Here is a 107,556-nt window from a genome sequence, read left to right as displayed (position 1 = left end):
AACCATGAAAGAGGGCAATATAGCACACACACAGAACCCCCCCCTACAATCCGATCTCCTCCCTTTTCCCACCCCGCCCCCACCCCCATTCCTTGGCAGTAGCACTGAAGCCTGGAAGGAACTCCCTGCCAGCAGGAGGCAGCCAACTGGGGCTTTGAAAAGGGCCTGGCTCGGTCTAGGAGGCTGTGATAAGCTGGGGGAAAGGCTAGCCTAAGAACTGCAGATCTTGGCTTTGAAATCCCACATCTGCGAGTTCACAGTCCCGGGTGCGCAGCATGAGGATGACAGGATGGGGTGCTGCAACCACCACTATGAAAATAAGCTGTCTCTGGCGAACACCTCAGAAGAAAAGATGCATCCTTGGGGGGGTGGGGGAAGCGGGAGTGTGTGTGGGGGACTTGATTTAAGCAATGGAGAGGCCCTGGCCTTGGGGAGTGGAGTGGTCTGGTTCTAGAAGATGGGAGACACTCAGGAAGATCCTCCCTCCTAAGAGATAGTGGAAGCCCACAGATCCTTGGTCTTCTTGCCAGGCTGATAGTAGCCATCCTTCAAGCTGGGGTATCATGGCGAGGCCTTTTCTCCTGCTGCTTCTTAAACTGGGCTGGTGACAAAGACGATTTGAACAAATGTGTGATTATAACATAAGCTCCTTATCAGAAGCGATAACCATTTTGCCTTCTTCCTCTTGTAGCTGATCCTACAGACCCCATGCCAACTTAAGTCATTCTTTTTTTTTTTTTTTTTTTTTTTTTTGACAGATTCTCCCTGTGTTGGACTTGGCCTCAAACTCATGATCCTCTTGCCTCAGTGGGATTATAGACACGTGCCACCATGCCTGGTCCAATCACTCCTTCAAACTCTACAGGCTCTGTGAACAGAGGGTCCTGTCAGGCCTGTTCATTCTCTCAGTGAGTTACTACTTATTTATCCCAGTGTCCTGAAAAGTAGAGAGCCCCAGCTTTAAACCCAGGGCCTGGATATTCTGAACTCAGTGAGCCACACCCATGGCTGCATGAACAACATCAGCACTGTTCCTGGTGCCCATGTGACTCCAAACCAACCTCAAATTGCACCTCGGAATTTTAATAAAGAAGGACCTGACCTCATCAAGGAGGTTGGGAGACAATTCCCTGAAGAAGGGATGACTGAGAGGAGTTACAAGGCAAGGAAGGGGAAGGGGTGAGGGTGGGGGAGGTGAAGTGTTCCAGGTGTTGAGGGAACAGCATGCAAAGACCAGTATGATCCAGAGAATGGAACAGGATGAGACTGAAGAGTTTGAGGCAGGGGAGTGATATCACCTGGAGTATGTTTCCAAGTACCAGTCGGTTATCATCATTAACATCATGTAAATATATTTCTTACAGGAAAAAAAGGGGGGGGCAACAAAACACTTAATCCAAGAGAAGTTGTGATTTTTCAAATGAATTCTACTTCTTCCCTGTCAGATCTGTGGAGGAGGGAATGGGTGATTATGTTGTTAGAAACCGTGACCTCTGGGCAGCCTTGCTCTAAACAGTAAAACTGTCACTTAAAAGCTGGCCACAAGTCAGATGTTCTGTAAATGGGATTCTGCTGGATGTGCTAGGCAGAAGTTTGCTCCAGAAAACAATTCTGTGGTGAACATTTTATGAAGGATCATTTTTATTCAAAGACCCACACAACCCCCTTAATTACCTGACCTGAAAAATGATATCAGTGGTGATTAAAAAGAAGTCCTGAAAACTATCAGGGAACTCAGAATGCTTCGATTTGAAAGTGAGACACTGAGACATCACAGATGGGGTTAGTTAGGGGCAGAGCTGCCTTCGTACCTGGGGTGAAACAACGGAGACACATGATTAAAAACAATGCATGGAACCCAAGCCAGGTCACATATCTGTATTCCTAGCTCTTCTAGAGGCTGATATCAGGAGGATCACAGTTGAAGGCCAGGTTGGGTAAAAAGTTCACAAGACTCTTTCTCAATCAATAACTGGGTGTGGTAGCTCATGAGAAAAATCATGGTTCCAGGCCAGCATTCTATAAGGCAAAAAAAAAAAATTTTAAAAATTTAAAAAATAAATGTAGGATCCTATTTCAGCAGAAAACTCGGTATAATGGTGTGTACCTGTCATCGTCTTTGGCAGGAAGTATAAAATAGGAGGATCAAGGTCTGATCTAGGCTGGCTATGCAAAAAGTGAGACCTTACCTCAAAAATAAGCAGGGCCAAAGGGCTGGAGGTGTGGCTCAAATGGAAGGACACCTACTTAGCAAGTACAAAACTCTGAGTTCAAACTCTTGTACTGAAAAAAAAAAAATCCACATAGTCAAACAGGATCATAAAGTTCCTACATTTCATTCTCTCATATGTCAAATTATTGAGACCTTGGCTTTGAGCCCACACATCAGTCTTTCATTTCTGATGTGGTAAAGCTGGGAAAGCGACGAGTGAGGAAAAGAAATCACACCCCTGTTATTTACTCTGCAGCTGTAGTTATCTGGCAGCTCCATGTGTCAGTTCAAGTAGAAAAGGAACCCTGGGTGGGGACAGCTCTGGGGACAAATAACAATGGGCATTCTGAAAAGACAGTAACTTTTTTCTTTTTCTATGGCATTTAAAGCCCAGAGTTGAATTCTTTATTCAATGAAACAGCCCACAGGATCAGGCACAGTTTTAACCATGGCACGCAGGATGCTGCTGGCCTTTCTGGGAGCAGGCTGCAGAACTGAACCTGAGGAGGGAGCCAGGAAGATGAGAGTGGGTTGCTCCATGGAAAATCTTGAGAAGCCTGGGGTTGGAGAGGGGGGTCTTTACTTCAGACAATGTCTCCTACCCAACTTCCCAGGAAGCCCAAGGAAGTGATGGAAGGATGGAGGAGGAGGGAGGATGAAGACCTAGAAGCTTCCACCAACTTGGAGGCCTTCAGATAAGGTTGGCAACTTAACTGGGGATCATGATGGTGACACTGGGGAAAGGGACTTAAAAAGGATGAAAACAGAGTGGGCAGGAGGCCTAGGGATGCCAGGAGGTCCAGCGCAGGCAGGCACAATGCCCAGGCTAAGTTGTAGAGGAGCAACTGAGCAGGGTCCAGGAGTTCTGGCTCTGTACCTTGCCAGCCATGTGACCATCAACCTATTTTACCCTCCTCAACCACAATTTTCTCCTCTGTAATATAAGGACAATAATAGTAACACATGGAGTTGTTGAATTACGTATGATACAGATACATAAGAGATGTGTCATTATCATCATCACCATTGTCATTATTATCATTTCCGTTGCAACAGAACCTGAATTCTGGCCATGTGACTCCTACTACTTGGGAAGCAAAGTGGTCAAATAAATATGAGGTTAGCAGAAATCTATATTTACAATAGGAAGGGGATATTTGTAAGCATAGACACTAAGCTGTAGGAAGGAACCAACATGCCTTCTGGGAAGGGAAGAATGTGCCAGTTTGGATATGAGTAATGGTACCTGAACTTGGCCCGATGATGAGGCCCAAAGCTGGAGAAAAACACAGGGCCTGTGGGTATAGGGTGAAGCTTCTTCTCAGGCCACTGCCCTTGGTCATGTGTAAGTTTGGGTAAGAAGAACCTCCTTTTTGGGGTTTTGTGTTCTCTCTAGTTATGGTGCATAGTGATGATGGCATCAGGAGCCACAGTAGCGATGTGAGACAAACAGCGCCCCCTCCAGGCCCAGGGCTGAGACATCACCAAGTCACTCAAGTTTTCTCCAGGAGAAGCTCAGCTTTGGTGGCCCAACCACAGTGACAGCCCCCATCAGAAGAACCAGCAAATGATCCCAGCAGCAAGCCTGGGCCAAGAAGGACACTGAGGGACACAATTCTGAGAGCATGTATGCAGTGCTTCCTGGCCATTCTCAGATAGGAAGGGTCCAGGGGGGTGTTGCTGGCACTTCTGGAAAAGCCGATGACAGCCAACACGGTAAAAGAGGAACAGTCTGTGCCGTGGGTCTGATCCCAGTTTTCCCCTCAGGCTGGTGTGGCCTAGGAAACACACAGTGTGCAAGTAAACAAATCATTATTAGGAGCTTTAAAAGATCAAGCCTGGCCCTGACTCCTTTTGTAAACAAACGTGTCATTTTAAGCAGCTTTCAATAGATCCGGCTTTTGGAAGCTGCTAGTCAAATGCGATAGATGATTGGGAAATCAATCTAGTGGGTACAACTAGAATTTTAAAAAGGAAATAGTTTTGAATACAAAATTGAAGTACATTGCTCTTACAAGGATAACTGTTGCCTTGGAATACCTTTGTGTATTATGTATGTGTGTGAGTGCATGGTGGTGATATACATTGTGTTCCTTACCATTGATTTATAACCAAAGAGCAAGGAGAGAGGGAGGAAGGAAGGAAAGAAGAAAGGAAAGAAAGAAGAAAAGTGATACAACAGACAAGGTTAGATGGTTCTTGCCTATAAGCCCAGCGTAGCTTAAGGCCAGCTCTGGAAAAGACTTAATGAGATCCCCCCCCCCCCATCTCAACAAACAAGCTGGCCATGGTGACATAAGCCTGCCATTCTAGCTAGATAGGTAGCATAGTAGAAAGATCATAGTCCAAGGCTGGCCAATGGACAAAGACCCTATATGAAAAATCTTTAAAGCAAAATGAGTTTAGAGCATGGTTCATGTGGTTGAGCACCTGTGTAGCATGAGGGTATTCTGGTTGAAACCTTAGTACTATAAAAGGGAAAAACAACCACCCTCAAAAAAAAAAAAACAAGAAACAAAACAGAAGAGAAAAAGAAATATGAAAGTACTGTATTAGAAAATGCTATGGATCGTTGTCCCCCAAAGAATGTTATGAAATCATCAGGAAATAATCTTTTTTTAACTGGTGTGTGTGTGTGTGTGTGTGTGTGTGTGTGTGTGTGTGTGTGTGTGTGTGTGTGTGTGTGTGTGTGTGTGTGTGTGTGTGTGTGTGTGTGTGTGTGTGTGTGTTCTTTTTTGGTGTTGAAGATAGAACTCAGGACAATGCACTTAGTAGGCAAGTGCTTTGCCACTGAACTACATCCCAGCCCAGGAAATAATCTTGATCCCAGCAGATTTCACTTATTGATTGAGATCAACAACTGGACCTGCTAGAATACTGTTTCTGTTATCTACTAGTTGTGTGACCTTGAGCAAGTTGCTTAGCTTCTCTGTGCTTCATCTTCTGCATTAATAAAGCAGAAAGGAAAAATACATTTTTTCATTGTTGATATTGGCATATGATTTTATAGAGAGATGACCAGAAGACAATTTATGCAAACCATTATGAATAATTTCTCAAAGGGCCGATCCAATTCTAATGTCCCAACTATGCCAGCAGGGATTTTATTTTTTTGACCAAGAGAATAGAACTTTGATGCAGGGAGGAGTTGAGAAGGAGGTAAAATAAAATGTAGACACTTCTACAATGCCCATATATGTCCACTATCATTAAAAGCACTTCATTTATAATAACTCACTTATGCTCTTGACAACCTCATGGGTCAGGTGCTGTTATTATTTTCCCCATAATTACCACAAAGGAAGCCAGGAGGTTAAGCAACCTGCCCAAGCTGCAGACACAGCTGCTGAGAAAAGCTGCTAGGTTCTAAGCTGGATATTCTTTCTGTGGTGTCTTGCAGTATTAGCTATTACAGGTCTCTGCTTTGCTCATGGGCTATGGGGAATAGGAGATTCCCTGTAAAGCTTTGGAAACCAACAGTTCCTCTTTGGCAAGGATCCACTATTGTACTACAGTTCCCAGCATGCAACTGAATTAGTTTTCATCTTAACCCCTTCTTTGACAAAAGGTTTCCTCCTGTCTTGGGTAAAAGCTTTTTCAATAGGAAAATTCGATCTCCCTATAGGTTCTATGCGGGGGAGGCATGGATGTAGATGTAAAAGGCAGGCAATGGTGGGAAGGGTGAGTTTCCAGGTTAAAATTCCCTCTGCACTGTCACTGTCCAAAGAGAGGCGCTGGAGATTACCGTAGAAATGACTGTTAAATTTGGAAATGTGTACTGTGAAGACTCAGTAAACATCCATCTCAGACTTGGCTTGAACTTTGGAGTCACCTGAGGAAGTTTTGAAAACACTTGATGCCTCAGCCACATTCCTAGAGGTTCTGATTGACATGGCTTTAAAAATATCCCCCATGAAATTCTCAAGAATTTCATAAAATGAGCGTGAAACAGGACCCACCTGGAAAACCACCAGTATTGTCAGGAGGTAGAGAAAACAAGGAGGGAAAGTATGCTAAGAGCCAGCCATTATCATGAAGGAAGAGGAGGGACAGGGCAAGCAGTGCTAGGATTGTCTGGATTGAATGTCATTGATTTTGGGACATTGGGGCTGTCCCTAGTTGTTTGTTATGTGGTCCTGAGATGATTGGGGCAGATGGGTAGTGGCCATGGAGGGTACTGGGAGCTATGGACCTTGGATGGATGGTTTGTATGTGAAATGTGCGCCCGCCCGGCTAAGTCTCTTGCAATGCCTGCGGGGTCGGGGCACTTTATTTGACAAAAGGACTAGCAAAACAACTTAAGACTGGAAAGGTTTATTTTAGCTCAGAGTTTTAGAGGTTCCAGTTCATCCTGATGGAGAGAGCAAGACAGGGCAGAGTAGCTGATGTCATGGCAGCCAGGAAACAGAAAGAGAAAGCTTGTACTAACACTTTGTCCTTAGGGAGGATCACAGCTTAAAGCTAACCCAGGCAGAAAAGTCAGTGAGACTTCATTTCTATGGAGGGAAGCTGGATGCCACAGCATGCTATCTCAGCAACAACAGAAAGCTTAACATAGGCTGATCACAGCTCAGGCACATGCCCAAGTAGGAAGTAAGACCCTATTTCAAAAATAACCAGAGGCCTGGGAAGGTGGCTCAGTGGTAGAGTGCTTGCCTTGCATGCATGAGGCCCTGGGTTCGATTCCTCAGCACCACATAAGCAGAAAAAGCTGGAGGTAGCACTGTGGCTCAAGTGGTAGAGTCCTAGCCTTGAGCTGAAGAGCTGAAAGACAGTGTCCAGGCCCAGAGTTCAAGCCCCATGACCAGCAAAAAGAAATAACCAAGGAAAAACAGGGCTGAAGGTATGGCTTATGTGGCAGAGCAGCAGCCTTGCAAAGTGTGAGGCCTTGTATTCAAACTCCATCACTGCCACACACACACACACACACACACACACACACACACACACACACACACACACACACACACACACACACACACACACACACACACACTGAAAACTTTGGACATCAGTACTGCTGACTTCATTTTGTGTCATTTGCCTGAAGCTAGTGAATGGGAACATAACTTGCGGTTATTCTTGGATGCCTGAAGCACTTTTCAAAGGAGGAAGATATGTAATTTAGTATATAGAAAGAGGACCCTTGGAAGGGTCCAGCTACAGAGGAAGGTGGGGGAGAACTCATGGATTTGATTTTATAATTTGGTGCCTTGTATCAATTCAAAGCAGTCCTATCTTTCTAGTAGGAACTCAGAAATCACTAGGGCATTTCTGGTATCACTTTAGGTAGGAAGTACGGCTTGCACTTGTTGGACTAGAAATGCTACCACCCCACAGTTCTTGGGACCTTCCCACACAATGGAGAGGATTGTCCCGAATGTTCTTATAGTTCCCACTAAAAAGAAGCCAAAGAGCTTCTCATCATTGGGAATACAGAAACTTCTCTCTGTACATTTTTTTTCCTGGACATTAATCAATAACCCATTAGCTGAACAACACTCTTCTCACAGAATCCAAAACAAGTTGACAGATGTTCTGTTCTCTGGGGAGAACTCTAGACAGGCTGTGTGGCCTTGAACAAGGCCTTTCCTTTCCTTAGGCCTATTTCTCCATTTTTATGGTACTAATTTTTCCTATTCTCATTTTCTGTCTCTGGCAAAAAGAAATTAAGCCTGGAAATTTGTGTATGGTAGATACATGTATCACCATTAATCAAAATGCATATGATAAAAATTGAACCAAAAGTAAATAGAATCAGGCCATGTGCATATGTGGCTATCCACAGTGAAACACACAATGTGTCCAGGTTTTATTCATTAATAGCTATAATAATTCAGGTGTGGTATGCAATCCCAGGGACAGAGGCAGTGGATCTTGAGTTTGAGGCTAGCCTGGGCTACATAGTAAGGCCCAATAATACCATTAGAGAGAGACAGAGACAGTGGCAGAGACAGAGATTTTAAAATTATAAGAGAAAATGGATCTATGAATCTATTACATCAGAGAAAATTGATAAAAGCACCAAATATTTTAGAATATCTTGAAATTTACTATGTACCTTCACATATGGTTAACCTTTATAAGTGATATTTGGGGTATTAAAAAATGTAATATTATTTATTTCTAAGTACAAATTTTAAAATATAGCTAGTAGGCACAAATCTGTAATCCTAGAACTTGGAAGCAAAGACAGAAGGATCATGAGTTCAAACTAGTCTGGGTTGTATATCAAGTTCAAATCTAGGTTAGGTTATATAGCAAGACTCTGTCTTTTTTTTTTAAAAAAAAAAAAAAAGGAGGGAGATTTAAAAAATAAACAAAATTAGCTGACCCCAGAATGTTTTTAAAAAATCATTTTAGCTATTTAATATTACCTATGGAAATATATTTGAATTTTATTAGTACTAAGCACCAAGAATTCAAGAAAGATCATAGTAGGCCACCCTTTGTATAGGCTGTGTGTGAACACAAAATTCGATTCCAAAATAGAAAGGAATAAAATTAGGATTATTCTAAGTTATTTTCTCATGAGACAAATGAAAATATTTTAGCCAAAACATGTATTTGGGGGGATGGTTCTGAGAGCGGTGGCTCTATGAGGTATTGCTCCAGAGAGAGCCTTTATTATGAAATATAAAGGAAAAGATACAGTTGCTCTTCTTTCTTCTTCAACCTGACTCCTGAGTCACTCCCAAGATCCTTCTTACAGTCATTTTTTAAAAAGAGATATTTCTTCATTCTTTCAAGGAGATAATTGACTTTTTTGTTTTGGGCTTGTGTTTTCCTTTTGATATAAGACTGTGAATGTAAAAGGAAAGTCATGTGACCAGACTGTTCAGGCTTTGGAAACTTGAACTTTCTGGTGATGTTGGAGTTCAGGCTTTGTCTTTTGTCTTCTCCTTTGAGAGGGGTTCTGTTTCATTTGGTTTGGCTTTATACACTCATTCTGGAAGAACGAAGAGCTTTCCATTGCTGCCTGTGACCTCAGGTCTGTATTACATCCATTAGTTTCCGTAGGAATGATGACCCGAGAAACTAGGAATTTAACCCCAGAAAATAGCAAAGGAATGAGAGAACTGGTCATGACCATAGCATTAGAGCCCTGAGGATCCAGAGGGAGGATGGATGTTAACTGTGGGGAAATCCAGACTTCTGTTCCAGCCTTTCTGCTGGCCACACGTGTGGCATAGCCCTTTAGCTCACAGTAGTGGAGCCTAGAGGATGGAAGCAGCTAGACTAGATGTGCAGGGGGCTTCCCATGCAGCATTATCCCCACTGTACAGATGGGGAAATAGAAGTTTAAACAAGTTTTTAAAGATATGCTCAATACCGTGTAATTTGTATTCGAATTGACTATCTATTTTCAAATAGTTCATCATGTGATTCCTTTATTTTGAGGGTGTGGGGGTGCTAGTTCTGGGGCTTGAACTCAGGGCTTGGGTGCTGTCCCTGAGCTTTTTTTGCTCAAGGCTAATGATCTTAGCACTTCAGCCACTGCACCATTCCAGACTTTTTCTGAGTACTTTATTGGAGATAAGAGTCTCATGAACTTTTCTGCACACACACACACACACACACACACACACATGCACACACACACACATGCACACACACACACACACACACGCATTCACACACACACACATATACAAATAATAATTAGCCTCAGGGTGGCTTAGCTCCATGCCAATACTGGGGCTTGAACTCAGGGCCTGGGTGTTGTTACTTCATTTTTTTTTTTTTTTTTTTTTTTTTTGCTCAAGGCTGGTACTCTACTACTTAAGACACACCTCCACCTCTAGTATTTCTGCTGGTTAATTGGAGATTAGAATCTCATGGACTTTCCTGCCCAGCTGGCTTTGAACAGTGATCCTCAGATCTCAGCCTCCAGCAATCATGAGCTACCAGTGCCCTGCCTGTTGTTTTGTTATCATTATTATTTAGTTAAATTTATGAATATTCTTGTCTATTACTACTATGAACAAATGAATCTTATTTTTTACTCAGCATAGTTGTCTCAGTTTAGTCAGTTAATAACTATGTATTTGTTCCCCCTGTAAGGCACAGAATGGCCTTGGACATTTGGGACAGAGTAAGATCCAGAATTCCTGCCTTCAAACACCACATGATCTACTGGAGAAAAGGAGAAATTAAACAAAAGGATGAAAAATAGGGGGAAGGGGATATTCAGGCTGCAGGAGTCCAATCTGCGGTGTTAGGAAAGTTCACACTAAAATCACTCTGACTCTGTCTTGATCCATCTGGGCAACCACCCCAGGGACCTGGCTTTCCTATACATGTCAGGTGTTTGCCTGTGTGATGGCGGAACTGGGCAGCATTCCAACTAAGCCTTTTCATCCTTTGCCTTTCTCCATTTGCCTCTAAATTCTCCCAAAAGCTCACCAAGGATTTTAAGACAGATTTCCCAAGGGGAAATGGAGAATCATGACAATTATTTTTTAAGAAAAAATGTCATCCCTTGTATAGGTATTGAGCATTGTGCTAAGGATGCTGATGTGTATCACATTGTGCTATTCATTTCTCATAACAGACTGAGGTCTATATTATTTTTATTACTATTATTATACTTCATTTTTTTATCCTGGTATTGGGGCTTACACTCAGTGCCTGGGCTCTGTCCCTTAGCTTTTTTCACTCATGGCCGGCCCTCTACCACTTGGACTACAGGTCTATTGCTACCTTTTTGGTGGTTAATTAAAGATAAGAATTTCATGGACTATCCTGCTCATGCTGGCCTTGAACTATGATCTTCAGATCTCATCCTCCTGAGTAGCTAGGATTATAGTTACAAGCCACCAGTGTCTGGATTGAGGTCTGTATTACTGACATGCCCATTTCCCCAATAAGAAAATAAGTGACATAAAATGGATCACACACCTAGCTAATGACAGAACTACAACTTGACCCCAAGAAAATATAATTGGTCATTTCTTATTAAGGGAAGTATTTTTTCCAGTGGCAGGGGCAGGAGGTACTACTATTCCTAGAAAGGAGCCTTTGGGTAGAATAATGAAACAGATCCTTGATATGGGTGGTGAATCCTTTAGCACCTGGCAGTGCTGGCTACAAAAGGAATACCATTATTATTAGTATAGTCATGTGAAAGAGTGCAAAGATAGACATGAAATGTCTCTCCCACCTTGTCTGAACTTGTCTACGCTATAATCCTGGTCACAGGTCAGCTGCCTGCACTTTTTTCTCTTCTGTCCTAAGATTATGGGCTTTCCCCTACTGCCTCTGGTCTCTGAAATCTTTGTTGGTATAATACTGGCTATTTCAGGGCCTTAGCTTCCGTGGCTTCAGTTAGGAAAACATTTCCCAGGGTCTTTTCATTTGAAGGGTAAGAATATTGCTCCAAATAGCAAATAAAAGGCAATGGTAGAGATTGTAGAGCTTCCCAAGTACCTCCTCAAATGACCTGCCATTATTTCCTTACTCTCTATGATAAGTCTCCTTAGAGGCAAACCACCTTCTTGTCATGTGCTATTTGGGTGATGATCTTGGGCAGTTTCCTAGCCTTCCAGACCACCTCTACAAAATACATCCATCTCTTCAGGTTGGAGTGAATGCTCAACATAATTGTATATTTGCAAGTGCAGCACGGAAAGAAGTGCCAGGTGAATTTTGTTGTGGACTGAACACATATACTGAGGCTCTAAACTCCAATGAGACTGTATTTGAAGACAGGACCTTTAAAGTGGTGATTAGGGTTAAATAAGGTCATGAGGGTGGGACACTATTGAAACAAGGTTGCTGTCCTTAGAAATGAAAAATAAAAAGAGACACCAGAAATGTGCAGAAGAAATGCTGTGTGAGGACACTGGAGAAAGCAAATCCTATAGGATGAGGAGAAGCCAGTAGAAACCAAGTATGCTGCCAATTTCATCTAGGACTTGCAGTTTTTAGAACTGTCCAGATACATATGTTCTTATGGAAGTCCTAATAAATGAATACAAATGTCCATCACTCATTTTTCGTTCCTTCTTGTTGAAGATGCTTGCATATTCAAAGGCGACTCAGAATTTGAGCTAGGAGATGTTTGACCTGAGCCTAAATTGAGTCATTAGGACTCAAAACTTGAAAAGAAAGCAAATGGATATTGGCATGTCCTCTTAGTGTTATTATGGAGCACCTACTACAGCTCTGCTAAGGATTATTTAATTATTGAGGCTATGGAAAGGAGGGCTTTGGCTTGAGTTTCTGTTTACTATTTGTTGTGGTTTAGATATGGAGTATTCCTCCAAAGGCTTGTGTGCTGAAGGCTTGGTCCCTGAAGGAAGCAGTATTCAGAGGAAGTGGTGAATGGATCATGAAAGTTCTGCTTTTATTGATGGATGGATCTCTTGATGATTTCAGAATTTGATTAAGATATTGGGAGATAATAGAACTATGGAAGGTGGGACTGGTTGGGGAAGGGTCACTGAGGGTGTGTCCTAGAAAGACATATCTTGTCCCTGGACTCTTTCTGACTCTTTCTCTCTCTCTGTCTCTCTCTCTCTCTATGCTTCTGTTTCCTGGCTTCCATGAGGTAAACAGCTCTGCTCCACTATGATCTTCTGCCTTGGCAGGCCCAGATCACTACCGCCAGCAACAATGGACTAAAACCTCTTAAACCATGAGCCGATCTTTTAAGTTATGTCAGGTATTTTTGTCCCAATGACCAGAACACTGATACACTATTAATCACATGCTCACACTCAGAAATTTTATCCTAATTTGTCGACTTGAACAGGACACATGTTAATGAATTCTGAAAGATTCAAAAGATAACCTTCAAGGCTATGGTTCCATTGTCTGTAGGACATTAACTAATTTCATATCTAATCCAGCTTCTTATCCCAACATTCTTTCTCCAGTGCCTATATAATCCCAGTACCACTAATTAATTTGAAGCCACCTTTCTATCCTTCACTAATTAGTTGAATACATCTCTGACACATGTTCACTCTATGTCTGTGTAAGAGTCACATTGTTAACATTCTGAAGAGTATCTTCTAACAAATACAAGGAATGCTAATATTTCTACACTATAAAGATCACCCTTTAAGGAAAAATAAAGCCTACTAGCTAATAGAATAGTGTGATACCTTCTGAAAGCAGAGCACACCTGAAGAAAAATGTAAAGGTAATTTTTACCCTTTACTCCTCTTCTCACCCCCACCCCCTTTATTTTGTCGGTCATGGGGCTTGAACTCTGGGCCTGGGTGCTGTCCTTCAGCTCTTCAGCTCAAAGCCAGTATTCTACCACTTGAGCCACAGGGCCACTTCCCGTTTTCTGGTGGTTTATTGGAGATAAGAGTCTCATGGACTTTCCTGCCCACTGGCTTTGAACTGCGATCCTCAGATCTCAGCCTCCTGAGTAGCTAGGATTACAAGTGTGAGCCACAGGCACCCGGCTGAGGATTGATGTTTTAACCAAACCATTTCTAGATTGTATTCTTTAGATTTTGCCTCTACTTTCCCAAATTCTCCTTATTGCCTCACTCACCTCCCCCCATACATACATTTTAGCCAGAATAGCTGAAATAGCTATTAATTCTAATAATAGCTTTAAGTAACTTCAAGTAGCTTTAATTCCAATAATAACTTTTGACCTTTTCTATGACAAATTGATATTCAAACACAATATAATTTAAGCATTACATATAATTATTATAAAATCTAGTCTTTAAAACATGTTCAGATTTTAGGACAAAACATCCTTTTTGTTATTTGGTAGAAATACTTTTGAAAAACTAAGCATGGCAGATTCTATTAGTGCCAAATAGATGTATACTTTACAATTTCAGAAGAAAAAAAAGATTTTGTTTGAAGGATCAATTACTTAGAAAGCATTTAATCTGAAGGGATGAAGTTTTCATTGTGGTAGAGTGAGCTATACTGGGAAATATATGGAAGCCCAGACACACTGCTGAATTCTCACTTTGCCCCTTACTATCAGTGTGATCTTCTGCAGGTTGCTTAATTTTATAGTCTGTCATTTTCCACACCTATAACCTAGCCTTGCAGGGGAATTCTGAGCGTTAACAGAGATCATAGACTCAGTGTGCAGGAGGCTAAAACAGAACTACAAGTTTGAGGCCAGCCTGAGCTAGATCGTGGGACTCTGTCAAATAAATAAATAAATGGAAGTGTTGCTGTGACTAGGTCGGGCAAGCTGACTTTCTGTGGAGACCATTGAGAAAGTCCCCTAGAAACCCTCCAATCATGTTGATTAAGTGGCCTCCATCAATTACACAATTAATTGATTTTAACCTTAGTCTATGAGCACTTGCTCCCTTGTTACCTTAAGTTCCTTTTGCTTCCCATCTGGTCCTCTGGTTTCTAATTAAAATTTGGAAGTTGCATGAAAATTCAGCAGGAACTGTTTTGATGAAATGTTTTCTCCAGTGGAGCAGATTGTGCTGCTCATCGAGTCAGCTCTCAAACTAATTTAACTCTCAGCTCTTGTAGCCTTCATACAGAAAGGAAGGGGAAGCAAAAAATGGGAGCTATGATGAACCGTGCCAGTTGGACTGCCTCCTGCTTCTGACTCTTCAGAACCATTATCATGTCAATAGAAAGAAACATCCCCTCCGCCTCTTACCCCCACCCCCGCATATTTCTGCAAGAAAAGCTATTAGGAAAGCAAACTCCAGAGAGAAGTGGTGCATTACCATTGTAGTCAGGTTTAAAGACAAAGCAGCAGTAGGCATCCAGGAGTGCTTTGGTCACTGGATCAAAGAGAAGAAACAGCATTGATAAAATGGGAAAGGAAAAGTCTATGTACCTAAAATCAGATTGGCATAAGTAATTGCTCTTATTTATTAAAATTTTAATATGAACTCACCACCGGGCTTCTTAATTATTCCAGTTAGAGTTAGTATTGGTCACATTAGGTTAATTGCTAGAACAAACATCCCTGGATTTCTTACTCTTGTCATCTTAGAAGCAGGAGGAAGAAGAGGGTCTTACGAAGAAACGCTACCCTCCCTAGGACTCTGGAGTTCTCCACTGGAACTTCTGCATAGTGCTGGTAGATCTAGAGAGGAGAGCGTACACAGGGCAAGAATTCTACAGTAACTTTTTTGATATTTACGTCCAGATCATGTGTTCTCACGGGGCACACCTCACTTCTACCCACATTCTGTGGGCTAGAACTCAGTCATATGGCCTACCTTCTGGCAAGAAAGGTTGGAACTGTCCACTAAGGCGTGACCAGGAGGAAAAGGAAGCTGAGTTTGGTAAACACATAGTTTCTGCCCTAATGACCCATCCTTACAACCTTATTATAAATATAACTGAGTTAGACTGGTAAGTGACTTTTCCAAATAGTTAAACAGTAAGCAAGTGACAGACCCAAAACAAGTACTTGAGATGATAAGTTCTTAGAACTCAAGAACTTGACAGATGCTTGGTTTTGCAATTAGAGAAGAAATGGCCACTCCTAAGAACATTCTCCAATCCTGGGAATTTCCTGAAACTCACAAGGTAAGGTGGGCATTACAGCTTTCAAGACTGCAATGGAAATACAACCAGGAGAATAATGAGGTATGCAAGGCCAGTACCTCCCCATGTTCTTGATTCTCCCCAAAAGGCATGGATCTGTTCTTCTGGCTCGCTCTCCAGGCGTTCGATGATAGAATTAAACTCATCTTTTGCAGTTGCTGAGCCTTCACTCATAGTTGCTTCCTTTGTTTAAGATTTAAGATTCCCTTATTTAGCAGCACCTTCTATAAATGGCTACAAGGGCAACTACCTACCACATTTTTAGATGTGAGTGCATCTAACCCCACCATATCTATGTCCCACAGAGAAGTAGTGGCTCCAGTAAGATCACAAGGACTAAGGTGATTCATTTACTTCCCTATTCGGTGTTCCAGCCATGTGGAACTGTGACTCTCCTTCTGAGCTTATTCTATTCTCTTGCTTCTAGACCTCTGTATTTCTTGTTCCCTCAGTTAGGATGGGTCTAGAATTGCTGATGTGGATCTGAACATTGGGAGTTTACTTTTCACTCTCTAAACAGTTCTATTGTATGAGCAGGGTTGAGGGCCATAGAAAGGATCCGTTTAAGCCAATTAGTGTCAACTCCATTCTCTTCAGACAGATCAACAAATAAACGTATTGCTCATCCATGTGGATGCATTTTGAGGGTTGTATTCTCACATTCTCTATTATTTCCCTTAAACCTTAGTCTGACTGATACCGTTTAGGAAATTTTGGTCATACCCTTAGGTAGTAATGACTGCTTCTTTGAATCCTGATCCTTTGGGAATGCATCAGATTGCCTTGCCTTCCTGTATCTTTCATCCCCTTACCCTTTCTCAAGTTTTGTGTCCAGCTCTGGGTCTCATGCTATTGTGTCTTCAGACACTTTGTTTGCTTTCCAAACATGCTCATCTCTTCTTCACATTTTCAAGATTCTGCTTAGATGCAACATCCTCGATCTTAAGCTCAGAGTTCCCAGGCTTTCTAGAGGAAAAAACAGCTCAGAAAAGAGTTCTGAGCACACTGTAGGGCAGATGTTACACTTGCTGACCCAGCCACCTACAATATCATAGACACAGGGAGAAAGCAGCTATGTGTGGATATGGTATCAACTGGAAGTTCTGTATCTTGAGTCCTTAGACTTTCTTTCTCCGGGCTATCAATGCTGTCTTGTTCTGTAGCAATATCTAAGACAAACAGGGTCTCATTGTGGATAAATTATTGATGTTTTTGTCAGGTTGCTGGAAGAAGTAGGCAGCCAGGAAAACATCAGGCCACTGAGGGAAAGCAGGCTGCTGCCGAGAAAGACCACGTCCCCATCAAAAACATCATCTGAAGCCGGGCACAGGCCTGTAATCCTAGCTACTCAGGAAGCTGAGATCTGAGGATCACAGTTCAAAGCCAGCCCACGCAGGAAAAGTCTGTGAGACTCTTATCTCAAATAAACCACCAGAAAACCAGAAGTGGTGCTGTGGCTCAAGTGGTAGAATGCTCAACCTTGAGCTGAAGAACTGAAGGAAGGCACCCAGGCCCAGAGTTCAAGACCCATGACTGACAAACAACAACAACAACAACAACAACAACAAAAACCCCCATCTGAGTCAACCATTCTTCGAGTGCACTGGCCTCAGACTGCTCAAACTGGCAAACAAGCTAAGTGCCACAAGTTCCTGCTCACTACAAGTATTGCTTTTACCCCGCCTATAATAGCTCTGCTGCAATTACACTCAGGGTGACCTCTCTGATCCCAACCAGGGAGTTGGCCTGGGAGCGTACCCCAATAAACGTTCCTGTCAATCTTTTTATTCCTCTCTGCATGGTTCTTTTCTCGCCTAAAACCTTACAGTTTTTTTTTTTTTTGGAGGGGGGGTCCGGTCGTGGGGCCTGAACTCTGGGCCTGGGCGCTGTCCCTCAGCGCTAGCGCTCTACCACTTGAACCACAGCGCCACTTCCGGCTTTTTTTCTTTTTGCTTATGTGGTGCTGGGGAATCAAACCCAGGGCCTCATGCATGCAAGGCAAGCGCTCTACCACTGAGCCACCTTCCCAGCCTGTACCTTACAGTTTTTTGCACTAATATAAAACAATACAAGCAGCAGACATCAGAGTCCTTTTGTGCACTGACTAGTTTCTCCTCCTCCTCCTCCTCCCCCCCCCCCCACCTCCTCCTTCTCCTTCTTCTTCTTCTTGGTCTTAACTAATCAACAGTTGATACAGTAACGGCTTTGGACTCTGCTTCTGCAACTGTATTCACAGGATTTAAATACCTTCAAGGGCCAAGATGGACTATCCTGATCACCAATATGAGACTTCCAAATCATTATGATTACAGCAGGAATAACAAATGTGATCTTATTTTGCATTAAAGGCAAAGGAAGCAGGACATGCCAATGAAGTTGATGAAATGGAGTATTGTTAATTTGCTATCTCAGCTTCTTCCTCATAATACTGAGATGCTGCATTAAGTAGGTGTATGCTCCAGGCTTGTTGGGCGCAGAGCACTCTCCTAAGTGCTAGGAGCTGGCAGGAAGGGGCAGAGTGGTCCCTGTCCTCAATGAGCTTTGAAGCTTTAGCCAGAAGCTCAGACTCTAAATTCTACAAATCTCCCCTTGCAGGTGTCTAGCTGTGTTAGAAGGAATTTATAAGCAGCTTTGAAATGAGAGAGCAGAGCAGTAGTAATGAGAATGAGAAGAAAGGAATTGCTAATCAGACATCCAAGATTGAAAGATGCACGTCTTTGCCTCCCATCTGTTTTTCTCCATTTGAGAAGTAGCCAGCTTGGTTGATTCTGTACTGCTGATGGTTGACCTCTCTATTTTTCTCTCTTGAAATCTTCTGAGTTAATGTGAAGCATCGATTGGTGGACTGTAAGTATGAAAAATTCTCAGGACAATGAACTTGATTTCCCATTTGAAATGCAATCCACATTAATGAAGTACCATTTATATAGAAGGAGTGGACCAAGGTGCTTCACACACATTACCTTCTGTGAGTCTCCTAATCATCTTTGATGAGGGCATAAGTAGCCAGCTTTTATAGACAGAATAAAAGAGAGGAAATGGGAAATGGTAGCTCAGGGCTGTGAAAAGTGCCAATTCATTTCCTGTGGAGGAATGGCTTACTATCTTATTCCTCTTAGATGGTTTAGATAAACCTCTTTAGTATTAACACCTGATTTACATTTGCATAATTCTCCCAACTTTTCAATGTATGGTTCCCTATTCTCATCAAACATGCATGCCAATCCTGTGCTGCAAATATTCTAGAATTGTTTGAAGGCTATTCTTTGTGAGCCTTAAGTCTCTGCAGACAAACTTGCTCTTGTTATATAGCTGCTAAGGTTCAGCAATCTTTCTTCTAGAAATTGAATCTCCACCTTTATTTGCAGGTTTTCTGCTTGGGATGGTGGAATCTACCACTTAGTGAGAGCAGATATTAGATAAAAGAGCTGGGTGCTATGGTTACATGGACCCCAAATCCTAGGTTTTAGAAAATGTAGAGGCCTTTACTATTCTGACCTTGTCTAGTTCTTCTTAACATTCAGTTTGCCTAGGTTAATGATAGTAAAGGAAAAGAAATGAGAAAAAGGAACAAGGTTCTGTGTGCTAGTGCAGCGAGGTGTGTTTATTTTTACAAAAAACAAAAACAAAAACAAAAACAAAAAACCACACCCAGAAGCCTAAACTGAGAGGTGGTGACAGGATGAAACATAAAGCAGGTGCTTATTTAATTATTGCAGCTGGTACCAAGTACTTGGCATCATTTTTCTCTCATTTTCAATTATTGGCAAGGATATTCATTAACTCTAGCGTCTGAGGCTTGTCTAGGAACCGTATCTGCTCCAATCACTTTTACAGGCAAACAAACAGTTTTTCTTACAACGATTATAAATAAACATAATCTTTAGGGTTTTTTGGGGGGTTGATTCCTATGTGTGTGCTGTACCCATTGTTTTTAGAAAGGGAAATTGACTTGATCTGACTTGATGTGTTATTTGGTTTTTGCCATTATTGCTATGGGTTGACATTTTAATTTGTCTCAGGAGATGTGATTCAGCAGTTGAGACTCCTCTGTGTGATTTTGATTTCAGAATTGTGTATCTGAGCCCACAGCTTCCTAAACGGTTTTCTTTTAAAAAGCTGCTTGCTATTTCTCCTGTTGATGTGGCATATTCATAGTGCAATTTGACTTTTTTCCTTTAAGTGAAGAAGGGAAAAGCTACAAAAATATTGGCTACATGTTATCTTACGCCATGTCACTCTACAATTTTTTTTAAAATAAAGGATAACCAAGGAGCCAAAACCTTATGAAAAACAAGGTGCCAAGAACAGTGCAGAGATCCACGAAGAATGCAAAGCCAAGAAGATGTGGTCTTTTCCTTTGAGTAGGTTTGGTGCCCAAAAGGAAGTAAAATGAACACAAGGGATAGCATGACACTGTTCAGGAAGGAAGTGGCAGCAATCTGTTAAAGATAAGCACAAGGGTATCAATTACTGCTGAACATAAAATACATGTGCAGTATTTCCCCCCTTCATAAAGCAATGTTGGATGGTATTCAATTACTGTATTGGGAGCAGTATTTGAATTTTAATACATTTCCAAGGACTCTATCTCCTTTTATGGGCTCTATTCTGCGCGTGCGCACACACGCGCACACACACACACACACACACACACACACACACACACACGGATAGAGCATAGCTTGGAACTAAAATATAATTTTTGTTTTGGAATTTAATTCCAGATTACACTTTAAGAAGAGGGATAGCAAGAAAGATGGTATTCAGAAAAGGCATTAGAAGACCTGAGTTCTAGTCTTGTTTATACCTTCAGCCACTCATGTTTCTGGGTCCCTAATGGCCTGGCCTGAGGGACATCTAAGCTTTCTTGCAGTTGGAATGGTATAAGTGTGTTGACTCACATCAAAACATTATCCGGAATGAATCCAGTGCTGTTCTATAGAGGGAAAAGGAAATCACAGGCTTGAGAGAGCAATCTAGGTGCCAGAAACAGAAAACAAGAACAGTATTGGGGTTAGACACCCTGGGTCTCTGCTTCTATTTAAATACCATGTTGTTTGTGGGAAGCCATAGGTCCAGAGCCCTCATCGTTTATAATAGGCAAATCCAGTGGGGTTTGCCCTGGTTCTTAAGAATATAGAAGTATGATCTAGCACATATGTAAAAGTTCTGTGCATGTGTTTAAAAGATCCACTAGCTGCCGGGCGCTGGTGGCTCACGCCTGTAATCCTAGCTACTCAGGAGGCTGAGATCTGAGGAACGCGGTTCAAAGCCAGCCCGGGCAGGAGAGACCGTGAGACTCCTATCTCCAATAAACCACCAGAAAACCGGAAGTGGCGCTGTAGCTCAAGTGGTAGAGCGCTAGCCTTGAGCTGAAGAGCTGAGGGACAGCTCCCAGGCCCAGAGTTCAAGCCCCATGACCGACAAAAAAAAAAAAAAAAAAAAAAAAAAGATCCACTAGCTGGCTCAAGTGTGTACTGAGTTGAATCTACAGATAAGCCTTGAAGGTGAACAAAGTGAATTCTAGGGTGCTGCCAGAAGGAAATATGGAGTCCGGAGTGGGAGTAGGGAATGCCATTTCTCTCTGGATTCTTTCATGTCCAATTTCACAGCCAGCTCTTGGATCCAGGCCCTGATTAACCACATGCCCATAGTTGCTGCTGGTCCTCTAACAATACCCCTCGTTTAGACTCTTCCTGTTCAGGTCACACACCTCCTTCCTTAGACCCTCCACTCATACCCAAGGCAGTGATTATTGGTGACTCTGTCACATCTCATCTTAATATTTAATAAGGCATACAACATGGTGTTTTAATATGCATATAGATATGAAAATAATTAGTGTAGTCAAGGAAAATAAGATTCAATTTCTAATTTTACTTATTCTACTCAGGTCAAAGGTCTCTGCCTCTACCACTACCCCCTCCTGTTCTATAGTTTAAGAACTATAGACACACTGGAAGGACCTGCCAAAACAGGGTTGCTGGACTGCTCCTCTAGACTTTCATTTGCAGCAGGACTGGGGCAGAGGCTGAAATGTGCATTTGTAAAAGGTTCCAGAGCCATGTCCTTCCTGGGACCGCATGTGGTGAGCCACTGCTTTTCTCTGAGTTCAGGAAAATGGCTTACTTTCTCTAATCCCTGACCATAGAACTTTCTATCTTCTCTGGGACCCAGCTTGCTACCCTGCTTCCTTCTAGTGGCAAATACTGATCTTTGCCATGGAAACGATCCTTATTATGCCTTCAAGCATCTCTTATCACTGCTACTTTAACCTTTCTCTCATCTGCACAACCCAGCTCTCACTACCATTCCCATCATCTTTCCTTCTACTGCAATTTTTCCTGAACTTATGACCCTTACCTGCGGTTTTGACTCTTTATCCACGTATTTCCTTTTATAATTCGCAGAAAATTCCCAAGCTGCATTACTGATGTTATGTGAAGTTAAAAAATACTCATTCTTTCCACACTCAATGAAATGTCCTTATTACACATAATAGCAATTAATATTTTCTGACTTCCAATTGCGTTCCAAGTACTATATAATTTATATAGAGAGGTTTGTGCTGTAACTCTTTGCAGTCCCAGAATATGTTGTTGGTTTATCCTTTCCTTATTGAAAGCATTCATCCTGTCACTAAAGGAAACATCTCATAGCTTCTCTTTGATATGTCTGGATGTCTAGCACTACTATTCTAGTACGCCAGGGTGGCTACTAAGTGCCTGATACAATGCGTATATCTGGACAAACGGACAATTCATGCACTGGGTTGGATGGAACTGGGTTTGGGGGATGGTGGTGGAGATTTTAGCCTGCTATTCAGAATGCCATGCAATTTAGAACTTGGAAAATGTTTTTATTTCTGGAATCATCCATTTTACACTTTTGGACCACAATTGATCATGGGTATAAACTGCAGATACAGGGACTACATTACTCCAGACAGTAGCAAAATCCAGAGCATCTGCTAAACTGCCATGTCCTACTCCAGTGCCAAAGGTTCTGAACCAGGCGTAGTCAGGAACTAGGCATTTGAATTATTATTATTATTATTATTATTATTATTATTATTATTATTATTTGGTACCTGTCCTAGGGCCTGAACTCAGGGCCTGGGTGCTGTTCCTGAGCTTTTTTGCTCAAGGCTAGTGCTCTACCATTTGAACCATGGATCTACTTTTGGCTTTTTGGTGATTAATTGGAGATAAGAGTCTCATGGACTTTTCTGCCCAGGCTGGTTTTGAACCATAAACCTCAGATCTCAGCCTCCTGAGTAGCTATGATTACAGGTGTGAGCCACCAGTCGCAGCTGCAGGGTAGAATCAAAATTTCATTTTTTTTTTTTTTTTTTGGTCAGGGGGCTTGAACTTTGGGACTGGGCACTGTCCCTGCATTCTTCAGCTCAAGGCTAATGCTCTACTACTTGAGCCACGGCACCACTTCTGGTTTTCTGGTGGTTTATTGGAGATAAGAGTCTCATGGACTTTCCCGCTCTGGCTGGCTTTGAACCATCATCCTCAGATCTCAGCCTTCTGAGTAGCTAGCATTACAGATGTGAACCTCCGGTTCCCGGCAGAATCAAAATTCTTAATGACTCCCTTTGCGGTTCTGGTGTGGGTAGTCTTGTAATCACATACATTCTGAGAAACAGTCCTCTGTATTGACATAATTGGCCACATCCTCTCTTTAAACACTTCACCCGGTTGCTATGATACAACTTGCTTTCTTTCTTTTTTCCTGTGGGCTCTTTGATTCTGCTCTCCATCACCTGCTCATATCGTTGGCCCCCAGACCCTGCCCTCCGCCTGTTCCTCTTTCTGCTATCTGTTCCCAGGACCAGTGCTCCAACTCAGGCAGATGGTTCCCAACCAGGCCCTTCTGGTGCCAACCTCCTGGCAAGAACCATGGAACAGCATGACGAAATGATTTTGGAACAGAGATGAGCTTCAACTCAGGCCCCAGACAAAACCGTGAGCAGATGACATTGACTTTCGTACCCCATTGCCCCACCCCTCCTCCTAGTCTTTTCCTCTGGCTCAGGAGATCTATGTGCTTTGCAGTTTTCTAATCCAATCAGTTCAGCAACTGAGCTAATGTGTTAGTTAACTCTCCCAGTCATTTGCATTTTTAAAGCCTTTTATACCTCTTTGTGGTTCATGCATTGAAGACAAAACAGATTTGGAGAATTTGGATGGAAATAGGTTCTGTGGAGAAGGGCAGGTAGGCTTGGGATGGGGTATTTTCATCCCTTGGCATGTTTTTTGGAGCTTAGATTCAAAAGCATCCAATAGACTGCTGGGAGGGCAAGACTTGGCCTTCCTGGCCTCATGCAAACCCCAGGGCCCTGGGCAGTGATAAGCAGTAAGTGCAGCTGCTACTGGCTGGCCCTGAAGCAATGAGGGTAGGACAGACTATGGAGATGGCAGTTTGGCTGGCATCCTGCCACTGCTGCCTGCACACTAAGTTTCATCTTAAATGTTCTCTCTTCTGAGCATCAGGTTGTGACTTATGGAGCTCCTATTGGTGATCCTCTGTGTCCCCACTGTTTTCTTTCATTGCATAAATCACAATTTGTCATTTTTACTTGTTCTTTCCTGTCCCCATCCTGAGAGCAAGGATCAGGAGAGCAGAGACCATGCCTGCTTGCTCCCACTCAACTCACATCATCATGGTGTTTCCTAGTAGCTATGAAATGTTTATGGCAGGAATGATTGTGGAGTTACACCTCTATCACTAGAGCCAGGTCTTGAGCTGCCTCTGACTATCACTACCAGCTATTCTAGTGTTGGAATCCGTGTTGGAATTGAAGTGAATCAAGCATGTCTTAGAAGTGGCCTCAGGAAAAATTGAAAATGAAAATCTTTGAAATAGGGAGAAGAAAATAAATTAATATGTGTCTTGACTACTGTACTATTGAGTTATCTAAATTTTCACTCTATGAGCTCTTTTGTAATGTAAAAAAATGATCGTGATACCAACAATTCTTTTCCATGAAGTTGCAAATAGATTTTTGTCTGGTGCAGATATGATTAATAAATTATCCTGTATGGGGCTGGGAAGTTGGCTCAGTGGTAGAGCACTTGCCTTGCATGCTCGAGGCCCTGGGTTCGATTCCTCAGCACCACATAAGAAAAAAAAAGCTGGAAGTGGCGCTGTGGCTCAAGTGGTAGAGCGCTAGCCTTGAGCTGAAGAGCTGAGGGACAGCACCCAGGCCCAGAGTTCAGGCCCCACGACCGGACCCCCCCCCCCAAAAAAAAGTATAAATTATCCTGTGGACCTAGATCAGTTTTACAGCATGCCTAAATTCATTTTACCTTTCCTGACTGACAATGGGTATGCTTCTGGGATTCTTTGAACTGGTTGTCACATTTTGTTTGTGACTCTGCACGAGTCAAAATAGAACTTAAAAAAGAAATTAGATTCTCAAGTTGGACTTTAAGAACATTTGTGCATCAAAGGATACTATCAAGAAAGTGAGCTAGGCGCCAGTGGCTCACACCTGTAATCCTAGCTACTCAGGAGGCTGAGATCTGAGGATTGCAGTTCGAAGCCAGCCTGGGCAGGAAAAGCCGTGAAACGCTTATCTCCAATAAACCACTACAAAACCGGAAGTGGCGCTGTGGCTCAAGTGGTAAAGCGCTAGCCTTGAGCTGAAGAGCTGAGGGGCAGCACCCAGGCCCAGAGTCCTAGCCCCATGACTGACCAAAAAAAAAAAAAAAAAAGAAAAAAGAAAAAAAGGAAAGAAAAGAAAAAGAAAAAGAAAGAAAGAAAGTAAAAAGTCAGTCTGTAGAGTGGGAGAAAATATTTGAACATCATGTCTAGAATATATGTCCAGAATATACTAAGAACTAAACTCAACAACAACAAAAACAACAAAATGAATCCAAAATGGGCAAAGCACTAGTTTTCCAAAGAAGATATACAATATAGAAATGATCAGGGGCTGGGAAGGTGGCTCAGTGGTAGAGTGCTTGCCTTGCATGCATGAGGCCCTGGGTTTGATTTCTCAACACCACATAAGCAGAAAAAGCTGAAAGTGGCGCTGTGGCTCAAGTGGTAGAGCACTAGCCTTGAGCTGAAGAGCTGAGGGACAGTGCCCAGGCCCAGAGTTCAGGCAAAAAAAAAGAAAAAGAAATGATCAATAAACACGTGAAAAGATGTATAATATCGTTGGTCACTGGCAAAATGCAAATCAAAACCATAATGATATGCCACTTTATACTTACTGAGATGTCTACATAACTTTTGTGTGGGGGAAAGTACTAAGGCTTGAACTCAAGATCTCTTGCTGTTGCTAAACTTTCTTGCTCACAGCCAGTGTTCTACCACTTGCGCCATGCCTCCAGTCTTGCATTTTGTTGTTTAATCAGAGATGGAGTCTCACAGATTTTTCTGTCCTGGTTGACTTAATTCACCAGATCTCAGCCTCTTGAGAAGCTAGGATTACAGGCCTGGGCCACTGGTATTTGGATAATACAAATAACACCATGCACTCTGCTTCTAAACCCCAGAAGGAACTATTCTGAAGGCAATGGACCATCCCTTGGAAAAGTGCACCCTGTGAACTTAGCTCACAGAAGTGTTTTGTTCCCAGGAATGTTTGCTTTCATTTTTAAACTTGAATTTAATACCAATAATAAGAATCAGAATAATAAAACTAAAAACTCACATTTCCAGCTGTTCTTGAAAAGTGAATAACTCCAGAAATTCTGGCCTAATTTTCTATTTTGAGCCTCCTGCACTGTTTAACAAAATTCTTGATAAAAAAGTATGTCATTAAAAAATGAGTCTTATGAAAGTATGACTTAGGAACCTGTGGTTGTTATACAGTCAGAGTGAGAAGGATCACAAAGTCTCTATCTCCTTCCTATTCACTACTGTTCACTGGAAACTAGTGGGTCATTTATGTTTTCTGTGTTTGTGTTTAACTATTTCCATTTCACCTCCAGTAGCAGGAAAAATAGTCAAAGAAATTTTATTTTTAAAGAGTTTGTCAGGGCATCACTTTGAGAAATTGCTTACAATTTATGTGAAATAATTGGACCACTTCATAATGGTGGCATGTATCATTAAAAGCATGACCTATAGCTGGGCGCTGGTGGCTTATGCCTATAATCCTAGCTGATCAGGAGGTTGACATCTGAGGATCACAGTTTGAAGCCAGGGGGGACAGGAAATTCGGTGACACTCGTATCTCCAATTAATCACCAAAAAGCCAGAAGTGGAGCTGTAGCTCAAGTGGTAAAATGCTAGCCAAGAAAGAAAGGGGTGGGTGTTGGGGAGAACACACTCAGGAACAGCATCTAGCCTCTGAATTCAAGCCTTAGGACTAGGGGCGGGGGGAGAAGGGGACACGACTTCCTTCCCTAGATATTCTTTCTCGGTGGCCATGTTATTGTCCAAAATTTGTGAAATCCTGTGATTTGGTCAACTCTTATTTGGTGCCTGTTTATTCATTATATAAAGAGAGGAACAACTGGAGGTCACTGATGAGGGTTGGCCACCTGACAGGACATTTCCAAACTCCCTTTCCTTTGCATACAAAGTCAGCATAATTGGAGCAGTGTCAATCCATGTGGTTTGAGCATTTGAGCATACAGACCTCAATCTCGGAAGTATTTCTGGTCTCCTCTCTCAGGAAAGTACCTCTTCCTGGTATTCCATAACACTCTGGACCGGTTCTTCTTCTTGCCTACCCTGCTGTACTATTATGACCTGTTTCTGAGTCTATGTCACCTAGCAGTGAGCCTTGATGATAAGGATAACTTCTTTTTATGACTTTAGCCCCAAGCCCAGCCAGCCCTAGAGGAAAGAATGTCAACCTTCATTATAGGGACTTTCATTACTATTACTCCTCTTTGCGGTTTCTAAGTGAGGGAGGAAATCTTTACAGTCATCGATATTATATGACCCCCCCCCCCAAATCAGCATATCAGTTCTCAAATGGAGGTTAGTCTTTCTTGTTTTTGCCTCACTTCTCATCTGTCTTCAAAGGGTCTCACTATCTTTTAATCACAAGCTTTCTTATCCACAACTACCTCACAGAGGGGTTCAATTGATGGCCTGCCTCTGTCATTGCCGCCTGAGAACAGGCCTAAAAATGGCAATTCATTTGTCCACTTGATATCTTTTCACTTTGCTTTCCAATGCCCATTCCCACCACAATATTTGCCCACCACAGTATTTGCACACTGCAAATATTATGGCTCACCATTAGCCTTCTCCAGGCTGCCACATGAGCAAGTGAACAATTGGCCAACTTGCAAAAGATACCATTGGGCTGTGGTCCTATTCAAGGCCCAACCTTCTCTGTGAAGCCGCCTTTGTGCAAGATCTAAGCTTGTAAGAGGATAGGAAATAGAAGCTGATCTTGCCAAGTTCAAGGCCTGGGCACTTTGGCTAGTAGAGGTTTGTCAGCATTTAAAGAATCCCTATCAGTCTCTGTCTTGGTCCCTACCGGAAATTTGGCTTGGTGTAGCAAGAATTTATGATTTAAGATTTCTAAGGTCCTATGAAATCCCACCTACTCCCTTTCTGATCTGTTTTTTCATGCCCAAAATTGTTTCCATTGACAAAATTTCCATTTATGACTAGAGTCAAAGTTTAAAAAAAAACAAACCACAGGAACACTAACAACTTTTTACATGTAAATTTTTTATTGAACACAACACAACACATACACACACACACACACACACACAAATGCACAGATCATAGGTGTAAATGAGCCACTAATAATGAACACCAAGATCAGCAAAGCCATTATCTTCTCATAGTTCACTGTCACCTGCCTTGTGGCCTCTTCCAGTCACTTCCCTCATCGCTCACCTGGGGTACCACTATCCTGACTTAGAACAAGACAAAATACTTAATATTAATTAATTCATTGCCGATGGATAAATTTTTATGATTTACCATGTAAAACATAATGCTTTGAAGTATATATACAATGTGGAATGTCTAAATTTAGCTAATTAACACACATAGCCATCTTATTTGTTTCATCCTTTATGTACGTGGAACCATGTAAGCATTCTTTTGCATATGTGTATGCTTCTTTTGCTCAGAATTATGTTTTCTGAGATTCATTCATGCAGGTGCATCATATAATTGTAGTTCACTTTCTTTGCTGTATAGTATTCTAATGTGCAATTAATAATGAGTTCATTATTCTAAAGCTGACAGGCATTTGGGTAGCTTCCAGAGTGTTAGCGAAATGAGCTCCTTTCCCATAGCTTAGTACAGTCCTTCCCTTCTCCACAGCTTAGCATGCTCCCTTCCTAGGCAACAATAGGCTCATGTAGTAAAGGCAGTAAATAGCCTCTAACCCCCTTTACCTTGGGATGGCACTTCTCTGGGGCAGTTACCACCATAAAAGGCAACAAAAGCCCCTTAGAGTGACCTTCATGTCTGGACAGCTACAGGACCCTTGTCTATTATTTGGGCAGCAGCCATAAATCCTAATCCACCATGATGAATCCCCTGGTCCTCACATCCACACCAGGGTCTCCGCCTCCTAGCCCCTTCTAGCCCCTCCTAAATCTCCTAGGTTATATAGGTCACCTCAGAAAATAGCTGGCACTTCTTCTCACTTCTCCTTTGTGAGAAGGGGTCTTGCTGGCCCCTTTCCTGACAATAAACCTTTCTTTGTTCTCTGTACCTGGATGTCTGAGTGGGTTTCTGGCAAAGCCCAAATAATCTAACACAGGGTTTTTTCCCTTACATATTGAATTACTGTAAGGTGCTGGTGGCTTTTTTGATGGTTGAGGGTAAACATCTTAACAGACTTTCCTTCCTGTGCTGGCTTTGAACTGTCATCCTCAGACTACCTGAGTAGCTATGATTACAGGTGTGAGCCACCAGCTTCCATTTTCACCCTATTATTTTAGATAAGAAAAGTAAGAGTAAAGAAAGATATAACTTGCCCAGGGTCTCCTAGCTAGTGAGTAGTAGAAACCCTACTCCAGTGAAAATCTGACTGACTCTTGTCACAGAAGCTTTTGGTGGAGAGAGAAGCAAAACATTGTATTGGAGGGGAGATGGGTAGAGAATAGTGAGGACCCACAAAAAAAGATAAACATGAAAAGTTAAGAGGTGGCGAGTGCTCAAAGCAAAGTACGCAAATATAATTTTTCATGGAAATGGTATTTAATCTTTTGTATGTATCACTACAGTTTCAAATTCACAACCAAATACAACTTACCATTTCTTGAAAACAGTGCCATGTTTTAGTCACCTCCTCCATTTCTATTAAGATACTTAATGCTCTTTCAGTCTCTTTAGCTTTGCAAGCATCTTCAACTTCTGAATCTTTCATCCCCTATACCTGATGTGTCACAACTTCTACCATTTAGTTCTTCAACTCATTCTTAAATTCTTCATCGCCAGTCCTAGTACTGCCTGTGTTCTGATAAATCTCCCTACAGCCCCTCTTGCCTTCAGCCACTCCTGCCTTTCTACATCCCATTAATCAGATGATATATTATTAAAACACTACACATATTGCCTTCTTTAGAAAACAATAGTGAGCATTTATTAAGTCTTACTAAGTGCCAGGCATTAGGCCAGGGCCTTTAAATACAAAGTCTAAATTGCTTTCCACAATAATACTGTCAAGTAGTCACTGTTGTTATTCTCATTTTTACAGAAGGGGAAACACTGAAGAAAACCCAAGTCATGCTTAAGGTTACATAGCTAGTAAATAGCAGAGCTAGTATTCAAACAGAACAGTATTTGATACTGACTTCTTATACAGCCAAACATTAGCTATGTTTTACCAGGCTTTGCTGGCTGTAGACCAAATGCCACAACCTAATATTCAAGAACATACAAAATCAACTTCTTTCTCTGACTTTTCCTTCATACTCTTGGCTTTTGTTTTTGTGTTGATCTAGGGGCTCAGACTCAGGGCTTGGTGCTGTCCCTGAGCTTATTTTGCTGGAGGATAGTGCTCTACCACTTGAGCCACAGCTCCACTTCTGGATTTTTTTGGTAGTTAATCAGAGAGTCTCATGGATGTTTCTGTCTGGGCTTTCTTGGAACCTCAACCCTCAGATCTCAGCTTCCTAAGTAGCTAGGATTACAGACATGAGCCATAGGCACCTGGTGCCTTCACTATTCTTATTAAAAAATTCCTCTCCAGCTAAAGTGATCCCTCAATTATATTTACCCAAATAACCCAAGGATCTATCTACTTCTCATCTTTTCCTGAGACTCCCCTCCTTTGAATGTCCCCTCTTCCCATCTCCTCTTCTCTTATTTAAGGTCAATATTTAAATCACAGGTTATGTTTCATCTTCTCTACAAAGACTTTCCTACCTCTTACTAGTCCCTCTGTCTTAACTTTTCTGATTACTTTTCTGCATAATAATAGTTTCTGATTTTTCTAAGTACCAAAAAACTGCAATGGGCCTCATTGAAAAGTAATCTATCAGAAAGACTGAAAGATTATTAGACTTTGCCAGAGAACCACGCAGACATCCAGGTACAGAGAACAAAGAAAGGTTTATTGCCAGGAAAGGGGCCAGCAAGGCCCCTTCTCACAAGGGAGAAGTGAGAAGAAGTGCCAGCTATTTTCTGAGGTGACCTATATAACCTAGGAGATTTAGGAGGGGCTAGAAGGGGCTAGGAGGCAGAGACCCTGGTGTGGATGTGAGGGCCAGGGGATTCATCACGGTGGATTAGGATTTATGGCTGCTGCCTAAGTAGTAGACAAAGGTCCTGCAGCTGTCCAGATGTGAAGGTCACTCTAAGGGGCTTTTGTTGCCTTTTATGGTGGTAGCTGCCCCAGAGAAGTGCCATCCCAAGGTAAAGGGGGTTGCAGGCTGATTATTTACTGCCTTTATTACATGAGCCTAGTGTTGCCTAGAAAGGGAGCATGCTAAGCTGTGGAGAAGGGAAGGACTGTACTAAGCTATGGCAAGGGAGTTTATTTCGCTAACAAAGACAATACAGCTATGGAATTCAGTTTTGGGTGCCCCCGTTTACATGCTTATGACTCTGGGAGAGTTAACCTGTCTGTTTTCCTGTGTAAAATGGGGATAATAGTACCTACTTCATTTGCTTAATATTTTTAATTGTAATTAATTTTTTTATTATTTTAAGTGGTTGTACAAAGAAGTTTCCATTCTAAAAAACAGTATATGAATACACAGTATCTGATACACAGTATCTGATAACATTGTCACCCATCATTCCTAACTCACCCCTTCTCTCACTTTTCTTTTTTCTTTTTTTTTAAATTGAGATTAGGTGACTATGTAAATTTTACATATTTCACAATATTGTGGAATAGTGATAGTTAAAGTCACAAACACATTTTAACCTTCACAAGCAAATTGTCATTATCATTATAAAGTTTGTGAATTCTATGAGCTTTTTTCTTTTCCTTTTTTTCTTTTCTTTTCTTTTTTTTTTGTCAGTTGTGGGGCTTGAACTCTGGGCCTGGGTGCTGTTCATCAGCTCTTCACCTCAAGGCAAGCGCTCTACCGCTTGAGCCACAGTGCCACTTCTGGTTTTCTAGTGGTTTATTGGAGATAAGAGTCTCAAGCCCGGGCTGGCTTTGAACATCTATCCTCAGATCTTAGCTTCCTGAGTAGCTAGGATTACAGGCATGAGCCACCTGTACCCTGGCTAATTCTATGAGCTTTGACAATACAATTATTTCTTCCACATCAGGTGATATTTACATTTCTTTCCTTTTGCTTAGTGTAAGCTGTTCCCTCTTTCCCTCTCATTCAATAAGTATTTTGAACAACTTTTATGCATCTGGCATTGTGTTGAGTACTGAGAATTGAAAAAAAGAGAGGCACGGGCCTTAATCTTGTGGAGGTTACAATTCAATGAAGAAGGCCAGTATGTATGCAGTTGATTGTACAGAAAGATCATGATAATCCAGTTTAGTTGGTGAGACAGTGTAGATGAAAAGCTTGTGTTTCATTTAAACTGAAGCTTGAAGGATGAGAGGGCAGGCAAACAGAGGATTTCCAGGCAGAGAGAAAGGTAAATTTGAAAAGACAAGTCTGTTGAAGAAACAAACCCATCATGGCTGAGGTCTCATCCAGTGCTATGGGGACTGAGATAGCAGATGGTTCTGTCAATTACTGGCATATAACAAAACATCCTCAAGCTGAGTTGCTTGAAACAAATTAATCTGCCAATCTGGGTGGGGCTCATTGAAAACAGCTCATCTCTGCTCTGCTCCAGGCCCAGTCAGCAAAAGAGACATAAAGAATGAGGGAGAAAAAAACCTGTATCATCTTTTGCAGTTTAGCTTCTGAAGATTCTTAGTCTTACTTTTGCTATAGTTACTACCATACCTGTACAGATTTAAGGTAGAAACCATGGATATTAGTTGCCCATGGGAGAATTTCAGAGTCCTATCATAATAAAGGCATGTTTAAAGGGAGACATTTATGTGACCATTGGTGGGTAATAAAGTATATTCAAAGACATACACTGTTAGTAGAATTTACATTCATAGTTTAAAATATTACTTAATATTATTACCACTACCATCACGCAACTTCCCTCACTAGTACGTAACATTGCTGTTTTGCTGCTTTGAGTTACACAATGTTAATGCGCATTTATATTTTCATGTTAATTGAAATAACACACTTTACAGATTGGAAACAACAGGTCATGCTATTTACTAGGCACATTACATATGGAAGGATATATTGTTATTCTGTATACACTATCTTTTTGACTGGTCAACTCTTCAAGGTCCAGTAGTGTCTTTTATACCTCTTTGTAACCCTGATGAGTAAGTACTTCAGTGCTCTGCCTAGAGCAGACACTATAAATATGCCTTTTGTTGTTGTTAAGGTATAATGATTGAGATTTGCTGATCTCATCTTTTTTTCTATCTAATATTGCTTTTAAATTCAGATTAAGCAATCTACGTCTAAGGCATTTTTTTCCAAAGTTTTTATTAGCATAACTTAACTATACATTATAAAGAAATGTCGTCATGACATCTAAATACACAAATATTATATAGTTTGACCAAATTCACCCCATCTAAATCACACTTTATCTCTCCTTGTCATTATTCCCTTTTAACAGATTTTACTGGGGTTCATTGTGCTATTTTGATACATATGCCAAAGGAAACAAGGCAAGAAGATACCAGAATTAAAAGAAAAATGCTAAAGAAAAATATTGGTAGAAAGGGCATTGGCTACAAGGCACAAATGTGTTTGCTTATATTAATAATAAAAGAACAGATGGTGTGTTTTTTTAATGCTCCCTATAAAAGGGTGCTTTACAAAATAACTCCAAGCATATAACATTGAATTGTGAGGCCTCCTATTGCTTTAGTTTTTTGAGCAAACGTTTTTTTTTTATCGAAGTATAATCCAATTGCATTTGAAATAATTGAATTTACTATCATTTAAGTTACCTTACAGCTTCTCAAGAAGACATTCACTGCAGTAGGTAAATCAGAATGTCTCTCCAATGTACTGCCTGGCTTAGAAGGAGCCTTTTACTGATAAAGATATTGAGATCTATAAAATCAATGTGCACTAAGTGCCATGGTTTTCTCTCAAAAAGGGCATTCTGCAAAAAGCCAGAGGCATGCCAGTTCAATTCAACAAATATTTAATTAGCGCTTGTGATTTCCAAGATACCATGTTGGGTACTGAAGAAGTAGACATAACTCTTGAATGCCAGAGGGAGCTAAGACCTGGATCCAGGAATTAGAGTGGAAAGCAGAATCACGGAGTGGGAAAGGCATAATGCAGGAAGAGCCTAGAGGATCTTAAAATAAATTAACTTTAACTTTCTTGCCTGCCTGGGTTTTTTTTTTTCTTTTTTTCTCCAAGGTTCTATTTTGGATCCTCTTTCATATGTGCCAGGTTCCTTGTTGGCAGAGGATCCACGACCCTGTGAGCGCTCTCCCCTTCCTTTTCTTTCTCCTTTCCTCCCCAGTTTGATGAGCTGTTCTGCATTTGGACCAGCATCTACTGTGTGGGTGGTGGAACATGGAAAGTTATTTTGGTTCTAATTATGAGCGCGGCTTTACTGGGGAGCAGAGGCAGAGGCCGAGGCCGAGGCTGGGAGGATGCTCCGCGGAGGCGTTACTAAGGTTACTAGACAGAGGACGGCAGGTGACAGGCAGGCAGGCAGGGTTGGTGTTTTTTCTTTTCCTGAGACAAAATTCGTGGCGGGCGTGGGCTGAGCCACACGGTGGTACTTGTTGGATTTCCTCGAGGGGAAAGGAGGGAGGCCCGGGGCGAGGGGTGGGGGGCGGGGAGAACGAGAAAGATAAAAGCTGAGCGCTTCAGCTCCCTCCTCTCTCCGGGCCTTTTCCTCAGCCACTCTGGTTTCCCGGAACTGTTCTAACTGTAGCACAAAGTCGGCGTACCCGGAAGCGGTACCTTTTAGGTGTGACACGTGCCTGAGCCAGGCCGGAAACGGCTCCCAGTCGAGACCCGTAGAGCGGAAGGAGGAGGAGGTGAAGGCCGCTGAGGTGACGGCGGTGGCGGCAAGGTTGTGCGGCCGAGGCGGACACGGGGTGGACCCTGCAGCGGCCCGCTTAGGCGGGGGGTGGTCGCTGCAGTGCCCAGACTCCCAGGGCGAGCTTGACGCTAGCCGAGAGGACCGGAAGGGAGGGCTGCAGAGTATCCGGAAACGTGGCTCTCCAGCGAATTGACCTCAGCCTGGGGGTGGGCGGGCGATAGAGCCCGGGGACTCCGGCCTCGGCGCCCGGGGTGTTCCCGGCCCTGCCGGAAGTGGCTCTGCCGGGGAACTTGTGAGCGCAGCCACCGGGTTGAGGGTAGAGGGTAGATGCAGCCGGGAGAGGAGAAAAGACAGAGGAAAGGGAAGCGGGGGTCGCTGGTGGTGTTGCCGATGAGGGAACTGGACGCCGACAACGCCGTGCTCGTAGTTAACTTTCACAGGGCTCCCTGGTCCCCTTCGAGCTGGTAGCTTCAATCCCGTGCGATCGGCACTCGTTAGCCTCAAATTCAGGAACCTGCCCTGAGACAAATGCGATGTGTAGAGCCAGGCTTTGACTTCCTGCAGGCCGACTCTAGAATTTACCACCAAGGGCCCACCATTGTTTCTCCAACCATCGAAACTGGCAGAAATGGACGAGGACCAGGAGTAAAGGGGTAGTTTGGCTTGAACAGAAGTGATGGCTGGAGTCAGGGGTTGATCTGATACAAGGTATGAAATCCAGAGGTATGGAGCAGAGACCTATAAGACAGAGGTGGAACTGTGGCCTTCATCGTTATCTCCAAGCGTGGTTTGAGATTAATCTGAGGAATTTGATGGGGACAGGGAAAGAGAGGTAACATGCACACCTAAGCTTGAAAGTTGACTGGCTTGTGCAATTTAAAGCTTACTGATGTAGTGATTATGACAGTTGAAAACCCAGAGTTGAAGTGACTAGTGTGAAGACTAGAAACAGCTTCTATTGTAGGTGCAGTTCAGTGAAGTTTAGGGAGTTATTTTTTTCCTTTTCCTGCTGTGCTTGCTGTCATGAATATTAAAGTTTACAAGTTGTGGTGAGTCATTTGACATCGACTGGTTTTTTTTCAGCCATACAAATTGAGTATTTGTGACATCAAATAGTCCATCCATTCCCCCATTAATATGTGCCCCAAATTCAACATAGTACCAAACTCAGGAGTTTCTTCCAACAGATTTGACACTGGCATTTTTAAGAATTTAAATGTGAATTGACACAGGATCAAATTAAGCCAAAGGGTAAGGTAGTTTATAGAAATGTTCAAAAAGAGAAGAATCTACATGTGTTTAAAATATCAGGAAATTTTTCATCAGTAGTATACATTCCACAAATACAGTGATTCTTGTGGATATATATGAGGGTAATTTGAAATAATTGAAATACTTGAAACTGTACACAAGATCCACATGTCTTAGATTTTTTTCATCCCTCAAATGAAGATTATGGACAATCACAAGCACTGTCAAGTGTTTAGCACAATGCCTGTGCCAACATAAATGCAGTCAAGCATGGCATAATGAGAGGAGCATGTTGTAAGAAATGCTCCCTTAGGCAGTCTCATCATTGTGCCAACATTGTTGAGTACTTCCAGAAACCTCGATGATAATATGGTGAATGTACCACACACAGTGTGTGGGATAGCCTAGGCTGAAAGTCTGAACTATAAACATGTATAGAGTGTTATTTAATACTGTGGGCAATTGTACTAAAATGGCATTTGTGTTCCTAGACACACCTAAATATAGTGGCAGAAAAAATATTAGGGAATAAGAACTATCAGCTACATTATTATCTTATTTGAATACTGTCCTTGACTGAACCACCCTTACCAGGTGCATAATTAGCCAATAATTTGACTCTTCTGGGTCAAATAAATGTACAACATTGTATTCATCTTCTTTCCACTTCCATTCCTTGAAATGGAAAGACCATGTAGTAACTTTCCGTATTCTATATGTTGATGAAAGGTTAAAAAAAATTACACATTTTCTGAAGGAAACCCCTGCTATCTGAAAGTATTTGGAAGTCTTAGATGGTTGAGTAGCCCACAAACAGTAATTTTATGATGGTCCTTTAAAACTGTTGTGGTTACTGAAGATCGCTTATTTTTCAGTTGCTTTGTCTCTCAAATGGTTGTCAATTGTAGGGACTAAATAGTTGCTTTTACACTCCTTTGCAGATGCATGGTCATGGAGGCTATGACTCGGATTTTAGTGATGATGAACATGGTGGAGAATCTAGCAAAAAGAAAAGAAGGTAAACAACCCATAGTTGACATAATTTCTAGATTGATATGAGACAGATAATACTGAACAGTTTTGGATTGTGTCTCCATGTGAAGAAAACTGCTTTAGTGAGTGATTTTTTTTTTTTTTTAGTTCATCAAAACTAATAACTTGATTGGAAACTAAAGACAGTTGTGGTGAAACAGGATAAAATGTGCTCTAAAGAAGTTTATTGAGCTAGAGAGAAAAAAGGAAAGAAAGATGTGATTGTTAATGTCATAGTTCAGAAGGAGCTTGGTTGGGGCTGTCTTACTAGTATTTGACTTCAAAATGAAGTTAGTGTGGAGGTTGCAATTGTAGCACAGGGTAGCCCTATGAAAGAAGCTCATGCCAGCCTATAAAGCCTAGGTGTCACAAAGAGGCCATGTCTTGACCAAGTAACAGTGTATAGGGGCACTTTTGCAGCTTTAGTGCTTAGAGACTTGGTTTTTATCCATTAATTTAGGAGTAGTTGACTAAACTAACTCTGCAATGAGAATACTATATGAGGCATACTAATGACCTGAACATTCTCATAAAAAGAGAATCCATCTTTATGGATATAATTATAATAAAATACATTTTATAATGTTTTATATTTTCTACTTTTTTAGTAAAAATACTTTATCAGAATAGAATTCAAGCAATGTAGTTAGATACTATGCTCTAGGATTATGTTTATCTAAATATCTAAGGTTGTTTATCCATGGGCTGTATCCTCTATAATGGTTCTTTCTTTTTCCATATTTTTTATGACTACAAACTAATTTTTATGACTACAAACTTAATACCCCTATTTTGTACTTTACCCTATTAAGATTAAGGGGAACAATGGCTTAGTCAAGCTGTGTGCTGGTGGCTCATGCCTATAGTCATAACTCTGGAGGCTGAAATCTGAGGATCGAGGTTCAAAGCTAGCCTGGGTATACCTGGAAAATCTGGGAGACCCTTATCTCCAGTTAACCATCAAAAAGCCAGAAGTGGATCTGTGGCTCAAGTGATAAAGTGCTAGCCTTAAGGAAAAGAGCTCAGGGACGGCATACAGGACCTTGGTTCAATCCCCAGGAACTTAGAATTTGAACTAAAAAGCTGGGGAGTAAAAAAAACAAAAAACAAAACCTGGGGAGTGTAACACTGGAACCAGTATATTATTTCATTTCATCTTCTCCATTTATATAGGCATTAAGTAGAGTTAAAGAAATATAAACTGTCTTACTAAATTCTTTTTAAAGATAAGACTTGAATACTGTAAATTCTGCTCATTTTGCAAAAGCTAGCAAACAACTTTTGAGAAAAATTAACTAATGTTTTTTTTAATACATTAGGACAGTTGAAGATGATTTACTGCTGGAAAAGCCATTTCAGAAAGAAAAACATGGAAAAGTGGTCCATAAACAAGTTGCAGCAGAATTGCTGGATAGGTATGGCATTTCAATGTGAATTGCATTCTTTCATTTAAGATGTTTTATGAACTCAAAGATAAATCAATTTGATTATAATTAGAATATAGATATTTGAGTTTGTTTAAAATATATATTTTTTAACAGGGAAGAAGCAAGAAATAGAAGATTTCATCTCATAGCTATGGATGCTGTATCCTTTTTATATTTGTATATTTCTGTATTTAGTAGAATATTAAAATACACTTTGGTAATATATTTTAAATTTTTTATCATAATTTTAAGAAGATAAGTATGCCTTTTTATTTTTTCATATCTTTTTTTTTTTTGTCGGTCGTGGGGCTTGAACTCTGGGCCTGGACGCTGTCCCTCAGCTCTTCAGCTCAAGGCAAGTGCTCTACCACTTGAGCTACAGCGCCACTTCCATGCCTTTTTATTTTTTGAGATAAATGCTTATTGAAAATAGAATTTTATCATCGATACTTTTGGATGTAATTCTCTTTTATTAAAATATAGGGAATATTTCAGACAAAATAATGAAACATATTCCTACTATAATCTGTAAATAGACTTACACAGTCCATGAATCTGCACATATTTTTTCAATTTGTTTTTGTCAAGCTTTTGATACTTCCCTTCTCTACATTCTTTTATCTTGAGTCTCTGTTTAAATTCTCTTCCTGTCTGATTCTTGCTTATCTAAAGTTCTCTGCAAAACTTGTATTTGAAATTCCATCTGTCTGTGAGCCATCTTCAGGCCTGCTGTGATTTTAATTCTCAGTGATGACTACAGGCCAGATATGAATGATAACTTATTTCCCTTCCCTGTTGTAATCAAGTCTCAGCTCAATTTCTCATTAAGACTGTGGCTCAAGACAGTAACTGCTACACTGCTAAGATATTAGAGAGAAATAAGAATACTATTATATTCTTAATTTGTTGCTTCCTATTACCTTCTTAGACAGTAACTTAACTTTTCCATGGATCTCCTTAGCTTCTTGTTCCTTTAGCATTTGCTCTGTCTTTTCTGACATATAGGCAGAGTCCGAATACCTAGTTACAGCCTGGTGAGGGTGAAAGTCTAGATATTCCATTTCAGGCACGGGTTGAGGAGAGATCACAGTTTTTACTATAGTGTTTACCTAGTGTACAATAATTACTGTCTATTAAGTTACTGGTCTCACTAGGCCAACTTTTGATCACTTGGTTAGAGAAAACAGGCTTTTACTGAGGCTGTTCAAAGCCATGCTTCTGGCATTTCTACATTGTCAGCTTCATTTCCAAGTCTGATATATGAGACAAAAAGAAAACCTGGGGGTATACATGACCTGAAGAATTTGGTGAATGGCCTCCCCACCATTGTTTTCTTTGAAAATTTTCCTTCCTTCCTTTCACTTTGTTTTCACTCTTATTTTTTTTGGTACCACTTGGGTTTGAATTCAGAGTCTTGAACATGTTAGGTTTGTTACTCAGCTGGTGCTCTCTTACTTGAGCCATATCTTTAGTCTTGCTTTTTTGCAAGATGGAGTCTCATGAACTTTTCTGCTGGTCTATGGCTGGTCTGGAACCAGTTTTCCAGATCTCAGCCTCCTGAGTAGTTAGGATTAGGTGTGAGTTTCTGGCACTAGCCAGAATTTTCTTATTTGTTTTATTTATAATGTCCAACACTGTTGTTTATTGCTAGTTAAGGAATAAGGAGAAATATATCTTCACCTACTCCATCTTCCTGGAAGTAAGTGTTCCATTGACCACCTGTTTTCAGACATAAAAAAATTGTGTTGGAGGGGCTGGGAAGGTGGCTCAGTGGTAGAGCACTTGCCTTGCATGTATGAGGCCCTGGGTTCGATTCCTCAGTACCACATAAACAAAAAGAAAAAAACCGGAAGTGGCACTGTGGCTCAAGTGGTAGAGTGCTAGCCTTGAGCTGAAGAGCTGAGGGACAGCGCCCAGGCCCAAAGTTTAGGCCCCACGACCGGCCCCCCCTCTCCCCCCAAAAAATTGTGTTGGAGCCAGGCGCCGGTGGCTCATGCCTGTAATCCTAGCTACTCAGGAGACAGATCTGAGAATCATGGTTCAAAGCCAGTTCAGGCAGGAAACTCCATGAGACTCTTATTTCCAATAAACCACTAGAAAACTGGAAGTGGTGCTGTGGCTTAAGCGGTAGAGTGCTTGCTTTGAGCTGAAGAATGTAGGGACAGCACCTAGGCCCAGAGTTCAAGCCAAAAAAAAAAAAAATGTGTTGGAACACATTTATATGCTGTCTGTGGTTGCCTTTTTGCTACACTGGCCTAACCAAGACCATGTGACCCGTGAAGCCTACAATATTTGTCATCTAGCCTTTTTTTCCGTCAGTTGTGGGGCTTGAATTCAGGGCCTGGGCATTGCCCCTGAGCCTCTTTGCTCTATCGCTTGATCCATAGCACCACTTCCAGTTTTTTGAGTGGTTAATTGGAGATGAGAGTTTCATGGGGACTTTTCTCCCCACACTGGCTTTGAGCTGTGATCCTCAGATCTCAGTTTTCTGAGTAGCTAGGATTAAAGGTGTGAGCCACCCTCACCCCGCTTGCCATCTAGCCTTTTACAAAACAAGTTTACTCACCACAGCTTTTATAGAAAGTGGTCATTCAAGACCTTGAACCCAGATTTCAGAATATCTGTTATTTCTCACTCCCTACTGCTTTGCTACCAGTTTTAGAAGTGTAGTGAAGTATTCTGTTAGACCACATTGTGATCAGTAAAAATCATTAATGTATCTTTCCTTTTGTCTCTCTTGTTTCTCTCTCCTCTTCTTCCTCCCTCCCTCCCTCCCTCCCTCCCTCCCTCCCTCCCTCCCTCCCTCCCTCCCTCCCTCCCTCCCTCCCTTCCTTCCTCCCTCCCTCGCTATACCAACCCCCCTTCCTTCTTTCCTTCTTTCCTTCTTTCCTTCTTTCCTTCCTTCCTTCCTTCCTTCCTTCCTTCCTTCCTTCCTTCCTTCCTTCTTTCTATCCTTCCTTCCCTCCTTCCCTCCTTCCTTCTCTCTGTCTGTCTGTCTCTCTATCGCTCTCTTTTGCTTGAACTCAGGGCCTGGGCACTGTCCTGAGGATTTTTTTTGTTCAAGGTTAGAGCTCTACCACTTGAGCCACACCTCCACTTCTGGCTTTTTTGTAGTATAATATCCTAGATCCAAAGGAAACTCCAAGACACCCAGTTAAAAGAGCTAGGAACTTTATTACATCCACATGGGGTCTGCTTCCTGCTACCGGGAAAGTAGGACAATGGCCTTGAGCTCAGGGTAGGATGGGTTTTTATAGGAGTAGGTTATATAGAGTTATACAGAGGAACCATGCAAGGCAGGTTTGGCAAATTTTCATTGGTTATGGTTATATGACCTTTAAATTCATTTGTTCTTTATGGTAAATATACATAATAATCTGCAGTAGGCCGCCCATAGTGGGACCATTCGGTGGTGGTCTTCACTTGGAGGACAGTGGTGATGTCACCTGTGGGCTTAAGGCCTTGCTACTGAGGCAACCAAGCAAGGTTACAGAAACAAAACAGCAAAAACATAACCTTGAGTCACTGGAGCATAAGTAAAACATAATCTTGACTTGCTCAGCATGACCGATACTATCAATGGTATTGACACTATTGCTACTTCATTACAAAAATTCCTTGGATTACAGAAGTCAAAATACAACCTTGGATGGCGGTGGTCTATATTACAAGAGTGATTTTTATTATAAGCTCCTGACTAATGCAGCAACTCAGTGCAGCTGGTGATAAGCCTCAAAGTTGTCAGTAGCCTTCTGCAAAGTTGGCAGTTTGGTAAACTTGAGTGAGGCAGAGATGTTCTTTTGCTTTTTAGCAAGGATTGAAAAGAGGCTAAGGCTGACCAGTACTCAGCCTTTGCTTGGGTTTTTCTTTACCAAGAGGTTTTGCCCTTTATCAATAATTTTGTTCTGTTTTCTGATTTCACATTTTCTCATGAATATCCTTCTTTTCCAAGGAAAAGTAGGTTCAGGGGGGAGAATAAGTTTCTAACAGCAGGAGAAACTGAGGTCAGACAATAGGAGGAACTTTCTGCCAGTAAATGGCAACTCAAATATTACACTATCATGTATCTTTTTTTTGGGGGGGTTGCGGGGTGTGTGTGTCCAGTCGTGGGGCCTGAACTCTGGGCCTGCGCACTGTCCCTCAGCTCTTCAGCTCAAGGCTAGCGCTCTACCTTTTGAGCCACAGCACCACTTCTGGCTTTTTTTTTTCCTGCTTATGTGGTTCTGAGGAATCAAACCCAGGGCCTCAAGCATGAAGGCAAGCGCTCTACCACTGAGCCACTTTCCCAGCCCCTATCATTATGTATCTTTAATGCCACAGGATGTTGTTACAGATAGCATCACAGAAGGGGAGATCAGCTTTGCTTTATGCATGTTCAACTCCAACTCTTTCAAACCAGTAAAATGCTCATACATCTTGTTATACTGTGTTGAAAATAAACATAGTTGTATAGAACATTGGATTTCCTAGATTGCTCTATTTTTTTTTGAAAGTGTAACGTTAGGATTTAATATTATAAAAGTTACATTTTCTATTAGAGGCTTTAATATTACAGAAACAGCTAACAATGATGCTAAAATTTGCCTTTTAATTTTAGAAGCCATGATTTCTTTACTTTTCACATTCTGAATTGTAGACTATCTGGTGGTAAAAGAGTATGTACCTTGTATGATTAGAATAGAAAGCTTTCGCTCTCCCCTGGTGGTGATGTGCTTTATCACAGGAATAATATTCCAAACATTATATTTCAAGTAACATATATTTGGGAAAGTATTCAGTAGGAAGTAAAAGTTCTTCTACTGTACTGTACTAGATTTTATAAAAGCATGTTTAATATATAAGTACATATAATATATTGATATATTTTAAAAAGCACACAGACATGCTTTTTATGTAACATATGATGACACAGAATAAGTCAACAAAATCCTTAATTTTTTCATTTCAGTATCAAAGGCATACAAAGTTTGTAAATGACTATATTCTATATTACGGTGGCAAAAGGGAAGACTTCAGGCGTTTGGGGTAAGTGTCACTAAGTGTCATGGAGAAGGCGACGTGGATGACTTTAAAGACATACAGCCTCGGCCTGGCGCTGGTGGCTCACGCCTGTAATCCTAGCTACTCAGGAGGATGAGATCTGAGGATCGCAGTTCAAAGCCAGCCCCGGCAGGAGAGACCATGAGACTCCTGTCTCCAATAAACTACCAGAAAACCGGAAGTGGCGCTGTAGCTCAAGTGGTAGAGCGCTCGCCTTGAGCTGAAGAGCTGAGGGACAGCGCCCAGACCCAGAGTTCAAGCCCCACGACCAACCAAAAAAAAAAAAAGACATCCAGCCTCCTGTCTTCTGTCACTCTTGCACAGCTTTCTATCCCAGGCTCCTTGCCGTTTCTTAGGTGGACAGGCCCTATGTAGTTTCTAAGTTGCTCTTTGTGAATCCCGTTACCTTGGCAACAGGCCTCAGGTAGCTGTCTCACTTGCTGAGCTGGGTGTGATCCTGGCAATAACTGCATGTGTGAGGAATACTCGTGTGTCTTGTTGGCAGAGGTCTTTGAGACAATAAGATGTTTAGACCTCAGTGTTGAGGCTTGTGTTTTACAAGGTAAGGCAAACAAGAAATCTCACTCAAAATTTCTCATATATGAAAGTTCTTTCTCAATTCGAGGCCCTTTAATTAGAGCCAGTTGGTCTTGCATGGATTTTTTTCCCACTTTGTTTTAATTTTCTGAGTCAATAGGGCCTTAAAAAATTTAGTTCTATCTCAATCTCCTCTATTCCAAATTCCGTTCCTATATTAGTTTAGCCAGCATCCCTCAACAATCATTTATTCTTCCTCCTGACTGGTTAACAATGTATCTTTTTTTAAAATAACATTTTATCTTGAAAGGTCTTCTTAACTCTCCTCCTTTACTCAGGCTTCCTAGAAAACTAGTAATGAGGTAACTTTCCATATTTTTTTAAAAATTAGGTATCCAGAGAGTAGTCTTACTAACTTCTCACTAAATTCTGAAAGTTACTTTTATTCATATTTTTTTATTTAGTGATTATTCAGTTTTCTCATCCTTGCTATTGTAGCACTTATTGAATATGGATGGATTCTTATGCATTTATCATGCTTATGTAGCAGCACTCTTTTTAAGTATCTTCTAAAAATATTGAAATATTATATATATGTATTATATCAATATATGCTTACATATATATTTGTATGTACTTTTACTTACTTTCAAAATTCATTGTTTTGCTTCCTAAATTTAGTTAATTTTATTTTTTAATTAAATGGAAATCATTTTATTTTTCCAGGGAGAATGACAAGACAGACTTGGATGTTATTCGAGACAATCATAGATTCCTATGGAATGAGGAGGATGAAATGGACATGACTTGGTAGTTTTTGCCATTACAACCATCATGTACCAAATTCTTAGTCTTGTCTTTCTTATCTCATGTTTACTTACTTGTTATTTATCCAAAGCATTCAGCCTTCTTGTAGGACCGATCTGAATTAAGGACCATATTGTATGTTTTCTTATAATATAGGCTTTATATAAAGTTTTTAAAGTAATTTGGTAAAAAGTAATTCCTGAGACTGGTGTTAACAAGCTAAATATTAAACCAGGTGCTGGTAACTCATGCCTATAATCCTAGTTACTCAGGAGGTTGATCTAGGTTCGTGGTTCAAAGCCAGCCCAGGCGGGAAAGTCTGTGACACTCTTATCTCCAGTAAACTATTCAGAAAAAGATCTCTAGGGGGCTGGGAAGGTGGCTCAGTGGTAGAGTGCTTGCCTTGCATGCCTGAGGCCCTGGGTTCGATTCCTCAGCACCACATAAGCAAAAAGAAAAAATGCCGGAAGTGGCGCTGTGGCTCAAGTGGTACAGCGCTAGCCTTGAGCTGAAGAGCTGAAGGACAGCGCCCAGGCCCAGAGTTCAGGCCCCATGACCAGACCCTTCCCCCCCCCCCAAAAAAAAAAAAAAAGATCTCTAGGAAGAGCAAATGGTGCTATGGCTCAAGTAGTAGAGCTCTAGTCTTGAGAAAAAAATCTCAGGGACAGTGCCCAGGCCCCGAGGACTGGAACACACACATACAATCTAAACATTAGTTGAGCTCCAAGGAATCATGTCTATAGTCATAGCTATTCAAGAGGCTGAGATCTGAGACTTGTGGTTCAAAGACAGCACAAACAGGAATGTTCATAAGTCCTTTATCTCCATTTAACCAGCAAAAAGCTCGAGGTAGAGCTGTGGCTCAAGTGGTAGAATGCTAGCCTTGAGCAAAAATGATCAGGAACAGTGCCTATGCCCTGAGTTCAAGCCCTAGTAGCAGCACACACACACAATGGAAAAATAATTCTTCCTCTCATTTCTGTCAATTTCCTATCTGTGTACATGAAATAGGCCTTTTTTAAAACATTAATATTTATATCATATGTATTACTTCTTTGACATTGCTTCCAAGTGAAAAACTATAGTTAGATTTCTAAATGTGGAATATATTTTTTTCTGGATCTAGGGAGAAGAGACTTGCAAAGAAATACTATGATAAATTATTCAAAGAATACTGCATAGCAGATCTCAGTAGATACAAAGAAAATAAGGTATGCCCTCTAAATATTAGAGAAGGTATTCTTACTAAAGTACAGTGTTAGTTTTTATTCCATTATGACCCTCCCACTATCATGTTAAAGACACTGATTCTAGTCTAAGTTGTCTTGAACCTATGAAGTATCATTTTGATCAATTGACCTCTTCAGCCAAAGGACTTACAAAGGGCCTAAGGAATTTATAAGGGACAAGGTTGCTTTTTCTTTGTGAGCTGAAGCACAACTAGTCTAAAATTAAGCACAAGTGGCATCCTCTTTCATCCTGACTGTGGTCTAGAGCCACAGTGATTATAATGAATGATTTAACATTGCAGAATGATGTATCATTTCACAGTGGATGTTTGAAATTGATAGATTTTTCATTGATTATTTATAGAAAGGCAGGTGCACATCTATGACATAAATAATGTCTATTTTAGTAAAATTAACTTTTCAGTGAGTGCTAATGACAGATTTCCATTCCCACATCTTGCTTTGGTTAATAGTGAGGTTATTTTTATTCCTAGCTCATCTTCAAATTAGTAACTGGAAAAATTAATAGAAACCAAAAATAGATGATCTCAGTTGGAAATGTGAGAGGAGGGAATCTTGTATGACTATGTATGTCACAGACAGTGTATATTTGTATATATGTTATTATTTATATGTAGACAAACTACTTTAAAAAACTAAGTGTATATATCCAAATGGTTGATCTCATTACAGCTAGGATTGGTGTAGTAATTTTTCAGTAGTGCCTTCAATATATATGTTGTTTTCTAACTCTGAATAGACAATAGTAGTATTTATTTTGTACAACCTTGTTTACAAAGCCATGTACTGGATGTTTCCTAAAGATTTCATGGTCTTTGGGAATTAGTTGTGGACTCTAGCTCATACCTCTTATCTGTGTGCCTGTTAATTACCATATATAATCTAGAAAGTGCCACAACAGTTGAAGTTACTTGAGATCACTACATTGCAAATCAAATGTGAATTACTAAGTCTTTCTAGGGACATGTAACATTATCACATAATTCTATTACAAGTAGAATAATCCTGGCTTGTTTATGGATTGTTTTTCAATATTTATTTAAACTGAACTAGACACTGGATTAGCACATGGTGACTGCTCTTCAGAAAAAGCTCTGGTCTAGGCTGGGCACATCATACATGTCTGAAATACCTTCACTTAGGAGGTAGAGGTATGAGGATTTACAGTTTGAGGCTATCCTGTGCTACAAAGTTCGAGGCCAGCTTGGGCTATATAAGTAGTTGAATAGATTTAAGTATTCATTGAATAGGTTCTTGAAAGATCCTTTCTTCTCCCTTCCTCTCCCCTCCTCTTCTTCCTTCCCCTCTCCCTTTTCCTGTCCTACCTTGTCCTGCCCTCCTCCTTGCCTTTCCTTCCCCTCCCCTCCTCCCCTCTCCTCCCCTTCCCTTCCTTTCCCTGACCTTATAATCAAAATCCTGCCTCACCCTCACAAGTAGTGGGGTTATTTTTACCCTTTGCATTTAAGATACAAAATTGCCAGATTCAAATAATAGATGATTTAAAAAACTAAATCCAAAGTTAACCAGGCATTGAATACTCTGTAAAGTCTCTCAATATTATGACCCTGTTAGGTTAAGATTGTTATTACTGCCCCTATCTTTATACATAAAAAGGAAATAAAATAATTTTAATTCATTTTTTCCAAGGTTACAGAGCTAGATGATGAATGGTAGAATTTTATGAACTATCATTCATTAGAGTCCTGTGTAGGTCTGTATGATTCTAGTCTGAATCTTTGTCCCTTTTTAAAAAAAATCTTAGATTTTTTTTTAGGTTCCTAGCAAAATTGAGTGGCAGTACAATGATTTCCATTATGCTTCCCCCTCCTCATACATGTACAGCATTCCCTACTAACATCCCCTACTGAGTAATGCATGCATCTACCATCAAAGTGTATAATGAATACCCTTAAAATCCTCTATGTTCTGCTTTATCTCACTCTCCATAACTCCTAGCCATTCCCTTGTGTATATATACCACATTTTCTTTATTCAGTCATCTGTTGACAGGCACCTAGATTGATTTCAAATTTTGGCTATTGTGAAGAGTGCTGTTATAAATATGGGTATGCAGCTATCTCTCTTGAATGCCGACTTGCATTCCTCTAGATATATGCCCATAAGTGATATGTCAGGATCACATTGTTTTTTTTATTTTTAGTTTGTTGAGGAGCCTCCATATTTATTTCCATAGTAACTGCTGTGGTAATTTACATTCCTACCAACTATGTATAAAGGTCCTCATCCCCTGCCTCCCCCCATCCTTTCCAGAATTTGTTTTCATTTGTTTTTTTTGATAGACATTTTGACTGGGCTAAGATAGAATCTTAGTATCATTTTGATTTGTATTTCCTTCATGGATAAGGATATTGAACATTAGCTTCATGTTTAAATTTATAGTTTAAATTTAATGCTTAAATTTACTTTTACATAATTTTATCTTATCAGTTTGGATTTAGGTGGCGAGTAGAAAAAGAAGTAATTTCAGGAAAAGGTAATTTTTTTTTTTAAATTTACTTTTTAGTAGGATATAGCTGATTTTCTTATGATGTTGAAATGAAGTCATTGAGTTAGGTTATTCTTAGCACATAAAAATAAACGAGGAAATGTATTTGTGTTACATTAACAGAGATCAGACTATAATGTGTTGGTAGAATATGAGACTCCATCTCCAAAATAACCAATAAAATATGCTGGGCTGGAGGTATGGCTCCAGTGATAGAATGCCAGCCTGGAAAGCAAGCCCAGTAAGTACAATGCCTTGAGGTTAAACTTTGGTACCTGTAAAGAGAGAGGGGAAGGAGGGAGGGAGGGAGGGGAAAAGAGAGAGAGAGAGAGAGAGAGAGAATGTTGTAGTAATTTTTTTTTTTGGGTCCGGTTGTGGGGCCTGAGTTCTGGGACTGGGTGCTGTCCTTCAGCTCTTCAGCTCAAGGCTAGCGCTCTACTACTTGAGCCACAGCGCCACTTCCGGCTTTTTTCTTTTTGCTTATGTGGTGCTGAGGAATCGAACCCAGGGCCTCAGGCATGCAAGGCAAGCACTCTACCACTGAGCCACCTTCCCAGCCCCTGTCTTAGTAATTTTTGTTTTAGAATTTTGCCACTATAACAATTAAGAATAAGTTTAAGGCCAGGACATTGGCTCTTGCCTGTAATCCTAGCTACTCAAGAGGCTGAGACCTGGATGATTGTGGTTTGAAGCTAGCCTAGACAGAAAAGTATGAGATTCCATATCTAATTAACCAGCAAAATGTCAGGTTGGAGGCATGGCTCAAGTGGTAAGAGTGCCAGCTCTGTGCAATAAAGCTGAATAAGAGTCTGAGGCTCTGAGTTCAAGCCCTGATACAAATACAAAGAAAAGAATTTTAAAAAAGAGAAGGTACAAAATGTTTAAAGAGTTAACAGTAAGAAGCAAATGAATGCTTTTTCCTTTTAATCTGTTTTTGGAATTATAATTGGATTACTGTGTTTAGTCAAATCCACATTTTAAAAATAGAAATTAAATTACACTTGAACCCATTAGAATTTTCATACAGGCTAGTTCTCATTTTGGAGCATTCCTGAAATTAAGCCCAAATATTTAATCTGATAGCTGATTAAACTAGAACATTTGGTTAGCAATCAGTAAGTGATTTTTCTATTCATTGTTGTAATCAGTTCATACATTAATGTAATCTATTAATATTTTAAAATTGTGTACCTCTATACTAAATTAGCTTTTTATACAATAATGGCATTTTTGCTATTAATATTTTTAAAAACGATATGGTAATACTTGGGAAACAATTTAAGACTGAAAATATTTTAAAAGAAAATAGAAGCATGGTGAGAATGCTGTCATAATATTCATTGCACGTCCTTTAAACCTAGGAAAATTGAGGGGAGGGATTGGCTTGGGAGAGATGGGGAGAATGATGAAGAGGGTAACATTGATTAAAATGCATTGTACTGCTGGGCACCGGTGGCTCACGCCTGTAATCCTAGCTACTCAGGAGGCTGAGATCTGAGAATCGCAGTTCAAAGCCAGCCCGGGCAGGAAAGACCGTGAGACTCCTATCTCCAATAAACCGCTAGAAAACTGGAAGTGGCGCTGTAGCTCAAGTGGTAGAGCGCTCGCCTTGAGCTGAAGAGCTGAGGGACAGCCCCCAAGCCCAGAGTTCAAGCCTCAGGACCGACAAAAAAAAAAAAAAAATGCATTGTACTTATAAACTGACTTGTTGAATGCTAACTCCTTTGTACAGCTACTTAAAGATAATAAAAATATAATTAAAAGTGAAACAAAAAAGAATTTACATTTTTATTTTTTAATTTAAATTTTATTTTATTTTATTTGAGAGCATACTGTACAGAGGGGTTACAATTACATTGGCAGGATAATGCATACATTTCTTACCAAGCATTGCAGCCTCCTCCTTTGTTTACCCTTCATCTCCCTTCCCAGCCTCCCCCTTCCCCCCCACCCAATCATACCCCCCCCCCGAGTTTACATTTTTAAATGGGCATATATGTTACCAGACATCTATGAATTAGATATATTTTAATCAGCTCTGAAAAAAGATACACTGTCAAAGAAAAGCAGTAAGATTTTTTTCTATAAATAATGAAGAATTAGTTCTAAAAGTGTATTAGAGGAAAAGGAATAAATTTAAAGCTATTTTTAGCTTTTCTTGAGGTTACATTTTCATGTGTTTGTACCTAAAATAATGAGGGATCTATGTCTTTCGTTATTTTACACTTTTGTACTTTGAGATTTTTAGGAAAGTTTATATTACTTTTTTAAAAAATGGTGAATTCATTAAACTCATATGACTGAATATAAGAAAGGAGACAGCAGCTGGGCACCAGTGGCTCACGCCTGTAATCCTAGTCACTCAGGAGACTGATATCTGAGAATCATGGTTCAAAGCCTGCCCAGGCAAGTAAGTCCGTGAGACTCTTATCTCCAATAAACCACCAGAAAACCAAAAGTGGCGCTGTGGTTCAAATGGTAGAGTGCTTTCCTTGAGCTGAAGAGCTGAGGGACAGCTCCCAGGTCCAGAGTTCAAACCCCACAACTGACACAAAAAAAGAGGAGAGGGCAAGCAAGATGCAGCTGTGATTTAAGTTATGCTTTTTGCTGTTTAACAGCCATTGCTAAACATGTAGATTTGTAATTTACTCATTTTAAATCACATTAGAAAATAAATTAGAAATTGTCTTCGGTTGTGGTAATGTGAATTCAGTTTGGTAATTTCTTTTATGAAAGATTTGGTAGTTTCAGATTTTTCCTGCTGGTATAAGTAAAAATTTGATTTTTGTGATTTTCTACCAAAGTAAATATTATTGAACAGTTTCTTTTTCCTTGTAGATCATAAACCTTAATCTTTTTTGTTGTTGAGCATCGTCATGTGTGTTAATAGCAACAAGGGATTCTAAAATTTAGAATATTGGGTTTGGGCTGGGAAGGTGGTTCAGTGGTAGAGTGCTTGCCTCTCACACATGAGGCCCTGGGTTCAATTCCTCAGTACCACAGAAGCAGAAAAAGCTGGAAGTAGTGCTGTGGCTCAAGTGGTAGAGCACTAGCCTTGAGCTGAAGGGCTGAGGGACAGTGCCCAGGCCCAGAGTTCAGGCCCCATGACCGATCAAAAAAAAAAAAAAAAGAATATTGGGTTTGATTATATGTCATACTTCATATATTTGAAATATGGTTTTGATTCTCATTTTTACTATAGTTCTAAATAAATGCTATTATGTTTGTACTTAAAATGCTAATTTTAATATTACAATTAAATATTGAAAGATTCATTCATAGAAGAGTATAAGTCTCTTCTTTGAGGATTTTAGAATGTACACTCACTTTCCAGACTGTAAGATTCCCTAATAGAGAGTCTTTACAACTCTAAATATGAATGGCTTATCAAGTAGTAATTTTATTATTATTTTGTTACAGTTTAGCTGTTTGGTCTGATTCTTGTAAACACATTTGTTGAACATTAAACAATTACTGTGGTCAGTTATTTTCTAAGGTTGACTTTATGTAGCTAAGATTTTGCATATTTAGAAGTAAACTAGAATTACTAACAAGTCATTTAAATAAATTTTACTAGCTATGGTAGCTAAGTATTCTTTCCTTTTTGCAGGTCAGTTTTTTTGTGGAAATAAACATTGTGATATAAAAGAAGGCTTGAAGAGTTGGGAAGTTAATTTTGGTTACATTGAGCATGGCGAAAAGAGAAATGCACTTGTTAAATTAAGTAAGTTGACTCTAGCAGAGGTGAGATTGATGTATTTCAAGCTTAATTTACAATTTAAAATATGTACTTAAAATATAACTGAAAAAAATAACCTCTGAAAGTACTCATTTTTTCCTTAGAGCTTACCAGATTCTCAAGTTTTGAGCCCCAAATTTTTATGTACTTAGCATTATGGTGACATTTCAATAAAATGATTCTAATTTCAAATGTGTATTAGACTTACACATCTAAGAGGCAGAGAATCAGTAAATGCAATTAAAAAACTTACATTATCTGATCACGTAGTCATAACATTGCAGTATGGATAGTGAGTTCATTGTTTTCAACATTTAATAAAGAACAATTTGAGGGTGACATAATTGTTCTTTTCAAGTTAGTCTTCTTGCATCCACTGCTTCTCTCCCACATGTTAATGGCATTGCTTCAGCTTTGTTGGTCCTAAGTAAATGTGCCTTCAGAGCTCCTACCCATACCTCATAGAAACTCTACCCATATTACTATTATTATCAGGTATTATTTGACTGTATTATTATTTCTTTTAGATAGCCTTGGTAGGAGACATTAATGCTGCTAATGCAACACAATTGACCTGTTTTTTAAATAAAATAATCTTAAAATATTTTCAATTTTATTTCAATTTATTATAATATTTCAATTATTTTAACTATCTATTTTATATGCATGTATGAATTCTTTTGAGTTGGTAAAGGTCATATTGTCTTCAAATTTGAAGACAATATATAGTTTATGAAATACAAACTAAAACGTGGGAATGGTAATAGTTATTGCTCAAGTTCAGCAATTCCTTTTTTGTTTATCCTCTTGTTTTTCTGATTTTTTAGGATTATGCCAAGAGTGTTCTTTTAAGTTAAATTTTCATCACAGGTAATATCTTTCAAGTGTTATTTTTAGTATATGTAGGAAAATGTCATTGTGAAACCCATTATTTTATAAAATTACTATTTGGTAATGAAAACAATGTTAGTGTTAATAATCCTGGGCACAGTAATTTATCTGTACTGAGTGTCCAGCTGTAGACATGGAAGTTGATAGATAGGTTGGTGGCATAGAAAATCAGGCATTATTATGTGACCACAAAACACAAGGAATTGGAAGTCTACTGTGTTGTAGCCAAGCAGTTGAGATGGGGTGGGGAAGGGAGTAAATGAAATGCATGTAAAGTAATTGCCACATTGTGTGGCATATTATAATCCTGGTACAGTCCTGGACATTGAGGATATTTGGACAAAATCTGTGAAACTTGCCCATGTAGGAATCAGAATGTTCCACATTCTGAATAACAGGTTGGCAAAAATGTATCCATCAATATAGTAATTTTTTGCCAGTCCTAGGGCTTGATTTCAGGGTCTGGACACTCCCTGAGCATTTTTGCTCAGGGCTAGCATTCTACCACTTGAGCCACAGCTCCACTTGCAGCTTTTGGGTAGTTAATTGGAGATAAAGAGTCTCATGAACTTACCTGCCTGGGCTGCTTGCAAACCAGGGTTCCTCATATCAGCCTTTTGAGTAGTTAAGATTATAGGCATGAACCACCAGATAGGCATATTATTTATTTATTTGGTTTTTTGGTTGGTCATGGGGCTTGAACTCTGGGCCTGAGATCTCTGTCCCTGAGCTCTTCAGCTCAAGGCTTGAGCTCTACCACTTGAGCCACAGTGCCACTTCTGGTTTTCTGTTGGTTAATTGGAGATAAGAATCTCACAGATTTTCCTGCCTGGGCTAGCTTTGAATAGCGATCCTCAGATCTCAGCCTCCTGAGTAGCTAGGCTTACAGGTATGAGCCACTGGCACCCAGCTAGGCATATTAATTTTGAAATCAACTTTTTCATGAATATGCTTGTCTAGTACTGTTGAAAGTAAATACCAAATAATAAATGATTCACTCTTAAAAATAACAGGACTTCAGATTTCTCAGATAGCCTAAACCTTTATTTCCCTTTGCCAACAATGACAATAAAAGGAATTAGAGATATTTACATCATTGACTTTTGAGCTTTATTTCCAAACTGAAGTGATTCTGATGAAAGAGCACACATAGTCACTGTTGTAAATAGTATTTGGAAGTTCTGTTAAACTTTTCAATCTCATTTCTTTCCTTTTTTCTATCTTTTTTGTTGGTCTTAAATTCAGTATTATCACTTTTCCCTATGTAGTTTTTCTTAAGCAATTAAGCCTAATTGCTTGCCATATAGTTTATAAACCTGGCCTGGAACAGATGAACAGCAATAAGAGTATAAACTATAAATTGTCTATGAGTTCAGAATAACCCCCTTCCATCTACCTTCTATTATAACTTCATTATATTAATTTTTTTGTCTGCTGGTTCTAGAGTTTGAACTCAGGACATTGGTGCTGTCCCTGTGTATATTTGCTCAAGGCTAGTGCTCTAGCACTATGCCTCAGCTCCACTTCTGGCTTGTTTGGTGGTTAATTGGAGATAAGAGTCTCACAGACTTTCTTACCTGAGTTAGTTTTGAAGTTTGATCCTCAGATCTTGGCCTCCTGTGTAGCTAGGATTATAGACATGAGCCACTTGCACCTTGGCATTAAATTTTACAATAGTTTTCTTCTTGCTTGTAATTTTTCAGTGTGTTTTTAGATATATATTATGTAGAGGGAAATGAGATTTGTTTTTGTAATTTCCTTAAGTGAGTAAATAATAAAGTATGAAAGGAAATAATTTGTCACTGTTTAGGCTTTCAGAATTCTTAATATAGCCCCTTAAAATATTTACATGCTCATTTAAGATTCTTTGTGTAAATTACATTTTAAAATAAGTACTTTAAATGTGGGTTTTTTTTTGTCCACTGGTGTTTATTTTTGTAAGACCATTTGAAAAGTTAACTTTGATTTTACATTATTAACTTAAAGGAGAAAAGAAATCAAGTCAAAAAAAAGAAAGGCTAAAAAAGACTGTGAAGAATATGTACATAAAAAATCCAGATTATCTCCTACAGAAGATACCTCCAAGAAAAAGGACAAAGGTAAAGGGAAATTAACATATAGTAGCTATTTACATTTCTGAATATGAAGTGCTTTATAATGTTGAATGAAAGTGTGTTGAGAATTTAAGTGTGAATTTATAGTGACTTGTAGAAGTTTTAAAAACAGGGTTGGTTTTGATTGATTTTTGGCAGGTGTAATATTACATTATTAGTTTTGTTAATTACATTATTAGTTTTGTTAATGCTATACTACAATGTTGTATACAATGTTGTATAATAATGTTGTATACTACAATGTTGTATAAATTGAGTTCTGAGTCCTGGCTTTATCCAAGACTTGTAACCTTAAGTAAGATACATTAAATTATTTTTTAAATTATTGTTTTATTTTTTAATTAACATACATATATAGTGTGAAGGGGTTCACTGTGATGTTTTCATACATGCACACAGGGAATTTTTCATTAACCACCTCCTCTCCTCTCTCTTCCCCTCCTTTTCAAACAGCATTTGATAGTGCCATTGTGCTGTGTGGGTGTGGGTGTGGGTGTGTGGCATACTTTATCCATTTTTAGACACTTTACTTGACTCCACAGTTTGGCTATTGACACCAGAGCTACAGAAACAGGGGTATACAAGTATCTTTCTTATATGTTGATTTACTCTCCTTTGTGACATATGCCCAAGTATAGTGTGGTATAATAAGATAGGTCTATTTTTAGTTTTTTCAATTATTAATAACATTCTTCCAACCGTATATGAGGTTTTTGTGCATCATCAGTATTTGTTGTTTATATCCTTGATGATTTTATATCCTATTAAGTTGTTGAAATTGCTTATCAGATCTAAGAATTTTTTGTTGGCATCTTTAGAGTCTTTTAAGTATAGAATCATTCATTTGCAGACATGGATAATTTGACTTCTTCCTTTCTTCTTTGTATTCCTTTTATTTCTCTTGCTTTACTGTTTAAGCTGAATTCTAGAAGACTCAATTTCCTGAGTTTATTTTTCTTGTGTTTGTTGGGGTAATGTTAATATCTCCCTGCTAGTCAGATTATAGAGAATCAAGAATGTGAAAGTACTTTAAACACTAAGAGTTTTATAGTTTATAATGAACGGTATAAGATTTACAGTACTCTGATGTTTATTATAATGATCTATGTAATTTTTTTCCACTCATTTATAAGCTTTTGAATTGAGAGATTTTAATATATTGATGCACTTAGAACCTAGCATATGCATTGCATATATTTAATAAATATCAAATTCTAATCTGTTAGTCCACTGCCTACATTTCCTTAGCAGTACTTAGGGTTTCTAAGCCTATTTCCTCATATGTAAAATGGGTCATGATAACAGTACTATCTAGCATTATGCAGAAATTGAAAAGAGGTATTCATTAAGCAATTAGTATACTACCTAGCACATAACTAGTTTTTTCAGCCCATAAGAGTGTACTTGTCTGTTACTTCAAGTAAATCAGAATGCTAGGTTGAGTTAGATTCAACTCAGTGTTAATATAGTTTTGGACAAGAGAGGGCTCTCTTCTTCCAACTATGAAGATCATTAGTGAAGTTGCATTCTTAAAATGCATTTTTTCTTTTTGTATATATTCATTATATCAGTGGAATTAAAATATTCAGATATATATTATCACCAAGTTCTAGACATGGTAAAATTGGTAGATAGTAAAAAAAAAAGTTTTTCTCTTTTTTTTTTATTGAAAGTTAGCCTTTGATGTACAATTCCTTTTCATGTCAATTCTAATCATATCCAAACTCTATAGAAAATACCTATAGAGTTTAAAATTTTTTATCCTGATAATGCTAAGAAAATATTTAATGTGCCATTTGAGAAATTTGTTGCACCTGTTAATACTTTTCATATTGTTGAATTCACATATTCATGTCCTAACTGTGATACCCTATTTATTATTGCATTTTCTAGATTAAAAAAGACTTAAAAGTCTCCTTTAACCACATCACCTTAAATTAGCCTACATTTGCATAGTAATTAATAACATCATTGTGCATTAATTAACTTACTATCTTGGTTTTATTCCTGTTTTTCTGGCCTCTCTTCCTCTTTTTACCAGCAATTCTTCCTTAGCATTACCCTTAGGTGTGTTTCTCAGTGTTCCTGTGTAATACCATCTACTTCTGTAGTTTCATGTTGCCACCATAGAAAATGTAAAATAAAGGAGTAGATGAATATTCAGCTGGATGCTTGATGGCTGAACAAATGAAGAGGGAAGGAGGGCAAAAGGAGGGGGCAGAGAAGGAGGGGGTGGGGAGAAAGAGAAGAGAAACAGAAAGGTCAGTATCTTGACCTTGAGGATGAGTGAATTTGCTTTGGCAGATAAGGGCAGAGCATCCTACTTAGGTAGACTGTCTTGGTAGAAAGTTCAGGTTTTTACTCCTCTCATCATTGCCCTTTTTAAAAGCAAATACAATTTTATTGTTATTATTAAGATGTTGTACAGAAGGTTTACCATTTCATAAGTCAGATAAAGACTACAATTCTTAAGTGGCGCTGTAGCTCAAGTGGTAGAGCGCTCGCCTTGAGCTGAAGAGCTGAGGGACAGTGCCCAGGCCCAGAGTTCAAGTCCCATGACTGACAAAAAAAAAAAAATAGACTACAATTGTTTTTGGACAGTGGCACCCCTTCCTTTGCTTTTCCCTAGTTTCCCCCTCCTGTCTCTCCCAAATTGCATTGTTCATTCTCCACCTAATATGTAGAGAATACCATGACTGCATTTGTTCATTCTTTCTCTGTGTCCCCTTCTTTATTCCCTGAAAAAAAGACAAAAACAAAAAACAGACCCCCAGAAAACCCCAAGCCATTTCACTTCCTAGAATTTGTTTCAGTAAACAGTATTTTACATGTTCAAAGGAGTTAATGCATTGGGTTCCTCCCCTAAGAGTATCTTCCTTTAGTCTGACTGTTAGTGTGTGAATGCCCAGAGTCCTGTATAAGTTATCATGTCCAGTTGTATATTAGATCTAATGTCCACATATTATCATTGCCCTTTTCCCCAAGGCCACCTCATCTTTCAGGTTTCAGTTTAGCTCCTTGGAAAGGCACTTCAACCACTTTTGCAAGCACCCTGCAGTTCTTTAAGAAACATTCTATAGAAATTCCCTTTTGAAATAATTTATTTTCTATGAAGGAAGGGACATGTGGCTTGTGTAATTCATCATCTCTAGTTCCTAGCAGTGAATTCTACCAATTTCTCAGAGCTGAAAGGTGCCTTAGAGATCAATTCTGGAATCATGATAGAAAAATATTCTGTAGTTTTGCTCTTCAAAGTACAATACAGGAGTGAGGAAATGTTTTTCTAACAAAAGCCATTTGAATATTTATAACATCATTCATAGGCTATATAAAATTACTAGTACAAACAGGAGGCTCAGTATAGTGGTAGTTTTTAAGATGCACTAATATATCTTCAGTGCTTTTCTTATTTTATTTCCCTCAGCCTTGGCAGAATTGAAGTTTTCCTTTATGGTATGACTTTGGAAATATATTGTGATAAGGGAATCTTTTTGTAATTTGTAAATTTCTCACTACTTTCAGTTGTTGAAAATCACAAGTAAAAGAAGTTATTTTTAACAAACTATGTGTTTGATGTGTTTTTTAGCAAAAGTAGGTTGATATATGTCTATATATACATATACACATTTGTTTTTAAAATTGAATGCTACCTGTTTTAGGCTATATGAGAGTGTAATATAAATTCCTGCCTAAAAGAACCTATCATTTTATTTGGAGAGATAAGCTAAGGAACCTGAAAGATTAGAAAATGTAAGAGCACAAAAGAACCAAACTTGAGAAGAACTGTGGCTATAGCCACATCTGTTATACAAGTGTAAGTGGTACTTTGCAAAATATTGCTGTTTTTTTTTCCAGGACATTCTTCCTCAAAGGAATCAGAAGATTCTGTAAATAGTAAGTGTCAAGCCTTTATTAAGTAGTAACATAGAGATTCATATCACTTCCAGTTTAGATTTTTATGAATTGTACTTGATCTGATGTGAATTATTGTTTTTGTACTATATGAGAAGAATCACAGAGGACCAAAAATGTTTATTCTCCAATTTACAACAATTAAAACAATTTACAACAATTAAAATTTCAGTATAGAGAGCATTAAAGTTGTTTTCAAATAAGTGCAATGGACACAAATTTTAAGTTCACATGATAAAATGTGATGGAAAAGTAAGTATGTAAGTATAAGTTAAGTAGAAAAAAATGAGTGGGTGTTAAGCCTTAAGTTGTCTAGCTGGGCATAGTGACTCATACCTATAATTCTTGCTCTCAAAAGGAAGAGAACATTATAGCTAGTTGTTAATTATCATGGAATATTCACAAAAGCCAAGATGTTAGGCCTGCTTTCATAATTTAGAGCATCATGTATAAAAATTGATAATTTAGAGCATCATGTATGAAAATTATATGTGGTTGTTTGTAGGCCCCACATTCTAAAGGGGATATTGAGGATGAAGCTGGTCAGGAACAGAACAGCCGAGGTGTCATAGGGAGAATATTAGTGACACTGCACATGTTTAGCCTGGAGAAAAGTGTTGAGAGGAGAGGAGGTAAGGGCACAGACATGGAATAGATGTTTGGAGGCTTTTTATTGACTTTGGTTGGCAAAACTAGAACCTATGGATAAAAACAGTTTTTTTCCCCCTCATTCTTAAAAAAAACTTGTCACTTATAACAGTGAGTAAAAGGAATGGAGGGAAAGATCTGCCTCAGGAGGTATTGTGTCCAAAGCGCATTGTAGATGGAAACTTGCTGGACATGTTGCAGTGCAAGATGCATTCTTTGGGTAGGACTGTTCCCCTTCCAGTCAGAGTCAATGACTTTAGTTCTGGCCCCCCACCCTTACCAATAGTGTTTGTAGAGATGAGACAGTGACTCTCTAAGACATGGTTTTGTAATGAGCACTAACGTATTGTTACTTCCTTGGCAATATCCCTTCCACCTCTAGCAGGTTGTAGCAGTTATAGCAATGAATTGTAATAACTCTTACTCTCAGAAAATTAGGATATTTTAGATATATACTGTTGTACTGGAAAAGTATCCACTTTAAAAAATAAGGAGTTGTTTTATAATGTTTACATTGATGTGATTTTTTTAAAGTAAAATCACTAAATTGTCTGATATCAGAAAATAGGTATATAGGGAAGCTGACATGTGGACAATGTTCTTAGAAAGGAACAGGGTAGTACTGAGGCTTTTTAAAATGAGCTACCCATTGTGCATTGTAATTTGAGGCCAGTCTGGGCATAAAAGTTCAAAAGATTCCATCTTAATTAATGAGCACACTACCATGCATTACCATGTGCATGTTATCCCAGTTTCAGGGAAGCACAGTGCCTGGGCACAAACGTAGGCTGGCAAGGGCATAAAGTGAGACCTATCTCCAAAAGAGCTCAAGCAGCTGGGTGCTGGTGGCTCACACCTATAAACCCAGCTGCTAGGAGACTGAGATCCAGAGAATGATAATTCAAAGCCAGCTTAGGCAGAAAAGTTTTGGGGTCTGTCCAAAATAACCAGCAAAAAAGGTAGCTTGGCGGCGTGGCCCCAAGGGTAGAGCAGGTAGAACCCTGAGCAAGCAGAAAGTCCCCCATGCATGCTCTAGTAGTAGTACAAGAAGGAGAAAGGAAGTGAAGAGAGAGAGGGAAGGGAAAGAGAAGGGATCAAGGCAGGGAGGCTTGGCCCAAGTGGTAAAGTGTTTGCCTTGCACCTGCCGAGGTGGGAGTTCAGATCCTATTACAAAAAAAAAAGGTCCATTATCAGTTTGTGATACTGGCAGTTCTAGTGATGGCTATATTTTAACAGAAATCTCTTTCCCAAGATTAACTTTATAATTGTTTGTATTAGACAACAACATTATTCCCACCCTTCTGTTTTTGTTAAAATTGATGCCACAACAGATTCAGTAAGGAGCAAGGTTCAGACACACACATTGATTCAAAGATCAAAGTCCAACAGGTAAAAGGCTAGTACCACCGTGGCAATCAATGCAGTTTTATTTTTGTGCTATGCTGAACATTTTGCATAGGCAAAATTGGACTAGATGTAGCAATTTAGTATTAACTCTTAATAGAATGATTTCTTGTGATACAATTGTCTTTGATTTATTTCTTCTTTTTCATAGTCATACAAAAACCATAAGATTCCTGTAGAGAGCATATTTACATAAGAATCAGTATGTCAAGAACTAAGCCACTAAAAAAAAAAAAAAAAAAAGAACTAAGCCACTATGTAAGACAAGATAGTTATGGAAAATATTTGTCAGAAATTTTGTGAAACTAATGTTGAGTATGTGAATGAGAAGAAATGTATGACATTGATCAGACTTGTTTTCCAACATGATGCAGAGTTAAAATTCTGTAAACTTTTAAGGAAAATATACTAATATGGAGCAGTTTAAAATGGCCTTTGATGCTGCTTTGAAAAGATTTTGAATAAATAATCACCTCAGTTATCTATGTGTATAGAGATGTAGTCTATTTGACTACATCAAAAGCACATAGGCAGGCTGAGGATATGGTTCGTTTGTAGGACTGGGTTCAGCACTGCAGAAAACAGAGAAACCAAAACAACCTATACCCCACCAATCAGGGATTAAGGGTTAAATAAATGTAAAAGAAAATAAAGTAAAGATGAAAAATACTATGGAACTGTTTAAAAACTCTAACTCTATGCGTGTGTTAAAATAGAGGAATGAAACCTGGTGAAATTGTTTTAAGAAGGGGGAGGAGGTACGAAGGAGTGATGGATAGGGTTTGATTGGCTACATTGCATATATGGGTGGACATGCCATAGTGGACCCCTTCCTGTATGTGTGCTATTAAGAAAATCTTAGAAAAACAGAAACAAAAAACTTTGGTGTAGCAACATATATTGCCGGAGAAATTGTCCATGCCATATCAATTAAATTTTAAGTTACAGAAAATATGCACTAGATAAGCTAATTAATGTTAAAGGCATTGTATATATTATATACATACATACAAATATGCATTATATAAATATAAAAGAAGATGCAATGTATTGTTATAATATATTATATAATAAGCTATATTTTATATAGTATTTGTGTTTCATGTATATATTTTTTAAATAGGGTTGCAAGGGCAAACCAGTGAATATATTGCCTGTGAGCCTATATACTTTTACTTTCAACTTTAAAGACTTTCATATTACTTGTACATTATACAATGAACCTGTATTATCTTCAAAATTAATAAAAAATAATAAACTTGGTTTTGGGTGATACTGGGGATTGAAGTCAGGGCCTTACACTTGTTAGTCAGGGACTCTACCCATTAAGTCATTCCTCCAGTTCTTTTTAAATTTTTGTATTGTTTATTCTTAAGGTAAGGTCTCACTTTATGCCCAGAATTGTCTGGGCTGTGATCTCCCTATTGTGCTTACATTGGTGGAGGTGATGGGCACACACCCAGCCATTGTGTTTCCTCTTTACAAGCTGTAATAAGTGTGTACTTACTGCACTCAGTCATTGGTTGAGATGGAGTCTCACAAACTTCTTTTTCTCCCCAGCTGGCCACAGATCCTCTCAAGTATCTAGAATTACAGGTGTGAACCACCACAACTGGCTTAAAGAGAAATGGTCTTGCAGTAGTCTTAAAATAAATAAACCCTCTACAAAGATCTTTTTTTTTTTTTTTAATTTTTTTTTGGGTCTGGTCGTGGGACCTGAACTCAGCCTGGGTGCTGTCCCTCAGCTCTTTAGCTCAACGCTAGCGCTCTACCACTTGAGCCACAGTACCACTTCCGGCTTTTTTCTTTTTGCTTATGTGGTACTGAGGAATCAAACCCAGGGCCTCGGGCATGCAAGGCAAGTGCTCTACCACTGAGCCACCTTCCCAGCCCCCTGCAAAGATCTTAATGTGCATGTCTTCTGTAGGACCAGAAAAGGAAGAAACTAAATCAATTGCTTTTACTCTGTAACTTAATGAAATTTCTCATGAGACATTAAGTCCTTGGCTTTTTTGCCAAGAGTGGACTTTCCCATATTATTGATTCCCATATTAATGATTGTTTCTGGATCTGTGAATTAAATTAAGCATGCTAAATTAACTGGTGAGTGGTTCAAAATGTGTTTTTAAAAAGCTACTTTTTTTTTTTCTTTGAAATGAACAGGACATACTGATGAGGAAGAAAGTGCTTCAGAATCTGAGTTGTGGAGGGGCCCACTACCAGAGACAGATGAAAAATCACAGTAAGTGCTGACTGTAGTGCCTAGGTCAGTTATCTTTAGCTGCGCCTACAGTTATATACAGCTAAAGTATGTAGATATATATAACTATAACTTTAGCTGTGACTACAGTTATCTTTAATAACAGTTAATGAGAAAATTTAATACATTCATGTCTATTTGATGACAAAGACTATGGCACCTGGTAAGATCGGAGCTTATTACCAGATATTGTGTCCATGAACAGCCAATGTGAACAGCTTCCTCTCGGTGAATGAAGCTTTCATCAGCTCACCTGAACAGATGACCCTCTGGACCTTCCTTGAATTCCTCAGAGAGAGCTGTTTACTAGCTTTAGGTCAGTGTGTCCCATGATACTGTGGGCCCCTTGGAGATTTATACAGGTGTAGAAGCGCCCCTGCCAACACCTAGTGACAGATAACTCAGTTTACTGGTTCTGTGCTTTGAATATGGGCTGGGATGTTATCAGCTCTTCCTGAATACTAGGATGTTCACCACTTGAACTTTATCTGTTAAAAGGGGAACATAACTAGCACATAGTTTTTTCTGGGAGGAGTAAATTAAATAACGCAAACTACATAGTTTTGACCTACAAATAAATATAATGAATGCTCGTGAAGTTTTAGTTCCATTTTAGCAGTGCCTAGCCAGATTGCTTCATAATAGAAAGAGATCTGTTGAATCAATTATAACTCATTAATATAAACTGGTTATAAAATACTTGCTATTTAAATGATATGTTTTCAGTGTAATAGAATGTAGGTGTGTTCAAAACAGTTGTGTTTTTTTTTTAAAAGCAGGCTTTCTTTTTCTCTTTGTCTGTGATCTTAATTTTTTTTCTAGCCAAATAGAGAACTCTCCAAAGTATGGTAATTATAGGTCAGTTTATTTTTAAAGGCTATTACTCTAAAATGATCACTCCTTTGTACAACTACTTGAAGTTTTTTTTTAATCTGTTGCTTTAAATAATATATTGCTAGCCAACTTAAACTCCCAACCACATAATGAGCACCTGCCCTTGAAGAGAGTTTATAACTGAATGACCAAAGAGGTCATCTACTCAACTGCTCTACAAAGGTAATAAAGGTACATGGGGCTGAGGGTGTGGCTCACTCAGTGGTTGAGCAATTGCCTAGTGTGAGCAGAGCCCTGGATTTGATCCTCAGCAACATACAAACACACAGAGAAAATCTTATAAAAAAAGCTTTCATAATATAAAACTCTGTATCAAGTGCAGGGCATACAGCCTATATAGCTATTCTATCAATTTCACACATACAACTTCTTTCTACAGTTTTAAAGTCTTGGTGCATTTTGCTGTCGTGCTAATGACAGCCAGTGGGGAATACCAAACTGCAGAAAATTTCATCAATTCTACTTGATTCTGTATTTTTTTTCTTATATTTGAACACAGCTTTATACATTCTCAAGTATTTAAAATCGAAATGACAGAGTCCTGTTGCGAATATATGACCTATAAGAGATTGGTAGTCTAATTTTTATTACCTATCTTGAAACCCTGTTCCCAGAAGGAAGCAAACTGTATTTCAGCTGTATGAGAGCATGTACATTTCAAATGAAGTAGGAAATTAGCTTGGTGGAACAATTAGAAAGAGACAGAGGTAGGACATAGGTTTGACATGCTGGCTCCTGTCACTGACATTCAGTTAGTTGTTTTCACGTGTCATAGTATTGATACATTATATTCTAACTTAACATGCAACACTTTAATCTTCATTTTAGATATAATCTAAAAATACATGACTAAAAATACATAAAATATTTTATATTTTCAGAACAATGAAGTGCTATAATCCAAGCAGATTTCCTCACATTCCTAGGAGCAAGGCTTATGTTTTTCTTAAAAACAGGTTTTTTTTTTTAAAGTTCATTTCTTGAGCAGATTCTAGTTTGAAATAAGAATGAATGAGCGTAAACTAAAAATAAAAAAGTAGAGAAGCAGTGGCATTTCACAAAGTGTTTCAAAGCAAACAAAATCTTAGATGATTCATTTTGGGATTGTGCCAGTGTGAAATATTTTCATTTTAATCAGTGTGAATGTACTTATTCTAGAAACCAAGAATCATTTGATGTTGAATCATGGAAATATGTAGATACAGAAAAGAATCAGCCAGTGTGTGGAATTAAAGTATTTTTATTTATCTCATATAATGTGTCACCTAATACTTTTCTCCTACAATTATTGATTCTAATCAATATGTATTCTTTAAATAGGGAAGAAGAATTTGATGAGTATTTTCAGGATTTATTTCTTTGAGACAAGAAAGAGAAAGTACTCTGAAACTTCATGAGGTTTTACCTACAAGTTGCAGCTTGAATGGCTCCTCTTAGGATTACAGATGCTCAAGAAGTTCATCAGTTTTGTGAGAAACATTTCTTTTATATGTCTTCAATTACCCATCAACAGCTGTTTCATCTTGTAGTTTTTGCTATGTGATATTACTATGTTAAAGGACATTTAAAAATGGAATGACTGGCATTCGTCTTACTTTAAGAATGGCTAATATCAAGAGTTTTTTCTTTTATTAGACAATTGTTGCTAATTCTACAGATATTTATAAGGCTTCTGTATTTGAGGCATTGTGTATAGCATTGCTATAAATGAACTATCTAGGAAGTAATTATGTAATCTATTAAAAAACAGTAAATCAGTATTGAGTTTATTAATATTGAATATGTCAAAAATCCTTGAGTAAAGTTTTGAAGGTGTTTGTTTTCATCTTACTGCTTATAGTGAATAAAAAGGAATCTTGATTTCTGAGGACAAATATTTGAAATGTTCAATAGCAAAATTGATATTAGTTATGAAACATAAGTAGTTAACATTCTATGGTAATAATATATTCATAGGCTGAGTGCCAGTAGCTCCTTCTTGTAGTCCTAGCTACTTAAGGCTGAGATCTGAGGATCTAGATTTGAAGTCAACCCAGACAGACAAATCTAGACTCTGATCTCCAATTAACTAGCAGAAATCTGGAAGTAGATCTATGGCTCAAGTGATAAAAGTATCAGCCCCGGGTGGAAAAATCTAAAGGAGAGCACCAGGACATGATGAGTTCAAACCCCAGTACCAGCAATAATAATAGTAGTCATCAGAAAATAAAGTCCTTGGGGCTGGGAAGGTGGCTCAGTGGTAGAGTGCTTGCCTTGCATGCATGAGGCCTTGGGTTCTATTCCTCAGCACCACATAAGCAAAAAGAAAAAAGCCGGAAGTGGCGCTGTGGCTCAGGTGGTAGAGCACTAGCGTTGAGCTGAAGAGCTGAGGGATAGCACCCAGGCCCAGAGTTCAGGCCCCACAACCGGACCCCAAAAAAAAGAAAAGAAAGTCCCTGAAAAATTAAGGTACCTGGAAAGAATAACCACATTCTCTTTTAGAATAAATTCAAATATTGGTAATTAAGGTAAGGGAGTACTGTATAGGTATCACTTACCCAAGGTGATGGCTTTGTTATTCCTTACTTACACCAATTTCCCATAACCTTTATTCAAAATATCCTTCATTCATGTTTATCAAGTGTCTACCTTATGCCAGCACCATAGTTCTAAGATAGAGCTGTAAGCAAGGCAGACAAGTACCCTTCCTCATGAACCTTATACTCTAAAAGACCTAACTTGGAAAAAAAATGATCTATGTCTTAGCTGCTTAAAACTTGTCCTTATGTTCTGTATAGTAAGACATGCTTGGGGTGTATAGATCTTCAATTTATTACAATTTAGATATTTTTACAAAAAATCCCTATGCCAAATATATAGTGCTTGCTATTGGTCCTAATTTCTAACTTCATCTAAGATTAAAAATAAATAAACCTTAAATTTCTGTGATACCAGACAGATAAATACCATGTAATGGAAATAGTTGGTTGTCCTTAGTTTCTCCTAACAATTTAATATTTAGAAAGCTTTATAGAGAGTACGATTAACCATTGAGAAAAGTCATCTTTTTTAAATTTTTTTTATTGTAAAAATACTGTACAGAGAGGTTACAGTTACATGAGTGTAATGAGTGCATTTCCTATCAAGCATTGTTACCTCCTCCTTTGTTTTTCCCCTCCCCTCTCTTCCCTCCTACCTCCACAACTACCCTCCCTCCCTCCCCCCACTCTCCACCTAAATTGTAAAGTTCGTTTTTCAACATAGTGTCCTGTACATCTCATTGTTACAGTGGGTCAACCTATATCCCTATTTAAGCATTTTGTTTGTTCTAGACTCCTTAAAGGAGTTCTTATATAAGCAAATCACATGCTTCTTTTCTTTTTGTAAGGGGAATTAAGATAGAGTTGTCTTATACCACATAGGCTGGCCTTGAAATCATGCAATTATAGGCACATGTTACCATACCCAGTTTAGATCACATGTTTCTTAATGCTGTTACTCACTACCTTCACTCGTACTAGGATAATCCAGTATCTTGTAAGTTGATAATTCTTTCAATAAGAAGTATAATTCTGAATGTTAAAAATGTTACTAATTACATATAACAATATAGTTTATTTTAGATGTTGACATGAAGGAGGCATAGGACAAAGGAACAGTTTTTATTAACTGCCAGAAATGGTGTCTTCTTAATGCCTTTATCAAGGGGAAAAAAATAAGTATAGGAAAGAGATGATAAGTGTTTCAAGTAGTACAATGCTTGACATCTTTTTTTTCTACTTTCTGCACTATATTTTCTCTTTGTGCACTGTATGTACTCTTAGCTAGGACATACTAATGAGAAGTTTTTAGTTTAGGAAGTGTTTGAAGTACAAATCATAGTTGTGAATGCTGTGGGCCGAATCCCCACATACACAGCTGCCAATCATATGTTGAAGTTTTATCCCCAGTACAACATTGAAGATAGAGCCATTAATGAAGTAATTAAGATTAAAATGAGGGGTCTCTAATCCAATAGGATCAATGTGTTGGCAGACACAGTTGGATAACCACATGGACACACACACACACACACACACACACACACACACACCCATGGGCAGACACAGTTGGATAACCACATGGACACACACACACACACACACACACACACCCATGGGCAGACACAGTTGGATAACCACACGGACACACACACACACACACACATACACACACACACACCCATGGGCAGACACAGTTGGATAACCACATGGACACACACACACACACACACACATACACACACACACACCCATGGGCAGACACAGTTGGATAACCACATGGACACACACACACACACACACACACACACACACACACACACACAAATCAGGGACACGGACAGACACAGTTGGATGACCACAGTTGGATGACCACAGGGCCTTCCTTACACACACACACACACACACACACACACACACACACACACACACACACACACACACACACACACACACACACACACACACACACACACACACACACAAATCAGGGACACGGACAGACACAGTTGGATGACCACAGTTGGATGACCACAGGGCCTTCCTTACACACACACACCAAGTCAAGTCAGGGACATGGACAGACACACACACCCTCCCTCCCCAAATCAGGGACATGGACAGACACAGTTGGATGACCACAGTTGGATGACCACAGGGCCTTCCTTACACACACACACCAAGTCAAGTCAGGGACATGGACAGACACAGTTGGATGACCACAGTTGGCTGACCATATGGCCTTTCCTTACACACCCAAGTCAGGGACATGGACAGACACAGTTGGCCACATGGCCTTCCCTTACACACATACACACACACACAATCACACACACATACACATGTCAGGGGCCTCACCAAAACTAACCCAACACCTTGCTTCAGAGCTTTTGGGTCCAGCCTTCAATGACAATCTTAACAAATAAATACAAGTGATACATTTTAACAAACTTTTTGTGACTAGTTTCAGGATTGCATAGATGTTAAGTTAAAATAAATTGGCACCAAAAATGCACCCATTCTGTCTAACTTCACTTTTGTTGATCTTTATTTTATCCTCGGGTCTTGTATACTCTCTTGAAAGTCAAAGAGAGATTTTCCTGAAGATGCTTTTGCTCTTTTATTTGATGGGTTACTGTATGAAATTTACTGAAGTTCTTTGGAATGTTTAATGTTTTCCTTGGGAACTAAGATGATATTTGAAATATAGGCCATTTGAATTGCGTCACAACATTAAGCATGTTTTAGACGTCTTGTCATCACTACCACGTCCCAAATCTTTAGCAGCTAGTAAAAAACAGAAGAAGAAAAAAAAAACTATCATTAGGAATCATTTTAAATCATCATGTTCTTATTTTAATACTTTCATGATAGTTGGTGTCAACTCTATAGCCTAATTAGTAGTGTTAACCTATAACAAGTACTAAGGCAAAATTTTATCCACAGTAGGTTTACTTAAAAATAGAATCTGATAATTTGCTGATTAACATCTCAGTTTCTCAGTGATGCTACACATCTGAGAATGTTAGCTAAACGAACAAGATTTGATGTCAGGAGATGCAAAATAGTTGAGAAGAAGTTCAAATTCAGAAGTAAATTTTTATACATATGAAATACAGAAGACCTAAATCTAAAATACTAAATAATAAAATATCAAGGGCCAGTTGAAGGATCTGATTCTCTCTTTAACATGAATTGGGACAAATGGAAAATATGGAAGGACTAAAAATAGCCTTGCTTCTCACATGCTCAGTGAGAATCACTTCTGTCTTTGAAGTGTACTCAGGCCTTAGTAGTAGACTGAAGTGCAGCCAAGCCTCAGGCTGTGTACTCTGGCTGTTGCCTGTGCTACTGGCCATATCTGCTGCTAGGGCCTCCTGGCTCTCTTGGGTCTGGTTTTACACTTATTTTTAAATTCTTGTTACAGTGAGCTTATTTTCATTTCAACATTTTTTTTTGCATATTCCTATTTTCCCCTCCTCTTTCTCCAGTCTTGCTCCTCTGTGTGTGAGCCAGAGCTTATGTTTTGACACTGGCATGGGTGTCCTTCAGAGCTTCCCCCAGGCTTTCTCTAAGGACATATGAGGGCTGTCCAACATATGGCCTTGATTAGAACAGACCCAGTGAATAAGTAAGTGGATGTGTAGAGCAGTGAAAAAGTCCTGTTTTTATTCTGCTGAAAGATCTCTAACTTCATTAAGGAAGATACTATTACTCTCTGAATTGATTAAAATGCCACCAAACACAATAGAACCATCAAAATGAAATGAATCTTTTTTTTCAAGGCTCTTCTACACAGAGATGTCTTTGTCTATAAGAATTCCTTAGAAAACCCTTACAGTGCTAAACTTAATAAGATAAAAGCTGTTGGATGTCTATAAAACCTTATTAATCTATGTACCTATATCTATCTGTCTGTCTGTCTATCTCAGAGTTTTAAAAATATTGCCTAGAATTTTACAGTTACATGTAGTATCAGCCCAAAGCTGTATTATTACCTGTGGTCTTACAGTTTATGGCTTTCATATTATTGCTAAAACCCAGTATTCTGCAGAGATGCCTTAGATGCCCCTCCTAGAAGGATAAAGATGACTTAACTCCTCTGCCTCAGTGAGACTGTATTTGGAATTATACATAAGATCGTTGCTGAGAGAAACACAACCCAGAAAACCCACCAAATGGTTTGTAAAGTTGGCTTCCTGTTATGCTTTCCTCAAGTGACCTATACAGCTCAGCCTGACTTCCTGGTACTTTACAGGTAGCTAAAGCAGATTGTAACTAACCTTTTCCAACCATGTTTCCTTCTTCTTCCTTTTTCCCCTCCTCTTCAAGTACCTTCACCTTTGCCTCATACTCATCAGCTAGAGATTTCCATTCCACTCTGTTACTCTGAAGGCCACTCAGCATAGGTGTGATTTCTTCATGAAACCTTGAGAACTCCTAGAGAGAATTTTTGGTCAGAAGAGACTTAAAGTATACTGTTATTTTCAGTGTTTTTCATATGCTGAGAAGGAGCTCTAAGGTGGTATGCAGGGCTCAGAGCCACTGGGATGAGCCTGACTGAGTGTATTGAGAGCCTGGAAGAGACAGATGTTCTCTCTGTTGCCTGCCTAAGCAGATCTGTCCAAGGCTTACATTTAAGTTCCACCCTGAATGAGATTAGAGTCAAAGCTCAAAGTACTATGGAGAAATAATGTCAGCCCTGATGGCTTTCTCCATGGTGACTTTCTCACCCTGGTAACAGTCATTCTTTTTTGTTGGTGTTGTTTTGAGACAGGGTCTCAGTGTAACTTAGGCCAGCCTAAGGCTCTCAGTTCTCTTCCTACCTTAGCCACCCAAGTGCTTGGATTATAGGTATGCCCCAATATATCTGGCACCCTCTGGCTACAATGTGAAAGAAAATTCTCATTTCAACTAAATTATATAGTTCATTTAGTTTACTTCCTTACCTTGTATACAAAAGTACAAACAAAATCAATAAATCCAACTTGAAGTTTGGGTAGTTCATCCTTTTTGTTTCTGTCCATCATAGGCTAGAAAGAGAAATAAGTCCTTTTAATATGCCTTCCCAAGATTTAGTGCACAAAGTGGATGCATCCTGAATAGTTAAATAAGCAATATGGTCTTTACAATAGGTTGTTGCTGCAGCACTGTTCTCTCCAGATCGCCTTGTTCCCAAAATTCATTTGCAACCAGAAGTGCTACCTGTGGGGGAGAAAAGCCAAGTTTACCACATCCACTCATTAACAGGAAGTGACATGTAAAGCTAGAATGTCTAGCCAGTGCTTCGGAAATTATCAAACCATATGCCCTGAAAACACAAGAAGATACCATTTACAGATTAAGTTGCAATGGGAAAGGAAAACTTTTTCTTCCTACTCAGAGATTGAAGTTTAGGAGCATCTGTCCACTATTGGTACTGTCACCACTTCTCATTCTCCCACTCTAGAAGCTGGCAGAGGCAGATTGTATGTTCAAGGCCCAGCCTGAGTGACATAGTTCAAGGCCAGTCTGGGCTATCCAACAAGACCCTGTCTCAAAAAACAGAAACAGCCTATTGTTCTTTAGGCTTCTATGTTCCCAACCCTCCTTTGCTCTGCATGACTGAGCACACAGCACATACCCATGCATGCTCATAGGCATACAAACCCAGGTTAGTACATAGTTTGGCTTGATTACAGTATGTGGATGTTCAAGGACAATTTACATTGTTTAGTTTTTTAAAAATCAGCTGAGTGTTGGTAACTTGCATATAATCCTAGTTACTTAGGAGGCAGAGACCAAGAAAACTGCAGTTCAGAGCTAAACTGGGTAAAAGTGGTGATATGTACCTGTCATTTCAGCTATAACAGAAAGGGTAAATGCGGGGAGCCGGGGCGATGGCGCCCACTCCCTTGCAGCTTTGAGGTCCATATTTAGACAGTGCTTGGCGGGACGGTGGGTCCTGGGCTTTGCGCGTGAGCGAGCCACGTAGAGTCCCCAGCCAATCCCGTGGCACCTGGTGACGGTGAAAGGCAGATGACCAATGATAGAAAGACCCGTGTTCCTATTCCCTATATAAGCGGCCATGTTTTGGGTGCACGCTGTCTCGCGCTCAAGCTCTCCTACAAGTAAAAAGGCTCTCCAATAAAGCGTGATCTGAGAAGACTCCTGGTGTGGTGGTCGTTCTTCCTCGCTGGTCGAGAAGGCGTTCGCCGCAGGTAAAAAGAAGGATCATGGTCCAGGTTGGTCTGGGCAAAAATGGAGACCCTATTTAAAAAATGACCAGGGATGGGCTGGGAAGGTGGCTCAGTGGTAGAGTGCTTGCCTTGCATGCATGAGGCCCTGGGTTCGATTCCTCAGCACCACATAAGCAAAAAGAAAAAAGCCGGAAGTGGCGCTGTGGCTCAAGCGGTAGAGCGCTAGCCTTGAGCTGAAGAGCTGAGGGACAGCGCCCAGGCCCAGAGTTCAGGCACCACGACCGGACCAAAAAAAAAAAAAAAAAAAAATGACCAGGGTGAAAAGAGACTGGGCATAGCTCAGATTGCATTGTACCGTGAAGCTTCACCTTGGTTCTCCGGGCCAGTGGTGCTTATTCCTGGAACAGTAGGCTTCCTCTGAAGTCCACCAGGGCCCAAGACAGGGACCAAGAGAGATTATAGCTAAAGTAGCTTTTCTTGATTCTTTTCTTTTCTTTCTTTCTTTTTCTTTTTCTTTTTCTTTTTCATTTTCACTTCACCTTGTTATTAAGGTTTGAAGTCAGGGTGTCATGCTTAATAGACAAGAGCTCTACTACATGAGCCAGGTCTGTAACGCTTTTGCTTTAGGTTATTCTTCAGATCGTCTCACTTGTGATGCTCTTACACATGCTTTCTTATAGCTGAGATTAATAGATGTGTACCATTACATTTGACTTTGTTGAGAAAAAGGTATCTTAACATAGGCTTTTTGATTTAACTTTTTTGCTAACTTTTTTTTGTCTGGGCTGACCTCAAACTGAGGTCTCTACCTCCCAAGTATTTGGGATTGTGTTTTCCTCATTTTTATTTTTATTTTTATTTTTTTTTTCTAGGGCTGAGGACCGAACCCAGGGCCTTGCGCGCGCCGGGCAGGCGCCCTTCCGCTGGGCGGAATAAATAAGGATAAATTAAGCATAAATTAAGCATAAATTTATTTCTTGTTTTTCAAGTTGTTTGTTTTTATGTTGTTTTCAAGACTAGGGTTTGACTTTGAGTCTTCCACTCACTAGGCAAGTACTGTTCCACTTGAGCCACACTGCTAGACCTTTTGTCTTGCTTTTAAGCCTAGACTGACGTGGACCGTGATCTTCCTACTTAGATTTCCTGCTTACGTGAGATGACAAGTACATATGACCACACCCTGCTTTTCCTTTTTTTTTTTTTTTAATTTAATTTTATTTTATTTGTGAACATATTGTACAGAGGAGTTACGATTACATGGGCAGGATAATGCGTACATTTCTTACCAAGCATTACAGCCTCCTCCTCTGCTTTTCCTTTTGAGAGGAGGTCTTAGGAGCTTTTTGACTGGCCTAGCCTCAAATATTCTAGGTCTCAGCCTTCTGTCTGAATAGCTAGGATTACAGGTGTGAGCTACCATACCCAGATTTTTTTTTTTTAAATCATTGGAGACCTTCCCACCCTGCCCCAACCTCCTGACTGCTGGGAGTACAGGAGTATACCACCATGCCCAGTGATTTATGTAAAACTTTTTTTACAGCCTGTTCAACAATAAGGAATTCTTTCAACAGAACATTCTTTCATGGCAAGATTTCTATATTTGCCATATTCTGGGGTCTGATCGAGGGATTGATGCTCTTCTGATATCTGTAATCTGTCAGAATAGGATTCTGAACTTGCCAGAGATCTCTGTGTGGACTTTCACGTGAGATATGGACAGGACCCAAGAGTGTGTCAGGAAGAAGGAGCCTGCACTTGCCTGGCTCTGCACCTCCCAGGGCTTGGTTATGGCAGACAGGTCACACGCTGTCATCATCATTGCCCTGGGAAGGCAAGAAAATGTGTTAATAAAAGAGACAGCAAAATCATGTTTTTGTCCAAAGAGAAATCAGACTCCAATTACTCACATGATGATCTCCTTTTTAGTTGGATCAGTGCTTACATACCGGATGGCATCTTCTTCAGTTTTCATTTGCTCACAGGCGTCAACAATTTTTTGAAACATGGTTCTCTTTCTAGAAAGATACAGCCACATGATAGTTTTGCCATATAAAAACAGGAAAAGGGTGTCTTAATACGTGCTTTTTGTAGTTTGCACTGAGACGTCCGCAGAGTAGAGTGTAAGCCGAGGAGGGGAAGACAGACAGTGGCTGTGCAGCATAAGAGGGGTAAGCACAAAGCACTAAAAGGAAAGACAGGTAAGTTTAATTCTAAAATAACTATGTTATCTTGCCGGACACCAGTGACTTATGCCTGAAATCCTAGCTATTCAGGAGGCTGGGAGCCAAAGGATTATGGTTCCAAGCCAGCCCAAACAGAAAAATTGGTGAGACTCCAACTCCAGCAGAAATAACCAATAAAGTGCCAGGCTGGTGGCAGCCCGCAAGTGGTAGAGCACCAGCTGAGCAAGTGTAAAGTCCAGAGATCATACTCCAATACCAACAAAAACAACATAAATGAAAAGGGAGACCACAGCAGCGATAAAGGCCACAGACTGTGATAACATATCATCCTGTCACATCACATGCAACGAAAAAACATTAGAACCCAAAGTATGTGGAGGCTTGATCTCCCAGCATCTCACAGTCAGTAATTCAGCAAAATAAATTATAAATGTGCCAGATCTGGAGTCCTCCATCAGGGGAATCCACAGGTCCCACCTGTCTACTGCTGGTGAGAATGTGACACCTTGAATATAGGTAATCCTGTTGTATTTCATTTCTGGGTACGTGCATTAGAGGACCCCCCTACCCCGTGCATGCACAGGACATTTAAGGTAGTATTATAGGCAGTGATGAAAATTGGAAAGCAATCTAAGATAATTGTTCCACCAAATACACTATACCATTGAAACACAGGAATTGACTCCATTTACTACCAAATAAACAGGGTTATTGTGTGAAAAAAGCAAGTTACAGGGAGACAGTGTGATACATATGAAAAAATGTCACCCCAGCAATGCCAGGGAAATACATGAATGGAAAGATAAATGTACTTCAGCAGCAGATGGTGACATCCTCAGCAGAAGGGGAAAAATGTCATGCTTCAGTTGCTTTGTTTTCCTCCTTCCAGGCTGAGATCTGAAGCAAATGTGGCAAAATTTAACATTGGCTGAATCTGAGTTATATAGATAATTCATTTGTGTTGCTATTTGGGTGATTTAATAGTTCAAATATTAGGCCAGGTACAGTGGCTCATGCCTGTAATCCCAGCTACTGAGAAGGTGAAGTTCAGGAAGGTCATGACTCAAGCCCAGACATAGAAAAAAATTGAATTCCCATCTTAAACAATAAACTGGGCATGGTGATACACTTATGTAATCTCAGCAATGCAAGAGGCATAGGTAGGAGGATGCTGGTCTAAGGCCAGTCAAGGCAAAAATGTGAGACGTTATCTGAAAAATAAAGCACAAATGGGTTAGGGACATGTCTCAGGTGGTAAGTGCCTGCCTGGCAAGCACAAAGCTCTGAGTTCAAAGCCAAAAATTTTTTTAAATAGTTAATTTTTTAATTAAGAAGGATCATGAAGAAAAATTTGATAATGCTCCAGTTGCCAAATATTGAGATTCTATAATTAGCTCATCTACTCAGTGTTCATCAAACAACTTGGTATTTCACTGACAAGGAAATGTGCAGATACTCTTGAGTATCTGGTCTCCCTGGCAACATTATTATAAATAGGTTGGCTCAAAGCCTCTCACAGGATCAGATTCATGAGCTTGAAACCCCAAAAGCCAGATTCTGGGCCATGGTAAATTCACCAGAAAAAAGAGCTGTGCCTGGATTCTCATCACTGCTCTGTCCATCCCTGCGCTTCAAGTGGAGCTTCTTGAAATGAGGGACTTCCAGCTACCCGGTCTAATAAACTCACTGGCAGGCATCTCTCATGAAAATCAATTGATGTTCCCAAAAGAGAACAGATGGCTGTGGGCAAGCCTTAGCCGGCAGTAGAAGCACCCGGGTGCCAGGGCACCTGTCTGTGGGTCAACCACATACTTACTTGAAATATAAAGCCAGGTCCGTTGCTATTATCGCAACCTCAAACAAATGAATGACTGTTTCAAACTGCCGCTTATTTAGGTTCTGGAAGATGTTTAAACTCTGTAAGATGAAAATCACAATAAACTAGTAAGCATTCATTTGTCTTTGGTTCAACAAAGCACCAGTTTATGCTTTTTTTGGGGGGGGGAGGGGGGTCCGGTCATGGGGCCTGAACTCTGGGCCTGGGTGCTGTCCCTCAGCTCTTCAGCTTAAGGCTAGCACTCTACCACTTGAGACACAGCACCACTTCCGGCTTTTTTCTTTTTGCTTATGTGGTGCTGAGGAATCGAACCCAGGGCCTCATGCATGCAAGGCAAGCGCTCTACCACTGAGCTACCTTCCCAGCCCCCAGTTTATGCTTAACAAGAAGAAAACCTAGGTCTTTCAGTACTTTATTTTCAGTTTTTATCTCCTGGCTTGAGTAAACCCTTTGAATAAATTCTAAAAATTGGTACTGTTACAAACATTCAGGCAATCTGGGTAGAATAAATAAAGTATCATCTTTCAGGACCACTTAGAAAAAAAGAACAATAGATTCAAAATTTGCTTGTATTAGTTAGGATATGATCATGAAGACCTGGAAGTCCATTGTGCTACATGTCATGTTATCTAGCAGGTATTTGAGAGATCCCAAAAACCACTCCTCTTTCAGAAACCACAAATTCCACCAGTACTCATGCATATGTCAGGGGAAAAATAATAAAATACCCCATGTTATCTTTAAAAATGTTTTCTTGTAATAATATTTTACCAAGACTTGACTTTTCTTAAAAGAGTTTCTCCATAATCTCTTCACATAGAAATTAGCTTCATTTCTAAGTGTTCTAGAAAAAACAGAGTATGAAACTTATTTAAAGCCCTGATATCCCAAATAGTATTGTAGGCATCTATGGAAATACCACAGTGAACCTTGTAACAATTAGTGAACACTAATGAAAAGGAAGAGTTTCTGATTTATTTCTAGGCAGAACTTGAGTTTGAACTCAGGGCTTTATGCTTGCTTTATGCCATGCCTCCAGCCCTGTTTTCTTTTTAAATTGTTAATGTAGATTCATATAAAGGATCTTGATTCTTGCTTTTGTATTAGTGCTAGAAAACTCTTGACCAAACTCATGGCCAACATGTAGTTAATGTTTGTACCTCATTGTACATATTTTAGCTATGTATGACCTTTACCAAAATCTATCCTGTTTTTCTTATTTCTCTTTTAGCCTTTATTATCATTTTCTTTAATATTACATTATTGGAAGCTTGACTAAATCCTTTTTAAAAAAAACATTGGATTAAAAATAGACATGAATAAAGTTGAGGTCTTTCTGGATTGTTTGTTTAAAGTAAGGAAAACAGATCCAGTGTTGTTGAATTAGAACCAAAGGTCTCAGATGTACACAGCACACACGTGGAAGAAGAAAGACTGCCCTCCACGACCCTGTGTGGCACCACAGGGCAGAACAACAGCTGAGGAGGAGCTGCCAGAGCATGGCCAGCCCTGGTTCCTACCCCTCCCCCACACTGAGCAATGGCAGTGGCATTACAAAAATTACATATCCTCACTACAGAAATTCAAGCAATAGGGAAAACATTAAAGACAAATAGAAAGTAGGAAAAACAACTGTCCAAATTCTACCTCACAGAAGTAGGTATTTCATTAATGTGGTGAACCTCATTTGTAGTTACCTTTGGTGAGAAGCTATTTTTGAAGAACAACATCGCATGACAAGCTACTTTCCAAACTCACACTTAAGTGTTTAACCAACTTAAGTAAAATTTTTATGCCTGCATTTAATTTTTTAAAAGATACCACTTCCCCTCTACAGTGTTCTAGAACTTGGTAAAGGCAGGCAACACCAGAAAAAAGCAAGGGAACTGCTCCCAGCCCAGCTGTAGCCAGGCTGGCCTCTACCTGCTCAGCTGGTTTCTTGGGCTCACAGTCTATTTTTATTTTTCTGTTAAAGTGGAAATAAAAATAGGAATTCCCTGTTGTGCAGCAAAGCAGATAGAAATGGCTTGAATTCACTGTGATTGGGGCACTCGGGTGGGTCTCAGCCAAAGAAGTTCTGGCAGTTCTGACCTCCAGCATGGCTCCTGTGACAACCACATGAGCACTTTGCCAGCATGTCCTTGCCTCTAGATTTTTTTTTTTTTTGCCTCTAGATTTTTTATTATTTATTTATTTTTGCTGTTCCTGGGACTTGAACTCTGGGCCTAGGCACTATCCGTGAGCTCTTGTGCTCAAGGTTAGTACTCTACTACTTGAGCCACAGCTCCACTTATGGCTTTTTTTTTTTTTTGTAATTGAGTGGAAAGAAGAGTTTCATGTGGACTTTGCTGCCCAGGTTGGCTTCAAACCACAATCCTCAGATGTCAGCCTCCTGAGGATTGCAGGCATGAGCTACTGGTGTCCAGTAGAAACTTAATTTCTTGTGGGGCAGGCTGATAGGAGTGGTATGAAAAGCATAAATAAAATGGTTGGGCACTTTGTAAGTCGATGGCTCTGGATCCTAATAGGATTCTCTTCTTTTAGCTGAGCAATTTATGTTCTCCTTTCTGTACTCTTTTGTTAAAATGTATACTCTGGGATGGGATGTAGTCCAGCAGTTGAGCACTTCACTAACGTGTGTAAAGTCCTAGGTTTGATCCTCAGCACACCAGAAAAAGCAAATAAGAAACAACATAAAAGTGACAAATGCAGTCCTACAATTTAATTAACAAAATTTCTACCTATTCATTCAGTAGAAGGTTGGTTTCTGTCCAGCTTAGAATACAGATCATTCTTTTCCTCAATGCAACAAATCCAATTCTATAGCCATAGAAGTCATATAACCTTATAATATGAAAAGCAAGTGTCTGTGTGATTCCCACAAATGTCATAATTGCTGGAGAAATCCAAGGATTTCTCTTACAAAAAAATCAAAGTGAGTGTTAGTATTTCCTTCCTTTACAGAATATTAAACGAAAGAACTACATTATTACAACATATAGAAAGCACATGTGATATCTGAAAGTGTTGTGTTTTTAGTGCTTAATATGACTTCCCACAAACAGGCTGCATGAGCCTTGCCTAGCAACTCTATTGACAAAGCTTTAAATGCCTGCAATTAACAGGCTGAATAGTACTATAGACAGGTCCTTGAAAAGATGGTATGGATTACTGAGTTGCAATATTGCTTTTTAGAAAGAATAGTAAGTCTTTACATAGCTATCAATGCTAGTTTAGACTACAAAGTAAATAAGATAAAAAATTAAGATGGAAAACTACTTCTGTTATGAATTGTCAAGGCCCAGGAGAAAAATCAGACGAGACCTTAGGAACCCTGCCCTGTTAAGCATTAGTAATTAAAGGTGAAATTAAGTGATGAATTACATTTGACCTCTCACCTCATTGAGGAGTGTACAGAAAAGTCTTACTCAGAAAGCAAAAACGAAGACCCATGATAAATTAGGTAATTGTAATTTACTCTTCCCTTCCTGAATTACTTTCCATCTCTACTCTTTTAATTGTTGTAGAACAGGTCTGATCTACTCCATGAATCTTGTGAAAGGAGAGATTTTGCCTGCACAGCTGAAATAACAGAAGTCTAACTCAAAATGCAAATTCTCCAGCCCCTACTCCAGGAACTCTGGTTACTAAATGGGAAATGGGGAGTTGGCTTTGTGCCTTTAAGATCCTACCCACCTCTTGCCCTGAACAATGGGTGGCTCTGGGATAGTTGATTGGTTCAGGCATCATTTCTGAGACCTATCATCTATACTCACAAAGGTACAAGGGTTGGAATAGAGTTTATTCCCTCCAAAATTCATGTTGAATGGAGTTAGGAAACCAAAGGGCTAGGAACAATAGTTCAGAGGTTGACTTAAAACAAGCACATCCTGGCCAGCTGGTGCCAACAGCACAACTCATGATATTTTGGCTTGTTCTGGATGACCCATAGCCCCTGCCATCTGAAAAATGAAAATTCCTGGTCTGAGTGTCTCAGGCCCCAAACTCCCCTGCCTGATGTGGGAAGAGTTAAGGACATACAACCAACTGACCATATAACCTAACTGCCATACCAGTCCTGGCCTGACCATCTGCAGCAAAAACTCCCTCCTGAGCAGTGTGGGAGGAGATGACACACGTCCCAGTTTCTATGAAAAATCCTTCCTTTTTCCCAGGGACAACCACCTCCGTGTGAAGCCCAATAAAAGTTCAAAATCTTAAGCCTTTTGGGCTAACCACTCATTCAAGCTTGGCCATTCTCCAGTCTCGAGCGTACTTACACATTAATTAGAGGGCTTCTGCAAAATCTCCTATGTCTCCATCCTTGAATTCTTTCCTTCATGAGACCAAGAACTGTCTGTCCCCAGATCCAGTGACAATAGGGCCATTAAGAAGGGATAAAGCCCTTAAATGGGATTAATGCCTCTCTCTTGGGAGTGGGTTTGTCACAGAGCAGGTTGTTACTTGCCCCTTCCATCATGAGACCTTCACCAGAAGCCAAGGACATGTGGCTGCCTGATCTTCCTAGCCTCCAGAACCATAAACCAAACAAATCACTATGTTACTTTTGGCTCAGGTAAGTTTTTATAGTAACAGAAAATCAACAACAGTACAAGGGTGGTACTTCACCAGGAGCATTGCAGATTGTGAAACGCTACAAGTTTAGAATGGACAGTGTATCAGGAGCTGTATCATCACAGCACACTAAAAACCACACGAGCCATTGTGCCCTTTTCTTCTTTTCTGCCCAATCACTCTACTTTACAAGATATCCTCCCTTGACTTGTGTGGACCAGCTTGGCTATTCCATTATTGGGAAAAGTTTCATTTTATCTCAAGATTTGAATTTAGTTCTGCATACTCTATCCTCAAACATTTAATAAAACTTTATTACTGATGGCAAGAAAAATCCTACTCCCCAGAGTGTATTTTTCCAAATGAACTCACAATTCTAAGCAAATTCTCTGCCTGTTAATAATGACTCATTTCCACTGTTTTTGGTGTGGAACTTTCTTAACAAAGTTTCATTAGATTACATCCATAACTTTTCTATGTGCCTATATATCCATTCAATGAAATTGATAAAGGGAAGAATAACAGCCCTTGTGGAAAGCAGCCCACAGGAAGTGCCATTCATAATTCAAGGGGCTCAAAGCCGCTACTTACAGTCTAGGCTGTCCCTGACTCCCTTCCCTCCTGCTCCCATGAGTATGGTCCCTTTCTAATTCCAGAACACAACACAGTGCCTTTCTGGTGACATCTGTCTGGCTCTGTCTTCCACTCTGACCCGCATAAGGCCTGACTTTCTGCAGGCTCAGCAGTGTGGCCAAGGAATGAATAGGAAAACCAGTGCCTAGTAACCTTCTTCCCCACTCCCATATATTTAAACACATTCAGGGTGCATTGAGACCTTTTACACCCAAAGTATGCTTTTCAATTCTTTCCCCATGGGCACTCTGATGCTGTAACTTTCCATGACCCTTTTCTCCTCTGCCTCAGCCACTTCTGGCTCAGTGATTCAAAAACTACCATATAGAAGCTTCCATCAATCAACATAGTTACAGGAATGTGTTGTCAATGCCACAACTCAGGACTACTTTTTGTTGTTGTCAGTGGTGGGGCTTGAACTCTGGGCCTGGGCCCTGTTCCTGAGCTCTTCAGCTCAAGGCTAGTGCTCTACCACTTGAGCCACAGCACCACTTACAATTTTCTGGTGGTTAATTGGCGATAAGGCACAGTTCAAAGCCAGCCCAGGCAGGAAAGTCCTTGAGACTCATTTATCTCCAATAAACCACTAAAAAACCGGAAGTGGAGCTGTGACTCAAGCGGTAGAGCACTCACCTTGAGCTGAAGAGCGCATGGACAGTGCCCAACCCCAGAGTTCAAGCCCCACGACTGACCAAAAAAAAAAAAAAAGAGTCTACTGAACTTTGCTGCCTGGGGCTGGCTTTGAACCTCGATCCTTAGATCTCTACCTCCTGAGTAGCTAGGATTACAGGTGTGAGCCCACCTTAGAACCACTCTTTGCAAGTATTTTCTGGGAGTCATTGTTTTGATTCCATACCCGTAGGCTGCCCTGGAGGAAGGCTGCCATACCTCATCCTGTAAGAGGGTCTTACTGTACTCCAAGTGGTGTCTCTCCAGAATGGACGTCCCATGGAGCTTGGCTAGTGGAGATATGGACCTAGGAGGAAACGAATATACCATAACTTCACCAGCAACAGACTGCAGGTAAGTCGTACAATTCAAAATCCAACTGTTGCAGGATTCTTTTTACATCTTCCTTTCCCACACAGTGTGTCTGAAGTGATCAAAAAAAAAATTGGAAAAGGTTTTGTTTTTTTCTTTTTTTACATTTAAAGATGAGAATATATTGTTTTGAATTCAGCAAATTCCAATTTGTTAATGAATTGCTTAAACTAGGAAATTTGGTCATGTTGTAATCTGTATCTAAAACTTTAAGTTAGCCGGGCACCAGTGGCTCAAGCCAATAATCCTAGCTACTAAGGAGACTGAGATCTGAGGATTATGATTCAAAGCCAGCTCAGGTAGGAAAGTCTGTGAGACTCTTATCTCCAATTAACCACCAGAAAGCCAGAAGTAGAGCTGTGGCTCAAAGTGGTAGAGCACTAGCCTTGAGCGAAAATGCTCAGGGACAGGGCCCAGGCCTGGGTTCAAGCCCCATAACTTATAAAAATTAAAATTAAAAAAAATTTAAGTTTGGGGGGGCTTAAGATGTTGGTACTAGGACATACATGGCATGTAGTAAACTTGTGCAAGTCCATATGGCTATCTGTCTATAAAGTGTTAGAAATTTCCAGAAACCAGGATGACTTTCCCAAGAAAGTGACATAAATTTAAACTTAAGGTTCACATTTTTGTGAAGTGCCGGGCCACAGTTATCCATGAGTGAGGACTTCAGGTATTCTGTCCTGGGGGCGAGGTGGGGGTACACGGAAGGTAGAAGGAAGAACAGGTGGACAGATCTGTAGTTTATGGGAAGATTTTGTCATGCAAATATGGGATAAATAATTTTCAGGAAGGCAGATGGCAGAAATATGGTAGCAGCCTTACAGAAATTTTATTTTGCTTCATAGAAAACAGAATTTTAGGGAGAAGAAGTATACCTGCCAGGTTATAGGTGGGTAAACCAAATACTCATGCTAGGAAACAATTAGATGAGGCCTGACCCATATTATAAGTTACCACAATTCTAACAATCATTTCAATACCTATTCTATGTCAGCATGGGAGATTTTAAAAAATTAATGACATTCAATTCTAGTTAGAAGGGAGTGAAATTCTTTTAGATTTATAAACACCACATTGTTTCAACAATTCTGTTTGAAATCACAATTTCCACCATGTAATTTTACTTAATGTTTTTTCTGAACCCATCTTCTGTTTCGATGTGATTCTTAAAATGTGGGTCTTAGAGCTTGACCCAGTAATCCACAGTGGGGAAAGAAACTCTCTGACTCAGGATGTTAGTGGAGCTGCTGGAAGGATCCTGAGCCCCACTAAGGCTAAAGAAAACAGGCCTGTCCCCATCTCTAGTCAGGAAGAGGGAAAAACTTCCTTCATGTATGATGTCATTTAATATTCATATGTTTCTATTTTTCTGTTTGCAGAAAAAAGATAGCTTTAGAACACCAACAGAGCACCAAGCATAGTGGTACATGCCTATAATCTCAGCACTCCAGACCCTGAGGCAGAAGAATCAAGAGTTTGAGGCTAGCCTGGGCTGCATAGTACAGTAAAAGTGAACAAAGAAGGAAGAAGGAGAGGAGGGAGAGGAGGAAGAAGAAGAGAGGGAGGAAGAACACAGGGGTCTGGGATTCGGCTCTGTCCTCTCTGAACCCTGTGTGTGAGATGACACAGCCAGTCCTGCTACTTCCTACCTTAACTTCATGCTAATGACACTAGATTAAACCAGTTTTACTTCATCTTTCCTCCTCTGAGTAATAGCACATGATAACACCTCCAAATAAGCCAGGTATGGTGGTTCACATCTTAATCCCAGCTACACAAGAGGCATAGGTAGGAGAAACGCAATCTGAGGCTGGCCCTAGAGAAAAAACTTGAAACCATATCTAAACGATTAACTGAGCTGGCGCCGATGGGTCACGCCTGTAAGCCTAGCTACTCAGGAGTCAGATCTGAGGATCGTGGTTCAAAGCCAGTCCGGGCAGGAAAGACTGTGAGACTCTTATCTCCAATAAACCACTCTGAAAACCAGAAGTGGCTCAAGTGGTAGAGTGCTAGCCTTGAGCTGAAGAGCTGAGGGACAGTGTTCAGGCCCAGAGTTCAAGCCCCACGACCAACAAAACAAAACATACAACAAAACAACTGAAGCAAAAGAGGGCCAGAGGTGTGGTTCAAATGGTAGAGCACCTGCCTTAGTATGAGTTCCCAAGTTCCCCCAATACCTACCTACACCCACCTACACAAACAGAGGAAGTGTTTTCTAACCTGAGCTGTGGCACATTCCACAGGTATATACAAGTATAAGCCTATGCTTGTTTCTTTTAAAGAGTCACAAAGGAGGCATATGCAAATAAGGAGGAGGCATACTAGAAATGGAAACAGAACAGAGGGATTGCAAGCACTAAGGAGAAATAGAAGTTATCCTGAGGGCTCAGTTAAGAGGGAACAGAACATGGCCCTGAGATTCCCAAACATGGAAGAAGAGGAAGGGATAAGGTCAAAGTTCCTTCCCCCACTGTGTCCCCTACAAATATCCAGGTCACTTACTTCATCTGGTACAAATTATTGGTGCCTCTGTGGTCAATGTCATGGCAGAAAGCAGCAGCAAGCATGGCAAAAGCTTCAAGATCTGTATAATATCTCTTCAGCCTTCCTGTCTGAAGATAGAGGGCCATATTTCTGTGGATTAATGTATTGCTACACCAGCTGTATCCAGGAATGGCTGCCTGAGGGAACAGGGTCCTACCATGTTTCTCAAGTTTGCTTGTTTGTTTGTGAGTCTTATGGCATTCTGGGTAACTAGACTGTCTACTTGGCAACTCCATTTTCCTTTAAGAAGGTGTGCCCAGGTGTATCTCAGGGACCAACCATCCTCCCTGGGTTGGTATACAAGGAACAGGGGTTATCAGATTGGGCACCCACACTTTCAAAATGATGGTTCTGTTGTGACACACCCCCTATCTGTTCCTCCCCTGCTAGGTTTTCCACGGCTTCCCGTGGCTTCTTGCTCTCGGTACCCACCATCAGCAGGGTGAACATGGTCTGCCCCACATTGAACCCGTGCCGCCAGTTGTGGTAAGTGACAGAGCGGTACCCTTTCCTCACGGTGTACATCCATCTGGTAAGAACCTGTTAGCCAAAGGTGACAACACCATCCAGACTTCGGAATCGAATTCTAAAGGTTAGAAGCTTATCTAAAGAAATATGTATTGGTCTTGTTGACAGAGTTTAAGCTGATGGATTGACAAAGTTAATGATAGTTGACAATCCAAACCAAGTTAATCTTTTGAACCACCGAAAACATTCGCTGAAGCACAAGAACAGAATTCCTATAGCACATTTAGTGAAATACCACCTGACCTCCACGGGCACTTTGAATTTCTCCACCACCTTGATTTCAAAAAAGAGTCGCAGGCCACATTTCACCAGCTCATGCTCTGTGATGGGGAAGTCGCTGAAGTGGAACTCATACAGGTCGGTGGTCCTGGGGTCCGGTAACTCCTCTTCCTGTTGGAAGGACAGATGGTTTCAGAGTACAGCTGGCTTTCCCTCCTTCATGCTCAAACCCAATGTGGAATGTCAAATAAAGTTATGATGCAAGAATCCAGAGCCTTCCCTGAACACACTATATTGTAAGGGCTGCGTAGTTTATATTCACCCAAACCCACCCCATTACCCCCACTTCACAAGAGGCAAAACTGAGACAGCCACACATTCAAACACTTTAAATGGTGAGATTCAATTCCAAATCCATTTCCATTTTGTCTCTAATGCAAAATAAAATGTTTGTTAACAGCAGCTTCACTTGTTCTCAATATTCACCTTCTCCTTTTCTTCATCAGGAAATATTCAGTAAATATAGGATGATGTCTTAATTCATTCCTCTCAGATTTTGTTTATCCACACAGTGATGTTTTCCCACTAGACTGTGGGCTCACTTCCCCAGGGCAGAGATCCCACTCTTATTTGCTGCTGAATATCAGAACTTACAGTGTCTGTCCCACAAAAGTGCTCAGTAAACGTTTGTTGAATGAATAAATATGGTGTACAGGTGTATTTGCAAGAATATCTTGTAACCGAATCTCCTAAGGACTTAGGACTAGGTGAAATTAGTGAAGCAAGCCCATAAATACTGGTCATGTTTTGGGAAGTAAAAATATGTATCTTATCCTTAAGAAGCCTGATTTATTGAGCTGTTTATAAAATACAGACCACTGAAGGGAGGTTGTAGAATAATCAGAATGCATCCTGTATTCAGTGCTTGAGGACAGTTCATTCATCAAAAGAGGAGAGATTTGGGAGGGGTGTGGATGAAATTGAGCTGGTGGAAAGGAGGGGAGAAAGGGAGGAGGGAGAAGGAAAAGAGGAAAGGGAGGAGTGTAGGAGTTAGAATCTTTTCCATCAAAACAGTGGGTGCTTGATATAAACACCCACAAAGAATAGCCACCATCTTACAAGAAAGCTATTTTAACTAAGTTATATTCTGTTAGAAAAAAAGTGTTTTTTAGGGGTTGGAGGCATGGTTCAAGTAGTAGAGCCCTAGCTGTGTAAGAATTGTTTTTCCAGACAGTCTTGGCCAGGAGTCCTTGTTTTTGTTGATTACTTGGATAAAACTTTTCACCCCCTTCAAACTAGCCAATCACATAAGATTGTAAACCTAAGTCCTGACCTGTCAAAAAGAAAGGATGGTACAAATGAGGAATAAAGTCTGGTGCACTGCGCCCTGCCCAGCCTTCTTGGTTACTTGGTTTCCATATCAGTAGTACACTCTTCTGCAGAAGCAAGGTTTGCTTTGCCGAGTCCCTTTTGAGGGATGTCCTTATTCCTATTTGATACCCCAAAATATCTCAAGGCATTTCCAACAAGGGAGGAAGAGGGAGGGAGGATTCCACAGTGGGAAAGAAGGCACCAAGTGATGGATATTAGCAAAGGTAATGATTGTCACCTCCTATGACTCGCAGCACTGCTGCTGCTCCATGCCTTCCAGCAGACAGGAACCTTTAGAAAAGGCAGCTAACCCCCACCTGAACCTAAAGTTTAAGCACAGCCTTGAGCAGAAATGGGCAAAGATTATGCCCTGTTAATCAATGCCAGAAAACTGTGTATTTGTTTGTTTATTTAAATTCCTAAATTTCATGCAGCAATGATTTGGGATTAAACCAGAGTAGATTATACATTCAAAATAAGCTAGTGTTTTGGTAAATCTGCAGGGCTATGCCTCTATCACCACTTCTGCAGCATGAATGAGATCCTAGCTTTTCTACTTTGAGAATGAGAGAATTTCTCCTGTTTGGAGATTGACTACAGTTTTGTTTTATAAGAAGATGTGGATCACTGAGTGTAGGGATGGGAAAGGGTTGTTTTCGGAGCCAGATACGACTGGGTGGTGTTTAGAGATAGAGCCCAGGAAAAAAGGAGAAAACATCGTGAGTAGGGACTGAGCCCTCAATGAGAAGTCAAAAGCCAAAGGTCTTTGGCAGTATAGCAAAGAGCCCAGATGGGAGGATCGAGGCCATAAAAACAGGCAGGAGCAGGTGAGGTAGTTGGTATGCCTTAGTTTTGTTTTGTGTTGTGTTGTTTTGTTTTTTAGAAAAAATGCTTACATCAGAGCTTAGGAAGGGGCAGAGGAAAAGAGGTGAAGCAGAGAGGAGAGAAAACGGGATATCATTTCAGTCTTAACCAGACTCTGTCTTAGTAAATATTCCTAAAGTAATTCTATAGGATTACAAATCTCTACCCCAGGAGGGAAGGCAAAATGAAAGATCCCTAACGAAGTATCTACAGCCACACTCTTCCTCTGCCGAAAGAAAAACCAACCCTTTTTACTACTCAGAGCCCCTACAGGTTTTTACTCACAATATATGGTCTTTCATTAAATCATGAAGCATGCTCTACAGCAGGATAAAGTGTCTGAAACCAAAGTGGGAAAAACTGAGAAGTAGAATGAAAATCTAGAGGTCATTCAGGTATTAAGATGGGTGTGTACTTTAATTATGATTAATAAATCTTTTAAATAGTCCAAGTAGTCTAAATTTTTTAAATAGTCCAAATGATGAAAAAGTACAACATGGAGTTGAAACTTTAAAAAAAGAATTCAGCACACACCTGTGAACTCAGCACTTAGGAAGCTTTAGCAGGAGGGTAATGAGTTTGAGCCCAGCCTGGGATACATAGCAAGATTCTGTCTCAAAACAAGGCCATAAAGACAAATGTATTTTCTAGAACTGAAAAGGACAATTTCTAGAATTAAGAACTGATTGAGCCTGGTGCTGGTGGGTCACACCTATAATCCTAGCTACTCAGGAAGCTGAGATCTGAGGATTGCAGGAAAGTTCATGAGATTCTTATCTCCAATTAAACACCAGAAAACTGGAAGTGGTGCTGTGGCTCAAAGTGGTAAAGCACTAGCCTTGAGCTGAAGAGCTCAGGGACAGCATCCAGGCCTAGAGTTCAAGCCCCATGACCGACCGAAACAAAAACAGACAAAAAACTGATTAAGTTTAACAGTACATTGGACCAACAGAAGTCAGGACTAATGAACCAGAAGAGAAGTTAATTTCAAACAGAAGAAATAGCATTGGCCTGATGGCAAAAACAGAGAAGGACTGAGTTCCTCCAGATTCCAGAAGAGAAGCTAGGATGGCCAACAGCTATTGCGCTCAGAAGGGTGGATATTCTCCTGAACATTTGGCCTTTCCTTGAGGATGGCCATTGAGTAGCCCAAAACTGGAAAACTAAGATGTGACATCCCTGGACACTGTGCCTGAGGACCTTCATGCAGCGGTGTAGGTTAGCTGTGACTGCAGATTGTCCTTTGTGAATTTAACTGTAGAGACCAAAGCTGATATGTTTTATTTAAAAGACACCAAGGATAGAAGGAATATACTTACCAAAATTTTGAGAAGCTGTTTTTCTTCACAGTCTTCAATGCCATCTATATTTAACTTTTCTTTAAATCTCTACAATGTAAAAGCAATTGAGGTGTGAAATGCCTATGAAGGAAAAGATTTCTGTTTGGTTCTTCTATTAAAATCAATTAAGATATATTTGATAGTTGTTCCATGGTAAAGATATATTCTGGGTAGAAAAAGGACCTATAGCAACTGATTATGAAAAACATAAACAGATAGGATTGATATTTACTTCTTTTTAGTACTAGGGTTTGAACTGAGGCCCTCATACTTGCCAGGCAAACCCTGGAGCTACAGCCCTAGAATTTCTCTAGATTCTTAAAATGTAGCAGTAGCCATCTTAAAAAAAAAAAAAAAGCTTATGGACAGCACCCAATCCCTGAGTTCAAGCCCCAGGACTGGCACAAACAAAAGTCTATAGATGGTGTGATATTTTCCCTTCACATTCTGGTAGTTAGAAACAAATAGAAAAAATCATTGGATCCCCCGTTACCCATGATAATGGCCTTGGTTATGAGACTTGCTTTGGTCAATGAGAACTTTAGTGACTGTGACATGTGCTTGCATAGTTGAGCTTGCTCTTCTGTACTCTGCCATCACCATGAATACATCTAGGTAGCTGCTGGTCCATGAAAAATGAGAGCTATATAGAGCCAACCAATTCATAACTTGGAACCATAATACTCAGCCAAGTCAAACAAGGATGGATTGGTACAAAAATGCATGAGTGAGAGGATGATGATGATTTTTTTAATTGTGAAAAAACTGTATAGAGTGGTTACAATTACATGGGAGGATGATGATTATTATATTTCATGAACAGTTGTTGTTATGCAGCACTACATGGAAATAGCTGACTGATACATTGACCTTCCTGGAAATACATTTTCCTTGCTATCACATTCCAATCTAGATGTTACTTCACTTTCCTACAACCACAGGAGTTGTTTTAAATGTTTATTCCAATCAAGTAGCCTGGACTTCCAGTAAGATCTGTGGTCACTATGCTGTCTTCCTTCTCTGTCTTTCCCTACTTATCCTAGGACTAAATCTCCATTCTCATTTGTCAGACTCCTGGGTAATTAGGTGATTTCCTGAGGCCAAGGTTAAATACTATGTAATATCCTCAGAACTGAACTCCCCACTTACCAAAATAGACTTAATTTCATCAGGAGTGGCTTTGGTGTGATTCATGAGCATTTCCTGAACAATGTCCTTCCTGTTTTCCAGCTTATTCATTTTCTCATAGGTGTCAGTATTTAAAAGAGACCATCCCAGAAATTGTGTGAGAGTCTGAAATGTAAAACAAGTGACTCAGGTTCCCTAAAGTTCAATGAAAGCTCATTTGGGGTCAGCAATCTGCATGACTCCTCATCCACCAGTGTCTCTTCCACCAGCAGGCTGGTTTCTTAATATACGAAAAAACATGAGTTTATTACCCAGATAATAAAATTGGCTAAGCCCTTGCTTTTCAAAGTGCCATGTATTAGGCATACCCTACTACAGGAGAGAATTACAAACAGAAGTAAGAAGCAAGACCTAAAACTTAGACAAAAGGCTGGGGTGAGAATGAGAGAGGATGAGAAGGAATACAAGGAGGAAGATAATGGGAATGAAATAATTTGGGTTAAGCCCAAACTTCATAGTTTATAGAAAACACTGAAGTTTGTAGAAGTCAGGAAATAGAAATGATACAAAAGCAATGTTGTGTTCACAATCATTCATGACAGGAGTCTCAATTTCCTCTCAAAATAGCATTCTCTAGTAGCAAATAATTAGGGATCTATTAATTCATGAATGCCGCCTGCCCTCATTGTTTGGTAACTGCACTCACCTCAGTAATGTGTTCATCATGCTCATCAAAGGGTTTTCCATCCTTCCTGTTGTAAAATGTAGCTACTCCCACAATGTCTTCCTTCTTGTTGACGATAGGCAGGGATAAGACATTTTTAATGACCCAACCAGTTTCATCTATGGGTCCTTTCTACAAGTAATAAGGGAATTTAGATTCTCTTTTTTTACTTTTTACTGTTAGATAGTTATCAAGTCATAAGATGTTACCAAAAAATGTGCATAGAGTTCCCACAAATGCTTTACCATTTCCACAAAGGTAACTATTGTAAGACATTAGAGCAAGGAAATGGTGTACAATTGATACTTACATGGGTTTTAGTGGATTCGTGTGTATTTATTTCTGTGTGTTTGTATGTATAAGAGTGTATAATTTCAAGCCCAGCACTGGTTGCTCACGCCTGCAATCCTAGCTACTCAGGAGGCTGAGATCTGAGGATCGCGGTTCAAAGCCAGCCCAGGAAAGAAGTCTGTGAGACTCTTTATCTCCCATAAGCCACCAGAAAACTGGAAGTGCTGCTGTGGCTCAAGCAGCAGAGTGCCTGCCTTGAGCTGAAGAGCTCATGGATGGCGCCCAAGCCCAGAGTTCAGGCCCCAGGACCGCAAAAAAAAAAAAAAAAAAAAAAAAAAAAAAGAGTGTATAGTTTTACACACACACATGTAGATTTTCAACCACCTTCAGAATCAAGATGCAGAAAGATTCAATCCCCACGAGGTTCCCTCTACTTTCTCTGGATAGCTACCACTCCACCACCTACCACTTAGTTGACTTTTAAATGAATCTTTGGGTGATACCTTGCATACAAACATGGCTAGAACTATACAGCCATAATACATCCTCTAGGACATCCAAGCAGGTGCTCCAGAACTAAAACTAAGTATCTGTGTTTTGACACTCTAACCTTCTTTTGTTCCCCAGGCCTAAGGATGGAAAGACCTTCCTACTATTCTGTTACCTCACTGTTCCTTTCCTGCTTTGTTTTCTCCCTATAATATCTTTAAGTCAATGTCCTAGTTTCTCTCTGCTGAAATACCTAGTGTAGTTTCTGTTTTCCTGACAAGGGATGGAGTCAGGCCGTAGAACGTTTATTGAGCACCAAGGATGTGTTAGGTCTGTTGTTGCCAGGAGAAGGCCAGGAGAGAAATGTCATATCCAGTATGGAGGAGAGGTAGGACCTCTATCTCCACTCTTATCTTCCACTCCAACCCTTTCTTTCTTCACTGAAGAATATGCTAATATGTGGCCACTGGGCCAGCCAGGGTGAGTAAGGCCCTGCTTGTGCCTGCTAGCCTCACCTGACATAGGGCAGCATCAGAATGAAGGGAAGGGGAGAACACCCACCCTGGCCTGGCCCAGGGTGCTGTTACCTGAAAGGTGAAGTACTCATCTGCAGGGGCGTTCAGCATGTTACATATCTGTAAAGCAAGAGGAGACAAGAGGCTTTCAGAACATCATGTGGTGGGTCATTTAAGCCCACAAGATCAGGAAGGACCCATGAGAAGCAGTGGTCTCTGTCCTAGCTCTTGGCTTCTTGCAGGCAGATTATTCCCACAGGACCTCAGCTAGGTCATATTTGCTGACAACTTGCTAACGTTAGTTTCTCTTCTGTGAATAAGTGATTGGTGACAGTATCATCTCTACTCTTTCCTATACTCCCAGTCTCCAAGGGATCCCCTTCTAATTCAAAGCAATTTGATGTTTGGGCCAAGGAGAGGAGAAAGATGAACAGAAAGATCATTCTGCAGTTACACGGATGAGCAGTAATCCTGAGCTTGCTCTTTGGTTTTTGTAGAAGGTGATAAGGAGGGAAAAAAACCCAGATAGCCTTTTGTTTGTACCAAAATAAGGACGTACAATGAAATATCACTTTCCTAGAGTTTAGAGACTGTGAATCACAGCTAGAAAGTTATGAAATCTTTGTTCTTGCTTTTTGGTGTTTTTTCTGAATTGCCTATGATGTCATATCCATAAATGGGTATTATATTGTTCTTCTCATCAAGGTTAAAGTCAATACTTGAAATCATAGCATTTTAATGCCAGAAGGGATATTCACAATCAAATTTAAATTTCTCCTTTTAAAGATGAGAAGATAGCATTCCAAAAGGTTAAATGACTTGTTCAAATTCATGGAATGAAACCACAACTGATCTCCAGAGGTGAGCTGATACTGCTGGCCAGGGTTTGTCTCAATCACCCATTGACGCATGGTGTCAATATTTCCACCATGGGGAACAACTTAACAACTTGCTCACAGAATTCCTGAAAATCTAATCTTGTGAGTAAGTGTGAGCACTTCCTCTCCCTGTACTACCTCAGGCCCCGTCAGCCCAAGGCCCCACCATGAGTGCTTTTGAAGGTGGTTAAACTATAGCAAGTGCTTCTGTACTTCTTTCACAAGGAAAATATGAAAATCCTTTGAAGCTTTTATGACTATTCAGAACCTGAGCATTTAAGAGATAGCCTGTGCCATCCATTAATTGTTATCACCTAACTTGAATGTGCCAAGCTATTCAATGACTGAGCATCCATCAGAGATGGTTTACAAAGGTAATGTAGAATAAATCATAGTTGCTCATTGAAAGGATTATGAAGTTGTGTATCTGCGGAACAAGAAGTTGAGGAATAGATATGGGTCTTTCTCCTATTGATTAACTATTTTCACATAATTTTGAAATCTCCAGTTGAGCTACATTACACTGTCAGCATTATTTTCTCCCTTTGTCCTATGTCAAAGAAAGTAGTCACCTCATGCTTGTCTGCTCCATGCTTGCTTTGACAATTAACTCTTAGTTAACAAGAGTTCTGTGCAATCGGATTTAGAGTTTGAATATACAGATAACTTACAAATCCATTTTCAGCAACATATGTTGGCAATCCACTAATGAGTGTCCAGTGGTCCGAGGGAGGTGCCCTGGGGGAAGATTAGAAGAAAAGTGTTGCTAGGTGCAGAATGAACTGTGTTGCGGGGCTGGGAAGGTGGCTCAGTGGTAGAGCGCTTGCCTTGGCATGCATGAGGCCCTGGGTTTGATTCCTCAGCACCACATAAGAAAAAAGCCAGAAGTGGCACTGTGGATCAAGTGGTAGAGTGCTGGCTTTGAGCTGAAGAGCTGAGGGACAGCGCCCAGGCCAAGAGTTCAGGGACCACGACCGGACCCCCCCCGCCAAAAAAAAAGAATGAACTGTGTTACAAAAAGGAAAAAATGCAAGTCCTACAGTTACTTCATGCCAACACTCACGGAATCACTTTGATCTCTTCTTTTCCATGTAAAATGTAGTCAATGATTTTATAAAAGTTGATTTCCTGAGAGAGAGAGAGAGAGAGAGAGAGAGAGAGAGAGAGAGAGAGAGAGAGAGAGAGAGAGAGAGAGAGAGAGAGAGAGGTGATTTAATGTGTAATATTGTTTCCCAAAGAAAACACTTATCATTAAAGGACTTGTTTTATCAAATGTCTTCCTAGTGACATTTCTCTGCAGGCTAAATTAACAAACAACTCTCATTCTAATTACAAGCTTACAATAAAATCAGAAATAGTATTAATTGTTTTTCTGCACTAAGACTAGACTAAATTTCATTTTAAGAAGTTGCATTCACTCAAACACCTTTGAGGGGAAACTCCTTGACTACTAAATTGCCAGGTAGTCTATTTTTACTTTTAAATGTTCTTTTTTGTTGTTGCCTGGAAATACCTGGTGTTAATAAATCACTAGGAAGAAGAATCACTTAATTTCTCCGTGCAATAAATATTAAACATTATGCAGGGGTCCCCAGCTCTGCTGGCACTGGCTTGTGTGCACCAATAGGGGATCCATCCTCAAAGCTAGAAAGGACTTGAGTACTCATCTGTCTATCAACTTTACCAGGTGGATGAAGAACCTGACGCCTGAACGCACACCACCTCAGTAATCCCTTCCCTGTGTGCCTGGAGCGCATGATGGATAAGCATGAAGTTTTCAGTTGAGGATGAAGTTAATCTAGCTCAGTCCTTCCCGAGCTCCCAATTCAGCAGAACTGAAGAGTGACCCAGGCACTTCTTCCAACAGTTTCGGGTCCCTCCATGCTGAGAACCACTGACCCACCCAGCCCTGACTTCCTGGAAAAGGAAGTGGACATATTAAGTGATAAATGAAGGCTGGAGTACCCTAGCTGCCTGAAGCATAGCTGGGATTTGATCCTCAAACTCCTCTTCTAGTGCCCTTTCTACTATGTCAGGATCCTAGAGGAAATTACAGGATAAAACCTCAGAGCTTCCCAAGCAAATGCTATTTCTTTTCTGTACTGTAGCATCTTAGTTCTAGCACCTGACACATGCCCAGACAGCATCAGGGGTGATGTTTGCATTTACCCTGCCATCTGGTGTCTTGGGACCTTTATAAGGCGCCACTTCTCCAAGCTTCACTGGCCATTCATCATAGAATTCCTGGAGGCAATTATATTTAGAGATTATTATGGCTTACTAGATCTTATCTAATTGCATGTGTATTTTTCTGTTAACCTATATAGCTCTGGAATTTTAGACCTAGAAACACCTATAATTCCCAGCAATACTGCTTAGGAACCTGTGATTGGATACAAATTCCTTGAGCTTGAACTCAGGTCCTAGGCGCTGTCCCTGGGCTTTTTGTGCTGAAGTCAAGAGCTCTACCACTTGGGCCACAGCTCCAATTTAATATGTTTTGAGCCATTCAGCCATGAAAAGACATGGAGGAATAAACGTGTATTGCTAAGTGGAAGAAACTGGTCTGTAAAAGCTACATACCAGCTCACACATGTTATCCTAGCTGCTCAGAAGGCTGAGATTTGAGAATCACGGTTCGAAGCCAGCCCAAGCAAGGAAAGTCTGTGAGACTCTTATCTCACCAAAACCCAGAAGTGGTGCTGTGGCTCAAGTGGTAGAGCACTTAGCTTGAGCTGAAGAGCTCAGGGACAGTGCCTAGGCCCAGAGTTCAAACCCTACTCACACACACACACACACACACACACACACACACACACACACACACACACACACACACACAAGCTACATAACATATTCCAACATAATATTGTTGAAAAGGCAAAGCTATCGATTCAGTAAATTGTGTAATATATATATACATACACCCACACATATCTATGCATTGATATCTATATTTATATCTATATCTATATCAATTGGTTGCCAAGGGTTTAGAGGCAGAGGGAGAGAACTGGTCAGTTTTGGTGTTCTGAAGCTATTCTGTATGGCAGTGTAATAACAGGTATGGTGCATTGTGCATTTGCCAAAACCATAGAACTGCATGACACAGAGTGGACATTAGCATAAGCGATGAACTTTAGTCAATAATGGGTCCAGCTTGGTAACAAATGTACCACACTAAGGTCAGAGGCCAACAATTGGGGAGACTGGTGGCTGGGGAGGGAGAATAAGAACGTTGATGGGGACTCTTATTTTCTGCTACATTTTTCATAAACCTGAAATTGCTCTAAAAATTAAGGGCTGTTACTTAGATAGCGGAAAAGACTTGCTGAAACACATACAGTCAGGGAGTGGACAAGCCAAAATCCAAGCCTGTATCCTTTTTGCTTCCAAATGCACACTTTTACCTCTATATCATGCCTTATTAGCATTGATTCTGGTGGTCCATTGTGATTGGTTATTTACACAGTGTATCCATTTTCCAATGGATTACTTTTCATTTTGGCATGCATTTTCTAGGTGAATTCCAAGGGGAGGAGGTGACAAGATGCATGGAACGTGACAACCTTCTCCTTGGTCATGTCCAGCAGTCCAATGGAATAGCGTTCACAGTTCAGGTATGTTCTCACTGTGTATAGGGCTTTGTGAAACTGTCGCTCAACATCTGTGAGCTCTTCGAATACTTTATTGGCTGACCACATAAGGATCTGAAAGTAGGTATTAATAAAAAGAAAAAGAAAACTGTTAGAACACAATGCACTATGGAAAGATGGGGCATTTGGCCAAAGAAAACATGAGTACATGAAGTAGAATGGTGACATGTCACTAGACATTGCTATTCTACTTTGGAACATGTATATAACAAAAAATTACTCAGATTCTCTAGGGAAATGAGGAGGAGACCTTTGTGATTCCAAAAGCTTATTCAGCGGGGGAAGCCATAGTTGGTTTCCAAAGGGCAAATGCTCTCAAGTTGGAGGTACAGTCCCTGGGCAGAGTCCTCTGGCCCCCGTGGTCCCTCATGGGTAGACAAACACACATCCTTCACACATCTGTAGCTTGTCAGAGGCAACTTGGTGCAGAACTGAGTGGGAAGGGTCTTTAGAACTTGTCCATTGTGTTGTATGGACTGCAGAAGCCACGGTTCTTGGCTACAAGTAGTGTTCTTTAGCTCTCTGCCTCAAGGAAACCATGAGCCTTCGAGGAGTGATTTTCCACTTTTCAGAGTGCTTTCCTACAATCCTGACACTGCTAAGAACTTTCTGTGCAACTAACAACAACAAAATGGTCACACAAACCATGCAAAATAGGTATTATAACTATCATTGCCATCTCTCAAATGAAGAAACAAAAGGCATGAAGGACCCATCCACTTATCTGCAGGGATGCAGAGGAAGGGAGAAAGGGGAGGAAGGATCATGTCAGGACTCATAGGACTGAAGCTCAGGGATCTGTCCACATGGCTTAAACCTCAGAGGGTGAGGTGGTTCTTCCTTTGCCTCTGGGTCCCTTTATCAGAACATACCAGTGTGCCTTTACCTGGCTTCTCCGGGATTCAACACTGTACATGTAGCTGGTATGTTGGAGCTTCAGAATTACAGAGACAAAGTTGAGGTACTTGGAAAAGACCTACAGATGGCCAAGAAGAACAAGTTACGGTTGTGTCACCTTCCTTGGTTGTATAGCAAATGCATTTCCTCCACCTCTGACTGTACCACCCAGCCTTAGCATTACCTCCGCATCCTGTGTGGAAAACTCAGATGCGCTCACTTTATTCACCGCCATGACCACAGCCAGGACCTCCTTGCCCACCACGATGGGGCTTGCCAGCATGTTCCTAGTGATGTACCCGGTTTGTTTGTCCATGAAGTCAGAAAAATGGCTGTTCTGAAGAAAATATTCACATTGGCCAAAACATCATCGGAGTGTAGGAACTAAGACTTTATTTTTAGAGATACTCATTTTTTAAAGTAGTTGTACAGGGCTGGGAAGGTGGCTCAGTGGTAGAGTGCTTGCCTTGCATGCTCGAGGCCCTGGGTTCGATTCCTCAGCACCACATAAGCAAAAAGAAAAAAAGCCGGAAGTGGCACTGTGGCTCAAGTGGTAGAGTGCTAGCCTTGAGCTGAAGAGCTGAGGGACAGTGCCCAGGCCCAGAGTTCAGGCCCCACGACTGGACCCTCCAAAAAATAAATAAATAAAATAAAGTAGTTGTACAAAGAGATTTCAATTCAACTTGTCAGTTGGTGATTATAGTGCCTTTTGTATGTGTGCCAGTCCTGAGGCTTGAACTCAAAGGGCCTTGTCACTGTCCCTTAGCTTTTTTCCACTTAAGGATGGTGCTTTACCACTTGAGCCCCACCTCCATTTCTGGTTTTTTGGTGGTTGATTGGCGATAAGAGTCTCAAGGACTTTCTTGCCCAGGGTTGACTTTGAACCTTGATCCTCAGAGTTCAGCTTCCTGAGTAGCTACAATTATAGGTGTGAGCCACCGACACCCAGCTTCTTTTCTACTTTTAAAATAAAATTTCCTTTTCTAATTTGATGTGATACTTCTTTTACCTAACATCATTTTCTGGAGTTCTCTCTAGCCCAAGGCAGATGACTATGAACTCATCTTTTGGATGTTCTATAATCTATCCATTCAGCTGATCTCTACTGATCTAGTCTGCTCCATTTTCCCTACTACAAACCATACTGCACTTGCCATTGTTGCTTTTACTTTTACGTGTTAAATTCTCAAAGCAGAAATCTCTTTTGCTGGATCAACAGCTTACATGTAATTTAAAAAGCATTAATTTTACAAAAGGTTGAAATTCTTTCTTTTATTCACCCTGTATGAGAAGACCACCAGAATTTCCAGCAGGAAATAAGGGCAATGTGGTCAGTAGAACTCAGCCTCAGAATCCCTTGCAGATAAACCAGATTCCAGACCTCACAGCAAACACCCAGGGGTCCTAGTCTCCAAAAGGGCACTCTGGATTCCCCAGGAGCCTGCACTTTTAATGATCCATGGGATTCTGACATATAGCCCACTGGGTGAATTGCCTGTGTGGAGATGGAACCACTCACCATGCAAATGTGAAATGCTGGGAGAATCAATGTGGCGTCCACCCCTGAGTTCTTCTATTTCTTTGGAAGACAGCAGTGTGTAATGGAGAAGGCTCTTCCTTGGCTGAACTCAGGCCCCAAGTTACTAGCTGTGTGACCCTGGCCATAGCATTTTCTTTTGTGCCCTTGTTTTCTAATCTGAAAGTGGGGAGAATGATCCTTCTGACTTCACACTGTGGTTTCTAGGTAGTAGAACTGCCAGTAAAGGCAGAGTGCTCAGGAGAGTGCATGTAATAAAGCAGAGTCTCATTAGATAAAAGAGCAAGAAACTTGGGGCTTTTAAAAACCCTTTTTAAATTATTGTTTTGTTCTAGCCTTAGCTTTTCTAACCAAGTCTAGTCGCTGAAGAAATGAGATACCTTTTGCAGGACATAGGCTTCCTATGACCACAGACTCCCTTTCTCTAAGGGCCAGCTCTCTGGTGCGTGCCCCCTGAAGGCTTTATCTGTTACTGATCTCTGCTTCCAGTAGCATCTCAGGCCAAATGTTTCCAGATTGCTTTAGATTCTTTCTCTTAATCCACTGCTTGAGTAGGCAGCTTTGCATCCTGATTTCTTCCTATTCTCCTCTCCATTACAGTCCCTGATGGCCTTCATTGACACTTGGCTCCTAGGCACTAAACAGATAAAGGAAATTTGAGAACTATGGCCCCTGGGGTAGAGTCAAGCAGTTTCTCTTTCCCAATATAGTTCACTCAGTAGCTTCAAGATTTGATGCCATTTTATTATAGATTCTGAACACAGGATATGTTCTTCATTTCCCTTTCCAGCTTTGAGAAAATGGCTTTCAAATTTGAATGCTTATTTATGATCAAATCTGAATGTCTTGGTTAAACCATCCGTCAAATTCTAGAGTAAGGGAGCTGTAACTTTCTAGTGCTTTTATTTTTCACTAGCTCCAACAGTCCTTAGTGAAGTTCTTTAAGCACATCCTGTGTTTCTCAGATTCCCAAATTCTTATGATGGTTTTTTCCCAAAGAAGTTCCTGAAGGCAAGCGGAAAATATTGCTTGTAGAGTCAGTGTGTCTGATCCCTCCTGGGCTGTGGTATAGATAAATCCTGACTAAACCCCTTAACCTTTAACCCTTGAGATCAGGAGGCAGAAAGAGAGGCAGAAAGATCCAGGAAGGAGGAAAGGCAGATGTCAGCACCCAGCTAATTATTGCAAACTTCCACCTACTCCTGGGGCTTTTTCTTTTAAACTAGTCAGATTCAGGAACATGCTTGCAGTTAATCAATAGCTCTCCCAGCAGAACAAGAAACTATTAGCTTGAAGAGGACATTTCTGTTTTGCTGCTGTTGGATGATTTCCTGCCTCTCACCTAGTTTAAACAGCCAATAATCATTGACCTTTTTTGGCTATCTGCTCTTAAATCTTCCCAACTCCCAAACTCCTACTGGCATAATGATGATCCTAGCCCAGCAATAATCAATCTACTGTGATATGAGCCAGGCATTTTATGCACCTTCAATCTGTACATTTGGTTATCTCCCTTCCTCTGTAGTAGAAATCAGTCCATCGCATGGTCACTAAGCCTCAGATATGGACCTGCAGTTGTGTCTGTCTGATGCCCAACTACTCACCCTATATCATATGACTTTCCTGTGACTACCCAAGATCAGAATGTCAACTCTGTGTCTTGTCTATGTATGAGAAGTCTTTCCCTCTCCTGGGTAACATCTTTAGTCAGTGATGGAGTAGAAAAGGGGAGATTGGCTCTCACGCCACACCATGCACATCCTGCCTGACCTGGAGTACATTTTCTACTTGAGAGATGGAAATGCAGATGGCCCTTGCCTCCTGTACAGAGTCTTTACCAGAGCCACATAAGGTTAGGCATGTAAAGATGCTTTATAAATTGCCAAGTGCAAGAGAAAGGTGGAGGATAAATGCAGAATTTCACTTCAGACATTGGTGTCCACTTGTGTTCTTGTTGTGGATTTATCACAGTGGCTAAAGCTTGGGCAAACCACGGGGAGACTGTGTCAGCAGTCGCAATTCGATTCTAGCTCTTCTCAGTTGCTCACATGTCCCAGGGAGACACAGCTCTGTGTTCCATAGGAAAGGGTTGAGCTAAAACAGGGTTGCCACACCATTTTCATCTTTTAATATTCCACATTGCTTTGAACTTCACCCCCTTCTTGGTGTCTGCTCATTCAGTAGGCCAGTGTTTTTCAACATTGGCTGGCTGAATCATCTGGGTAACTTATAGAAATTCCAATGCTTATATTCCAATCAGTCTGGTATAACTGACCTTCTGAGAATCTCAGCATCAGCATTTTTTAAGCTGCCAATTTGATTTGAATGCACAGTCAGGCTTCAAAAAACACAACTCAGGGCTGGAAATGTGGCTTAGTGGTAGAACGCTTGCCTGGCATGCATGAAGCCCTGGGTTTGATTCCTCAGTACCATATAAACAGAAAAAAATCGAAAGTAGTGCTGTGACTCAACTGGTAGAACACTAGTCTTGAGTACAGGGGGTACTCTGTGGGAGGGTCTAGCATCAGCTCACAGAGACATGAGGATAATCTCCAAATACCTCCTGAAGCTGATTAAGGGAGGAGGCTCTGCGCAGACCTGGAGAGAGCTGTTGGTTAAACATTAGCACCACTCCAGACTCCCCTGAGGTGCAAGGGTTGCTCTGCGGCCCTTAGCATCCTGGGTTCTTCAGTTCCTGCTTTCAGAGTTTGTTACTTTACACCTACTTTTAAGGTGATTGCAGCTGCTTCTGTTGGCTAAACTGATGTGTGTCCTTCAAATAAGCTTTTCTTGATCTGAATTTAGGGGCTGCACCCCCTACACGCTGATGTTTTCTCATGGAAATTTGCTTCTTTCCAGACTCCAGCAAAATCCATCTCCAAAATCACCAAAGAATCACAAAATCATTGAAGATTTTTTTTTTCTTGCTGGGCATGGGTGGCTCATGCCTGTAATCCTAGCTATGCAGGTGGCTGAGATCTGAGGATGTAAGTTGAAAGCCAGCCTCGGCAGACAAATCTATAAAAACTCTTATCTCCAATAATGCAGAAAAAAACCAAACAACCAAAAAACCCAACAACAAATCAGAAATTAAGATATACAGAGGTACAGAGCAGCAGGGAATGGAGCTGTATGGCTCAAGTGGTAGAGCACTAGCATTGAGAAAAAAGAAAAAACACAAAAAACAAAAAACTCAGGGTCATCCTGCCCATGTAATTGTAGCCCCTCTGTACAGTATGTTCTCAAATAAAATAAAATAATATAAAAAAAATATGCAGAAGATAGGCATTTCATTTCTGGAACATAGGCAAAATATCTCTTGTCCCCAAAGAATACATTATATTCTGATGATTATGGGTACACTATGACCTTAGTATGATGCCAGCAATTTCAATAAAATATTAAATACTCACTAAAAAAAAAACAACTCAGGGTCAGTATCCAGGACCTGAGGTCAAGCCCTCATAGCAGCACACAAAACAAAACCAACAAACCAAGCTGGGTGCTGGTGGCTCATGCGTATAATCCCAACTACTCAGAAGGCTGACATCTGAGGATTGTGGCTCGAATGCAATCTGGGCAGGAAAGTCTGTGAGACTCATCTCCATTAGACTACTCAGAAAAAGCCATAAGTGGCACTGTGGCCCAAGTGGTGGAGTGCTAGCCTTGAGCAAAAGAAGCTCAGGGACTATGTCCAGGCCCTGAGTTCAAGCCCCAGGACTGGCAACACACACACACACACACACACACACACACACACACACACACACACACACACACACACACACACACACACACACACACACATCTAGTATTCATCTGAAATTTAAGTTTAACAGGGAACCTTGTATTTATGTTGGCTAGACCTAGGTGCTCCTCTTTCCTTGCTTTTCCCAGGCTTTAGCCAGACCATTGCCACAAAGATGATCCCATCTCTCTCCCATGACTTTCTCTCTAGCCCTGCTAAGACCTCTGCCCTGCTGTCAAAGGCCACCTACCTTTTTCACATCTGGGACATTCAGGGCTTTCTTCGTGTGAGCAGCCCAACCCACTATCCCGATGTCCAGTGGAAACACAACTTCTCTATCAGGGGCCACCAGGTTGTCCTCAAATTTGGAGGTTGGGGTGATGTCCAGCAGCCTGGAGGCCACCTCCGGTATGCCATTGCGGGCTCGGCACAGGAACATGCTACAACGGTCGGCCTGCAGCACCCGGGCCAGCCTCTGCAGTGCCCTGTGAACTGCCAGTTCGGGGCTTCCCGCCTCCTTCTGCATAGACCCAAGTAGCTCCATGCACAGAGCCGACTCCTCCACCTGAGTCAGCTGGAGGGATGACATGCTGGCCTGGCCGGCTGCCCCCCTGTTCTCTGAGCGTCCCCCCAGTGCCTCCACCTGCAGCTTCTTGTTGAAGTACTCCTTGACAAATTGCGGGTTCTCCTGCAGGTATTTCTCCAGCCTCTTGGCTGATGTCACCCATGGTGTGGCTTGCTTTGCTGCTGCTGCTCAGAAAGGAAGTCCCTCAGAGTGCTACCTGAGGCGGAGTGACAAGAAGGAAATGCATTCTGGTCAAAATTATGCAGGACCCCCTAGGTGGTAAGTACCTCATACAATCTGCAAAAGGTAAAGCAGAAAGGTGGCTTACTTTCTGATACTCTGGTGATATGATAGAAGGCCCTGGCTTATATAGTGGCATTCAGAAAGCAGAGGATTAAAAGAGCTCTTTAGGACACTAAATCCCTGAGCATTATTAGTCCCTAAGTCCTCAGAGCAGCTAGATCAGCCAGGCAAGTGTCAGGCTGAAGTGTCTATTGCAGAAAAGATAACAACTGCTGATGTCCACAGCAAGGAAGAATCGCTGACATTACTTTGGCATGGATTGGCAACTTGAATTGTTCTTCCATGATAGCTATAGGAAGTGCTTGTATGAAGACCCTGGAAGTACTTGTGGCAGGTGTGTGTGTATATATATATATATGTATATACACATATATATGTATGTATAATATAATATATATGTATATATATATTATATATATATATATATATATGGGGGAGAGAGATTTTTATGAGCATTGGCAAGAGAAGGTAAAGTTTGACATGAACATATCATAAAAGTGAATACTAAGCCAGATGTGGTGGTGGCTCATGAATATAGTCCTAGCTACTCAGAAGGCTGAAGTCTGTGGATCTGGGTTTGAAATCAGGAGAAAAATCTGTGAGACTTTTTACCTCCAGTTAGCTAGTAAAAAAGCCAGAGTTGGAGGTGTAGCTCAAGTTGCAGTGTGCCAGCCTGGAGTTAAAAAGCCAAGAAGCCAAATGAGAGTGTTAGCTTCTGAGTTTAAGCCCAGAACCAGGGGGTAAAAAATACTTATTTTTTCCTAAAAGCCTTTTAATCATTCCTATTGCGTGTTGTACTCTTTCTCTAAAGTCCTAATCTCTCAATTGCTCTAACTTTAGAAGGCATGACTTTAGAAGTAGTTTAAAGATATAAACCTTGAGGGATAATACATGCCTGTAATCCAGTTATATGGGAGGCAGAGAAAGGAGGATCGAAATCTAAGACTAGCAGGGGAAAAGCACGAGACCCTATCTGATTATTATTACAGAGGTGAACAAACATTTGTCTCCAATCTACAAAGTAATCAATTACACTTGTTAACTGATATCATTAACACAAAGTGACCCATGGACTTGCTAGCTGGTTTTTCCCTGCAAAGCATGCTTGGATCTTGCTGTCAAAAAGCTGAACATCATGTGTTTTTGCTCCAAGGTAGCTCATTAAATCTACTAGATAGTAGCTGTCCTGTGTGTTGCTAGGATCCTGACCATCTCGGGGGCTGCTGGCTCTGAAAGAACACTTAACAGTATTTAGTTTTGTTTAACATTCAGGTTATTAAGCTTTTTACTTCTATTAAGCACATTTCCTCAAATATTTAAACACTGTACACATCTAATAAGTCAGAAATCATAATTTCATAAATCAATTGTCTTGATTACATAAATGCTGATTTCGAACTTAATGAAGCTCCTTAAATGTTACAGTAGATCTACAAACCTAATAAGACAAATTCTCTTCAAAGAAGAACCTGCATAACCTGTTATCCTGACTCAAAATTAAGTCTACATTTAAGTTTGCTTCTGAAAGAATGAGGTGTGGGTTTCACTGAGTTCTTTTAAGAGCTTTTTACCTCACTGGTCCCTCCCGCCCCCACCAAAAAAAAAAAGAAAAAAAGAGAGGCAAAGTTACAAGCTGTAGCTCATGAATTGAGAGATTCTTAGATGGAAAATGGTTTTTCCAGAGAAGGCCACTCAACTGGACTTTGAGAAGTTATGCCTGGTGTCTGGTTTTGATTTCCCTGCTACCTCAAAGTCAAGTGTATACATTGTCTTGTAGCTCCTTAAATCATACCCAAGTCTGGACTCAGGAGGCTCCTTGGAGGAAAACTATTTTCATTTATAACATTATATTGGTATCTTATAATTAGGACAGCGTAGAATGTATTTTCCAGGAGAAGTTAAGTCAACTGAGTCTCTCCTCCTATCAGTCTACCTCATCTTCCAACACAGTTGTGGATATTCTTTTCTACCTAGGTATTTTGTGTGATGATGGTACAATTCCTGTTCCTTCCTTAAAGTGTAAGATATACTCAAAATTCCCTGGCTCTCTCCCATCCTCTTTAAGTAGAGAGGGAGGGGG

General features: G+C 40.2%; 2 protein-coding genes and 1 long non-coding RNA gene across 8 annotated transcripts; 2 read left to right on the top strand and 1 right to left on the bottom strand.

Moving 5' to 3' along the window:
- Positions 1-35,134: 35,134 nt before the first annotated feature.
- Positions 35,135-69,957, top strand: LOC138826141 (protein FRA10AC1). 6 transcript variants are annotated; one of them, XM_070021227.1, is made up of 15 exons: positions 35,139-35,227; positions 35,762-35,905; positions 37,390-37,466; positions 38,800-38,895; positions 39,022-39,067; positions 43,856-43,932; positions 45,211-45,294; positions 46,418-46,502; positions 48,990-49,035; positions 52,658-52,771; positions 53,614-53,656; positions 55,664-55,776; positions 59,647-59,685; positions 63,919-63,997; positions 66,230-69,957. In XM_070021227.1, exons 3-15 carry the CDS (start codon positions 37,390-37,392, stop codon positions 66,270-66,272), a joined length of 942 nt encoding a protein of 313 aa, XP_069877328.1. In that variant the 5' UTR covers positions 35,139-35,227; positions 35,762-35,905; the 3' UTR covers positions 66,273-69,957. The 6 variants fall into 6 exon arrangements, with proteins under 6 accessions (XP_069877330.1, XP_069877326.1, XP_069877332.1 ...); XM_070021229.1 differs by lacking the exon at positions 35,762-35,905 and having other exon boundaries at positions 35,135-35,207; XM_070021225.1 differs by lacking the exon at positions 35,762-35,905 and having other exon boundaries at positions 35,137-35,227.
- On the bottom strand, positions 69,927-105,336 carry Pde6c (phosphodiesterase 6C). Its single transcript, XM_070021224.1, is given in 23 exon segments — positions 69,927-70,215; positions 71,712-71,868; positions 72,378-72,461; positions 72,559-72,633; positions 75,367-75,430; positions 75,515-75,622; positions 77,607-77,707; positions 83,724-83,811; positions 86,382-86,491; positions 86,856-86,963; positions 87,195-87,341; positions 90,725-90,793; positions 91,895-92,038; positions 92,580-92,729; positions 93,965-94,012; positions 95,442-95,508; positions 95,834-95,898; positions 96,940-97,014; positions 98,340-98,480; positions 99,313-99,402; positions 99,508-99,660; positions 104,859-105,315; positions 105,317-105,336. Coding segments are annotated over 23 exon segments (2,583 nt in total). The 3' UTR covers positions 69,927-70,153.
- LOC138826142 (uncharacterized) lies at positions 83,644-98,346 on the top strand. The gene is made up of 3 exons (XR_011371570.1): positions 83,644-83,858; positions 86,814-86,909; positions 98,293-98,346. It is a non-coding gene; the product is annotated as an uncharacterized lncRNA (long non-coding RNA).
- Positions 105,337-107,556: the final 2,220 nt, after the last annotated feature.

This window comes from Dipodomys merriami, unplaced genomic scaffold, assembly GCF_024711535.1.
Source record: "Dipodomys merriami isolate MVZ:Mamm:240054 unplaced genomic scaffold, mDipMer1.0.p SCAF_14, whole genome shotgun sequence".
NCBI lineage: Eukaryota > Metazoa > Chordata > Mammalia > Rodentia > Heteromyidae > Dipodomys > Dipodomys merriami.
The sequence above is the reverse complement of the archived record's forward strand: the minus strand, read 5'-3'. Positions and strand labels throughout refer to the sequence as shown.

Excerpts from the sequence above, each read along its gene's own strand:
- LOC138826141 (XM_070021229.1), top strand. The coding sequence starts at position 37,390 with ATGCATGGTCATGGAGGCTATGACTCGGATTTTAGTGATGATGAACAT. Across the intron at positions 46,503-48,989 it reads GTAGATACAAAGAAAATAAG|TTTGGATTTAGGTGGCGAGT; the intron begins GTATGCCCTCTA and ends TTATCTTATCAG. Across the intron at positions 63,998-66,229 it reads GAGACAGATGAAAAATCACA|GGAAGAAGAATTTGATGAGT; the intron begins GTAAGTGCTGAC and ends TTCTTTAAATAG.